General features: G+C 47.1%; 1 protein-coding gene across 2 annotated transcripts; it reads left to right on the forward strand.

The window, feature by feature from the left end:
- Positions 1-36,807: 36,807 nt before the first annotated feature.
- On the forward strand, positions 36,808-109,482 carry Tnr (tenascin R). Of its 2 annotated transcripts, XM_027934955.2 has the most exons (21): positions 36,808-37,306; positions 39,600-40,076; positions 46,216-46,479; positions 48,777-48,892; positions 51,169-51,319; positions 55,975-56,244; positions 61,813-61,998; positions 71,302-71,391; positions 72,441-72,704; positions 73,262-73,531; positions 74,671-74,790; positions 75,692-75,838; positions 78,582-78,701; positions 81,537-81,680; positions 82,539-82,669; positions 83,595-83,727; positions 98,404-98,555; positions 99,911-100,007; positions 103,693-103,854; positions 107,841-108,004; positions 108,858-109,482. In XM_027934955.2, exons 1-21 carry the CDS (start codon positions 36,808-36,810, stop codon positions 108,975-108,977), a joined length of 4,077 nt encoding a protein of 1,358 aa, XP_027790756.2. In that variant the 3' UTR covers positions 108,978-109,482. The 2 variants fall into 2 exon arrangements, with proteins under 2 accessions (XP_027790756.2, XP_027790757.1); XM_027934956.2 differs by lacking the exon at positions 36,808-37,306 and having other exon boundaries at positions 39,996-40,076; positions 46,320-46,479.
- Positions 109,483-144,179: the final 34,697 nt, after the last annotated feature.

The following is a 144,179-nucleotide window of genomic DNA, read 5'->3' on the forward strand; positions in this document are numbered from 1 at the left end:
TAATCATATACCTACCTAGCATCGTTTGGTCCATTGAATTCTCCTGTGCCCCCTCCCTCCCCCTCCATCCCCTTCCTCGAATCCACTGATCTCCCTTCTGTTTTCATGGGATCCCCACCCCCTCACTTTTCTTTCTCTTATTTTGCTCTAGCTCCACATATTACAGAAACACCTGACCTTTGACTTTTTGAGTCTGGCTTATTTCACTTAGCATGAAGCTCTCCATTCATTTACCAGCAAATGCCACAATTTCATTCTTCTTTATGGCTGAATAAAACTTGTGTGTGTGTGTGTGTGTGTGTGACAACTTTTTATATGTTCATCTGTTGAGGGGCACCTGGGCTGGGTCCATGACGTGGCTGTGGTGAAGAGCGCTGCTGTCAACACTGACGTAGCTGAATCGCTCGGGTGTGCTGCAGTAATCTCTTTGCGATAAGTGCCAAGGCGTGGGATAGCTGGGTCAAGTGGAGGCTCCATTCCTGGTCTTTTGAAGAATCTCCATACTGCTTTCCAAAGTGGCTGTACTGATTTTCGGTCCCACCAACAATGCATGAATGTGCCGTTTTCCCCCATCCTTGCCAGCATTTACTGTTATTTGTATTCTTGATGATTGCTACTCTAACTGGAGTGAGACGAAATCTCATTGTAGTTTTGATTTGTATTTCCTTGATTGCTAGAAAGGTTAAACATTTTTTTTTCATGCATTTATCAGCTATTTGTATTTCTTCTGTCAAGAAGTGTCTTTTTAGTTCTTTTGTCCTTTTATTAAAGAGCACTTGATAAAGATAGTGACTCCTAGGCCAGCATTCCTGCCTCTGAGCTTCCTGCTATGCCAGAGAACCATGCCCTCTTCCAAAACTCTAAGAGAAGTGCCATCCAGAGACAGGAAACCCACCATTCAAATTAAAGTAAGATGGCAATAAAGTGACATACAAATACCTAGTTGAAGGGACTTCAATCAAGCAAAAGGGCACTGCTTTCCTATTGCAGCATCACAGGAAGGCATTTTATTAGTCTGGCAATTGGCAAAAAAGTCAAATGACTTTATGGGGCCTTTTTCTAAATTACATTTATTAATGCATGTAATATTGTTGAGAAATAGACCTCTGGGTAGATGTTGCATTGAGCTACAAGCTGCCTGCAGGGAGGCATTATAAATACCCATGGGAGCACATGTCACTATCTTTACAACTCACTGCGCACTTCGTCAGCCTTCTAAAACCCTAGCAACCAACTCGCGGAAAGGCATGAGGACTTCACAGCAAGCATACAGCACAGGTACATTTTCAGAGCCTGGAAATACACCAGTTGTCTCTAAGTGTGATAACCTGTTTTGGAGTTCTTTCCCAACTACATTTTCTCACATCCCTTAGTTCTTTCTGATACGTTGCCATTTGCTTTTAGAAACCTGTCCTGGCTGATTGCAGTGAATGTGGTGGCAGGACTTTTCATATTTGTTATATTTTCATGCGTGGAGACAGAATGGCAGACGTGGGTGAGAGCCTTCTCTCCCCCAGTGGCTCTGTGAGCATCTGTCTTCATGACAAACGCATCGAGTCCAGTTGAGGGTCTCGAGCCGGCCCCCAGGTCTCCCCTCACTCTCCATGTCCCATAACCAGGTGACGCAGTTCCACAACCCTGGCGTCCAGCAGCCACGTTCAGAGCCCCTTGATCCCAGTCGTCAGCCTGACCGCGGGCAGGACCCCAGGGCCACTCGGCTTCCATCTTGCTTCTACTGGTTCCCAGCCACCTCCGTGGCGCTAAGTCACACTGATAGGCGTCGCCTGGCCCAGATTTCTGCAGCCCGTTTCCGTGTCCAGCTGGCTGCTTTTCACATAGATTCGACAAATTGGTTGAAGATGGAGACGGGGAGGGGGAGAAAGCCAAAGGAAAAATAAGATGTAAAACAGGAGGCCAATGAAGCAACCCGACACGGACTGCACTGCTCACCTGCTGTCTCCCTCCCGCGCTCCCACGTGGGAGGAGATGAGCCGCAGCCCACTGCAGACCCAGCCCCAGCGGTGCGAGAATCCCGGCTCCAGCAGATACCAGCTTTGCCCCCTCTGTTCCCACTGCAGGCTAGATCCGGGCTGGGAAGGCTTCCAAATGCAAAATATGTCACGCTTCTGTGTAGCTTTTCAATGCTGCGTTAGTAATTCACACTCCTCTTTCTTGCTTGTCTAACCCCCACTGCCTTGGTGTTTAGACGTTTTTGGAAGCCTTCCCTCTGTTCTTCTCTCAGCGATAGGCTATCGTATTAGGAGGGTTTGACTTATTTGGAAATCGTCAAGCTGGTCAGAACTCGTCACCTGGGAAGGGAGAAGAAAGCACGATGCCACCCGGGGCAGTCTTAGCACTAGGTGGATGGGTATGGTGACTTCTCTAATGTAGCCAGAGGGACTGCCGAGAGCCCCCTACCACGCCACTCCTCCACCGGTATCTGTGGACTCGAATTCCTACAGTCTACAGGTTTAATTTTAAGAAGTATGTATATACCATTTTAATTGCTAGGCACATTTTAATTGCTAGGGACACAGAGAGAGCAGAGACGAATCAGATATTCACACTCACCAACATCCTCAGCCGGTGACCTCGCTTCTTATGTCTTTGAGAAATGGAAGCAATCAGAAGAGGAATTCTGTCCACCCCGTCTTCCCCATCCATCCACCACCATGTGCTCTGCCTTCCCTCACGACTAGTCTCTTGTCTAAAACCAGCCCTTCTCCTTCAATCCTGGACCCCGTCCTCTGTCACCGACTCAAGGACCTCAGTCCAGCAAATGTCCTCTCTGTTCTGCTCTGAAGACAGATATGACTTCCACAGTGCTAAGAAGTCCAGTGGTCACTTCCCAGCCCTCCCTCATCTGATTGGGCGAATTCACAGCTCTTAAGACTAATGAATCCTCGTGTCCCCATGAAACAGGGTCCTCACTGGTATCAGCAAAGCCACTCAGTTCTCCTCTCACTCGCAGGAGCGCCTTCTCATTTTTTTCCCATGGGTTCCCCCCTCAATATTCAAATCTAAATGCTGGCATGCCGCCAGTTCTGAGGACCCCCCTCTTCTTCCTTCTACGCCCTCCTCACCCCTTTCCATGAATGTTCCTGATGATTTCCCATTTATATCTCCAAGCTGAATTCTCCCTTGAGTTTCAGATTCATGTGTCCAACGTTCTCCTCCAATGACCTCTGGGTGTGCGAACAGCCATCTCCAAAGTCATGTGTCCTCTTCGGGGGCTTGAAGTTCTCCCTGTTCTAAATCGGATGCCCCTCGTCTTCCCCATCATAGCACATGCGATGCCAATGTTCTACTTGGACAGGCCAAAAATTTTGATGCCATCTTTCACACCTTCCTTTCTCTCACCTATCGTATTCAATCCATGAGTTAATGTTAGTGCTCCTTCCCTCAAAATGTATCCAGAATATGACCATGACACCCTGGTCCAAGCCACTGCCATCCCTGGCCAATCCCACTGCAATGACCTCCTGGGTGGTCTTCCTACTTCCGACATGTGCCCTGCCCCCAACCCCAGCCATTCTCCACAAGCAGCTGGATGGAGACTTCAGAACACAAGGAAGATCCGGTCACATCTCCACTGGTAACCCTCCAACAGTTTCCAAGAAAAACTCACGTCCTCACCCTGACTCCCAAGGACCTACACAGTTGCCACTGCCCTAGGACAACACACTGGCTTTATCTTGTATCTCTCTCTCTCTCTCTCTCTCTCTCTCTCTCTCTCTCTCTCTCTCTTGCTTACTTGCTTCCTGACTGTTCTTGGACTATCCCAAACTTCGCCCCACCTCAGGGCCTTTGTACTTGCTGTTTTGCCTACTTGGAACTTGTCTCCTCCAGATAACTCCTGGCTTATTACTTCACTTTCCTCAAATCTCTTTTTAAATATTTTACATCTTAGACCATTTTACATCTTAGACTGCCTAGCATTGCTTGACGGTCCATATTTACTCTGTTTTAATTTTCTTTGGAGTACTTACCATTATTTGACATATTTATATGTCTTTTTTCCTTCCTTCTACCATCAGAAGGTAGGTTCCCTGGGAACTATTTTATTCATGGAAATATCCCCATTGCCTCTATCATATGTGTTGAGTGAATGGAATTAAAAGCTCGGTGCTTGGCTTTAATGAGCTCACAGTCTAGCAGAGAAAATAGAGGTGTAAAAACACATCCACGAGGCAACGTACAAAGCCAAGTGACGGAAGCTGTCTGGGCGCGCGAGAGCACCCAGATGCTGCCGCTGGGGAGGGTCACGGAGCTCCGTGGGAGAGGTGACGTCAGAGCTTCAGTTAAGGGGCAGACGGTGAGGTGCATGTGGGAGGGAAGTAAGGAGGGTGAAGCACCGCCCAGGGCCTTTTAGGCAAAAGAGCAGCAAAAGCAAACTCAGAGAATGCGCGACTCCACGCTGCAGGGTAGGACGCCGGACAGGTCAGGTGGGAGCACACCTGCCGCGACCCTGAGCATGAAGCAGGAGGCTGGGAGTGTGAGAGATGAGGTCGGAGAGCAGGCAGAGCCCCACCGTGCAGCACCTTCACTGTCAAGTTAGTGAGCTGGGAACAGGACGGTGGGACACCTCAGGGTTGTGAGAAGGTGCTGTGCACACAGGAGCGCAGTCGGCTTCTTGGGGACTGATCTAGGCAGTGTGCTGACGCTGGGAAGGTGGCAGGGAGGTCACCGTGCCACCGCTGGGCAGGGAGGTCGGGGAGCACCCGTGCTGCAGGGGGAACGGAGGGTGGGAATGGGCAGAGTGGTGTTCCCAGGGACCGTTGATCCCCCTGTGCTGTCCCCACGAAGGTGGGGCTTACCTGACGTCTTCACTCCTCCCGGCGCTCTGCCTCACGCCTGCGTCTAGAGATGGATGTGTGTCACCTCACCGGCTGCCAGAACCTTCCTGGGAAACCAGCGTGTGCACGGATTTTGAAAATACGATCTGGCTGTGTCCGGAGAGCTTCACATGCTGGTTCCCCGGGAACACATGTGGGGGGGACACTTTGCAAGAAAATTCAACAGAAGACAGACGGCAGAAGTCATGGGGCCTCACACCACCGACGAGACAGAGGGTGACCAGAAAGCAGTGCCCTGAGGACTAGAGTTCCTCGAGCTGGCAGACCAGGGGGCACCGTCCCCACCCCCTTACTGACCTCCAGGGGGAGCGACCGGGGTTCCATGACCCCACAGATGAAGCTTGATGTTTATGGATTTATGGGTGAATTGTCCCACATTTCTCCATTCTGAATATTTTTGAGCTTATTACATCGGCTCAGAATGAACACTCTAAATTTAGACCCAAACTCTTTCATGTTTCCAAGGGAACTGTAAATTACTTTGTGGATGTACACACAGCACAGCCAGCACAATCTGCCCGATGAAGCCCCCCTCTACTCACTGTCACAGGCACCCCATAAATCACTGCCTGGCCCAGGCCCCTGGACAGTAGCTCACAGCCCCCGACAGATGGCCCTTGCTTCCCTGTGTGCCACTGCCTAGGACACTCTGCAGCGACGAGAGACTCAGGCCCTCAGCTGCTGTGGCTCAGAAATCCCCAAAGTCCCGTGTCCTGCTGCCTGCTAAGGGTTGGTTGATGGAGAAGAGTCGGGATGCCACATTGCCAGCATCAGCCATTTAACCTGGTGGAGCTCGGGCTGCCCTCAAAGCACCCTGCCCCACCTGGTAGGGAAGATGGAAGAGTAAATGGCCCAGCAGGGAAGGGGGAGGGTGTGGCAGGTCTTTGATGATGAGGCCAGTGTATCACTGGGGCCGCCTTCAGCTACAGAAAGAGAGACGAGAAACAACAATGATGTACGCAGCACAACATTCTCTCTCTCTCTCTCTCTCTCTCTCTCTCTCTCTCTCTCTCTCTCTCTCATGTATAAGACTCCAGGTACACTCAGGTCAGGTACACTCGGGTCAGGGCTGGCGTGTGGACACACAGTGTCATGGTGATCTCAGGCTCCTCCTCCTCCTCTCTGTTCTTCTTATGGTGTGGTTTCCATCCTCAAAGTCACTGTGTCGTCCAAGAAGGGTCCCAGAGCTCTAGGCGTCCTGCCCGGACCCCAGCCAACAGGAAGAGGAAAGAGGAAAAGGGAAGTGCCCCAGGGTGCCATCCTCCGCTGTCAGACCGTATGGGCAGCTTTCTGAGCACCCCACTCCACCTTGACTTACCTTGGTCTGCCTTGATCACCCCACACGAAAGGCTGGGAAAGGTGACCTTTAACTGGATGCAATATGGCCCCAAGTGACAGGAGAGGAGAGGACCCTGGACATCAGGTGGAGTCCAGCAGTGTTGGCTGCAGCTGGGCTGTGGTCACGAGCAGCAGAGGACCTGTGACCTCAAACAATCAGAGGAACGCACCCTGAGATGATGGGGGGAATGAGAGAAAGAGGGAAAGGAAGGAAAGACTGGGGGAGGAAGAGAAGGAAATGAGAGGAGAAGAGATGGAGAAGGAGAGAGGGAAGAGATGGGGAAGGAGAGAGGGAAGAGATGGGGAAGGAGAGAAGTAGGGAGAAGGCTGAGGGGGGAGCGGCAGGCCGGGAGTTCCAGGGACCTGCCTTCTCACCTTGGGGTGACCTTGGCCACCTGGGCAGATTCTGGCCTTCTCCTCCAGGAGCCGAGGCCTTGCTCCTGGAGGACTCCAGGTGTGGGACTCCCTGATTTGCCTTAGCCACAGGTGTCTCAGCTCCTGCTCTTGCCTAGAAAATGGGATCAGCCACAGCCTCTGTGGAAAATTCAACGGCTTTCATGGGCTCAGTCTCAGATGGGTCAGGTGCATCTCGAGGTTTGGGGTTGCTGCTCACTTAGGTGACCCCTTCCAGACCGGCCTCTGGGAATGCCTTCTCCACCTGTGACAGGCAACCCCTGCTTTAACCTCCCAGTCAGAAACCTGTCCCACCCACCCCCGCCCATGAGGAGGCTCACCCAGGAGGCCTTCTTGGATTGGCAGTTGGGGCAAACCACCTCAAGATTTAGTAGAAGACCCATGTGTTGTCACCTCTGTCAGGAGCCTGCAGAGAGAGAGGATGGCCCATAAGCAAGAGGAAAGTGGATCCTCAGGGAGAGCTGAGGCCTGGCAGGTCCTCACTAGGTCACCTATAAGATAATCACCTCCCACAGAGGAAGACATTTGTCATCCTCAGCTTTGGGTTCTGGCCTTTAGGAACCAGAAGGTGACCACCATGTCCACCATCCATCTCTAATTGTACTAGAAGCATTGGTTCCTCCTCCTCTGCCTGACCCCACTGCAAGAGAAACCCCATCACCAGAGGAAGATTCCCAGCCACTTGGGAGGAAGGGTACCAGGCCACTGAGATTATTTTTATTCTGGACCTTTGTAGATCATAACCACCAAGTGGATGCTAGCTCAATCCCCCAAGAAGGAAGAGAAGAGGAAAGGGAGGGTGTGCCTGCAGCATCACCTTAGAATTTAAGCTTGGGCAGACCAGAGACTGTTTCTAAATCTAGTCTACATTATCATCAATGCCAAACACAGCTCTCTGCACAGGGCGGGCACTTAATCATTCTTTTTTTAAATTTCTTTATTTGTTTTCATTAGTTATGCATGACAGTAGGATGCACTTATGCACTTTGATATATCATACATAGATGGGATGTAATTTCTCATTTTTCTGAGTGTACATGTTGCAGAATCATATTGGTCATGTAGTCACATATATACATATAGTGTCTGTTTCATTCTACTATCTTTCCTATCCCCACATCCCCTCCTTTCCCCTCCCATCACTTCCCTCTACCTAATCTAAGGTAACTCTGTTCTTCCCTAGTGCCCCCCCACCTTATTGTGAATTAGCATCCACATATTAGAGAAAACATTCAGCCTTTGGTTTTATGGGATTGGCTTATTTCACTTAGCAGGATATTCTCCAGTTCCAACCATTTACTGGCAAATGCCATAATTTCATTCTTCTTTAAATCTGAGTAATATTCCATTGAGTATATATATACCACATCTTCTTTATCCATTCATCCATTGAGGGAAACCTAGGTTGATTTCCATAGTCTAGCTATTGTGAATTGAGCTGCTATAAACATCGATGTGGATGTGTCACTATAGTAGGCTGATTTTAAGTCCTTTGGGTATAAACCAAGGAGTGGGATAGCTGGGTCAAATAGTGGTCCCATTCCCAGTTTTCTGATGAACCTCCCTACTGCTTTCCATAGTGGCTGTACCAATTTGCAGTCCCAACAGCAATGGATAAGTGTACCCTTTTGCCCACATCCTCACCAACATTTATTGTTGCCTGTATGCTTGATGATTGCCATTTTGACAGGAGATGAAATCTTAGAGTAGTTTTGACTGGCATTTCCTCTAATGGCTAGAGATGTTGAACACCTTTTCATAAGTTTGTTGATCGATTGTATTTCTTCTTCTGTGAAGTGTCTGTTCAGTTCCTTAGCCCATTTATTGGTTGGGTTATTTGTTCTTTTGGTGTTAAGTTTTCTGAGTTCTTTATATATCCTAAAGATTAATGCTTTATTGGAGGAGATGTGGTAAAGATTTTCTCCCAATCTGTAGGCTCTCTCCTCACATTATTAATTGTTTCCTTTGCTGAGAAGAAGCTTTTTAATTTGAATCCGTCCCATTTATTGATTCTTGATTTTACTTCTTGTGCTTTAGGAGTCTTGTTAAGGAAGTCAGATCCCAGGCCGACATGGTGAAGATTTGGGCCCATTTTTTTTCTTCTATTAGGCACAGGGTCTCTTGTTAGATAAATATATGAGAAGGAGTTTGTTGTCTCTCAGCACCACATAGTTGAGACATGAACCCAAACACATTTTAATAACAAATTTATGTGAAAAACTTCCAAGGAAAAAGTTCAGGTTCTGATGTTTCTACCAATTGATTTATTTCTCCCTAAAGATCCATTTGATACAGTCTCCACGTGAAACGGCAGTTTGGAGAAGGGCCAATGCTGAATGTCATGTGGTTGACCATGTCCTGTGCAGGCTGCTCCCGGCCGGCGGGGGCTGGTGAAGGACCCCATTCCTGGAACGGGTGCTCTGCTGGGGAAAAGCAGGTGTTGAGGCCAAATCCCTCCCCAGCCCCTTTCACCCATGCAAACCAAGGATGCCGCTGTTGGGCCTCAGAGAGACTCAAAACACTTGAATAAAATGAAAATGAAATGTTCCTTATCAAACAAAATGACATTTTTTACTACAAATATGAAAGAGACCATTATTACAGTAATAATTTTACTCTAAGTAATGACATTTCATGAGGCCTTCTTTTCTATTTGGTAGGTACAAACAAATCTTATCTAAAAATAATGAAATTGGGAAATAGAGAAAAAAATCTTGAAGGATTCCAATGAAAACCATGGTACTCGTCAGATGTAGAGGAAAAGTGTCAGACAGCATGGAAAAAGGAGGAGCCTGGGCGGAGGAACCGGAGCCCTTCATTCCAATCTCAGTTCTGCTACTGAGTGGGGTCAGTAGCAGATTAAATTAAAAAGATCTAAGGGGACCCCTGTATGCCACTCTCTGATTCCATGACCGACTTTGGGCCCACTGGAAGTACAATTCTATCATCATGCTCACGTGAGGAAACTGAAACAAGAGAGTCATCCAAATGCAACTACTAGGGCCAGGGTTCACCCAGGCAGCAAATCCAGATAGAATCTGCTCTTTTCACCACTGCACTGATGTCTCCCATCCCCCATATATGTATAAATATATGTAAAATCTCTGCATCTTATATATATATATATATATATATATATATATATATATATATATATATATATATATGATCTGTATCTTCATCTACATGTCTATTCCAAAACTACATTTACATCTATATCTATATCTATCTTGATGATTCACAAATCACATTTGCACGTTAAGGGCTCTGAAATTTCTTCTGTTAAAAAAAATCCATAGAGTTCTATTTAATTCCAAGATTCTTGAATTTATTCGACACAAGGAACCCCCTTCAAACACTTTTTCTCTCTTTGCTTCTATTAACAACCCTCATCAAAGAATGTTCTAGAATACCGTGAAAAAATGTTGCTGAGGTTTTAGCTATAAAAAAATTGAAGAATGAGGATTTCTAAAAGATGAGAATCTTGGATCCTAGGTTCAGCTTTCTGCTTTATTTAGACCAATATAAATATGACTAGATGACTAAAATCCAAAGGAAAGTTGTCAGATTGTTCAGGTCCTAAATGAGTTTAAAGGAAGTTGATAAATATAGAAAACAGAATGAACTCTATCCCTGTATATCCAATTAATTGTTTAAGTAATTGAGGACAAATGATAGAAGGGTCAAGTCAAGTCAAGGATGTAGAATAAACTAAGTAGATAACATTTCTACTTACATAAAACGAGAATAGGGTAGTAGGAAAGAAAAACTTGAAATTCAAGCATAAAAGATTTGCATCTAAGTTCACATTCAACCCATGGCTGGAACTCAGTTCCCTCTTAGGTGACAGATTATAATACTAGGTCTGGTCGATGCTCAGAAATTACATGTTGATTTGAACAAATATACAATCTTGAGCAATTTACCTCATCTCCCTGAGCCTGTTTCCTCACATGTAAAATGCAGAAAATAATCATCACTTCCACTTCCAGCGTTGCTTAGGAAATTCAATCAGAGGATGTATTTGTGAGCAAGTTTTAATCTTAACTTAGCCTGATGTCAGTGTTGGCGGCTACGAGTCCTGTCATCACCAACAATAATAAACCTGGTGGGTTTGACGCTTGGCTACACTAGTTCCCATCAGTTCTCGCGGCCATGTCTCCTCCAGAGTAGGGGAGGCTGGTCAGCACAGGTGTGCAGGGCAGGTGGGCAGGGCAGGTGTGCCCCTCTGATGTAGGAAGAGGAATGGTGATGAGGGACAGGGCCTGGCCAAATTAGCTTCTAGCACCAAGGAAAGAGCCCCTCAAGAAGCCCATAGACGCACTCATTGGTTCGCTGTTGACACACAGTCGTCTGAAATCACTTGTTGCCTTCACTGACTTACACGTTTTGAGGTTTATTTACAGAGATAGGATGTGGTCCTTCCCCTTCCCCTTGACATTCCTCACAGCTACACAAAAGCTAGGATTTCTGTTAAATCCAGATACCAGCCCACAGTTGACCGAGCTGCAGTGCGTTTCTTGGTGCAGAGGCAGAGGTACCTGGGAAACACAGCTTCAAAACAAAAAAGAAAGCAAGAAAACAGGTTGCCAAAAACCCCATACACACGCGGGGACACTCGGCTCTTCTTCCTGAAGTGTTCTCTAGAGCAGCCTTCTCCATCCTGTGGCCACCAGCCTCATGGGACAGGTGAGCCCTTGAGATGTGGCTGAGCCGTGCTCTGAGTATAGGACACAGGCCAGACTTCAATGACTTAGTGTGATAAAGAGGCAAATATGACGTTGGTGATTTTTATGTGGATTCCATGTCAACCCAAAATATATTATCAAAATACAGCTCATCTTGTTTATTTTGCCTGCTTAGTGTGACTACCAGAAGATTTAAAATCGCAGATGTGGCTCACTTTCTGCAGCTTGCATTGTGATCTTGTTGGGTAGGGCTGCTCTACAGCAATGATTTTCAAATTGTGGGTTATGGTCTATTTGTGAATCATGAAGCCAATTACATGAATTACAACCTATATTTTTTGAAGGAGGAGAGAATAAATAGATTGGATTAGAATGCGTGGCATTTAGTGAAAGGTAAACACCATTCTGTGAAACCATGGTTTCAATTATATATATGTTTCTGTATCAGATAATTGCAGATGTTTAGGAGAGCACATTACAGATAAGTGTCTTTTTACAATCAATAGAGAGGAAGTGCTTGGATGTCCCTTTCCTAACTAACCCTTCATGAGACAATACTTCCTCAACCCAGAGGTCCCAGCACAAGCTTCTAAGGCTGTGATTTGTACCTGACTCGGGAGACTCAGAGACGAAACTCTGCAGCCTTCCTGATGATGCAGGAGAGGAGCAGCTGCACTGCCTGTGAATCCATCTGTGACCTTGGGAGCACAGAGGCCAGCGTGGAGAGCAGCTGCGGCACCAACCCTGAGCCCACCCAGCGGCTGCCAGGGCCCTGGACGGAGGCATGGGGGCAAACACAGCACCCCGTGTCCAGGATGAGAAGCCATGCTCCTCAAAGGCAAATCAGAGCTGGGGGTACTGATCTCATCCCCAGAGACCTGCTGCCTGCTTCAGCCCCTCCCTGAGTGGCAGGAGGTGTTGTTCTCCAGACTCTTCAGGAATCCAGGCTCCAAATAGTCAGTCCCTGGAGGGTCACAGGTCCAGCTCCTGGTTGACTTAGGACCCAAGGACGGCAGGGTGGTAAGCCCTGGCTGAACAGCCCTGGCTTGGAGGAGGCAGGGGCTGGGGCCCACCAGGGTGATGGTCCTGACCTTCCCCTGACGATGCCTGGCCACAGAAGCTGCGGAGGCCATGGCTCCTGGGGTGTCACAGCACTGGTGCTCAACCCTGGGCTGGACAGCGCTGATCTGACCTACTTCACTGCTTAGGGAGGAAGGGCCCGAGGGTCTCCGTGTTCCCACGCCCCAGCCTGAGACGCTGAAGAAATACTGGTCTTTGCTAATCCAAGCTCAGCGCCATGCGGCAGTGTTCAGGGAAAGGGGTGCAAGCCCCTCCCGCTGCCACCTTCTCACCAGAGGCTCTTTCCAAAGCTTGTGAGGACGCTGCTTCAGGGACTGACACCACGGATATTGATACAAACCAAGTCCATTCTGTGCCCAGGAATTTCCCAGGATTCTCCCATCGAGCACCCAGACAGTAAGAGCTCATTCAGCTCAAGTCCCAGAGGGCCTCAGAGGACACTTGTCAGGCACCTCTCCAAGCACCCACTTTGTGCCGGGCCCTGGGCTCAGTGCTCAGTACCTGTCACGTAGTAAGTGATTAGGTGAGCCGTGTTGAGATCAGTGCTATTATTCCTTCCAAATTACAAGAGACCAAGGCTCAGAAACTCCGCCACTGTACACCGTAGCACAGTCACCCACCGGACCAGACTCCAGGGCTGAATGACTCCCAAGCCCCACACCTACAGCACCCTCTTGTCTCCAGGTATTCTTAAAACAAGATCTTAGAAAACGCTTTGACAAGCCCCAAATGACATCCAAAACCTGAGCCCTGAGGTCTGATTGAGAATTACTCTGAGTCTCTTTAGGGGCCATGAACCCATCCTCCCCTGGACACAAGGAGGATGTGGGTGCAACACCCCCAGGGTTTGAGTCGCCATCTTTGAATTGGAATCTCTTGCTCTGTCTCCAAGGCCCCGAGACTCCGAGCTCAGCTGCCAACTCTGACAGTAGCATCTCCTTCACCCACTTGCCCAGGTCCCTTCCTACCTCCTTTTGAGGCTGCAGCTGCTCTGGTGGGATCTGGCGGGTAAAGAATGGGAGAGGACTTCCCACCCCTCTTCTGACATGTCTCCTGGTCCCTGGCTCCACACTCTCCCGTCCCTGCTGAGTTTTCTTTCTGCAGAGCTTCAGGTCCCCTGTCTGAGGGCCGTGCTCACCAGGTTGGTCAGAAATGAGGGAAAGGAAGGGACACCCTTTTCTCCTGGAGGGCATGCTCTAATGGACCTGCTGGTTATTCTGATGGGAATCAAACCAAAGTGTCTGCCACCGTGGTCACAGGTGGGGACACAATTCCATGCACACGTCAATGAGGAGAACCCTGGGCAGCCTATCACCCTTGCCGAGCCCCACCACCGATGGCGACGTGTGCCGAGGGGTGGGCCACTGAAGCAGCCCCCTGGCTGGGATCTGCCCAGCTCCCCCGCTGCCTGGCTGGCCCTGGCTTCTGCCTGGACTGCTCGACCTGGTTGCTGACATAGATCTGCCTTCCAGGCCTGCCCTGGGCCAGACAGAGCCATCTTCTGCCCTACTTCACCCACGACAGCCAGCCCTGAGGCACGTGTTGATTTAGAGTATTGATTCCAAACAGGGGGCAATCTCGATAATGGAAATAAGCCCAGCGGGAAAAATACACACCCAAATCAATGACATTTACTGGGTCAGGGCATTAAAATATAACCTTTCTTCATGCAATGGCTATTCTATAATGAATAAGTATTGTTTTTCTAATCAGAAATGGAATCATTTTTTTTTAAGAATGGTTTAGCTTTAGGCCACCAAAGGTGTGAGACCTCTGGCTCCCGAGGCCTGAGGTGTTTGCTGGCGCATGTGCATCTTGACCCCTGGAATGCTTGGAATCCCCATCCTGGTTCTGTTGAGGTACCTCCACTCCTAGTGGTTCGGAACCTAGTGCCTCTACTCCAGAGAATCTGGTCACACCCTGCATATGCTACATTACTGTCTGACTGAGGCCACTTTCTGTTGTTATAACAAAATACCTGACACTGGGAAATTTATAAAGAATAAGAGTTTTATTTAAGGGCTCACAGTTCTGGAGGCTGAGAAGTCCAAAAGGACATGGAGCAGGCATCTGCTGGGCAGCTGATGGACCTTCTGGCAGCAGCAGCACCACATGGCAGAGGGCACCACAGGGCAAGAATAGAGCAAGGGCACCAGCTCAGGTCTCTCCTCCTTCCCTGGTAAAGCCACCAGTGCCTTCACGAAGGCATGACCTCATCTGACCCTAGCTACCTCCTGGAGCTCCCAGTGCCATGTGGATGTGACAACTGAGCTCCAACACATGAACTCCGTGACCTTGGCCCTGCTGCTTCCTGCCAAGGTCTCACATCAGCCGCTCTAGCTGGGCAAGCAGCTCCTACCCCTGGTGCTCTCTGATTTCTCAGAGTCTGGCTTCAGGAACACGCATCCCAGGAACAACCAAGGAGTCGTGTGGGAATCCTCGTGACTCCTAGAGGACCGAGGTCGCAGTCACATTCCAGTCCTCCCCACTCTGGAAAGACACTTGACTCTTCCCTAAGGGTTGCTGATCACATGCATGAAAAGACAGTGGTACGACTCTACACTTGGGGGTCAAGAAGCACCACACTGAATGGCACCAAGGGATTTGTCACTCAGTGTCACCCTGGCATGCTCAGTTCTGCTCAACTCAACAATTCCTTTAGCAGCCAGTGGGTCACCATCATCCCTGAACTCCCTTGATGCTGGGACTGAGAAGACCAAGGAAGAGCGAGGACTTCACAGTGGAGGTCCCATAATGACCTCTGGTTGGGTGGAGATGGAGAACACGTGCTTCTTCATGTTTCAACTGTTAACCCTGCGGAGGCCTTTCCATCAACTATGGGCCACTTCACTGTGTATAAAATACCAGATTCTCACTGTGACTAACTCCCAATTCACAGAGAAGGAAACTGGGACTCGAGAGCAGTCACATGACAGCTCCAACTCATGCAACCAGTGACCAGAAGGGGCAGGAGGCAGGTACTGTGTTGCAGAGGCAGAGTGCCCCCACCAGGCGGTCACCCTCTCCAAAATCTCCCTGAGGGGGCCCCCTGGAGAGGACCATCCATGGCCAGGCTCACAGCCAACAACCTCCCTCAAGTCCAAGGGCAAAGAAGGCCACAGATCACTCCTTCATGTCTAAGAACAAGCCAGTAAATCTATGGGGGACTGACAGGGCCTGAGTAATCAGAGGTAGGAGCTTCTCCGAGAAGATGGACATGTGGCGGGTAAAGACAATTAGGGGGTGTGGACAGCTGACAGGTTCCAAGGCCAATAATAAGAAAGAAGTGACAGGCAGCCACAATCAACAGGAAAGTGAAGGGAAAGACCTATAATCCTGGAGCTATCAAGGAGGGAGGCTGGGAGCAGTAGGCAGGGCGTTTAGTACCCTAACAATAAACTGCAGATGGACAGCGCGGTGTGTCCTGACCCTCACTGTCACCTGGGCACTAGAGGCCATCAATTCAGAGAAGAGCATTTCAGAAACTTTGGAAGCAGGAAAGACAAACTTTCAGGACACCTGAGTGGGCAAGACTGCCTGGAACCACTCGCTTGTCCCTGTGTGTGTATTAGTTAGAGGCAGGGCTGGCGGGGGGCGGGGGGCGCCACACTGAGGCTCTGGCTGGTTTACAGACTCTGCCCTCAGACATCTTCTCTGGGTCAGGGGGCAGGGAAGGGGCAAAACTGCAGATAACCACAGTGAAATGTGCAATAACAAGTTTTGCAGGAGCTTGAAAGGGAAATAATTGTCACAATTTTTTTTTTTTCTCATAAGCCTTCCCAACTGGGGAATCCAAGATTTTGGAGTGAGGTATTTGAATCTTAGCATCCTCATCTAAAGGCATTGTGATGTTTGGACAAACCATTTAACCTCTCTGTGCCTCAACTTTTTTATCTGTAAAATGCAGATGATAACAATGATTTATAAGGGTGGGGTGTGACTTGGTACACAGTACTCTCCTAGCATGCATGAGGCCCTGGGTTCCATCACTAGAATTGGAGGGTGAGGGTAATGATAATGACTTGTATGATTGACATGAGGATTAAATGAGTTAATATTTAAAGTCCTTGGAAGACAGACTACATGTGCTTAGGCTATGTACTTGTCAGTCCAAGAAAGCCCTTCCTTTCCCTCATCATGCAACCCCATGGAGACGCAGAAAGCACCAACTCTGAATGTGTGATTCTGATAGGCTTAGCTTGATGGGGATGGGCACTTTTCTTCCTAATAAAATAAGTGCAACTGCTTTGGGCAAACACAGCCATCAGTCCAATATCTTCAGTCTTTTAGGAAAAGCTCCTCCTTTTATTTTGGAGAAAAGCAATAAATATTCATTGTTGACTTAATACTGCAGACTCCTGATCAAAAGTTTGGATCATTCCAGACACATTTGTGGGACCAGATGTCAAAGGTATAATGTTCCAGAAACATGGAAGGTCATGGCTCGGCCCTCCTCATTATTGTCTAGGGAAACAGCTCAGCTACTTTGGGCAACTCATTTAGTGAATCAAGTTGAGTCTTGCTCAACAGGGAGCAGTGCTATTATAAAGATTTCCCACCAAAATCTTGTTTGATAAGGCAAACTAGGATCCATCCAAGGGAGTATGTTTTCCCATTGCAAACTCCCGGGAAGGGTCAAATTTTGAGCTGTTGCTGGGGAAATCTGAGAGCCTCTTGGGGCACGTTCCTCCAGCCCTGGAGGAGGAGTGTGGCTGAGTAAATCCGTGGAGAGAATCTGCAAGGCCTCCTCGGCACCGACGGGCTGGGGGTCTCCACTTGCTCCCCTCTCACCCTCAGCTGCCAGGCCCTGTCCCACCCCAGCTCACAGTCAGTGTTGGTCAGTTTGCCCACCCCTGCCCCAGGCAGCTGCTCATTCAAGCCCCTGAGTGTCCTGAGAGTGGAGAAGGTAGCAGGCTGAATGCGTTTTTATTGATTTAGAGAACGCATTCTTGCAGAGAAATAAAAACAAATAAACCCGTGCCTTTACTTGTTTATCTATTTATTTAATGTCACTGTATTTTTCTGGTGTCCCTGTGAGGAAAACAAACTAATGGCAATGTGAACTAGATTCCTTTTTCTCCCATAAATTTCTCAGATGGAGCAGAGATCACCCCCAGAAAACTCCATTTCTTTGGTAACAACTTTATGGCTTGTTATTCGTAACAATGAGCCTTACCCTCACTCATCTGTGAAGTGGAGCCGCGTCCACACCTCACCTACTGCCCAGGCCCAGCGGAAGGATCCGCCGAGGTGATGTTTGTAAAAGCCTCCTAGAAACACTAATGAGCTCCGCAAATGCCAGGTTGGACTACCCCGGCTCGCTGTAGTGCTTTTCAAAAGGGGAGAGGCAGAAAGGTCAGTGTGAGAGGAAATGTTGGAACCTTTTACAGACCATGAATCTCACTCTCTGCTACAGCACGAAGCCACACTGAACCGTGTCCACCGTTAGGTTAGTCGAAGGCTGATGTTGAGATGAAAATGTCATGGTTATTTATGGTTTAAGGCCTACTTGTTTCCAAATAGATTTTCAGAAGGCATTAATTTATTGCCCATCCTGTGTCTTGTATTACTTTGGCATTTGACTAACTGGGGACGCACAGACAAAAGAGAAGTTTGAGCCGAATAGGGGACAGGAGGGAACATCTAGAGGAACAGCCTGTCCTGGGGACCAGGCGCATGTGGGTGCCTGAGGGAGGAGCATGGACAGCCACAGTTGGTCAGTGAGGACACTGGGTACAGGTGGTCTGCAGCTGGTGCATGCTGAGCCCTGACCATCCTCAAAGAGGCAGGTGGGTAAGTAAGAAGTTACCAGAGCCTGGAAAAGAGTCAGCCATATGGAGACGAGAAAGCAGCACCCTTCTGCTGAGGGAGGGGCACAGCCAGCCCCAAGCAGTCTCCCAGAGACGGGGCAGGGACCTCATGGTCCCCGGTGCTGGGCTCTGGTTGGGGCTCCCCTGTGGTGGGATGGGAAGGACCAAGGAAAGAGATCAGGGAAGAGAAGGGTTGAGAGAGGCCCTGGAAGGGCAAATGCAGAGCTCCAAGACTGTGGGCTGAGAAGGGGCCGGGCAGGAGGAAGCCAGGAAGGAAGGACGCCTGTAGCAGAGAACCGGACGTCAAGTGTTTTCAGGTAAAAGCCCAACCCACCTGGACACCTGTCCCCTCTTGGTGGGCATTTGTCAAACACCATTCAGATCACACCTGAACTTCCGGAACCCTCCAGACGTGCTCCGCTTTCCAACGCCTAGCTGCCCTGCAGTGCTCAGCACTCACTAAGCACCATCTGTATTCTCAATTTGTCAGAAAGGCAGCTGCATGGAGCTGAATGGTCGATTCTTGCCTCTATTCAGATTGAAGACATTTAAAAGTCCAATATTTTACAATACATATCCTGAGTTTAGCAGTTAATAAAACAGCATTTGAATTCCATTGGTGCCCCCTTTTAACAATAATGAACCAAGAGGACGCAGTCTAACTTAATGGACAGCAAAATGCATTTTATCAAGAAAGAGAGAGAGGAAAGGAATTTAAGAAATTATGTACCCTGAAAAAACCACTCTCGGAAGTAATGAGGAAAGCTAATCTGGGCCTTAGCAACTAAATAACTGAAAAAGAAGATAAACGGTGAACAAAAACATCCTTTTCTTCTCTCACTTTGGAATTCATCTTGGGGTCAACTGCAGCTGCAGATGTCATAGAGTTTCTCAATCAGATCAGGCTTTGCAGAAAACCACGATGGCTCAATGGGCCCACAGGACCCAGAGCAAATGTCTCAAGGTGCCTGTGAAGCCACCAGACATCTTAGTACCTTCCCCTAGAACACAAGCTCCCCTGCACTGCACCACCCAGGAGCCACACCCTTCCACCAACAGGCCCCTCCTCCTCTTCCTCCTCCTCCTCTCCTCCCATTTCTTCTGCCTTTTCCTCTTTTCAAAATCCTTCTCATTCATCAAGATCCAGCTCAAAGGCCATGTTTCCCACTGCCCTTTCTCTTAAGTCCTGCCGCTGAAATGGTTCCCTCTGCTGGGATCCCAGAGGGATTCCCCACACCTCTGACATGGTACATATCACAGTCTGCCATTTATTCTCGCTCTGTGGATACCTTTCTCCTAGATCCTCAGAGACTTCTCCAGCCTGCCCCTGACATCTCAAATGGAGCCTTGCCCAGCCCCCGGAATGCAATCTGTGTGTACCTGAATTTAATTAGAGCAAGTCGTGCTCCACATACCACTACCTTCAGAGCTACCCCACACTTCAGGTAGAAAATCATTACAGTATTTCATGCTCTAGAAGGTACCATTCACCTGCTTGTGGTCTCTGGGCCAGGGTGGTGCTACTTCATGCTCTAAAGATGCAATTTACACAATGAAGTAAGTAACTCTTTTAGACCACTAGAGCCAAACTCTAGTAAGTTGTCACTTCCGACATACAAGCCATCTGAAGAAATTAATGGATATCTAATATGAAGCCAATTATTTGATTCCTGCTAGAAAGATTGACTCCAATATACTTATATCATATAATTGGAAACAGCATGAATTTGATATTTGAGTCTGTCATTAGGTATTTTTAGAGCGGATGAATTTATCTGGTATTCTGGATATGGGTGAATATAATTTTGAAGATGATTACTCCTGAGATTGTTTCTAAAGAGTTTCAATGTTCTAAAAATCAAGCAATCCATCCCTATATTCACACTTATAACTATTAGAAGTTCTAAGCCCATGTTTTATAAATCAGCATGGCTCCGGGTGGGTCCCTAAGACGCCCTGGTCCATAGATAGCAAGCTCGGGGAGCACTGCTAATGTGACCAGCCCCTTATCTAATGGGCACACACAGACATGCAATGTATTATTTTCATTATCTAGTTTTTATAGACTTTAAACTTTCGTGAAGGCTGAAGATAGTCCTTACAGAGGCCAGTCTGTAAGTCTTGAGTTTGTCACTGGGGCTCAGTTAACTCTTCTTGCACTGTACCTTTGCCCTCTCTCACCATCCACTATCCACAACTCTATCCACCTTCCTGTACCATCACTCTGCTGGACTCTGACACCACCTCTTCAGGAGACCTTCTCTGGTCACTTCTCCCACACCTTTAGAGTGCCTAACTAAACTTTCAGTGAGTGCTCTTCAGTTTAATACATAAAAATGGACCGTCTGGCCTTGGCCTTCTGATTCACATGTATTAGTCTAGTCATCTTCACTAGATTATAAGTCCCAGGAGGACAGAGACCACTCTTTATATCCAGATCTAATATTTCAGCCTGTTCTAAAGGGTCTCTTAGGCAGGAAATAGAAACCATCCATTTGGGCTGCAGTCTGGCTGGCAATCTTTCTTGCAAAGGAACTTTCTTTGCGGTTTATTAAATGTAAAGAAGGAAAGATGAAAGGTGAAATGACTCTTCAAGAAGAATAATTGAACAGCAAATGGTGACATGCTGTTCTCCAAGCTCAAGAAACACAGATGATAAATAGACTCTAATGACAGCAAAAGGTCAGACTTTTGGAACAATTTTTGACCAAAATGGTGGAGATTAATTAGGAATCTATTATTTATGTCCTACCTCCTTCCACAGGATAGAGGCAGCAGATGGCAGGGAGAATGTGGCATCCTCTGAGTTAAAGAGTCGGAGATGACTGGGGACCCAGCTTGGTTCTCACTTACTGGGTGTAATTGGGCAAAGCATCCCCCATACTCTAAGCCTCATCTACAAAGTGGAATAATCCCATTCACTGTTGTGAGCATTAAATGGGGCCATATATGTGTAACTGTCAAATGCTCCACTGACATTGAGAATTCTCTGGAGTCTATAAAATTGGATCAGTTCTCACCTAAATGGGATTTCTACTTACCAAAAAGCGTGGGGAAACTTAGATCATACATCATAATGTTTTGGAGGTAAAATTATCAGCCATAACTGCCCAAAAAGAAATAGGCATTCCTCAGCAGTCAAGTTCACGGATCCTTGCTGGTGGCATTGTACAGTGAGGATTTGAACCTGGGTGACCTCACATGCACTTCCCATCATGAGATTTTTATGACTCACTGTGTCATTCCCTTGACTGATATTTAAGACCCTATTTTTCAGATGAGAGGTCAGGTCAATTAGAGCTCCCCAGAGAGTACAAGACAGAGCCAGAGGACAAGGCCAGCAGCCAGGTCCGCATCCCTCGGTGGCTTCTCTAATCCACACTGACACGAAGCCACATCGCCTCACCACTTGCATAAACAATGCACACAGACCCATCAGGTTCCGGACCAGAGGCCTTCCTGCAGATGCCCACAGGGAAGGGTTTGTGGGGCCCAGCAGCCAGGCCTGGTGGGAGGGGGTAACCCGCCCCACCCTGCGTCCTTGCTGTCAGCTCTGGGCCAGCCGTGGAGTCCTGTCTGCTGGGAGTTTTGTGCCCTCAGGTTCTTTTCAGAAATCTGACAGGTCCAATAAAGGCCCGGTGCTGATGGAGACGCCGGCTCTGCCTTCTCCCTGCGGCCCAGCACTGCCTCGGTTGACACAATGGGGCCGGCCGTAATCACATTACACCCCCGTCTCTCATAATTACCCTCTTTCTCCAAGTGACAGAGCATCCCAATGGCAGGGAGGGAACTATTTTTAAACTAATTCTAACTTTAAAAAAAAGCATACAGAAAAATGTCTCCCGATATGGTTCTGCCTGATAAATCACCACTAGAGACTGAGTGGGGACGACGGATGGCAGAAGCTAGAAAGGCCCAACAGAGCTCCGGCCACACCGCCCCCCAGGGTTCATCTCCCCTATGCTGCCTGATAACCCACATACTCATCTGTCCCCATTTTTCCCTGGAGGTCCCTCTGCCCCATGTTTGTCTCTTTCCTCCTCTGACTCTGGGAAAAAATTAAAGAACTTAAAGAACGTGAGAGAGACCAGAGGCCTGGGGTCAAGGGTGTGCCTCTGGCTGCCCTCTCTCCCTCCTCCCCCTCCCTCCTTGCCAGTGCCCTGGCCTTCCAGCGTCTACTGCCCTCCCTCTGTCTGTGAAAGGTGACGTCACAGAAGGCTTCTCTCTAACCTTTGAAGCTCTCAGAGTGAGGCAGTAAAGGCAGAGGGGTTCCGGTGGGGGAGGGAAGGAAAAGGAAAGCCTTGCTGGGGTGACCCCTCCCCCTCCCCAGGGCCTCCCTAGAAAGGAGTGAACACCTCATTAGCTCCACACTGAATCAGCTGATCCTGTTATCCACCTCTTACAAATTGCCCAGAGACACCTCTGGCCCTGGCCATGATAATTATATTGATAAGGAAGCTGGAGTGAGGACATGGATCAATGGAACCGCACAGATTTCTGGAGTATCTGTCCATCCAATCACCGCAACTCTGTGGCCCTCTCCCTGGTAGGGTCGTTGGCTATCTGTCTTGCTCCCGACTCTCGGGGCGTCATTGAACCTGGGTCTGTTATCTCGCCCTCAGGTTCGTGTCTGCTCCCTACCTGGAGAACACTCCCTGGTTTCTGTTGCCAGCCCGGCTCATGTCCAGAGCTCCTACTTCATCTTCTCTTTCCTTCCTCCTCTGATTTTTCCCTCCTCTCCCCCGTCTTAGCTTGAGCTGCTGAAATAAAATATCATACGCCTGGCTGTTCATAAACAACAAAAATTTATTTCTTACCATTTTGGAGTCTGGGAAGTTCATTCTCATAGCATTGATAAAATGCAGGCTCTGATGAGGTCCTGCTCTCTGGTTCTTGGTGCCCTCTAGCTGCGGGCACACACTGACAGGAGCAAAGGCTCTCTCTAGGGACTCTTTTATGAGGCCCTCATCCTATTCATGAGAATGCCCAGTGTCCTAGTCGCCTCCCAAAGTCTTCACCTCCTAACACCATCACCTTGGAGGTAGAGATTTCAACACGGCAGATTAGCGGGGGACACACACCATCTATCCAGGCACCCCCTTCTCCCACCACTTTATATTCTTGGTCCATTTTGCTTCTTGTCCTGCAGTCTGATTAGTCCTGTGGAATGACAGGTCTGATGGATACGAAGACAGTATTGGGAGGAAAGGAGCTTCTGAGTTGCTTTTGGATTCAGAGGTTTGCATCTGGCTTCAGCGGGCACCCGCCACCTTGCACCAAAGACAGTGTGGACACACATCTAACGCAGCCCTCCCAGGAACTCTGCAGCCTGAGGCCAGGTCTCTCTGGGAGAATTTGCAAAAAAATCTGCCCACCACCCTCACTGAAAATGCAAAACCTAACGACTTCAGCAGAGCAGTCAGTAGTCTTTGCAACAGCAGAGAACTAGGAGGCAGAGGGAGAGAATGAAGGCACATTTGTCAAGTAGACGTTCAGTGAGCCTCAGTTTCCCTCCCTCCTGCTTCAGTGGCTTAGGCTGGAGCATGCATCCGCTCACCCGCCCTCTTTCTCTGCCTTCCTAAGAGACAGGCAGAGGTGGGGGCTGCAGGGAGCCAGGGCTGGGGCTGAGATGAGTGAGACACCCCCCACCCAGGGAGCTCAGAGAAGCAGAGGGAGCCCCTGCCAGGCCCTGGTTTTCAGTGACTGCTGGCTCCGTAGAGAACTTCCTGGCAAATGACAAGTTTAAAAAGATGTCTCCCAGCTCCTCTAAGACCGAGGTTTACTGGTTTAAAATGGCTCCTGAGTCTTGGGACAGAGAGAGGCTGTGCATTTAGAAATCAAAAGCCATCAGACAAGCCTTCTCTCAAGTGGGGGAGACTGAAGCAATTTCTGGGGAAATAGCCTGGATTAGTGGAGAAAACATTAAGCTAAAAGTCATCGCTGTCAGGAAACCCTAAATCTGAACCCCGGAGAGGAGGACGTTGAACTGTCAGAGTGTTGATGCTCAGTCTTTCCTGGGGACGGTGTGCGGCCACTAATTAAACCCGGCTGGGAAACAGCAGTGGGGAGCACTCACTGGCCAGCAAGATCAGGCTCAGTCCTGCTCCGCTGCTCATTAACTGTGCAATCTCGGTCAAGTTCCTTGGCCTTTCCTGAAGCTCATTTTCCTCATCTTAAATAAAAGACATAGAAAGATAACCTACCACCATTGCAAATTGCCACAGGGCCCTACGTCCTACTGATTGTCCATGGCTGGTTCAACTGCCTAACGTCCCCTTCTGGTTGCTTGATGCCCCATTTCGACTGGTTGTTGCCCAAGTCATCCCAGAGCCATCAATATCCAGAGTCCCAAATATCATTCCTCCCTACACTAAAGGGTTACTGCAAGGAATGAGGCAAAGCAACTCAAAGAACTGCTTAGTTTGGTCCAGTTACTATTGGTATTAGTTTGGGGCTGAATCATGCATCTGAGCTGTAGCTGGGTTGAAGTCCTGGCTCCTAAGACCTCTTCGGATTGGAGTAGGTGGAGTCCCTAATGCAGTATGGCCAGTGAGCTTCTGAGAAGATGGCCGTGTGAGGATACAAAGAGAACAAACGGAACACAGAGAGAAGGCTGCGCCATCCACCAGGCGAGCATCACCCAGGGCTCCCGGGCATCCTCAGAAACTAGAAAAGAGGCAGGAATAGAGTCTCCCTCGGAGCCTTCTGAGAGAACTGACCTGCCAACACCTGGATCATGCACTTCCAGGCCTCCAGCACCGTGAGAGGAGAAAGCTTTGTTGTTTGGGGCTGCCCGTCTGTGATGATTTGTGATGGCAGCCCTAGAAATCAATACAACCTTGTAGTGGGTAGATTCCTAAAAGTCCACCAAGACTGTGAATTTATAAAGTATCAGCAAAGGAAAGACTGTAACATTCATTTTAGTCCCATTTAGTCTCCTCTAATGCTTGAAAATCCCCTTCAGCATTCTTACCAAGTAGTGTTTCTGCTTGTGCCTGAACAGGTCCAGTGACCAGGAGCTCACTGCCCATCGTGACACCAGCAGTGCTCACTGCCAGGAAAGATAGTCTTTATGGTGGACCAAAATCTCTTCCCATGTACATTTTTCCCCAACTGATGGAAACTACCTCCCGGGGCCCTTTTGCTGTGTAAATGTCCAGTCCCTTACATTTCACAGCCCTTCAGATATTGTGTTCTTCCTCACATCAGAGTTTTTGCAAATGCAATTTCTCCCATATGGAATGAACTTCTGTCTTTACTACAGAGGAATTCCTGAAGGGCCATTTCAGTATTTATCTTCTGATAGAAGGGGTTATGCTGTGGGGGAATGAGGAGAGGAAGCAATCTCAAAAATCTGTGCTTCAAAAACCAGAGGGTTATTTCTCTCCTACACTGCACATTCACCGTGACTCAGCAGAACTCTGTTCACTGTAGTCCTCTGGGGACCCAGACTGCCAGAGCAGCCACCATCTTGAACACGGAGTCACCATGGAGAAAGAACTGGACGACATCCCCTAAGCAACTGAAGGCATCAGCCCAGAAGTGACACATGTCACTGCCTTTTACAACCGGCTGGCTGAACTAGTGACATGGCCTCACCTAACCAAAAAGGAGTTGGAAAATGTGGTCTTACCATGTGCCTGAAAGCCGGGCCAGAAATACTTGACAGACAGCACTGATGTCTCTGTGTCTCCTTCTCTGCTGCCTGGTAGGATGGCTTGTTTTACCTCCCGGCCGCCCTAGGCATCTCCAGCACTTAGTACTCACGGTCATTATCACATTGCATTGTCATTATGTTTACTTACATTTTTATCTCTTCCTTGAGACCATACATCTCTCGAGGACTGTAAGGAGGTCATAATAAGTGTTTGAGTGTGTGGATGCGTTTAAGAATATACACAACATATATCCACAGTGAAAGTCAAAGTCCTTTTGGTGGCTTAGGGGGCCATTCATGATCTAGACCCCACTACTCTTCTAACCTCATCTCCCCACATCAGCTCCTCACCTGGCCCCAGATATGCCATCACTCCACCTCACCTGTCTCTCGCCACTCCTCATGGCTGGGATGCACAGCCCCTGTCATTTGCTCCGCCCGCTACCCGGCTTCTGATGGATCTCTACTGAGCTATCTTCTCCAGCCCCCTCTCTAAAGAATCACCTGACCCCACTTGTTAACTCCCAGGCTGGCTCACTTATCTTTTATTCTTCTCCACAGCACTTACCCCTTTCTGATGCAAACCTACCCAAGTATTGAATAGCATGTATACCCATGTATTGAATAGCATAAACATACAATGTGTTATGGTATCTATAATACACGTAATTGTTTTTGGTACTTGTTTTCTGTCCCCACCATCCCACACACTCTTGAATGTAACTTCCATGAACAAAGGGCTGGGATAGTATATACTTTTTAATAAAAAAAGTTTATTAATGAATAAGTGATTTAGAAATGAATGACCTCCTCTCATATGACACAGTTTTGAGCCCTTTTAACACCTTAGCCGCCCAGATGTGTGTGACTGATGATCAGTGTAGTACATAGCAGAGCAGCCCCTTGTTTATCCTTTATTCTGCATTTCAATTAATAAAGCCTATGTTTCAATAAGAATTTGGAGGTTACTCCTGACTGACTCATAGCAAGTTTAGTTATTGAATGTGTTTCCCCATATAACACTGTGCCTTCCCCTCTCTGTATAATCTTGTTGCTGTTGTTTGGGATCAAAGTGTAGGACTTAACATTTTTTCCCTCTTGATTTGCCTGTCACTTGTCTTCCTTTTCATTTATAATGTTATTATTTATTTATTGAGTTATCAACTATGTGCAGAAATCTGCACTAAGTACTACAGAGTATTGTGTGATAATTCCCACAAGAAAAAAAGTTGTTCAGTAATATCAACATGGATCAGAAAAACAAACTTTAATCCAATAGGAGAGACAGCAAGGCCCCTTCCATGTGTAAATGACAGAGGGCAGAGCCGTTCCTGGAAAGGTTCAATAACAGGAGGGCAGAAGTGACTCTCTGGGGATGTAATGCCTGAACACGGGGAATCAGGAAGGCAGGTAGAGCCGGGATGGGAGGGGGGCGTGGGAGAGCTTGTAGTTATAAGGGCAGTTGGTTCAGATGTGACCCTCCACCTGTCCCCAAGGTAGAGTTACCTCACCTGAATTTGAAGGAGGCTCTCCATCTCCCACAACCCCCGGGACCTCACCAGTGTTTCCACAAGGTTATGCTAAGGAGCAGTCTTTTCTGATGTCCCCCAATAGATAGGACATTTCATATATTCCAGCAGTTTCAGGGCAGTTCTTTTTTTTTTTTTTTTTTTTTTTTGATTTTTTTTTTTTTTAATTTTTATTGTGGGTTGTTCAAAACATTACAAATTTCTTGACATATCATATTCCACACTTTGATTCAAGTGGGTTATGAACTCCCACCTTCACCCCATACCCAGATTGCAGAATCACATCAGTTACACATCCATTGATTTACAAATTGCCATACTAGTGTCTGTTGTGCTCCGCTGCCTTTCCCATCCTCCACCCTCCCCCCTCCCCACCTCTCCCCTCCCCTCCCCTCCTCTCTCTCTACCTCCTCCACTGTATAACCCTGAGGGTCTCCTTCCATTACCATGCAATTTCCCTTCTCTCTCCCTTTCCCTCCCACCTCTCATCCCTATTAAATGTTAATCTTCTTCTCCTGTTCTTCGTCCCTACACTGTTCTTAGTTACTCTCCTTATATCAAAGAAGACATTTGGCATTTGTTTTTTAGGGATTGGCTAGCTTCACTTAGAATAATCTGCTCTAATGCCATCCATTTCCCTGTAAATTCTATGATTTTGTCATTTTTTAATGCAGAGTAATACTCCATTGTGTATAAATGCCACATTTTTTTTATCCATTCGTCTATTGAAGGGCATCTAGGTTGGTTCCACAGTCTTGCTATTGTGAACTGTGCTGCTATGAACATCGATGTAGCAGTGTCCCTGTAGCATGCTCTTTTTTAGGTCTTTAGGGAATAGACCAAGAAGGGGAATAGCTGGGTCAAATGGTGGCTCCATTCCCAGCTTTCCAAGAAATCTCCATACTGCTTTCCAAATTGGCTGCACCAATCTGCAGTCCCACCAGCAATGTACAAGTGTACCCTTTTCCCCACATCCTCGCCAGCACTTGTTGTTGTTTGACTTCCTAATGGCTGCCAATCTTACTGGAGTGAGATGGTATCTTAGGGTGGTTTTGATTTGCATTTCTCTGACAGCTAGAGATGTTGAGCATTTTTTCATGTACTTGTTGATTGACTGTATGTCCTCCTCTGAGAAGTGTCTGTTCAGGTCCTTGGCCCATTTGTTGATTGGGTTGTTTGTTTTCTTATTGTCTAATTTTTTGAGTTCTTTGTATACTCTGGATATTAGGGCTCTATCTGAAGTGTGAGGAGTAAAGATTTGTTCCCAGGGTGTAGGCTCCCTATTTACCTCTCTTATTGTTTCTTTAGCTGAGAAAAAACTTTTTAGTTTGAGTAAGTCCCATTTGTTGATTCTAGTTATTAACTTTTGTGCTATGGGTGTCCTATTGAGGAATTTGGAGCCCGACCCCACAGTATGTAGATCGTAGCCAACTTTTTCTTCTATCAGACGCCGTGTCTCTGATTTGATATCAAGCTCCTTGATCCATTTTGAATTCACTTTTGTGCATGGCGAGAGAAAGGGATTCAGTTTCATTTTGTTGCATATGGATTTCCAGTTTTCCCAGCACCATTTGTTGAAGATGCTATCCTTCCTCCATTGCATGCTTTTAGCCCCTTTATCAAATATAAGATAGTTGTAGTTTTGTGGATTGGTTTCTGTGTCCTCTATTCTGTACCATTGGTCCACCCGCCTGTTTTGGTACCAGTACCATGCTGTTTTTGTTACTATTGCTCTGTAGTATAGTTTGAAGTCTGGTATCGCTATACCGCCTGATTCACACTTCCTGCTTAGCATTGTTTTTGCTATTCTGGGTCTTTTATTTTTCCATATGAATTTCATGATTGCTTTCTCTATTTCTACAAGAAATGCCGTTGGGATTTTGATTGGCATTGCATTAAACCTATAGAGAACTTTTGGTAATATCGCCATTTTGATGATGTTAGTTCTGCCTATCCATGAACAGGGTATATTTTTCCATCTTCTAAGATCTTCTTCTATTTCTCTCTTTAGGGTTCTGTAGTTTTCATTGTATAAGTCTTTCACCTCTTTTGTTAGGTTGATTCCCAAGTATTTTATTTTTTTTTGAAGATATTTTGAATGGAGTGGTTGTCCTCATTTCCATTTCAGAGGATTTGTCGCTGATATACAGGAATGCCTTTGATTTATGCGTGTTGATTTTATATCCTGCCACTTTGCTGAATTCATTTATTAGCTCTAATAGTTTCTTTGTAGAGCCTTTTGGGTCTGCTAGGTATAGAATCATATCATCTGCAAATAGTGATAATTTAAGTTCTTCTTTTCCTATTTTTATGCCTTTAATTTCTTTCGTCTGTCTAATTGCTCTGGCCAGTGTTTCGAGAACTATGTTGAACAGAAGTGGTGAGAGAGGGCATCCCTGTCTAGTTCCAGATTTTAGAGGGAATGCCTTCAGTTTTTCTCCATTCAGAATGATGCTAGCCTGAGGCTTAGCATAGATTGCTTTTACAATATTGAGGTATGTTCCTGTTATCCCTAGTTTTTCTAGAGTTTTGAACATAAAGGGATGCTGTACTTTGTCAAATGCTTTTTCCGCATCTATCGAGATGATCATATGGTTCTTATTTTTAAGTCTATTGATGTGGTGAATAACATTTATTGATTTCCGTATATTGAACCAGCCTTGCATCCCAGGGATGAATCCTACTTGATCATGGTGTACAATTTTTTTGATATGTTTTTGTATCTGATTCGCCAGAATTTTATTGAGGATTTTTGCATCTAGGTTCATTAGAGATATTGGTCTGTAGTTTTCTTTCTTTGAAGTGTCTTTGTCTGGTTTAGGTATCAGGGTGATGTTGGCCTCATAGAATGAATTTGGAAGTTCTCCCTCCTTTTCTATTTCCTGAAGTAGCTTGAAAAGTATTGGTATTAGTTCTTCTTTAAAGGTTTTGTAAAATTCTGCTGTATACCCATCTGGACCTGGGCTTTTCTTAGTTGGAAGTCTTTTTATGGTTTCTTCTATTTCCTCAATTGATATTGGTCTGTTTAGGTTTTCTATATCCTCCTGACTCAATCTGGGCAGATCATATGACTTAAGAAATTTATCTATGCCTTCACTATCTTCTAATTTGTTGGAGTATAAGGATTCAAAATAGTTTTTGATTATCTTCTGTATTTCTGAAGTGTCTGTTGTGATATTGCCTTTTTCATCCCGTATGCTAGTAATTTGAGTTCTCTCTCTTCTTCTCTTCGCTAGCATCGCTAAGGGTCTGTCGATTTTGTTTATTTTTTCAAAGAACCAACTTTTAGTTTTGTCAATTTTTTCAATTGTTTCTTTTGTTTCGATTTCATTAATTTCAGCTCTGATTTTAATTATTTCTTGCCTTCTACTTCTTTTGCTGTTGTTTTGCTCTTCTTTTTCAAGGATTTTGAGATGAAGTATGAGATCATTTATTTGTTGGTTTTTCTTTTTTTAAGGAATGAACTCCAAGCAATGAATTTTCCTCTTAGAACTGCTTTCAATGTGTCCCATAGATTCCGATATGTTGTGTCTGTGTTTTCATTTATCTCTAAGAATTTTTTAATTTCCTTCTTGATGTCTTCTATAACCCATTGATCATTCAGTAACCCATTGTTCATTCTCCAAGTGATGTATGCTTTTTCCTTCCTTCTTTTATCGTTGATTTTCAGTTTCATTCCATTATGATCAGATAAGATGCATGGTATTATCTCTACTCCTTTATATTGTCTAAGAGTTGCCCTGTGACATAATATATGATCTATTTTTGAGAAGGATCCATGTGCTGCTGAGAAAAAAGTGTAACTGCTTGATGTTGGGTGGTATATTCTATATATGTCAATTAGGTCTAGGTTATTAATAGTGTTATTGAGTTCTATAGTTTCCTTATTCAACTTTTGTTTGGAAGATCTGTCCAGTGGCGAGAGAGGTGTGTTGAAGTCTCCCATGATTATGGTATGGTGATCTATTAGACTCTTGAACTTGAGAAGAGTTTGTTTGACGAACATAGCTGCACCATTGTTTGGGGCATAAATATTTATGATTGTTATGTCTTGTTGGTGTATGGTTCCCTTAAGCAGTATGTAGTGTCCCTCTTTATCTCTTTTGATTAACTTTGGCTTGAAATCTATTTTATTTGATATGAGTATGGACACTCCTGCTTTTTTCCGAAGTCCATATGAGTGATATGATTTTTCCCAACCTTTCACCTTCAGCCTATGTATGTCTTTTCCTATCAAATGCGTCTCCTGTAGGCAGCATATTGTTGGGTCTTGTTTTGTGATCCATTCTACTAGCCTGTGTCTCTTAATTGGTGAGTTTAAGCCATTAACATTTAGGGTTATTATTGAGATATGGGTTGTTCTTCCAGCCATATTTGTTTATTTCTGTTACTAAACATGGTTTGTTTTCCTCTTTGATTATTCCCCCCCCCCCTTTACTGTCCTACCTCCCACTGTTGGTTTTCATTGTTATTTTCCATTTCCTCTTCCTGTAATGCTTTGGCGAGGATGTTTTGAAGAGATGGTTTTCTAGCTGCGAATTCTTTAAACTTTTGTTTATCGTGGAAGGTTTTAATTTCATCTTCCATCCTGAAGCTTAATTTCGCTGGATACACAATTCTTGGTTGGAACCCATTTTCTTTCAGTGTTTGAAATATGTTATTCCAGGATCTTCTAGCTTTCAGAGTCTGTGTTGACAGATCAGCTGTTATCCTGATTGGCTTACCCCTAAATGTAATCTGCTTCCTTTCTCTTGTAGCTTTTAAAATTCTCTCCTTATTCTGTATGTTGGGCATCTTCATTATGATGTGTCTAGGTGTGGATCTCTTATGATTTTGCACATTCGGCGTCCTGTAGGCTTCTAGGATTTGGGGTTCTGTCTCATTCTTCAAGTCTGGGAAGTTTTCTTGTATTATTTCATTGAATAGACTTCTCATTCCTTTGGTTTGGAGCTCTGTACCTTCCTGTATCCCAATGACTCTTAAGTTTGGTCTCTTAATGTTATCCCATATTTCTTGGATGTTCTGCTCATGGTTTCTTAACAGTCTTGCTGAGCTGTCTATGTTCTTTTCCAGTTGAAATACTTTGTCTTCATTGTCTGATGTTCTATCTTCTAAGTGTTCTACTCTGCTGGTAGTATTCTCCATTGAGTTTTTAAGTTGGTTTATTGCTTCCTGCATTTCTAGGATTTCTGTTTGTTTGTTTTTTATAACCTCTATCTCCCTGTATAGTTGATCCTTTGCTTCCTGGATTTGTTTGCGTAATTCGTTGTCGAAGTGATCTTTCATTGTCTGATTTTGCTGTTTAATGTCTTCCTTGATACTCCAGATCATCTGAAGCATGTATATCCTGAATTCTTTATCTGACATTCCATCTGCTGCAGCTGTTACCTCTTCTAAAGTTGCGTTGACCTGCATTGCTTGTGGTCCTTTCTTTCCTTGTCTTTTCATACTGCTTGCGTATCTTTCCTGCAGGTGCGGGCGGCGGCTCTGCTCTCTCCTTATTCCAATTGGGGTGTCGTGGCTACCACGCCGGCAGGTCACTGGGCCTGTTCTGAGAGCTGGCGGCGGCTCTGTTCTGCCCCTACTCCAATTGGGGTGACGAGTGTACCACGCCGGCAGGCCACCGGGCCTGATCCGCCGGTCGGTTGCAGGTTTGCCTACCCTGCAGGCGCGGGCGGCGGCTCTACTCTGCCCCTACTGCAAATGGGGTGACGTGTCTGTCGTACCGGCAGGCCACTGGGCCTGTCCCGCTGGTTGGTCGCAGATCTGCCCACCTTTCGGGCACGGGTGGAGGCTCTGCTCTGCCCCTACTCCAATTAGGGTGTCATGGCTACCCCGCCTGCAGGACGCTGGGCCTGTTCCTGGCACGGGCGGCGACTCTGCTCTGCCACTACTCCAATTAGGGTGGTGTTTGTACCACGCCGGCAGGCTCCTGGGCCTGATCCGCCGGTCTGTTGTAGGTCTGCCTACCTTGGAGGCGCGGGCGGCGGATCTGCCCTGCCCCTCCTACCACGCCTGCGGACCCCTGGGCCTGATCTGCAGGTTGATCACTGGTCTGCTCACCCTGCGGGCACGGGTGGCAGTTCCGCTCTGCCCCCACTCCAATTGGGGTCACGTGACCACCACACCGGCAGGGCCTGATCCGGGCATGGGAGAAGGATCTGCTCTGCCCCTACTCCAGTTGGGGTGACGTGTGTACCACACTGGCAGGCCACTGGGCCTGACCCGCCAGGCTGACACAGGTCTGTTTACCTTGCAAGCGCGAACCGCGGCTCTGCCCTGCCCCTCCTACCACGCCCATGTACCACTGGGTCGCGGGTCTGCCCACCTTGCGGTTGCGGGTGGCGGCTCCGCTCCGCCCCCTCTCCAATTGGGGTCACGCGGTCACCACGCTGGCGAGCCGCTGGGCCTGCTCCGGGCGCTGGCGGCGGCCTGGCTCCTTCCCTCTGGCTTGACGACAAATTGAGGAGACTCGGGTGACTGTGCCTCACCCCCCCTACCAGGAGACCAACTGCTTATGTCACCACTGGTATTGATGAAGTTCCCTCCTCCGCCGCTTTCTGCAGACGTCAGATCTCTGCCATGTTGGTATCCTATGCGAATGGCAGCATTTCGTTCCCCTTGCCGGGCAACCAAAGCACCGGGTGAGTCCTGACCGGCCCTCAGCAGGACCCGGACCGAGAAGCAGTTTCCGCGGGCTCCTAGCCCCGGGCCAGGGAAGTTCCGGGAGCCGGAACTCGGCCACTCCGTGCTCGGTGTAAGCTCCTATAAATGTAAGCTCCAAGAAGCAGTCCCCTCGGGCTCAGTTCTGGGAGCCGGAACTCGGCCGCCCCGCGCTGGGTATTCACTCTGATAAGATCAGGTTCTAAGAAGCACCCAGGCGCTGAGCCCTAGCAATCTGTCTGCAAGCCGCAGGCGAATTGCAGCCTGAAATTACCTGTTCTATGGCTGAATGAGCTGCGGTCAGTCAAAAACAGGGGTGGTGACGTCAGTTTACCAACATGGTGGCTGCTGGCCTCCTCTGTGGTCTGACCGGTGTGGAGAACCGAGATGGACCGCTTCCTTCCCCCGTCTCGAACCCAGAATTCAGCCCTGAGTACGGTGCTTGCGCGGCTGGCAGAAACTGCAGCGCTGTAACCCTGCGTCTCTATCCCAGACTTTAGCCGCGGGGTGATTTGCTGAATAAGCAGTGTTACCCTCCGTGCGACAAACCTCTCGCGTTTGAGTCCCCGTAGCCGATCCTTGTGCGATGGAAATCCTTCCTCCAGGTTCCGGAGCACCCCACTATTGCTGGAAATTCCTAACAAAATATCCTTTAGCCGTCCTGACTTGTCATACTCCCACACAGTGAAGCAGCACACGGGGACAATGCACTCCCCTCGCCGCCATCTTCCTTCTCAGGGCAGTTCTTGAAAAAGAGAAAAATCAGAAAAAAAATTATTCTACCTATCTGCAAACCATATTTATTTTAGTTAATAAGAATTATACAGATAAAACTCAGTCGTCACTCCTATTCCTTAAGGTAGGTACGATTATTATCTCTATATATGAGAAACTGAGGCAGAGAGAGGGTAAGTGATCTCCTCACAGCTATAAAGGAAGGGACTGAGGCCCGAGCCTGGGCAGCTGGCTCGGGAGCCCGTGGTCTCCACGGTTCTGGCCTTCTGCTTCCTCTCCATATTGGAAACAGAGATGGGCCACAGTCCAACATACAACCTACAGGCTGAGTCAGAAGAGAGGGTTTCTGTGGTTGTCAACGATACATGTTGCTCCTAGTTCAACCAACCCTCAGACGTTGTTCAGAGTGGAAACTGAAGAGAATAGCACGTGACTGGGGTTAACCAGGAGGGATCAAATGGATTGGAGAAGGAGCCAACCTTCTGCCCACTGAGCACTTGCTCACTAATTCATCTATTTGTTCAGCCTTTCATACAACTGCCCATCCATTCACTCACAACCACACCCTGGGCACTTTCCCTGTCTTGTACACTGTCACATGCTACAGATAAGACTCAGGCTGGTCCCAGCCACTTTGGCAGTCCAGGTGGGGAGATGCAAGCCGAGGAGGCCCACAGTCTTGCACCATCAGTGCTGCTAGAAGGGGACTTGTGGAATAATGGGGGTTAATTCAACCTACACTGGGGGAGCAGAGCAGGGAAGAGATGGAGAAGAATGCTTAGTGGAGGAAGGAACACTGAATGAGGCCCAATCAAAATCCAGCATTTCTGGGAAGATTCTACAAGTTCCACCATTTCCCTCAGAGACAAGATAGAGTTGAACTCCCTTTTTGAGAAAGCTGCTGGAACACAGTAGTTAAGAACAGGGGTTTGGTCGTCAGTCTGGTCTGCCTGCAAATCTTAACCTGTCCAGGCAGAAATCACTCCAGTGCAAGATAAGTATATGGTCAAGTGCTGGGGTACGTTGCCCTGAGGGGTGAGTGAGATACACGGCACGGTCTATGCACCGTGCGCCTTCTGTGACCTCTGCTACCTTCTCCTCAGACTCACAGTTACTCTCACTAGGTTCCCAAGTCCTTAATCTTCTTGGTAGCTCTAAACCTTCAGAACGAAAATTTGTAAGTCTCTTTTATTTTTTTTTTTACATAGGAAATAAAAAGGGAACACAGTTTTTGTAAAATAGATTTTCATTACCGTGAATTTATTGTACTCCTTGGTTCCCGGTGACTAGGTAACCAACAGAGGAGGTAATTTATTATTTTAGCAATTTCAACAGGACCCTGGAAGAAAGGCACCCTGTGGTCACAGAGCGCTGGAACTATACTAATGAGATGATTAAAAGAAAGTTGGGCTCACACGGTCCCAGATAATCACAAATGAACCCAATGGTAATTAACAATTACAGTTACCTGGAACTGTGTCATTTGCCTGGTTGGTCAACCTGTGCTGAAGAGGTGAGTTTAAAGGAGTTAGTAAGTTCTCTGAAGTGGCTCGTGGGGCCCTTTCCTGATAGGTATCTAGGGGAACTGTGGAAGTACAGGTAAGGCTCCCTGGCCCACTTCTTCTAATTCTCAACCAGAAGGAAAGGAAGGTCTGAGCTCTCCTAAGAGGAACATTCTATCCACAAAGCCCCCGCTCCCAGCCTGCGTGTGTCTTCTAGGAGAAACTTTCCTGCCATGGGGGCCAGAGTCCTTAAGTTCTAGGCCAGAACAGTCTTATGCAAAAGCAGTATCCATTTTCAGAGATCCAGTCCTCCAAGAACAAAGCCCTGGACTCTCTGGCTTGGGCATCCACTGTCCCTCCTCAGGGCCTGCCAGAATCTTTGTCTGCCCCTACTTCAGCTTTGTAGGACTAGGGAGAGTGGTGGCACCAAGGCGCAGGTCTCAGAGGTTGCATTGGCCCTTGGATTCTCTTGCAGATTCCCACAACTCCATGCCGTGTGCTGAAGGCTGGTCTTGAACGAGCTCTGGCTGAGAGAATGGGGGCAGATGGGGAAACAGTGGTCCTGAAGAACATGCTTATCGGTGTCAACCTGATCCTTCTGGGCTCCATGCTCAAGCCGTCAGAGTGTCAGCTGGAGGTGACCACGGAAAGAGTCCAGAGGCAGGCAGTGGAGGACGAAGGAGGCATGGGCAACTACAGCACATCCAGCAAAGAGCAGCCCATGGTCTTCAACCACGTGTACAACATTAACGTACCCCTGGACAGCCTCTGCTCCTCGGGGTTAGAGGCCTCGGCCGAGCAGGAGGTGAGCGCGGAAGAGGAGACTCTGGCAGAGTACACAGGGCAGACCTCGGACCACGAGAGCCAGGTCACCTTCACCCACAGGATCAACCTCCCCAAAAAGGCCTGCCCCTGTGCCGGCTCCGCCCAGGTGCTGCAGGAGCTGCTGAGCCGGATCGAGATGCTGGAGAGGGAGGTGTCACTGCTGCGGGACCAGTGTGCCACCAACTGCTGTCAAGAAAGCGCGGCCACAGGTAGAGTCTGGGCCGGGAGGGGGGGGATGAGAGGGAGGTGAAGTAAGGGAGCAAACTCTGCATCTTAACAAAGTACCCTCATCCATGGCTCGGGCCTGCCGAGTCTGTGAGATCGAAACGCAGCCGTCCCCAGGGATTCAGCTCAGGGATTCTCGACACTGCTCAGCCAGTTTGAAATACATTAACCTGATTTGGGGGGGATGAGTCAGGTAATGGTACAACGGCTCAGCACAGCAACTTGGACGGCAAGCAGGGAATTTGATGTCTGTCTTCATTCATCTTTGGTCTTCACAGGCTGTTGAATTGATATCTATTCATGTTCACCTGAGGGACTAGAGAAGGCAGGCGCTGTGCTCACTCAATCGCAGCCTTTCTCCCATCGGAATAAATGATAGTCATTAAGGTCTCAGAGGACCTGTCCGCATCTTCTCCAGCAGGATGGACGCTTTAACCCTGTTCCCTCCACAAATACGCATGCCTGTGCACACACACACATGCACACACACTCACACAGCTCATCCCGCCCTCCAAAAGGGCAAATGCTCTGAGGATTTATGCCTCACTCTGCCTGCCTGCTAACTAGTAGCACTTACGAGTTGTTACCTGTAGCTCTCTGCAAAGCCTGATTAAGTATCCAGAGCCAGCCTCCCTGAATTCAAATCCTACCTGTGCTGCTTCCAGGCTTTCAACGAAAGTAAGTTGCATAGCCTGTGCCTTCCTTTCCACATCTACAGGGTTATCATCCAAACTAGAACAAGGGGCCATTAAATATCACAGACCGGCTTCTGGTGGGCCCCACGTAAGTGGAGCTATTATCAGCTCAGCCTGCTCAGCTCTGTGCCCATCTGTTCTCACCTCAGGGTACCTTAGACCCAGGCATTTCCCTTCTTTGTTGACCAGGGGCATCTGTTACCTTATCTTGGGTGCCAGTGCCCGTGTCCACTTCTAGGGCTCCATATCTCAAGGCCTCCTTGGGATGAGAGTGGAGTGCAGTTTTAACAGAGGATGTCCCATAGTCCCCCGGTCACAGCAAGACTGGGGGCAGCTTTTGAGTAATGAAGTATTTCATGGGTTTTCCTCAGCTCCTTCTCCTCTCCCTCACCCACACGAGAGACAAACAGCTGAAGGCTAGAAGGGGGCGCTCCGTGGCTCAGTCCCCTGTTCTTTGGGAGAACTGATGGGTCATTCATCTGTCCAGTGGAGTGCAGAGCAGGGGAATGTCATAGGTTTCCACGGTCTCTTTGCTGCTCAAGAAGCAGTGTGGCTTCCGTAAGTGGTCTTTTTACCAGGATTCCTGGCAGATGGGAAAAATCATACGAGGAAGAGCTGTTGAGCGATGTCAGTGTAGTATCTTTTCAGGCCACAGGGGCTGCATGAAGCAGCAGAGTGAATTTACTAGACTTCACATCCTCAGGGTCAAGTGCAGACAAGGATGCCGAGCAGGTACTTGGTGTGTGTGTGCTTAATGAGTTTGTTTAGACAGATCAATTAACCACTGTAGCTATACCACAGCAAGGGTCAGGAAAGGGATAGGCAAAGAATCCAGAGGATTGCAGCAAAGGGTGAGTGGGGCTGAGGACTCTGGAAGACTTTGAAGCAACCTGGTGCTGAGCTTTGATGAATGAACTGTCAGTTGATGGCAGGCAGGACGCCTTTCTCTGCCCGCTGACCCAGTGCTCAGCCCACACCCGCTGGCACTCCCCACCAATCCCTTTCAGTCCCCACAGCCAATAACGGAGTGAGCATCTTTGATACAGGACCATCCTGAATCTATTGGAACCCCTGGACCTGCCCAAAGAGAGAATGAGAGGCCTGAAATGTACTGCCCTTGGGGACAGCCCCCAACCTTCTCTGCAGTGTGACACTGCAGGGTTGAACCCAAGTCAGTCTCCCTGGGACATTGCTTGATAGCTTGCATGCCCTCCCTTCTGATCTGCCCCTCTCCCCTACCAGGTTTTTCCACTATGTACTTTCCAATAAGTGACCTTTACATGAATCTCCACCTAAAGTCCACTTCTAATGAAATGACCCCAATCTGAGGCACCCTGAAGATGAGCTCCAGGGGGAGGATCAGATCTCCTTCATCCTGGCCCCCAGCACCGTGCTAGGAACAGGCACCATAACACCTGAAAATAGTGATTAAATTGATAGTGTACCAAACTATGTGGAGCTTAACTCTTAGCAACACAAATCTGATCAGAGATCACTAGAGGTCTCTGCCTATCTCCCCCCGACACACACCATTTATAGGAGAGGCCGCTGCTGCCCTTGACCTTCTCCTTGACCATTCCAGGACAACTGGACTACATCCCTCACTGCAGCGGCCACGGCAACTTTAGCCTGGAGTCCTGTGGCTGCATCTGCAATGAAGGCTGGTTTGGCAAGAACTGCTCAGAGCCCTACTGCCCGCTGGGCTGCTCCAGTCGGGGCGTGTGCGTGGACGGCCAGTGCATCTGTGACAGCGAATACAGTGGGGACGACTGCTCTGAGCTCCGGTGCCCCACGGACTGCAGCTCCCGGGGGCTGTGCGTGGACGGGGAGTGCGTCTGTGAAGAGCCCTACACGGGAGAGGACTGCCGCGAGCTGAGGTGCCCCGGCGACTGCTCAGGGAAGGGGACCTGTGCCAACGGCACCTGTTTATGCCAGGAGGGCTACGTCGGCGAGGACTGCGGCCAGCGGCGGTGTCTGAATGCCTGCAGCGGGCGAGGACACTGCCAGGAGGGGCTCTGCGTCTGTGAAGAGGGCTACCAGGGCCCTGACTGCTCGGCAGGTAGGAAGGGGAGCTGGGCAGGAGGCTGGGCATGGCTGGTCCAGCGCACTAACTGGACACCTCCGGGGAGATTGGAAACAGGTGCGGGAGGGAAGGTGAATTTTAGGTAAGGTCATTCTCGGTTGGGTTGTAGTCATTTGCTTTCCAAGACAGCTGATTTTTCGAGTCAATAACAGTTGGTGAGGCAGATTAAAAGAGGGCTTAGGAAAGGTCAAGTTCAGGCTGAGAGGCAGATCTTTACCCCTGACTCGAACAAAGGCAACTTACTAACAGTGATGACACCCCACTGTCCCTGCAGTGCCAGGCGCGGGGCTGCGGGTCTGTTTTCTATCACTGATTACAGGAACCCACAGGCTGTTGAATTATAAAGAGAAGAGGCTTATTTGGGCTCCCAGTTCTGGAGGCCCAAGGTCAAGGGGCCACATCGAGTGAGGGCCTTCCTGCTGGTAGAGTCTAGGAGCATGCAGGGTGTCACCTGGCAAGAGACAGGGAGCGCACGTGTGTCTCTTCTCACAAAGCCACCAGGATTCAGTCCTGGGGCTCCACCCTGATGGCCTTATCTACCCTCACCACCCCCCAAAACCTCCACCTCTGGACACCACAGTCAGATGGCTTCCACTTTCTTCAATTATAATGAGGACAAATTCCACCTGGGGGGCCCTTGGGGGGCACAACCAGACCACACCCAAATCACAGCAGATGAGCAAGCACCTGCTCTCCCGCGGCTACCAGGCCTGATGCCATGGTCCCAGGCTGCCTCCTTTTACAGAGCTCCTCAGGGGGCGGGAGCCAGTCTATGAGGATCTCCGCTCACCTTGGAGCTTGCAGATGGCAAGGGTTATTGATTCATGAAATGACCGAGGGCCTACAAGCAGAAAAGTGCAGGCAAGAAATCAAACGTAAATAGGAAAAAAAAAAATACTACATTCATCAAGCAACAGCGACATTCCGATGATTAGTACAGAATATTAAAAGGAGGGGGCTCATTTTGTTGCCGATGACTACAGCACAAATCTCACCCCAAATATGATCCATACCTTAGAGACTGACAGGGGGGCATCTGAAAATGGAGCTCTCAATCCAACAGTGAGAATTATATTAATATCTCATTAGGGTTGATTTTTTTAAAATATATTTTGCCCCCAAACTGGTTATTTTCATTGTCTCCCTTTTGTTCATCCTCCTCTGATTAATCAGTGAGTATTGCTGAGACATGTATTTGTGCTTTAAACAGCACAGATTAGTAATTGATCCTGTCCATTCAAAGCTCAGGATGCCCACTGGGAAATTTTAAAAGCAGAAATAACAACAAACATTTTGCAACTTTCTGGTTGAGCAATTCCAGGAGTTTTCTAAAGGAGAAATCCTGGGAAACTGGCTATACCAGCCTCCTGCTCCTCAGTATCTTCAATGACATTCCGCTCTGTGGCAGACCAACTTCCCACCATGTGACTTCAAGTTACATTCTTTTGCAAGATCAATGGCAATGATGAAAGATTAAAAAAAAAAAAAAGATAATCTACTGCCTAGGAGAATTTTTTTATACATTAAGTTTTTTCTGATTTTACTTATTTCATTTAGTCTCTCAATTTTGGAATGTCTCTCTACAAATATGGTTATCGTATGTATCAATTGTTCCAAAGCAAAATTCAGACAGAAGTTAAGCCTCATTGTTTCTGAATCCAAAGTCACCAGGCAGTTTCTGGACAGCAAGGATAAAGCATAACTTAGTTTCCACCCAGGGGATGAGGTTCTGCTAAGCCCCACCTGGAGGTTACTCTGGGTCAGTTTTGGCCATTGCTGTGTTGAGGGTATTCTATCCCAAACACAACTCGTAACAGACTCAGTGTTTGTATGTCTGCCCTTGCCCTCATGTTCTTGACCTGTCTTTCTACAGGGATGGGTCCATTCACAGACAAAAGCTTGATCTGATCCAGGGTCCAAAATGCATTGGAGATGAGCCCTCCTGGTCACCTCCGGGAAGACTCAGTAACTGTCAGGATTCCTATGACTTGGTTGAGTCCAAACCATACACACACATTACCTCTATGCTGCTTTAAGACTTCTGTAGGCCCAGATAAATCACTTAACAGGTTCCCAAAACATGTGAGGAAGGACAGTTGCATAATCTCCATCTGTTTCTATAGCAACCCTGGAACCACCTCTCATTGCATGAGGTACTGCTCTTAAAGCTTGCCTTCAAAACCAAATGCCACAGGTCTCTGCCAGAGAGGAATCTAGGTCATTCCTCAAGGGCTCCTTGGCTTGCTGTTTGTGAAAAGGCTGTCGGAGGGGGGGCTCTTTATCCCCTGCTTGACATTTCTGGCCAGGTGCACACACAACAGCAGTACCGCTCCTACCGCCCCGAGGAGCACAGAGGAGAGAGAGAAGGGTTGGGAAGGTGGGAAATGAAGAGTCTCAGGCTACACTCCCTCGGAGGTCACCATTTTCTCTTTGGCGAGGGCATGGAGAAGAGCTGTCCATTGTGTGGATTTCATTCTGAGGCTGCTTGGGTCCCCAGAGCTGGAACACAACTGAATATTGGCAGCAAGGCCACTGCGTTTGACTCCTCAGCTTGATTTTTGCTCATGGTGCACCATGGGACAGAATCTCAAGCTCTGCCTCTATTCTCTGCACATGTGTAGATAATAGAACAAACAATTCATGAATATGAGCACTTAAGACTTGCCTTACATAGAAGCTACTCCTGGCTTCTCATTTGACAGATTTCAAAGAGTTGTCCAGAGAGAGAGAGAGAGACTTTCCCAGAGCCTGACAGCTCATTAATGGCAGAATAAGAATGAGAACCCAGCCCTCTTTAATCTTCTCTGAACTGCTAAGTAGACAGAGTTGAGACATGTTCATTGTAAAGCCACAGCCACAAAGAAGTGACCTTTCAATATAAAAGCTGAGCCCTTTTAAATGTTTAGAAATCAAGGTATTAGAGAGATGGGGTGAAGAAGTACCTGGGACCATGCGTCTGCATCTTCCCCCAGTGATGGCAGCCAGAGCAGAAGCTAGCTGGTGAGCTGTCCTGATCTCCCTAGGAGCCAGCGCGAAGCAGGGAGCAGGCTCTTGAAATAATCCAGAAAGCTGTTCCCCAGACTTCAGTCGGGCCTGCAGAGATTTGTCAACATCAGCCCCTGCCTATGTCAGGACTGCAGCCAGCCCTACCTTTGGCACCTGAAACCCCTCGCGTTTTAGAGCAAGACACAACGTGGACTGGTTCCAGCTGCTCTCACCACCTAAGTGCAAAAGTGACGTGAGGTTGAAAAAAGTAAGCAGCGTGGGCGCTGTGCAGATAATCACCACTTCTTTCTTTTTAGCAGCCTGCTCTTCCCTAAATTTCAAAGTTGGAACTCCAAAGAAAGTAAGACTGAGAATGCCTTTTCCCCACCACAAATGCATCAACTCAAGGCTTGAGTCTCCGTTATAATTTGTTTTGTAACTCCACATTGTCTTGCTTAGTAACGACTACTGGCTCCCAAAGTGCACAGCTGCTGCTCACTTACAGGGCAAGTAGTGATGCTGTCCCCCACTGAGCCACGGCTCAAAGAAGTACTCTACCCTGAATGACACCCCTTGCTCTTCCTCCATGGGAAGTGAAGGAAGTGTATTCCCCCAGGCTCAGGCCTCAGGCTAAGCGGCTGAGATAAATCTTCTGCCCCTCTTGTTCACTTAACAATTCTAAAACAATCTGCTCAGATCACCCTTCACCGTCATGCTTAGCTTTATTTTCTAGAAGAGAGAACCAGAAAGGAATACACTGACTTGTCCCATAGGCCTTAAGAGTTGTTGGTGACTTGAAATTTGGAATGGCCTTTTTTTTTTTTTTTTGTCCCTATGGCAGAAAATGTCCTGCAAAAGAAATTTGGGGACAGCATGCTGAATCACAAGAGACACACTCCAAAAAACTTTTTAAAAAGGGGTTTTCTTAGCTCCAGGATGAGCACTATTCTGGAGAGCACATCCTACACGACTGTCTGGATTGCTTCTCATGTAGTTCTACTTGGAGGGATGGTGCATGGAGAACAATCCACATTCTACTCCTTAAATCATGGGAGAAAGAACTCTAACCATAGAAGATTCAGGCTGAACAATCAGTTCTGCTACATATAGCCCAACTCCTGATTTGACATAGGCCTTGACCTGGGCCTTAGATTTCTCTTTTGTAAAGTTAAAATAGTTTTAGCTCCTTGAACTACCTTACAGGCTGCTGTCAAAGGATTTTTTAAATAGTTAGATGGTGTGTGGGGCATGTTTTCTAGGTTGTGAAATGCCATGTACATGTAAACTGGAATTGCATTTGGGCTCAGAGGTTCTAGAGTCATTCTGGCTGGGTTCTAATCTTAGCTTCTGTGTCTGTCCCCTGTGTGGCCCGGTTTCCTCCTCTATAATATAGGAGTAATAATAACACCTACTCCGTGGTGTTGGTAAGAGGTCAAATGAGATAATCCATGTTGGAGCAGTGAGCACTGTGCCTGGTGTGTAATAAATTCTCAGTGTGATGGTGCCGAATACTGACAGGTTCTCATCAGTCCTTCCCTGGGCCCAGGAGCCATTCCATACAGGCTGCCCTGAACATCTGAGTGAGGTTCACATCTTCACTAATGTCAGAATTAGCAATGATGCAAGTTTATGCAATATCATTGGAAGGTTAAATTGTTTAAACATCGTTTGTACTTCTTCAATTTTGTACATTTTAAAAAATAAATTTTAAATTTTTGTTTTGGTTCTGATAGAGGAAGCTCTGCTCTCTAGATTTTCACAAAATGAATGGTTTTGATCAAATGCAATCAAAGCCAATATCCAGCACTGCAGATAAATGCTGCTAATTTCCCTCCTGTGAGTCTGGGTCAAAGGGCTCCTCACTTCGGCCCTGGCTGAGGAGTTGAGGTTTCACATGTGAGCACAAGGAGGCAGGTATGAAAAGCAGCTGGCCTAGACCTCTGGCTTATAAAGGTGAAAGGTTGAGATTACCCAGAGGAGAAATTCAAAACCAATGGCAATTCTTAAACCAACCAAACCCTCCACTACATATGAATGTATAGGTTAATTATGACCATTTAAGTATTGACCTGATCTTTGATTTAATCTACGAGCAGGTCCAATTACAGAAGCACTGGAGTTATCCTCTAATTAGTCTTAAAGGTTCAATTATTTGATGCCTACACTTCTGGTGAGTCTTCACTTCCCAAGGGAATCAGACTTGAAAGGCTCTTTCAATGTGGTTTAACCTTTGGTGACTCTGAGCAGCATTTGAGAAGTCAGACAAGAGAGAAAAGCACAGCTCTCAAGAAGGCTTCTTAATCATCACCTCCAAGGTCAAGGCTAATGAAAATTAGTTTAACATGTTACTTTTCCAAAACTTTCTTTTTTAAAGGAAAAAAAAAAAAAACGCTATGAGAAAGAGCCACTAAATGTCTTTATCAGACCATAGTGTACAAGGCTTCCTGTCTTGGGGTCATAATTTGTAAGATAACAAGGGATGAAGTCTTTAGCCCCATCTGCACAGTCAGACATTGGCTCTCAGGACAATCTGATGACAGTAACTTAGTAAACTACCAACACTTTTGGCCAGTGGTGTGTTATGAAATATCTAACAACTGGATCTGTGATGAGAAAACCAAAAACACTGAAGCTCCGCTCTGTCCAGTTTCCATGGTGTAAACACTCCCTGTTTGGCCAACTTCAAACTACCAACATGAGGTCACTCAACCCGGCGCTGGAAACGCAATAGACACATCACACAGTATCTCCACCAGAGAGGTAGAACACACAAATGTCACTCAAGGGCCTAGATGATAGGAAGATGTAGTGAAATGACTTGAAAGTGAATACTTACGACCTTTGTTTTTGACGCAATTTGCTTCACTGTAAGTTTTTAAAGTTTCATCTTTCCTAATGGTTGTATCTAACCATCTTGTGAAATTCCTGAACACCACTAACTCATAGCCTTATGGAGGTTGGGTTAACTAAGTGCAGAAAGGAGGTGAAGCTGTTACAAATCACTCAGTCCGCTGAGCCTGCAGACCGTGTGGAGATGGCGTGGGGGGTGACAGGCGAGGAAGAGAGTTGAGTCCAGGGTGGGGCAGGCAATCCTCTGAGTTCACGCTGTCTGTGTATTGCCTCCCGGTAGTTGCCCCTCCAGAGGACTTGCGAGTGGCTGGTATCAGCGACAGGTCCATTGAGCTGGAATGGGACGGGCCGATGGCAGTGACGGAATATGTGATCTCTTACCAGCCGACGGCCCGGGGGGGCCTCCAGCTCCAGCAGCGGGTGCCTGGAGATTGGAGTGGTGTCACCATCACGGAGCTGGAGCCAGGTCTCACCTACAACATCAGCGTCTATGCTGTCATTAGCAACATCCCCAGCCTTCCCATCACTGCCAAGGTGGCCACCCGTACGTACCATTCCCCCCCTCCTGCTTCATTTTTCTTTTCTCCCACATGAGATCATGGGCATTCATGGTAGTGGTGTCTTTTCTGAATTCTCCAGGGACCCTGCAATCATCTTGAGGGGAAGGGCTTCAGACATGACCCACTTAGAAAAGGGTGTATCTTTAAACAGACACTTCCTATTAAGAGAATGTCCAAATTCAGGCAGCTTCCATAGATTATAAAAACAAAAGAACAAAAAGTACTTAATTATTGAGTACTGACTTGTTAGAAGCTAGACTCAACTTGGAAGCCATGTACCCAATGAGACTTAGACAGACCTTGAATACAGTTAGGATCCAAAACCAGGAGATAGGAAATAGGAAGAACAATAAGCAAGTTGCCAATAGATGTTATGTTCCCGAGGGCAAGTGCATAGCAGAGTGAAAGAAAAACTCCTTGTTTAAAACCACAGCGACAACATCCACTTCTCATACAGAGGTGGCAGCATTTCTTTATGATGTTTAGCAGAACATCTTGGCGTGTGTGTGTTTGTGGTGCTGGGGATCGAACCCAGAGCCTCACACATGCTAGGCAAGCTCTACTACCCCTCAGCCACATCCCCAGCCCTTTTCATTTTTATTTTGAAAGTGGGTGTCTCTAAGCTGCCAAGCCTGGCCCAGGACTTTCAATCCTCCTGCCTCAGCATCCCAGATCGCTGGGATGGCAAGCAGGAGCTACCATGTTGGATATAACACCGTATCTTAATGGCTCACTTTAGTTGTGAAAGTTAAGGCTCTAGGATGTGAAGTTCCAGAGGGGAAAAAAGGTCAAGGTATAAAGAGTTGGCCCTGAAGGCTTCACAGAAGCCTGAGGACGGGAGCAGAGCTTAGAAAGAGGCAAGGACAGGGACTGGCAGCAGGGCAGGATTCCAGAAGTCGTCTTGCCCCCTTGCTTCTCAGGTGACCCAAGTCCTGGGATAATACTGGACTCTCACAAATGCTGACTCCGTTAATATGCCTATAATTATCTGTTTATATTTGACCTTTTTCCCCCCAATTCCTCTGGTGCCTGTGAACTAGTTTTAAATATCTGCAGTGATCCGTGGAGGCAGGTCACCATCTGCTGCTTTTCCCACCTTGCTCCAGGATGAGTCACCACCCCCAGTGCCTGGCCGGCTCCCAGGCGTCCCCACTCTGATCCACGTGTACAGGCACTGATGAGGTTTCCAGCCCCTGTGGTGGTGGTTGTGCCAATTCAGGGCATCCCTGCAGGCACGCTCCCAGGTGACAAGGACAAAATCATGTAAAGGCGCCTGACATGCCTTCAAGTGGGTTCAGAACCAGCCCCGCCTTTCAGCCAGGAAGCTTCCCAATGGGAGAGATGAGAATCTGTCGGTTTTCCAACGGGAATAGCCCAGGAGAGGTGAAGCTAAAATGGGAGCGGAGCCCTGGAGAATTGAGAGAAGTTGTGCTGTCATCCTCAGGGCTGGTAACTGGAACTCCATTAGGACGAGCATATTTCACCCCACTGAACCCGTGCATGTGTGTGTGTATGTGCGGTTGGGGGGAAAGGTTGGAGGGAGAAAGGGAGGAGATTTAGAGAGAGCCAAAAGTTAGACAAGTGAGGCCGAAGGGAGTGAGGGAGAGGAGAATAACGAAGGAGCAGCCGGAGGAAATCTGGAGAAAGTGAAATAAGAGCAAAGCTGGTGTACGCCTTGTTCTGCTTGTGTACACAAAATGAAAATTCAGACTGCCCTAAATTTAGGGATTTGTGCTCCCTAAAATACTTTGAGTGCACATCAGATGGTCAGGAGAAGAACCCCGGTCTTCCTTCTGAAGCTGGCTTGCTCCACATCTTTAACCAAACCTTCTCTTGCCTCCTTTCCCTGTGAACGAGATGGCAACACTGGGCTTAGCACAATACTGCCTCCCAGGAATCCTGTACAGCTTCCAAAGATAGTGTTCGAGTTCTCTGAAAAAGGCTTTTTATTCCATTCCAAGATTTATCACATTAGTAAGGAAAGGAAAACATGACTTTTATATTTAACATCAACAGTTTCTATTATGTAATAGAAAGCACAAAAAAAAGTTTTGCATTCGTTAAGTGTGTTCCTGTGTTGCACCAACACAGAGCCCCAGAGCCCCAGGGCAGAGCGCCCATCTGCACCAGGACACACTGTGTCTGCCGTAGGATGGGGCGGTCCTGCCACAGGCCACCACACCCATAGCATAGAGGGCATTCACAAGACAAGAGCCAGGCACTGCTCTCTGTCCCTGCCAGGGACAGCCGTGACATTGTCACCCACATTGCTGTGTTCCAGATCTCTCCACTCCTCAAGGGCTGCAATTCAAGACAATTACGGAGACGACCGTGGAGGTGCAGTGGGAGCCCTTCTCGTTCTCCTTCGATGGGTGGGAGATCAGCTTCATCCCAAAGGTAACACCCGCTGCCAGGATGCCTCCCTCTGCTCGTGCCTCACCTGGGGAGCAGGGCAGCAGGGCAGCACTGCCCAGGGTCTCGCTCCAGGCCAGTAGAGACATGAAAGGGCATTAAGTGAGTGCCTGGGCTGCAGAAGGCTCCTTTCACCAAGGGCTGAGGACCACGAGCAGAGCCCCTGGTCTGCACAGGGGGGACCTGGAAAGCAGCTCCAGCGGCAGCTCTTGCTGAGACAGTTTCAGGGTTTGGAGAGTCCCATGTTAGCGGTTAGGAAACTGGGCCATCAAAAAGTGGGGGCCAAGTGGAACCAGCTTTGGGTTCCACGGATTATTTCTGTACAAACAGATGGACTAACTGTCAGCTCGTGTGGGTTGCGACCCCAGAGGTTAGAGGCATCGCAGAAATGCCCTGGTTCTCCCAGTTACTCAGAGTGAAGTTATGACCTATTAATTAGGCAACCTTTTCTTTAAGCAAATTGCATGCTTAGTCTGTGAGTTTAAAAGTACCCTAAGATTCCTCTCTACTAGGTAAAGCAGCTTACTTATTTCTTTTATTAATCCTAAAACTGTTTCCGACTTGCCAGTGACGCCTGCCTAGCTGTCCCTGACCACCACACCTGAGGGGGCAAAGTTCAGCCATATCCCTCCCTTTGTCCCTGTCCTTCTACAGGAAAGAGCACCTTTCAGACTTCTTCAGATTTAATGGCCAATGACACATTTGGGAAGAACTAGACTATGATCTTGCCTTTCTTTTACCACCACATTCTTGACATCGTGGACTGTTGGAGCTACAGAGGATCTTCAAGTTCACAGAGTTAAGACCCCACATTTCACATTTAGTTTAATTTAGTTTAGTGTGTAGAGACGAAGACTCAGAGAACTTAGATGACATAAGATCCCTAATTAGTGCCGGGCTTAAGTCAAAAACCTTAGTCTCAGCTTCCTGCTCCAGGGCTCTGCCCACAAACGCAGATGCCCCCCCGTCTTCTGGAGATACAGTCCTATCATGACAAGCCAAATGCTCCTAACAGACATTCTATGCAAATCTATTATTATATAAATGATCTGAGTTAAAATGGCCAATAATCAATGGAAGGCAACTGAGTTTAAAAGAAAGCTGAAAGAATCATGTTACTCTGCTGCCCAAGCAAGAAAAGAAAATCGTGCCAGATTCTCCTGTTTTACGTACAATATGTGAAACTCTAAATAAAAGAGGGGCTGACCAGGGCATACCAAGATCCAATGCATGGCAGCAGAGAATAACCTCTTGAGCCTCTGTAGGCAGAAGTCACAGGCTGTGGGAAGGTTATCACGTTGATTTACAAAAGTATGGCTGTAAGTGACGTACAGGGAACTCGAGATGACATAAACTGAGATGAAAGAATAAGGAAGAAGAGGAGTGTTTGAAAGGGGGCCCTCTTGTCCCCTCTGTTTCCAAGGTCACACACATGGAAAACCTAATTAATAGTAGGTAGATGATAGATAGATAGATGATAGATGATTGATTGATAGATAGATGATAGATAGATAATAGGTAGATAGATGATAGGTAGATGGTAGATAGATATTAGATTCTGGACCCAACATCATCTAGTTGCTTTCTCATTTCCTTTCCACCTATTTGTCTTCTACCACTCTCCTTTGTATTTTTTTTGGTTTGTTTCGTGTTTCTTTTTTCTTTCTTTCTTTTTTTTTTTTTTTTTGTACTTCAGGATTATGTCTCTGAGTCTTAACTCATCTGGGTGAGGTGGAAACATGACATTGATAGATTTTCACCCTTTGTAGCACCATGAGAAATTCCAGATATAGCCAAATAATAGCCCCAGCTCATTAAAAAATCTGGGAATATCTTAGTTTGAAATATGTTGTGGATATTATAAAAATGTTTACACACAACTGTACTCTTGTAAACAGCCAAAGGCAGGCTCGTAACACTAAATGACAAAAAAAAAAAAAAAATGATGGATGTTACCTGTAACCATTGAACATTTAGTCTTTGGCAAGAGCCAATCTGCATCACCTCATGACTAATTTTAATTGGCAAACTTAAAAAACTCAGGAGAGGCCAAAGAAATGTTCTTGAAGTCGGTTCTCACCGAGCCTGCTGGGAGTTGTTCCTAGCCCCAGACACTCCTCTGTCAGCCTGGAGGGAGTAGAAGTAGCCCCCCATTTTTACTTCCCAGTTAGTTCCCAAGTCAGTGTTCCATGTCCTTCACTGGTTGATTTCACTCCTGGTGACTCTCTCTTTTCCTTTCTTTGCTCCTTCCCGCTCTCCAGAACAATGAAGGAGGAGTGATTGCTCAGCTCCCAAGTGACGTCACCTCCTTTAACCAGACTGGGCTAAAGCCTGGGGAGGAATACATTGTCAATGTGGTGGCCCTGAAGGAACAAGCCCGGAGCCCCCCGACCTCGGCCAGCGTCTCCACTGGTGAGTGCTCCAGCTGTAGGTCACCCAGGAACAAGAACTGCAGAATTACCCAAGATGTGGGGAGGCAAACAGCCGCTGGGTTCCTGCCAGAGCTGAGCGATTGGAGGGCCTGGAGATGGGTCTACTCTGCCAGATACTTAGCTGACAATACTCCTTTTGCTCTTCTTTGCAAGCATACAAATCCATGTTCCATTAAGGAACTCTCTGTCAAGATTCTCCAGGCAATTTTTCTGATCCTCATTACTCACTAAGAGACCTCATATGTTAACCCCTTAGTGTCATGAGCTTTGGAACCAAAATCTCATGACAAAGCCTCATCTCACCTAGTGTAAGATTTGGAGAAAGTCAGCCAAACCTTCTCAGACGTCAACCTGCTTTACACTGAGGAGCAATAGTATGTCCATGAGTCAGTGTGAGGATTAAATTAGATAAAGTATAAAAAGTGATTATACTATGCCGCTAATGTTACTAGAGTCCTAATCCAGACACCTAACTCTGGGGAATCCCAACAAATCAGATCTGGCCATCCACCCAAAAACCAATCCAAAAAAGTAATGGTGAGAAGCAGGAAAGGAACGTTAATTAGGATAGCCACCCTGGGAAGACGAGGAAGACTCATATTTTCAGCAGTTACTGACATGAACTGCCAAGCTATATAGACAAAGGGGACCAGAAATGTGCGTACTCAAGCAGTCTTGGCGGGACTGTGATCTGGTTGATCCTTATCTGAGGATTGGCCAAAGTCTCATTGATGACCATGGAGCTGCTGTGGCCCGTGGGGTGGTTTCAGTTCATCAGAGGTATTCACTGAGGTATTTGCTCTGCAGACTCAGAGCAAAGGGGACACATGCAAAATGGGGAAAGAGTTGCCAGGATTTTTACATCTGTAGGTCCAAATGAAGACTCAATGTTTTTAATAAAAGTGAGTATTTAACACTTAGTATATAAATATATACCCAGAAACCGTGCTTGGAAGTAAAAGTAGTCAGAGACAAACCATGTCAAAACAGTACGTAGAGCTGGGTCACTTTTCAGTGTGACAACATAAGTTGCTTATTAGTCCATCCCCACAGTTCATCTCCTTCAAGGTTATTATATTTTCAGGATTGATTGGTCAACTCTATTCTATTTGCCTTATTGTTTCCTGAACTAACAAAGGGTGTTCAACTTCAAGGCCCAAAATGAGCAATTGTGAGGCATATGTAAGTGCCTTCACACAATATCTTTTTTTTCCTCAAAAGTTCAATGTAGTCTGTGGGATCATTTTCTTGTTCTCGTTTTGTTGCTGGGAGAGCTGTGGCCCGGGCTAGGCAGTTTTCCTTGTCAGTAACAAACTCCGGGATAGGTGAACGTTGATACAGTTTTATTTTTCATAAACAGAAAGTGTCACCCTTGCAAGACAATATTAGGTCCAGAACAAAATATTGAATTGACCAGGAAAGGGAACCACAGCACTGGGTAATGAGACCATGTAGATTAGTGATTCATCCTCTGCTTCTTGGAACCATGGAACCTCAGGTGCTGAGGCCTGTACTCTGTCTGAGAAGCACTGATCAAAACTCTGATGGCATTAGCTTGTGTTCCATTGGTGCCCTAGGGTTCCACACCTGTGCCTTGAGGCCAGGATCAGGTGGAGATCCACACCTCTAATTACTTCCTCTGAGATGCCTCCAACCAGGGCAGCTCCACTTTGATCTGTTTTATATTTTGAACAGCCATTTAAAATGTTCTGTTTAAAAAAAAAAAAAAAGTTTCACTCAAAAAAAAAAAAGGCTTTCAAACTACTGTTTTAGTCCAAATATGAAACCCCATAGCCTAAAATCCAAAAGTGCTCTGCAGAAATATCCGGAAGGCTAAGGGCACCGCTCAGTTCCCCAGGGTTAATGCTGCAACCTGAAGCCTTGACATTAGATGACAAGTGCAGATTCTTCACTTCTGATAAGGATTGTTTCTTGGTCCCCAAGCCATTCTTGTGATTTCATGTTTTTTTTTTTTTTTAAAAAAAAGCATTTGTAGAAGACAAAAGATGGTTCACAGAGGAGAGAGAACATTACAATTGAATATTAGTCTTCTAAAGCATTGAAAGTACTTAAAGAAGGGAATCCAATCCTGCCTTAGTCGTATATTCAAACCACATTTTTGCAGTATTTCTTGGTCTGGAAGTCCCTTAAGATTAAACTTAAAATGTGGATCTAGAACTCCATAGTAAATCCAGGCAGATCTTTTTCAATCAAGAAGAAAAGTCCTAGTGTTAATATGTTGACATCATGTACAGAGCCATGGGGGGGAAAAAATGAAAAATGAGAAACATGTATTCCAGTTCACGTTTTGAGTAGAACTTGTGTTTGTTTAGAAATTGGGACTAAATTGAAAGCAAGATGATCCTTCCTTGATTGGAATGCGACATTACTACCAAGTGACCAACCAAAGGGCAGAATCCAAGAGTGACAACAGAAAAGATGGCCAGCTCGCAATCCCGTCTGCTGTTTTTAGGAAGCGATTGTTTAATTATTTCCTTCTGTTAAGGTCTGACCTACACCAGCCCCTTCCTGTGGAGCTCTGAGTCCTCGTCTGCACTCAGCCTGGCTTCTTCAGGACAGGCCATTTAGTGCATGCAAATATGAGACCTCCTGCAGCTAGAGCCCTCTGTGCTACATAATCACGGTCTAATATGGTCACTCCATTATGGTCAGGGATTTTTTTTGTATCCAAGAGTTGAAGGACAAAAGCCTTATGTGGTCATTTGAGTTTCCCTGATACCTTTTATTTTCTTCTAGAAGCTCCAGCTCCCTGAAATGTTTCCCCCTTTCTCATGGTGAAGAGGCTCACCCATTCATTTCATCTACTCAAAACTCGTTGACTAAGCGTCTCTTTCCATTATGCTTATACCACAGTAAGGAGGCCATTCCTCCATCTTTTAATTAAATTAAATGAAGTTTAAAAGGCCCAGGTTACTTAAAACCACCAAGTGCAGCATGCTGAAAAGAAGCAGTCTGGATATTTTCTGTTCAGTCATGTGACTACCTTAAATATAAAAGACAGGACTTCATTTGATCTCCCAAACAGTTGGCACCAAAGTGGTCTGGTGATTTTCATTTTGGCTGGTGCTAGATGCTAGACCCAAAATCTTAAAGTTGCTTAATAAAAAACAGCAATGGGCTAGATCCAGAAAGAGGGCGTGGTGCCTATGGGACAGCCCAACTTTGAAAAGTCAAGGGACTCAGTGACAGCTGAGAGAGAGACCTCATATCTGGAGTCAGAGCAGAAGGTGGACCAGTGTGGGCTGATTAAAAAACAAGGCTCAGTCAAGACACTCAGCTAACCAGCAAGGAAAATGTACCTGAATTACCTGAAGCTAAAGAGAAGGTTCTGGAAGGACATAGAGTGTTTCATAGAAACCCAGGGTCAAAAGCATATCAGGGTCTAATGAAAGACTCAAATGACAAAATGGAATGGGAGGAAGTTACTCTAGGGCTTTCTAGAAGTTCCTCATGGTCCCTCATCCCCCCTCCCCTGTTGTCCCCTCTTCAGTCCTCTCCTCTCCTCCTCCCTGCCCCATGCCATCAGATGTTTCTATTTCTGTATGAATATGATAGACAATGGCCACACCAGCTCAGGGTCCAACACAGGCTGCTTGGAGAACCAGAGTCAATTTGGTGCCAATTCCAAATCCTTGGGGAATATCAACATGGATCAGATCAAACCAGAGCAATGAGGTCACACAGCAAATGCAAATCTCGAGTCTGGGCCTCCTATTTTGCAGGTAGTGAGTAATGCTTAGGAAAGAGCTGTTAGCAGACATCCCACGAGGAGTTGAGAAGTAATCTTCTATTCTCCCAGGTTCCCCCTCTTCCTATTGCCCTTCTACATTCCCCGGCCCTCTCCCAGCACAATTCAATATGAACAGCACCCAGCGGGTGCTAGAGCTGTAGATGCTGCGCCCTGTAGGAGACCAGCCAGTTTTCCCAGCCTTCCCCTCAGCTACATGGTGCCAGAGGCCAGGGCTCCTGAGGGACATTCGCTGGAAACCTTGAGGACCTAGGTGTAACTGCAGTGTCCTTCCTTCTCAGAAATATCCAAGCCCTGGAGGAGAAAACAAAAATGGCCCAGCGTACTGTGTCTTCCCAGACGGCATGTTTCCTGGGCACAAAGGCACACATCTGCTGGGTTGGGTACGGTCTCAGCCACTGGGTTGTCTGGGTATGAGTACAGCTGGGCAGGGACAGCTTTGGAACACTCACAGTGACCTCTGAGGTCTAAGTCTCGGATGTTTAGACAGGGTGGTCACTTCATAGACCTTTCCTGGGGGCTCCCTGAAGGTGGGAGCCGGGCACCGGAAGCTTGGTCCTCAAGTCCTGGTCCCATTTCCTGCAGAAAGAAATTGTTCTGAGTCTCTCAGACCAGGAAGTGCCCTCCCATTCCCAGACTAAGACATGCCAGCCCCAGAAGCTGCAGCATGGTAAAGGGAGAACAGGACCCAGCATCAGGAGAACAGAGTCCTACTGCCAAAGTGTGTTCCTCACTTTCCCTGTCTGTAAAATGGGATGCTCACACCATGCCCTCTTTGAGCAAGCTCACACCAGAAGGAGGGGGCAGATGCCAAAGGCTTATGCCCGACTGGTGACGTTTTGTTCTGTTTGATCCTTCTCATTCAGTCATTGATGGGCCCACGCAGATCCTGGTTCGAGATGTCTCTGACACTGTGGCCTTTGTGGAGTGGACCCCACCTCGAGCTAAAGTTGATTTCATTCTCTTGAAATATGGCTTGGTGGGCGGGGAAGGCGGGAAGACCACCTTCCGGCTGCAGCCTCCCCTCAGCCAGTATTCGGTGCAAGCGCTGCGGCCCGGCGCCCGCTACACGGTGTCGGTCAGTGCGGTCCGAGGGGCCAACGAGAGCGCGTCCACCACCACCGAATTCACAACAGGTGAGGCTGCCCTGGGAAGAGGAGCACAGGGGGAGCGGGGAGCCAGCTGGTGGAGTCCTCACAAGAGGAGCAGGAAAGGAGTGGTCACTGCCAGAAGGAGGGGAGTGGTCTGGGGCATCGCAGCACAAAGGAAAAGCAGGCACCAGAGTAGCAGAACAGGTTCTGATCCTCGTTCTGCCAGCCAGACCAGCGACTGAGTCCTGTCCTCCGATGAGTCCCTGAGGCTGGCAAAATGACATTTGTAAAATGACACATTTATCTTGAAGACATTGGGGCATCCATAGTGCTAGCCCAAATGACAACTTGGGGACTGTTCGGGAAAGGTGCGTCTTGCTCAGGACGCTTCATGGCCATTTGTGGATACTGTTGTAGTCATTCTCTAAATCTGTAATGGCCGCATGGCCACGGTGGAGCACCTTGGCGTTGTTCAAAGCCCAACACAACCCACCACAGGCCGAATGCAGGGCTGTGACTCGTCCGGTGTAAGCACCAGCATGGGCCACCCAAGCCCTGATTCCAGGGACAGGAAGTTGGAAGCCCACATAGTGCCTCCCAACCGCCATGGTGACCTCGGCCCCCTTCCCAAGGCTGTTAGCGTCAGAGAGCTTCACCAGCACTCGGGAAGGGCCAGAGCTCAGGTGACTCGCTCCGACTCTCAGTGCCCATTAGTCTGGCCAACTGTGGGCAAGAAAGATAGGCACCACCCAAGGGACCAGCTTCCTGGCACCCTGGCTCGGTCAGCAAGGCTCTGTGATCAGCTTAGTCACTGAGCCTAGTTAATCAGGATGGGCATTGGCCTCTCTGCCTTGGGGAACATGTCAAGGTTCTCTGCTAACTCTAAGGGGTCCCAGGGATTCAAGGAAACTGATATCATCTGTAGGATCCAAGAACCAGCATCATCTGACAGTAGAAGAATCACTATTTCAAGCATCTTGCCTTGGGTCGTGGCCTGAGATCCTGTGCCGGGGTGGAGCAAGCCCAGGGGCTTCAAGGAGGCTCAATAGCTAGCACTTTCTGCTCCACCTGGGTTTAAGCCATTGATAAATGAGGTAAAGAATAAGAGAGATAGACACAAAACGTTCCCTAGGTTGGAGCGTGCAGCCAAGTATGACTGCCAGCTAGATTTGCAAGCTGACCAGCACTGTAGACCTGGGCTAGTCTGTCCTTGTGGCAGACCTGGGGGCTACTTGGGTTAGGACTTAGAGCAAGGAGGAATGGGAAGAGACCTGGCCCATGGGGCAGCCCATCCCACAAGAGAGGGAAGCGCTGGACAGTCCAGGCTCTGCTGCAGAGCTGGCCATTAAGGCCACCCTCCCCAGTGACAGAGAAGCAGGAGTCTTTCAATGGGGCTCTTTGCACGCAGAAGAGTTTGCTTCTTAAAAAGAATCAAACGTAGACACTGGCGAGCTGCAGAAGGCAGGATTTTATTCTGCCAGAGAACTTCCAGGATGTCTGTCTATCCTTTACCCAGACTCCACTCCCTCACCCAGGGGGTGGCCAGTGGTAATTTTTTCTGAACACATCCCCAGAGACTGAGTATTCTCCCTGGAAAAGAGGAGCCGAATTCTGCCCATTTCTCTTCCCCTTCTTCTCCCTCATTTAACTAAAATATTCCTGGCAGAGTGTGAAGAAAGATGACCTGTGATATCCCCTCTCAGTTTGAGAATTCAAGGTCAACCCCCACCACCCACACACCACAGCACCTGCTCAGGATGGTGGTGTCTGCCCTGGGCAGTGCTGCATTCTTTTGTTAATTTCAGGAGAGTTTGTGTTTGGAAAGTGGTTTCTTTGTGCTCTGCTCTGATAAGGAGGTTGCAGAGGCAAAACAGGAGAAGAGGGCTGTCAAGCAGCCTGGTGAAAAGCAAATTCTTGATGTTCAGGTCAACAAGATGGAAGCAGGATTGGCGGGTGGCCCAGGAAAATTCCAATCAAGACAATTACATCCCGCCTCCACGGGCCCCCCAGGGTTCAGCTCCCTGCTGCCCGCCTCTGCTCCATTCTCCCATTTCCGGTGCCTGGTGACTGGCAGCCCTGAGGTGGCTGCCTTCTCTGTGCAGCCTCGGCCTGTCCATCCAACCCACTCCCCTCTGCTTTAGGAGCGGGGGAGGGGAGAAGAGGCCAGAAGCCACAAATAGCTTCGCAGACAGACTCTCAAATTCGGGGTTGGCATGTGCCAGCTGAATGATAGGAGGGTACCCGGGCCCTCGCAGCAGGGCCCTTAGTCATTCCAGAACTCCGCTTAAATTCAAATTAACCAAAGTGCTTTTCCAGGTGATGGCTTCGACACTAGGAGCGCACTAATTGCACAGGCAATTAAAACAGAGATTTGCTTCCTGCATGGTGAGTGGGATATTTGCCTGGGTCTTAGCGCTGCTCTGAAAAATGAAAAGGCTCTGGATGGCCGCATCCCAAGCCAGTGGCAAGGGAGAAGCCAGCCCCATCCCAGGAAATCTGGAGCCCAGTCTCTTGAATCCCCACCCTCAGCAGCCTGGCCTTCCACTGCCCTCAAGGGGGCGCCACCATCCCTGGACTGTTGCTGTAGGGGGCATCTTTGAGCATAAGCCTGAAGCCACAGAGTTCAGCCACCGGTGCACGTGACCTAAATGCTTCTGGAATTCTCTTTAATGCTGATATGGGTTCAACTAGGTCTCCTGAAAAGGTGTCGAAGCCCTAGTACATATGAATGTGACCTTATTTGGAAATAGGTTCTAGGCAAATTAAGATAAGGTCATTAAGGTGGCCTTAACCCGATACGACAATGTCCTTATGGAAAGAGGAACTTCTGCAGACACAGACTTGCCCACAAAGAAAATGCCACCTGAAGATGGGAGCAGAGACAGAAGCACCAAAAGATGGCGGCCACTCATCAGAAGCCAAGAGAGGCCGCCACGCTCTCCCACGGCCCTCCAAAGGAAGCGACTCTGCCAACACCTGGATTCGAGACTTTTAGACAATAATTTTCTATTAAAATACCCAACTTGGGGTACCATGTCTGGGAAACTAATGGGAACACCAGGAAGGTTCAAGCCCCACCTGGTTTTCAGTGATTCCACTCTGGGATTCTCATAGAAATTCTTTCCCAAGTTCAACCAGGACAGTACTTACCTTCCCAGCCAAGATTCTAGCTGTGCATGGCAGAAGACATGGGGGCTTCCTGCCCCTGCAACACCAGCTGTCCTCAGCCAAAGCTGCTCTTCTCCCTGCACCACCTCACCCCAAGCATCCCAAGCCCCACGGCTGAACAGCTGACAAGACTTTTGCAGAGGCTTTGAGTTAGCAAAAAAAAAAAAAAAAAAAAAACAGAGCTGATGGTGTTCATTCAGTGGCTTGGTGTGTATTTATTGAGCATCTGCTGGACCTAAGGGTGTAGAACAAACAAGACAAGACCTGGACCACATGCATGGCATTCTCCTGGGGGAAACTTGCCAGTGAAAAGGGAAGAAATGTACAAGATCGTTGTGATGGTGAGCTCTGTGATGAGAAGTGAAATGGATGATGTGGAGGGGATCCGCTGGATCCAGCAGTTTGGAAAGGCTTTCTGAGAACGTGGCATTGTAACTAAGATCTCAACGACTAAGTCATTCAGGGATCTGGAGCTCATTCCAGGCAGATGCAGCAGCCAGTGCACAGGCCCGAGGTAGGAATTAGCTTGATGTGTTTCAACAGTAGAAAGAAGGCAGACAGCCGGAGCCCCAGGGGTAGGGTAGAAGCAGGACAGGGTGATGCATGAGAGCAGGCAGGCCAGGCCAGCGGGCCTGCAGGGAGGTTCGGGAGCTCATGATTGGAGCAACAGGGAAGGCTTCAGAACAGAATCATGGGATCTAGCCTGTGCTTTAGAGTTCACAGCCACAAGTCCCTCCACGGCCCCCATTAGCCATCTACCTCTGCCTCTCACCCCAGGCCTGCTGATGCAGTAGAGACCAGCTCTGTTCCCAAATAGAGGGATGCCTCTCAGCCGCCCCTCCTAGCCAGGCCTCCAGACCCTGAGACTGCAAGTAAGTTCCCCTCTGACCAAGCTCTTGTTCCAGGAATGACCTCTTTCAGGGTTATTGGCACTGGAAGTACCTGCTGCCTTCAAAGAAAACTCTTCCCCCATCCACAGCGCAAAGGCCCTAAGAAGAAACCTCCCAGAACCCTTGGCAGTGAGTCCTCTCTGTGTCCTTATAAAAAGGGGATGTTTCCAAGGTAAGAGGTGTCCACTAGGTGCAGGTGTCCACCTTTACCCTAACCCAGCTGTTCTTGCCCCAGTCCAGGTCAGGTGCCACACCCCGCCCATGACACTCAGGGCCATGATGTCAGGCACATCCCCCCACGGGCTCCTCCACCCAACTGTTAGAGAAATAGCACACACAACACATCAGGGATGCACAGCTCCCCTTGCTAAAGTACTTTGAGTGAAAAAACAGTTCTCAGTAAACAAGCTGCAGAGACATAAATCTGCTAAAAGATTCGCCCAATTTACATCACTAAACAGAATACTTCTCACTCCCAAGCCTCTGCTTTTGGGTGGATTCGCAGCATTCTCGTCATTGCAAGAAGGATCCAGGATACTTGCCTTGCTTTTGCAGACTACAGCAGCCCAGGGGAGGTTTGCTTGGAACAAAGGACTGGTCTGCTCCAAGTTAAATTTGAGTCTCAGTTTTTCAGGGTCACACCTAGAGGTTTATGTTGTTCCTTCCCAAATGAGTCTGACGAGGCCGTCGGTTCTCAGGGAGAGAAGCAGTTCCTTGGGGTTGTGGGAGAGATGCCAAAGCTGATAGTCCCTTCATTGCACTGGAATTTGTGGAACCCCAAGAGCGAGCATTGGGGTGCAATACTGTTGGAACTCAGGAAGCATTTCGGAGGCAACAGGAAGACAGCCCAGGGTCTGGACACCTATTTTCACACCAGAGGCCAGACAACCAACTTGACATGTATTGTCTAACCATATGGCAACTGGAATATGGCATCATTTGCTCCTTTTACAGAAGTGGCCATCAAGTCCCAGTGAGACTGGAAGACTTGTCCACGACCCATTCCTGCAGGTGTCAGAGCTGGAAATCAAACTGAAGCTTGACCCCAAAGCCCACATTCTTTCTAGTACCTCACTTCCCCTGTCTGTGTTTTAATTTTCCAATCTGTAAACCTTTCAGCTATTTCTATACTAGTAAACTCCAGAAGGGCAGCTTGAAATCAACCCTCCTCTCTTTGCTTGATGTTCAAACCTGATTTTGTTCTCTTCCATTTTAATCACTTGAGGATTATCCCGGATTTCTCCTACTTGGGTTCCCTTTGCTTTGTTTTGGAGCCTGTGATATTAGTTGGCTCATTTCCAAGTTTCTGGAACCCTTGGATGGTCATGGGGTATCACAAAGTGTATCGATGTCTAATTTCCAAGTAAAACCCTCCAACCAGACCAAGGAATTTGCTGGGACAGACCAAAAAGCCAGGGGCAGAAACAGAGCTCACTCAAATGTAAGGCAGAGGGTCAGGAAGTGTGGGGTCTCGCCACAAAGATTTTTAAAATTCAAGATGCACCACAAATGCACATTATCGGGTGTGATGTTGGTGATGTCTGTCTGTTTGTAGAGATTGATGCCCCCAAGAATTTACGAGTCGGCTCCCGCACAGCAACCAGCCTTGACCTTGAGTGGGATAACAGCGAGGCAGAAGTTCAGGAATACAAGGTTGTGTACAGCACCTTGGCCGGGGAGCAATACCATGAGGTGCTGGTCCCCAAAGGCATTGGTCCAACCACCAGAGCCACCCTCACAGGTAAGTGCTGTCTCTTGGGAGCACAATGGTTGCTCAGTCTACACCTTCACAGCTCTCTCTCAGGCCACTGTCCCCGAAGCCAACCCATTGAGCTACTCTCATCCCTTTCCTGAACCTCAGCAGGGACCTCCTCTTTAGGCCCATCTGATCCATCAAAACAGGGGGATGTTTTCAAAATACTTTCTTGGTGATGCCACCTCATTGTGCATACATTCTAGGGGCTGCCCATTGTTCTCAGGGCAAACTAAAACCCTAAGCATGGCTGGCCTGCCCAGTCCCCTGCCTTCTCAAGTCCCACCCCTCCCCATCCCCTGGTGCCCTCTCTGCTCCTGGCCCATGGGTCTGGGAGTCCCTCAGACGTGCTGTCCTTCCTGCCGTGGTGCTCTGACCCCAGTTCACATGCCACTTTGCAAGAAGCCTGTGTAGTTCCCAAGGGAGGCCAGATCATGCTGTCCGCTCGCTCTCAGCACGGCTCAAGATGCCTCTGACCTGTGGGCATGACTCTTTGACAGTTGAGCTTCTCCCTAGACCTGGCGCTCTAGGGAAGCTGGACCATGTTTTTTTTTTTTTTTTTTCTCATCATTGAATCCCCAGGGTCCATTACGGTATCTAGAATATTCTAGGTCCTAGAGCAGTGTTTCTTGAAGGGATGAGTGAATGAAGATGCAAAAGTTCACTCTGATTGGGACATAGAGTGTGAGAGGCCAGTGACAGGGTGAGAGCCTGGTCGTCCTTATATTCCCTGTAAAAACCTGGGGGTTTATTCTAGAGGGCAATGAGGAGCCACTGAGGGAGTTTTAAATAAGGTGGTGTAATTGCTGTGGTATGCAGAGAAGGTCAAGGGCAGAGGCTGGTCAGCAGGCCATTGCTGGGGTTAAACAAGAGAAGTGGTGGTGTGGACTAAGGCAGTGCCCACTGCCCACCACACCTGGCTGGAGAACAGTGCTGACTCCTGTGGGGCCCTTCAGCACACCCATCCAAGAGAGCCTGCTGCCAGACCTTGCCCAGGGAGGGCGACTGCAAACGCAGGGCCTGGGTCCTGATGAAGGCAATGCTGAGCGGTCCTGGCCCAGGCTGCCCGAGGGCTCCCAGACAGTCTGTTTGACTGGTCTTGGCTTCCTGCAGAAGTGTCTGCCATCTTCCTAGTCAAAAGTTACCCAGCAAAGAGTGGACCGCAAACCAGGGCGGCACAATCAAAGCTGTTTTCCTCCTGAGCTGAAATCCCAGACCCCCTTGCCACAGTTAGAGCTTCTTTTCATCTTCACAGAAACCTCATGAGATAGTCCTGTTAGCAACCCCACTTTATAGATGAGGAAACGGAGGCCCTGGAAATCTGGACACTTGCCAGGTTCACAGAGCTAGCAAGTCCGCAGCTGTGATCGGAGTGGTCTGTGAGTGGACTCAGTTCCTGAGTCCTGGTCCAAAGGTTCTCCTCCCACCGCTGCTGCTTCCCACAAATGAAGCCAAATGTAAGGGACAGTCCAGATTCAAATTCCACAGGCTACAAGGGATGGTGAAATTATTACTGAGTAGTGGGTTTAGATAGGTTAGTATGTTGTGCTACAGTAGGGCTGATGAAAAAATCACACACACACACACACACACACAATGTCACACGATTATCTCAGGGAGCTCACAGCGAGGAGATTTATGAAGGCAAATGTTTTTATGTGATTTAAGGAAGGATTAGAGGAAACCAAGTCAAGGACATGCTACTGGTTGAGACTCCAGCTATGAAGATCACTTGCTCTCTTGCAGCAGTATCCGAAGGAAGAAAAGGAAGGGCCCCGAGAAGAAAGAGGGGAGGGAACAGTGTGATCTGAGCTCCAAGTGACAGAGCTTTCTCCCTCCAGCCCTGCTTGTACCCTAAAGAGGAAATCTTTGCAGCCTCCAAGGTCTCCGGAGACCCTGGGCCCGGTGACACATTTGGAGCCCAGCCTTTGGACTTAAATCCAAGCTCACCCCTTCCTGCGGGTGATTGCAGCCACCAGCAAGACCTCTCAGTCTGTGTTTCTCCCTCTGTAAAGCAGAGCTGCCACCACTCACCTCCCAGGGTCACTATGAATCTTCCATGAGGTCAAGTATGTAGGGAGTTCAGGGAAGAGGTGCTAACACTAAGCGTCAGAGGCCACTGGGAAGTTTGTACTGTTCTTCTCCTCCACAGAGCTCAGCCGGGGACCCATGACAGCCTGGTCACCTCTGGGAACACACACAGCCCCCTTTATTCCCACAAAATACCACCAATGGCCCTTGGATTGCAGAGGCCTTGTCTCTGAGGCCCACATTGGCCCTTTGCTGTGGGATCCGGGCCTTCCCCAACTCTGTGGGCTCTGAGTCATTCCAAGGGCTGCAGCAGCACTCCCCACCCAATCCCCCTTCGCGGACCTTGCCCTTTGCCACACCGAGCCCAGCTGGGCGCAGCACCAGGCATCTTCCCCATCATTCTCTGAGCAGTTCCCTCTGGAGTATGAACTTGTTTCTGAACAGCAGACTCCCAACAGAGCAGAAGACTACACCATTGTTCTCCCCACTATGCAATGCCTTAGTCCCCGGCTCTGATGGCTTCTTGTCTTAATGATGAGTCCGTTTTTGGCTCAGCCTCTTAGGTGGTTTGGTGTACCACACCTGGAGTCCCAAAGAGTCCCTGAGTGTTCCTCACGGCACCTCCAGGTTAGAACTTGACATGGGGACTGTGGACACCACTCAGATGCCTGGGTAGCAGCAAAAAACAATCAGCCATCACGGAAGACTCTTAGTGGACAGAGGAAGGGGATAGAAACCCAGCCAAGAAAGGAGATCTGGGCCCCTGGCTGAAAGGTGGTCAGGAGGCAGCCTCTCTGCCTGGGACTAGTACAAGTTGTCAACACTACTCTGGTTACTGCACCTGCCATGACTCCTCTGTTGGGTCATCAGAGAGGCATGTGTGGCTATCACGTTTACCTGGAAGGCAGAGGAGTATGCCCTCGGCCACCTGTGCTCTCTCCCCAGACCTCCCTCATGCACAGAGTCCACCCTTGAGGGTCCCCAGGACCAAGGGAACAAAGGAGATATGAACTGGCCCGTAAGCCCTCTCAAGGGCCTTGCCAACAGCCACCTGACCAGCCAGCAACAGGCTCAGAAACCCAGGGCCTCAGTCCCTTTAGACATCACAGTACAACACAGGACTGCAAGGAAAGAAGACTTAGGGCCAGCCACATGTGACACACTCACTCACACGTACACAGACACACGCACATTCACACAACCACTCACACACACATTCTCAAATACACAAATCACAAAGGCACAGGCACAGCTGCACTCACACCCTACCTGCACTCACACTCACACACATGTACCATGCACACACACATGCAATCACATGCCTTGTGCACATGTGCATGCTGGTGTGTGCAAGCGTGTCTTTATCAGGTGATGTGTTCTGCCACCTTCCAGGCCTCTGGTTGCCAGGGGATGTGGGTGCAGGCCCACATCCCCGTAGGTGTATCACTCTCCATGTTTTCACTCAGGCCCTGGTGGGGTGGTGGTGACATGGTGAGGTCCTCAAGGTGCAGAGGCAGGAGACCATGCTTGTCCATGGGAGGATCTTCTTCAAGGAACTCCCGTCCCCTTGCCAGCCAGGCCCTCGGGCTCCACTGCACCCTGTCTGCACTTCCTCATGGTGGCGCACAAATACCACATCAGCACCAGGCCCTCAGTGCCCTGTGGGCTCTCCTGAGAGGGGTCAGGGTGCTGGGCCTGAGACCAGGGCCAGAATGTGTTCAGCCACCTCTGGGTGAGGTCACAGTGACCCCAAGTGGTCACTTTGGTGAGGCACCCTCTAAACACAAGGTCGTTTCTGGGGCTTCGAGGGCAGGACAGTGGGAGTGGGCTGCAGAGACCCAAGCAGAAGAGGAAGGCGTCCACACACCTCCTCATGGAGTTGGGACACGGGAAGCCTGTCCCTTCTAGTGTTAAAAGCCTTGGGAAAGGGGCCCAGGAGAAAAATCAGCCAGGGATGTCTCAGCTTCTGCTTTGGCTTCTTCAGTAAGGAGCACTTGTTTAGAGAAAGCCCTTGTTTATAGAAATGGGGTGTGCCTGCAGGATGGGGCTGATGAGCCATGATCCTCATTAATTTCACTGGCAACAAGAAAGTTCCCTCTGAGAATGCGCGTTATTGGTATTCTTCTTTGCACGTATGGGTTTAGAATCAGGATGGAGTGGACAGCTCCTCTTGATACTTGAACATCATTTATACCCCAAAGAGCAAGGGATATCCTCAAAAGCCTGCCTCATCTGGGGAGACCTGCAGAAACACCTTCTTATGCAAGAACCTTGGGGGCTTAGCTCTCCATTTAACCAACAAGTAGAGCCTGGCCTACCTGGTGAGATTTCAGGGGCCGTCAGAAGACCCCCTGTCTTCAAGTATCTCTCCATCTTTGAAATCTCTAGTTTTTCCAAATTACACCACTGGGAAATTTGCCTGTGGTGGGGTCTGATATTAGGTCCATGAATAATTTTAATAGATCTACTCTGGCACATGCTGTTCTCTCTGCCTAGAATGCCCTCCCCAGCCAACTGGGCACAAGACCCTTCAAAACCCAGTGCAGACATCCCCTCTTGGAAATCTCCCTACCTCCAAGGGCACTATGCTACTTCTGCTTCATGTATATTTCTATACTGCATGCTGAAAAAAAAATGAGATCCTTTATCTTAAAGACCTAAGATTACAGCAAAGAGACAGACATGAAAACTAACAATAACCACTGAAAACATGATTGCTATTGAAACTAATAAATCAACTGCAAACTCCTTTGGGACAGGGTTCTCAGTTTGACCCTCTTGTGTAGGCAGGAATCCAGTGTGCTAGGGCCAACTCAATCCCTGTCCCCAGAGAGGGGACTTGAGCTTCGGCCCAGGGATTTGGGAGATGGAAGGGTTCATATTTCTTCATGCTCACCTGAGCCCAACCAAGGCTGCGGTCCACAAGCACCACACTCATGCTTTCGCTGAGCAAGAGACAGCAGTGACCGTTCTCAGGCCTCCTTCCCCCCGAATCACCCTGTTTTCCCCACTAGAAGCAGCAAGTGTGCGAGGAGGCTTCCTAAACAGGAGGGGAGGTGTTCTGCCTGTATGTCACCATAGCCCTTGCGGTGCAGGTGAGCTTTGCTCCTCTCGCTGCTCTCAGCCCTAATTTACCTATTACTGCTGACCCTGCCCCATTCTGACCCCCAAAGAACTCTTTTTCCTTCCTTCACCTAGCTTTCCGGCCCAACTCAAGTCCATTCTTGGACTCCAGCCTGTACTGAACCCACACTTCTCTGCAGTGGCTCTTAGCAGCCCACAGTGTGGTACCCCATCACTCTCGAATTCCAAGTCACTTTGTCTAGTCCCCACTGCCAACCTATAGCACTCTTAGGGACAGGGACCAGAAAGAACAAGGGACTTGGGTTCTAAACCTGGCTTTCTCCAACACCAGCTTGGTGATCTTAATCAGGAATGGGCTTTTCAGAGCCCCTTTCTCATGAGCAGAGTCCTCCCAGCAGAGCCACAGGAGAATTAAATAAGGTGCCCTGTGTGATCTCCAAGAAGATGCAATTACAGCCGTGTTTGTTGCCATCAGAAACCCAAAACCTCTTCATTTTTCACCCCTTCTTCCCTCCCTCCCTTTCTTCTTCATTATACTTGTAGATTACCTTTTGCATGTCGCTCAGTGCTTGGCCTCTCATGGGTGCTCAGTAAATAATTAATTTGCTTTTTCAGTTCAGATTCTTTTGATTCCCGGAAGGGCAAGGGCAGTGACCATTCAGCTTGCTGGTATCCCCAGCCCACAGCCTTGTGCCTGCCACAAAGGATGACCTCAATAATATTTGTCAAGCAGATGACCTGTATGCTTGAGGGGTTCAGAGAAGCACAGGAAGGTGTGTGGGGAGAGTTGGGAACATGTCGACCTCCAGCCGGAACACGGGAAAGCCTATAAGGGATGGAGCACAGTGGCTTCCCATGAGATAAATTTTCTGAGGTTTGGTTGAGAAAGAGAACAGACCATCTATGTGCTGCCACTTGCAGGAGATGGATGGAAAGGTAAAGGAGGTGTTGATGGAGAGCTAAGGGGTCTTTAAAGTAAGAAATCCCTAGGGGTCCTGGGAGCGCTGATGGAGGTGTCCTGGGTCTGTCTCCCGTACACATTGTCTTTTCCAGCAGAACTGCGTCTTACTTGCCGGCAAAGAGCAACAATTCAGTGATAGCGCAGGAAGAAAGCTGCGAACAATCAGAGGCAGGCAACAGGCACAAACCTAGAAGCGAGTCCCATTCCCCCTTCCCGAGGCAGGAGACCCGGGAGGGAGTGCTTCCAGTTCTGCTCTGCCATCTTCTGGGAGAAGATGATTCGGTTGTGAATTATTGAACATTTCATTTAAGCTTCATAAATAAGAAACTCGGATGGAAATGTTGCATGTTAGATCCGTTTGGCAACATCTAATTTCTGTCTTTCTCCCTCAATCTGTCACCCTTCATCTACCGCGGAGAATTTCTACTTCGTTATAGGCAATTGAAGGTCTCAATCAGTTGCCTGAGAAGAGTAGTTTATGTCCCAAAGGTGATCTAATTTCTGCAACCAAGGATGTACCTGGGACTCACTGAACCTATTGACAGAAGTAAATGTGGGCTTTGAAAGGACCCGGGGTGTTGCAGTCCCTGCTCCATCTAGAGACAGGTGCGTCCTGAGCCAGGGCAAGCTCCACACTGACCCCTCAGCTCTGAATCTCTGGTTCCCGACAGAGTCCACAGGTTAAGCCTGAGCGACCCAACAACTACAGGTGTACCAAGGACCCCCCTGTGCCTGCCTAGGGTACTTTATATAGCTCTCAAGACCACCTACCCCAAAGGACTCAAAATCCTGGAGTAGTTTTCATTGCTAGGTAATAATAACACTGACTACTGTCACTATGGGCCAGGTGCTTAATCCTCACATAGATGGATCTTGGTATTATTCCCATTCTACAGAAGTTGAGACCTTAAGGTGGCAAGAATTCAGCTGTACCCTGTGGAAGGTGGCAGACCTCCATATAAAAACAGTGTGTCAGAATTCAACTTGACCTCCACTTTAGAGACACACCTGACATATTAGAGAAAGAAAGAACTAAGGGTTAGGAAAGTGGTCGAGCTGGTTCAGAAGTTGATCCTAATGCCTTCCAGACTGCATTCTTTCCATTCCTTCCAGGGAACGTGGCCAATACCACCAGGTAGTTTCTTCCACACGCACCGTGGAGGTGTGTAGAGTGTAGCCTGTACCAAAGCTGTTGTTGGAGGGGTCTGGTTACCATGCAGCCTTCCCCTTGACTAAACCAAGCCCATTTGTTAAAGGAGGATTGCTCAAAGCATCCCCTATCAAATTGGACTGACCTCAGGAATCTCAGGGCGGTCACAGCTGCCCTGGGAATCCAGCGAGTCTGGCAGCAGGAGATGGTGGGAGTGGAGGAGTGCTTCTCAATTCTCCTGAAAGCCCTGCACTCTCAGGCCAAAAAGTCTGGGAGTCATGGTTTCCAGCTTATCATAGACTTCTTCTGTGCCTCAATTTCTTTTTATAAAAAAAAAAGGTATATTGAGTTGAATACCATTCTCTGACAATGCATGTCCACCAGAACCTGGAGAAGTGACCTCATTTGGAAACATGGCCTCTGGAGACGTAATCTAGTTAACATGAAGTCATACTGGATTAGTGCAGGCCCTAAACCCCATGATACTGGTGTTCTTGTCAGAGGAGAAGTCACACACACACGCACAGAGAATGCCATGGGACCCAGAGGCAGAGGGTGCGGTATTCAGAGGTCCTCCAAAGAATGCATTGCCAGAGAGAGGCCACAGAGCCTTCAGAGGGAGCACGGCCCTGCTGACCCTTGACTTCACACTTCCAGAACTTTCTGTAGTTTTAAGTAACCTGTTTGCAGGAATTTATAACAAAAGCCTCAGGAAACTAATATAGATGGAGAAAGCACAGCCCTCCCACCTCCCTCTCAAGGAGGTGGCGAGGCTCCAGGACACATTCAATTCTGAAAAGCATGAATTGTGTTATATCAGTGCAGGATAGCATTATAATAATCCATGGTTCTGGAGAGCCCACACAAGGTCCCACAAAGAGCTTAGCAGGACTCGGAATGACCCTTGGAGATTCCAGGGGTGATCATTTGATCTGTTGCATTTTTCTACAATCACAGTCATGAAAAATGGACATGAGTCTGACCCCTGTGGTGGTAGATGGAATAATGGTCACAAGATGTCCACGTTCTAATCCCAAGCACTTATGAACATGTCATCTTACATGGCAAGAAGGGCTTTGTGGAGGTGGTGAATTAAAGATCTTGAGACGGGCAGGTTTTCCTGTACTGACCAGATGGATGCAGGGAGGTTGGAGTCAGAGCAGATGTGACAGTGGAAACTGAGATCAGAGAGAGAGAGAGAGAGAGAGAGAGGGAGGGAGAGAGGCGATAATGCTAAGCTGCTGGGCTTGATGAAGGATCAGGGGGCTGTGAGCCAAGGAATGCAGACAGCCTCTTGAAACTGAGATAGGCAGACAAGTGGCTCCTCCCACGAGCCCCCAGGAGGAGCGCAGCCCTGCTGAACCCTGTGGGTCTTCAGCTCTCCTGGACCAGGAGATCATAAATGTGTGAAGTTGTGGTAATTACTCAGTAAAAAACTAATACACCAGTCAAACAAGCTGGTCTGAAAATGAGTGTGCCAGAGGGTAGGAAGAGACCCCAGAGAATTCTGGGAACCCGGCCACAATCCTTAATAACAAAGCCCAGAAGGATGCCCTGAGAGGCACACGCCCTGTGGTCAGACAGTTCTGGCATTTCCGTCACCTCCAGGAGTTACCAGAAGTGGCTCTAAAGTGGGATCCATAGTGTTAAGCACTTTGGGCCTGCATTGCTGCATTGCTGATGTTGGGGGGAGCCTACTCTCCCCCAGTTTATGATTTAAGCAAGAAACCCCTTCACGAGTTCTAGCCAACTTGAGACTCTAAGTACAGAAGGAGACCTTTTATAGATGACCATACCTCTGGAGGCCACTGACAAGAGCAGCCTCATTGCCTGTCCAAGACCAGCAGCAAGATGGAAGCTTTGCACTGGCCGGTTCATTCTGTTGGCTGGGACGGATTTCCTGAGCAGTGAAATGAGATTTACTAGGTAAAATTAGGAGCAGACTCAAGGAGGACGAAAGGTAAGATCTGAACAGGAGCCTGAGCTCATCTTCCTTCGCTCCAACCTTCCCACACCCTACCCCCAACACACGCACACTAATGTTTGCTTGTGCCTCTGCTGATAGATCTGATACCTGGCACCGAGTATGGAGTTGGAATATCTGCCGTCATGAACTCCCAACAAAGCGTGCCGGCCACCATGAATGCCAGGACAGGTGAGTAGGAGGGTGGTGCTGAGGGAGGCTAGGCAGCCCTGCAAGCCTGTAGAGCCATGGAGAGGAGGCATCTCCTGGCCCCCGAGAACAGGGCCCTGGTGACAGTTATCAACCTAGTGACAACAGCCACTGGATGTCCAATTCTAACATCAGACATGCAAGATAGAGTCCCACTCTCCCCATCATGGACCTGTGCTTGGTCCTCCAGACCTGAAGGGCTGCCCCAAGCAGTGCAGAGCCAAGGTGGAAAACCCCAGGTAGGTAGGTGCCACTGCAGCTCCATTTCTGTCTAGAACACCCACAGCAGGCAGAACAGGGCATCTGCAGTCTGCATCAAAAAAACCGTCCCTCCAAGAGGTCACTGTCATAGAGGTCTAACTTGGAAATAACCTATAAAATTCAAAGGTAGTAGAAAAATCCACTAGAGACCCTTGCTGCTCTGGAGCCAGAAGTTTTGCTTCTAAATCCTGAAGAAATCTCAGAGTTACTCCAGGAGCTTAGATACAAAACAGCCCGGGCAGGACTGGGCTGGGGATTTGGGACCAATCCCTGTTCCCGAGGTTCAGTGTAGCACAGACAACCTCACTGCCGAAGCCCAAGGACAAGGCTCTCCAGGAGTGCTCAGATCTGGCCACCTGTTAGCCAAGTCAAAGTGACTCAGGGACAAATGGGAGAGCCAGGGAAGCTACCACTGCCAGGAATGGGTACCCCTACTGGGCAGCGGCTCCTGTTGGCCTGCTGAGAAAGGCAGAGTGAAAATTAATATGAAGAACTTAAAAAACAGCAGCCAGCTTTGTCCCAGAGGTGGATGTATTCCAGTGGCGTTGGAGCTAATATTGCCTTTCTACAGATTATCTATCTCTTTGCCAAGACATTGGCCATCTTTCAAAAAGAAACTGCTTAACAAAATGTGAGACAAGTATCAGCAATGACAAGCTAAGGCTCACGGTCAGCAGGCCTGCTGACAGCTGGGAAACACAGGGTAGTGCAGGGAAGACTGGTCATCCTGAGGAACCTCTATAAAATAAGCCACTTATGTTGATCCACAGAACTGGACAGTCCCCGAGACCTCATGGTGACAGCCTCCTCAGAGACCTCCATCTCCCTCATCTGGACCAAGGCCAGTGGCCCCATTGACCACTACCGAATTACCTTTACCCCATCCTCTGGGATTGCCTCTGAAGTCACTGTGCCCAAGGACAGAACCTCGTATACACTGACAGATCTGGAGCCTGGGGCAGAGTACATCATTTCCATCACCGCGGAGAGGGGTCGGCAGCAGAGCTTGGAGTCCACTGTGGACGCCTTCACAGGTACCAGGGCAGCAGAAGTCCCAGCCAGGTTCAGGGATCTGTGCATCTTAGTGGCAAGAAGGTCCTCCAAGCTGTCCACCCTTCCAAAGCCCCATTGCCTTCAGAGAAAGAGAGATGGGTTGAAAAAGAAGACAGGAGGAAAAATAAACAAGTATGTCAAGAGAGGATGGTTAGGAGTAAAGGGGAGGGGGGGCAGGGATGCCACATGCCTGGAAATTGGTGTCTGTTTCCTATGAGCCTGGACAAAGGAGCTGATCCTCTCCATCTTTCCCTGACCACACTCAGTCAGTGGGCACTCTGAGGACCCATGGATCACATTAAGTCCCTTCCAGGATGGAGTTCAAGTCCTGGACCAGTACCAAAGAGTTTTCTGGTTCTTATCTGAACTAACTCTTCAGTGTACAGTTTGGGAAAGGAAGGGTGGACAGCACTGGAGTGTGGGGAAGTGGAGCCCTGAGGAAGGACAGGAGCAGATCCTTGCAGTCAAGTGGCTCTTCTGACCCAACGGTCCCCACCTCATGTGTGTTTCAGAACCATCCACCTTCTGTGTTTTGCAGGCTTCCGCCCCATCTCCCACTTGCACTTTTCTCATGTGACCTCCTCCAGTGTCAACATCACCTGGAGTGACCCGTCTCCCCCAGCAGACAGACTCATTTTGAACTACAGCCCCCGGGATGAAGAGGAAGAGATGATGGAGGTCTCCTTGGATGCCACCAAGAGACACGCTGTCCTGAAGGGTCTGCAGCCAGCCACCGAGTATATCGTGAACCTGGTGGCTGTCCATGGCACAGTGACCTCAGAGCCCATCGTGGGCTCCATCACCACAGGTGAGGCTGAAAGACTGGGCAGCAGTGGGTGAAATTCAATAAAATTTCAAAAGGTGGCAGGGTTGGCCTCTACAGCTAAAGAAGGTCGGTGAGCCATCCTGTTACTTCTTCCAGTCTTGCATTAGATTATAAGATAGGAAGCTCCTGTTTGGAGGGTAGGATAGACACAATGTCCTGAGGAGGTCAAGGCCTGAATGCATTGGTCTACAGGATCTACCTCTCCAGTAGAAAGCCCTGGAGAAAGCTAATCTCCCCCCAAGGAACCTCGACAGTGAAGAGACATCTGTTCCTGGTTGGGAGAGCCACCTCTCAACTTCCCAGCAAGGCCACTGGTGCAGATGATGCTTCCTCAGAATCACACAGAAGGGACATGCAATCATGCAGGGCTGTCCTGACACTCCGGTGGACTCACACATTGTTTGGGAACACAGGCACACTGAGACCATCTGGATCGTGTCCACCTCATCATTCCCAAATGCAATTCCAAATATGAGGTGTTCGTGGGTAAGAAGGTGTGTGTTCTGGTAGTCTCCTACATTACTGACAAGAACTCACAAACTGGACGAGTGGGTTAAACACTCAGCTGATTTGACCTTGCAATTTCTTAGCAGTCAAAAAAATAAAAGTACCCAGCATAAATGAAATACAGTTTAGGAAAGTGGATTTGTTCTGGACTTGTGCTCCAAAATCACTTTATAGTCAATAGGAAGTTTTTCCAAATAGAACCTAAGGTGGCTGCTAAAAAATAAGAGATAAGAGCAAGTTGGGTTTTTTTCCAAGAGAAGTTTACCCCAGAGAAAATAACTGTGTTATTCTAAATTCAAAAACAAATGATGTGGACTTAAAAGAAAGTTCTGGTTGGCCTTTAGATGAATCGTATTTGCTGCACAGGTGCGGACCTTGCCACCTTGGCTTGGTGTTGTTTAAACCTTCTCCATGAGCACCACTTTGACCACATCTTATGGGTTTCAGGTGAAACATCAGCCTGACCATGGTATCCAGGCTGCCCCGTTATATCCCAGTGTTTTGTCTACCTCTTGGGCACATCAGCTCTTGGTCAACATAAAACTAGGAACAGAAATTCCTTTTTCACATCATGTTGTCTTGTCTTTTTCCCACCATCACCTGGGACTTTGTAGGAATTGACCCTCCCAAAGACATCACGATTAGCAACGTGACCAAGGACTCAGTGATGGTGTCCTGGAGCCCTCCTGTTGCATCTTTTGATTACTACCGAGTGTCATATCGACCCACCCAAGGTATTCAAGTAATTTGATTTCTCAAAGATTAATGGGGTTGGAGCTGGGTGGAAATTATTATGGGGAAAGTATTGTATCCCGATGGACATTAAGCCCTGCCTGTGTTCTTCCCCCTCCTGTGGCATGCTCCCTCAAAATGAGAATGTGTCCATGAGGAGCAGCCCAGAAACCCCTGTGCTTACCAACTCCTCTCAAAATAGGAGTGAGTACAGTCACCCAGACATCGGGCCCTTCACCAGCAGAGGAAGCTGGTCACCAGTATCTAGATTCTGCAATGAGATAAAAGAGCTCCTAACAGAATCTGCCGAGTGCCAGGACCATGCACTTCCCAGAGAGGGTAAAGCCCAAGACTAGAATCTCAAGAATAGCTGAAGACCCAGCAAAGCCAGAGCAGCTGTGATGTGGTCCTCGTCCTGCTGCTCCAGCCACGTTTTGAGTCAGGGGAAGTTGGCCCAGCCTGGCCTGCACCCTGGCATTCCTTGTTGGTGCACAAGGCACTGGTGATGAGGTGGGGTGTGCCCACTTCCTGTGGGGGGCAGGACAGCTTTCCAGGCTAGCCTGTCTCTGGGCTGCGCAGACCACTCTTCACAGCTACGCACTCTAAACTGATTCAATGTAATTGCCTCAAAGAAAACTGGGCTGTTAGAAAACCACCCAATAAATAGCTCATTTCTCTTTGTTCCAAGAAGCCCATAAAATGAAGGGATGGGACAAGCATGCAAGTTCTCTCTGAGCTTCAACATTTCCAGCCCATAAACCACTCGTTTCCCCCTCCTCACATCCAGTGCTGGGTCCCAAATCCATCTGTGCTTCATGACTCAGTGCCCCATGTAGACCGCACCCCTGATCACATTGATGAGGAAGCAGCAAGGTTTTAATGGTGGATTCTGCTCTTCCTTAGTAGGAAGGCTGGACAGCTCAGTGGTGCCCAACACAGTGACAGAATTCACCATCTCCAGGCTGCACCCAGCCACTGAATATGAAATCAGCCTCAACAGTGTGCGGGGCAGGGAGGAGAGCGAGCGCATCTGCACTCTGGTGCACACAGGTAGGCACGTCCCCCTGATGGCAGTGGACCCGCCATGGACTTAGGAGCCCAAGAGCAAAGTCGTGTGAGCTCACACCAAGAACCTTAGTTCTGGGCTCTGAGGTGCCATTCTCAGGCCTCCTCCCTGTGCCAGGAGGGACAGTTTGCGACTTCTCTCCCCACTGATGGTCTTGTCTAGTAATAGAATCTAGAGTCTCCCTGTTGGTGTCTTATTGGTTGAGATGAGGAACTTTCATGGAACTTCCAATATGAATAATGGCTGCTCAAGGACACACGATGCAGGTGAATTCCAGAACAGACAAGTCAATTATCCCATCTTACTTTTAAAAAGACTCAGGGAAGGAAATCTCACCTGAGAGAAGAAAACAGTTGTCACTCCAGTGACAGGAAGCTGGGGTCATGAGGTTCTTCATCATGTATGGCCAGAAGACACCAAGTAGCTGCCTTTGCTCATGCCTTTTGCTCCTGAGAGGAGCTGGCACCAGCGGCCATGAGCCCCTCACCCGTGGTGAAGGCAGTGGAGGTGACACAGCTCCACGTGGCATCCTGGGCCACCTGCAGGGGCACTCTGTAGCCCGAGTTCTCAATCAAGTCCTCCCATTAGACCCAGGTGCCTCCTGCCCCCGAGTCAGCTCCTGAGTAATGAGCTCCAGGATGGGAGGCAGAAGGGAGCCACCAGCTTGCCACATGGGAAAGTGGCCAAGGGAAGTCCCAATCCCAGTCTTCCTCCTAAAAAATGAGCCCATTGGATGAGCCTGAAGGCAAGGCCCCTTAGGCAGCTCCTCTGCCCCTCCCTCTCTGGCCCCCCTGACCGTGGACTCTGCAGAATCAGCAAAGGTTAGCTGTGGAAGTCACTAGAAGGCACAGCCCACGTTTTCTTCCAGACCACCTCCTAGTTAAGCCAGAGCACAGAGGAAAACATGCAGATGGCCTCGTTACGGGAACACCTGGGTTTCCCGAGGGTGCTTCATTCCCCTTGAGAATGGCATTTCCTGAATGAGGCAAATGTGCCTTGGAATTCCTCACTGCTGTTTTCAAGCTCAGAAACAGCATCTCTTTTTTTGGCAATAGTTACACTTACACACACACACACACACACACGATTTCACAAATGTGAAAAATTGTTCACCATCACAAGATAGCACAGAATATTCTACTCTTTCTTAGTCTCCTTGCAGGTCTATGACTATAGAAAACCTAGCCGTATTTTTTACTTCCATCTTACCCTGAATCATTGAAGTATCTGGTCAATAAATGTTGACCAGAAATAACATCCAATGAGTCAAAAGAAGCCCCCTTCCCACCTTCCTGAAAATTATGTTACAAAAATCCAACTTTTTCTCATTGAAAACAATGGATTTCAAGAACATCCTACCCTCACGGTAAAAGAGAGCAGGAGCTTGAGTCAAAAATCTTCTTAAATTCTTAGCCATAAGCTTTAAGTATTTCTAAAGCAGATACGCAGTGGAACACCGGGCCAAGCCACCCCCCTTCAAGGTCAGGCAGAGTTATTTTGGCAACTGCCAGGAACTTGACTATGCTCAGAAGTGTCCTGGTTCATGGTTGTTTGTTGTTGCTGTTTTAACTTGAGGTCTATGAGCTTACGTCTTCTAGAAATAAGCACTCCTGCAGGGCGTGGTACTTGTCTCATGGTGTCATACACATCTCAGAAATCAAGCCAACTGAGGTCTAATAAGGGCTGTATTGGAAAAACTCTTGGAAACCACCAAGTATAGATAAAATTCAAATTTTTAAATCATAAAAAAATTTTCCTGGTTGTTGCTCTGTGATGAGAGACATAAGGAAGGAAAAAAAAATTATTCAATTAGAAAGCAGAGGTAGATGAGGAGCGGATCTTGGCTCCCCAAATAAATTGTATGACCTTTAGGTTGAGCCAATACCTTAACTGTTTTAATAACATCCATTTCTAAAATAAATCCCAATTTTATCCAACTTGATGGAAGGGAAGCAAAGTAATAAGGCAAAGGCTTATACAGCCTGGGCAAGTAAGAACAGACAGGTGATCATGTGACATCTCTGTGCCCCCACAGGCACTTGGCCTCCCGAAGGCTGCAAGAATCCCCTTGGCTCTCAGTGCCACAAAAGCCTGCCCTGGATCAGTCCAGAGTGAGCCTTGGGAGCAGTGAGCAGGAATTCAATAATCAGATATGACTTTGGAGGCTCCCGTACCCCATGCAGTCATCCGCAAGCACTCCCTGAGGACCTTTGAAGTTTCAGAGCTGGAGACACCCCTGCACTTCCACCACACTTCCTGAAGTGCATCAGAGATCTTTCCACAAGGCACAACCTAATGTCAATGAAAGAGCAATTAGACTTGGAAGAATGATTACCTCATTAATTAGAGAATCATAACAATTTCTGTAGGTTCCGAGTTTCTGCATCTAGATTTAAAGGTCTAAAACACAACAAGGATACATTGAAATTCCCCATAGCACCCGCCACATTGTTCTCCACTTAGGAAATTAATGGATGAATTAGAAAGGAGAGCTCGGGGCAATGGAGGTGGGGGCTGCACACGGGGCTGCGTACTTGAGAGCAAGGAGGAAAGGAGGCGAGAAGGAGCTGTTGGAGCCAGAAGACAGAAGGGAAAGAGGGCTCTGCTCACTTCACCCTGGCTCAACACAGCAGCAGACTGCGTCAGGGGCAGGCGGAACTTCTGGGCTGGGTTGAACTTCATCCTGCAGCTTTCTTACCTGCACTGACCGCTCCTGTTCCGTTCCAGCCATGGATAACCCTGTGGATCTGATCGCTACCAACATCACCCCCACGGAAGCCCTGCTGCAGTGGAAGGCTCCAGCCGGTGATGTGGAGAACTATGTCATTGTCCTCACACACTTCTCAGGTAAGGGTCTACGGGCTTATGCCTCAGGCAGGGGTGGTCAGGATTGGGGCTGAAGACCAGGATGGAAGGGAAGAAGCAAAGCATTTGGTGAGTCTGAGGGGCAAATTGGAAAATGTACCGCTTCAGTTATACAATAAAGACCTCAGGTTAGCCCCAAACTCTGCAAACTGCCAACTGTAGGACTTGCGAAAGCTGAATCTGAAAGGTGCAGGCAGGGCAATTGTACAGAGAAAGAACACTGGGAAAACAGCTCAGAACTGAGATAAATTTGCCCCAAAGCTCTAGAGACAAGAAAACAGACTTTTCTAGATATTTACAGAGCAAGAAAAACACTGAAATTATAGGACCAAGCCTGGAGCAGATAATAAGTGATAACAGGTGACAGAGGATTCAGAACTGCTAAGCTTTCCTGCTGGTGTGGTCTTCTCGCCCCATGTCCACCTCACAAGTTTGAACCGACGTGAAACCTTAAATTTAAATGTCCCCTTCATCATGCTTGTTCATCTCAAATTATTTGACATTGAATAGAGAAACCCAAAGCAAAATTGTGTACTTCAAGTCTCCTGCCTTGGGAAAATTGTTTCCCTGCCCGAATTAAACATGTGATCTCAGAATTGTTATGGGTTATATTCAGGAATCTAGTGAACGAAGATACCAGAAAACAGAAGGCAGGCAGATGCCTTGATTTTCAAAAATGGCAGAGAAAGCCAGTTCTGTAAACTGTAAAGAACTAAACTTATTGTCAAGTTTGGAAAAGTAAAAACTAAAACAGACTCTTAAACAGAATGGAAAGGGAATTCGTGATTACTGCATACCAACACAGGTTCACCAAGAATGAGTTTTGTCAAAGGCATTTTACACCCTTGCTTTTTACTGGCAAGTCCACCAGCACATTTGGGTTTCAGCAAGGCATTGGACAGCTCTGCCTATCACTTAGTTCTTCATTAAAATGGAAAAATGCATGATGCATTAAATTTGGAGTGAAAGGACCCTGCCCAAGAATGGATTTTGCTGCTGTGGCTGAGTCCTAGCCGACCCCTCTGTGTCCATCTGGGCACCCGCAGGCCCTCCGTGTCCTGATCTGGCATTTCTTAACTCTTGTCATGCTTTTTAGAGCCCCCCATGCATTAGCACATCTTTGTTTTTTTCCCTCCAAGAAATCCTCTCCCCATAGTTCTGTCTAGAAAACCCATCCTTCAAGTCTTCGTTTCAACACTGTTTGGTCAAAGATTTTTTGGTTGCCACAGGCAAATACACCTGTCCATAAACACAAAGCACACATCTCCATCAGAGCAATTTGTTTCTATTCATTCAACAAATGCTTCTGATACACCCTCATGGGCCACATGCTCGTCTCGGCTGGAAAGATTCAGGACCATGGCATGAGTTCTTGTTTTCATGGAACTCGCGTCTAGTGATGGTGCCGAGAAGGAAAAGTCACGGTCTCCTGTGAGCAGCGGGATGGTAGAGACAAGCACGCAACATGGTGGGCCACATCTGATGGATGCTAAAGGGAAGAGAGGAGGAAGGCCTCACATAAAGCAAAAGAAGGTGAAGAGAAGAAGAAAGGAATTCCAAGAAAAAGAGCAGCCTGTCTGCGTTTGCAGAGGTGTGGGAGAGGATAAGGAGTCTGAGGAAGCACAGTAGTCTGGTGTGATTGGAACAGTGATTGGGGGTGGGATGTTGAGGGGGAGATATTAAAACGATAGTCATTATGTATCTCTTCCAATTTTTTAAACTTGTCTGTGTGCCTTTCTGTGCCTTTAGACCACAATAAACTTAAAACATCAGGCCCTACCTAGTTGGGAGATGTGCCTAATAAACTTGGTTAAATGCTGAATGATTTGATAATATTCTAATTGCCTAATGGAGGGCTTGGCCCAGATCTAAATGAACAATTTTATCAACAGCTTGAATGAACTCAGAGAGGACAAGCTTATTGAATTTGTGTATAAAACAAAACTGTGATTGATAGAATCCAAATTCAAATATATTTTAATCAAAATAAAGGTGGTCCAAAACTCAAACAGCAACAGTAAATGCAAAACTCTGTCCATGGGCCCAAAGAGCAAGTAGGCCAGGGCGGGTGGGGTGGTGATACACAAGGCCTTTCATTGGCAATAGGCTCAGCCTGGGATGATAGCACGTGGCTGTCCTAAAACCCCTAAATTAATATGAATAGCAGAAATGGAGACAGAGACTGGCCCTGTTTGGTCAGTGAATTTTAATTATTCTCAATTCTCTTCTAAGCTTTGCATTCAGCAGGGACACTGCTAAACTTTGACTTGTTCAGAGAAAAGCATTCAGGACTGTTAAGATTTTAGAACTGTCACATGAATGTGATGGGAGGAGGAGGCTGAGTTTTGTTAGTCTGAAGAAGACAGCACTTGATTGTGAAAGGTGGTGGGGAGGAAAATGTCACATAAACCAAGGATTCAACTTATTCTTTGTGGTTCCAGAGAACTAGGTAGAAGACAGACAGAATTTACCCTCCATATAAAGTTTCTTATTTGTTTGTCTGTGTTGGGTTTTTTGTTTGTTGTTTGCTTGGGAAATCTCACCCTTCTTCCTACCTTTGGATGTGGGGTGAAGAGTTCCTATTGGAAGTGCAGGCTGCCATCTTGAAATCATGAACTATAAGGAATATTTTTCTCAGGATGTAATAGGATGTGAGAGGGGATCCTTTTTAAGACCAGGATACCAAGCTTGATAACTTATAAAGGAGATTTTCCAGACTTCTGTGGTACTGAATTCTTGTGAAGCTTTTAGATTTGGCAGGTCTTTCATAAATTGAGTAGTCCTACTCGGTCCTCACCCACATTCCTCTGATTTCAGTTGCTGGAGAGACCATCTTGGTTGATGGAGTCAGTGAGGAATTCCAGCTCATCGACCTGCTTCCGAGCACCCACTACACCGTCACCATGTATGCCACCAGTGGACCTCTCACCAGCAGCACCATCAGCACCAACTTTTCTACCCGTGAGTACTTGGTCATCTGCACACCTGGACTCTAGATCCTAGAAGTGACCCATTTCCTTATGGTGGGCTCAATTTCAGTCCACAGGCTTTGGGCAGTGCACCTCTGAGCTGTTATTTTGGCTGACTGTGTGGTCCGAATCCAATGAAAGTGTGCCATATCTCTTGGTCAACACATGTCTACTTTCCTGCTCCCATCCTGGGTCTGTGTAATAGCAGTAAAACTCGGCCAAGAGAAGTAGACACTGGAAATGCATCTAACCCAGAGCAGTCCAACAGATATTAAAAATATACACTGCTATGACCCAGCTACTAGAAGGATGAGGCAGGAGGATCACAAGTTTGAGGCCAACCTCAGCAACTTAATGAAATCCTGTCTCAAACTAAAATTTAAAAGAGCTGGGATATAGCTCAGTGGTTGAGTGCTTGTCTAACATGTGTGAGGCCCTCCCTGGGTTCAATCCCCAGGACCTACCTATGGGGGAGACAGCTACTAACTAAGAAGGGTCATAACCAAGAGAACAGTAGACCAAGGTAAAAGGTGAGAATATTGTAAATTCCAACATAAACTCACATGGTAGTTGGAAAGGATCATGGTCACAGGCTTAGAGGATCAGATGGGAAGATGTCACTCCCAGGCCCAGAGGCCTACGTGAGCAGAACAGGGAGTAGCTGCAAGAAAGATCACAGCGCTAAACGATTATCTTCTGACCCAGAAGCACCCTTTATGCTCCTGTCCACGCCAGAGCTGAGGGCAGCATGGGAGCAGCCCACAGAGGTGGGCAAGGAGATTTCGTGCCTGAAATCAAGCAGAGAGCAGCTGGAGATTCAGGCATCCCCTGGCATTTCCCTTCTTTGCAGTCCTGGACCCTCCCGCAAACCTGACTGCCAGTGAAGTCACCAGACAGAGCGCACTGATCTCCTGGCAGCCTCCCAGGGCGGAGATCGAGAATTATGTCCTAACGTACAGATCCACGGATGGAAGCCGCAAGGTAAGAATTTGCTGAAAGGGAGAAAGACCTCTTCTCCTAAGCAAGGCTGCGTGGAACTGGCCAGTGGAATGAGAGGGAGGGCAGGAAGCAATTAACAGGAAGCTGCTAGGTTTCCCGTGCTGGGGACAAAGGCTGCTGCCGAGAATGCTCAGCCAGGTGGCCCGGGTGTGGTCCTGGCTCTGCTGCTGCTCACCACACAGGCTGGGCAACACCCCAGCCCTCTCCCAGCCTCCCAGTCTTCTCCAGAGAAGCCACTCTGCAACTTCACCAGGTCTGGTTGAGCTTCCTGTATTGGGACGCAAACTTTGGAAACTTCCAACTACTTGGCGTTGGAATAACTGATGGCTTCAGGGGCAAGCGAACGGGGGCTGGATCCCGGGTTCGACAGGCTTTTATATCTTGTAAGCATTAGAAAGGCAACATCAACAAAACCCACCATAAAAAGATGATGAATCTTTGTCTTGGTCATCAGTGAAAATTATCCACTAGAGCACTGGTTTTGAAATTCTTGTTCTCAGTGGGATTCTTTTAAAAAGTGAAATCATATGCAGGGGACAAATATACAGGATAGACTGCAGCAGAGGTAGCCTATTTGATGGGATCAGGGAGGCCTAGGGTCCTGTTTGCTTACCTGCTTCTGCTCCTGAGCAAGTTCAGTGCAATCTGCAGGCCACTGGGTTCAGTAATCCAGGTACCTAAATTTATCCCAATGTGCATTTCTGAGATAGGAGCTGACCTAAATCTCACACGGGAGCTGGTCTCTGCTTACTGGCACATTTTTTTTTTCCTTCTGTGGGATGGTGGGGGCAGCAGTAGCCACTACAATGCTGACCCAGCTGGCCAAGGAGTTTGGACTTCCCTTCCCCACTTCCCACAGTGCAAGCCAGTCTCTCCCTTCCACCTCCCTTCCTCTGGCTTTGTGTAGGAGCTGATCGTGGATGCAGAGGACACCTGGATCCGGCTGGAGGGGCTGTTGGAGAACACCGACTACACCGTGCTCCTGCAGGCGGCCCAGGATGCCACCAGGAGCAGCATCACCTCCACTGCCTTCACCACAGGTGAGGAAGTCACGGCCACTTTGATGACTTCTCCCCTGGGTGACTTTGGCTCCTTAGAAGCCTCTGCTGAGACTTGCCCTGGGAGGAGCCTGACACAGAGATTCAGCTGCCTCCTCCTTCCTCCCACCTTCCCAAGGCTCTGCTAGGAAGCACCCCACTACAGGGTAGTCACAGGACACCCAAATCCCTGCTCCACCTGGACCAACTAATGCACCCCATAAAAGTTCCTTTGAGTTCCAATTTTCTGCATGTTTTTCCAGAAAAATTTTCCTACTTCTCTCCTTCCTCCCTGGCCTATACCTAGACTGAGCTGGTGTCAGGAACAGCGGTAAATCCTCAATATTAAATCTACAGCCCTTTTCCACCAGCAAAGTGGTTTTGCATCCAAAACTCTACTCAGTCCTTAAAACAACTGGCAAGGACAGTCTTTCTATCCTCATTTCGCCCACAATGATATGTGGTACATAGAAAATGAAAGACCTACGTGGCAAGTGAGTGTCAGGGTCCAAACCTAGACCCAGGTCTTCTACATCCAGCTGTCCCTCCTGCCTGCCCTCACTTCAGCCAGCAGAAGATACTTGTATCTGTAAGAGGAAACACCTGACATCCCCCCTTGAGCACTCGTCTCTGCCTGTCTTACTGCATCCCGTGTGTGATCCCAGTTAATCCTCACGCCCACCAATGTGGCATAGGCTGTTGATAAAGAGTCCTTTCTGCAATCTCCTATGACACCTCTCTAGTTGGCAACGTGGGACTGCCCAGCCCGGGCTGAATTCTCTCCCTGCCCCACATTCTGGGGATGTGGTGTGGGGCAAATGTGGGCTTTTTACCCCTAGTCGCATGGCTGCCTGCCTTCCTGAAGTACCAGTGTGGCTGGATCCCTGTCCCTGTCCGAGAACCTGTCCCTCCATCCCCAGAGAGGGGACAGGAACTCCCCCAGCCCCACTCCGGTGCATTCCCCTCAACACACCCATTCTGAAGGACAAAGCAGGACACTGTTGGAACGTGCCACCTCTACCCGTGGTCCTTTGGGAGTGAGGTCATGAATGAGTCCTCTTTGCCCTTCTTTTTCATACTGTTCAATACTTCACAAAGGGTCTTCAGTGAGCATATTAATCAGAAAAACAAATGTTTTAATTAAAAAATAAAAATAAACTGTGGTCATACAACCCAGACATGAATCCAAGACGAGTCTTTACCAAGTAGAACTTAGATGACGCTTGATCTCTGTTCAGGGACTAAAATCAATTATGCTGTTTCAGAGGTGTCTTAGCTGGAAACGAGGGTGCTGCCTCTTCTTGTTGGAGCCCCTCCCTGCACACTCACAGGTTAATTAAAGGTCCTCCGTGGTCCGCTTCCCCAAGCTACCTCTTAAAGATCCATGGGATGGAGCTTTCCACTGAATTAAGAATTTCTTTCCCATAAAAAGAACACAGATGACAGACACTTAAACGGAGCTCCCAATTTGCATATTTATGAGGTTAAACTAATCATTTTATTCCCCAAATGCATGGGCTTCAACACTTGCTCATTGTGGGATGCGCTTTTCATTCCCGTCCTGGGAGGCTACAGCTAGCTCTGGTGAGCAGTTGACTCTATGCCTGGAGCCTCTGTGGAGTCCTGCAGCTCTGCCTCACTGCAGACCCTCCCCTCCCAGGCTGTAGAAGTACACCAGCTCATGTGCCCATTGCTGGCCTCTCTTAGACACAATGCACTAAGGGATGTGCAAGAGTTTGGGTGTGGTGTTCCCGATCCAGCTGGGGGCTCAGCAGGATCAGGTAAGCCAGGGGTTCACAACTCACAGGGAGATATGGAGAGAGGCCAGGACGGTGACTTTATTTAGTGGACAGTGCAGGGGACTGACAAGATATATTTAAGTGTGTATGTGAGTATGTAGGTAGGTGGGTGGGTAGATGTGGGTGTGTCTACGTGTGTTTGCAAGACTTTGGCTGACACTGGCTCCGGGGGCATGATCAACATCAACAAAGAAAGGAGAAAACTAAGAGTCCAATTTCCCGATGCAGTGAGGGTAGTCACTAACTAAGCTGCTTGCTCATGTACAGTTGGGGAACTTGGCACTACCACCACAGTACCTAGGAAAGCAGTATCCATGTTTGGAAGTTTTTGCAGTTTTACTAGACAGCTTAAATTTAAATGTCAGTAGCTGATGAGTACCAACTTGCTGGCTTTGTCTTGGAAATTTATCAGAACCCACTGAAACAACTGGTTGCAGAATGGAAAACTCTTGGGCAGAAATAATGCATTAGAAATGACCTTCATAAAGCTGTGACAGACCTAATAGATGTTGACTAAATTAAATCCTAGCTGCAAAGTACCAAAGAGGGGGTCTCTAGTGAAACAAAGCTAAAAGGACGAGGAAAAGACTAGTACCCTCCACAGGGTTGGCACAGGTAGAGAGGTGCAGCCTGCAGAGTCCAATGCCCAAAGTCCTCATTTTGAGCTCTGTCTACCACTGAAATGCAAATTTCCCTAAATAAATAACACTAGGCTACATTGTCACTTGCATGTTAATATTAATGAAGGCTCTTTGCCTGTGCCAGTCCCTTCTGCTCCGCTTTTCTGCCCCTGCCAAGAGCAAGTTTTATTAAGGAGGAAGAGAATACAAGGTTCTCTGCTTCCTAAGGGCAGGGTGAATATGGTACCAAAAAGAGAAATAAGCAAATCCGAAAAGCAAAGTCTCTTCACTTACATGCAAGATTGGAACCCTGCCAGCCGGGCCCCAAGAGCATGAACTACTCCTGCCCAGCAAGTCTGTGGAACGGAAGAGCCTGCGTGAAGGCAACCAGGGCAGAGGGATTTAGAGGCTGGTTGTTTTGAGCAGTTAGCATGCCATCTGACTTCACTGTCAGTAGGGGAGTTTCCCTCTTAACTGCATCATATTCTGAGGGTGGGCAGATCCCACTCACCATTCTGTGTGCTTTCTAGGCCTTCTCTGATGAAGAGTGGCCTCAATCCACTGAACAATTCCTTGCCTTGTCCCAGGTGGACCAAGATAAGAGATCAGTTCAAAATAGGCCTGTCCAAGATGACCTGGAAAAGAGTTGATATCCCAAAAAACAATAATAAAAATAGAAAAGAGAGAGAAGAGAAGAGCTGGTCTCAAAACCTCCAACACCTTTGATCAAGGTGTTTTCCCCGCTGTGTTGATGCCACAGAACATAAGCCCATTTCATTCTTTCCATCATGTTAATAGCTTCCTGTCCTCTTGTCGCTGGTGTTTGCACAGGACTCTGGGGGGAATTAAATACAAGTATATGGAAGACAAAAAAATATGGATACATTATTTATAATCTATTGTCGCCTGAAATTTCATCCAAGGTCTGCTTGTCTTTTGGAGACATGAATATAAATGAGGAAACAAATATTCCCCGCGGAGCCACGGGGACTTGGTACAATGATCTTCTGAGAGGCAGGTTTCACTGTCTGTTTTAATACTATAAAAAGCAAACAAGTCTCTCGCTAAAGCTCATCCTCGGAGACAATGAACACTGTAAGATAGGTTGCCTTGACCTTGAGGTTAAGCGAAGACAATCATTGGCAGAGGTGCCCAGAGACAGGTAAGAAGAAATTTTCTCTCCTTACCTTTGCTCCAGTCCTGGCTGTCCCACATCCAGGCTGAGCGGCTCTGTGGGCTGGAAAACTCGTCCTCTCTAAACACTAGCTTCAGTTTTTGAGATTGAGAAAATTAATGAAGATTACCAAATTGTAGGCTCTGGAACAACAGATGGTGGGTCTTGGAAATTCACACGCTTACCATAGATTTCAGTTGGATGGGAAAGCCTGACACCAGTCCCCCACCATGTCTACCTGGTGTACCCTGAGTATCCCCTCTCCAAAGAAGAGAGCTAATAGGGTTCTCTCTGTGGCACTACGTAAAAACAGCTTGAGTTCTTCACCAAGACAAGCAAACCCCTAAAATGACAGGTCCCCCTTCTCCTTTCTTTGAGACCTGGCTGTGGAGAAGGAAGGTGGTCACACCCCACACCACGTGCAGATGAATAAATGTCAGTCAGAGGTTTGCACTGACTGCACTGCCCAGCTTGCTGTGTATCCCCAACGCCAGCCTCCACAAGATCCCTCTCTGGGTTCACTCACTGTTTCCCTTCGCCCCATGGCTCCCCCTTCCAATGTAACCATTCTAATGTGTTTGCGTGCCTTTCTGAAAAATGTGTACCAGTAAAATGGTCTTGAGTCTAATTTAAACACATTTAAATGGGCCTGGATCACACAAGTCAGTCCCTGTTCTCATATATATATATATATATATATATTTTACTCAGCACTTTTTCTAGACCATCCATGTTGTTAGACAAATATTTTTGCTTCCAGCAGTTGCAAAGTACTGCATGATATAAGTACTTATCACATTTTACCGATTCCACTCTCCCAAAGAAGTCCATCCGGCCCTCTCCAACCTTCCACCACCCGAGTGTGGCTTGGTAAACGCCTCCTGTGTGTCGGCTTGTGGATCAGTGAGGCGACGCCTCTGGGTTTCACCTCAGGAGAGCGATGGCTGGGTCAGGAATGAGTTGCCTCCGCATAACTAAGCATTGCTCTGGGGCTGCCCGTTCCCCCCAGTGGGCCGGGCTCCTGTTGCTCACGGCCTTCGTCATTCCTGATGACTTGACGTGGTCCAGCTATGTCATTTTTGACAGTCTCCTGTGTGTAACTGAGGTAGCATTGTTCTAATCAACTTCTGTAAATAATGATGAGCTTGAGTTTAAACGTCTCTCCATATGCTTGTTAGCCTTTTGAGCTTCTTTTTCCTGATACCTGATCGTCTGGTTTGTGCACTTTTCTATCAGGTTCCGATAGGATTAGCAATTAATGTTTGAGCTTTGGGAGTCTTAAGAAGTTTTCAGTGTATTCCTCTAATTGCTTTCTAGATTTATCTTTTATATTCAGTCTATTTTGTATGTGGTCTTAAGTAGGGATACAGTTTCATTTTTATTTCTAGAGTGAACCAGCTTTACTAACATGATATACTTACTAATGACCCATCTTTTGAGTGGACTGATTTGTGGTTCTTTATTGTATATTAAGTTCCCATATATACACGAATTTGTCATCTCTGAATTTCCTATTTTATTTTATGGTCTATTTATCTGTTCCTTTGCAAACACTCCATTGTCTTTTTATATCTATAGCTTAATATCTTAATATAGGGTGGAACAAGTTTACACAATTTTCCTTTTCAGGGTTGACTTTGCTATTTGATAGTGTTTATTTTTCCACAGGTGTCACCTTATTTATCAAATTTAGTTTATGAAGTTCTACAAAAGGAGTTTCAACTTGAGTTTAGATTGGAACTATGATGAATTATGAATTAATTTGGGGAGGACGGACAAGTGTAATAATACTAAGTCATCCCTTCTAAATGCATAAATTAGATCTTCATTTATCCAAAGCATGCTTATGTTTTCAAGAATTAAAAAATTTCCCTATTGCATTCTTTATGTACTTGGCCAATTTCTGAACAGTTTATGATTTGTATTGCTTTGTGACTTTATAGATAAATTTAGATAATATTTAATAATATTTATAGATAAACAGAGATAATAGTTCTTTAAAAATATTTTCTAGTTAGTAATTGCTAATGTGGAAAAATATTGATTTTTATATATTGATCCATTATCTAGCAATCTCACTGAACTCTCATTACTTCTAATTATCTATTGTTTCTGTTAACATTTTTAGGTCGATATTTATGCCATCTACAGATAAGGACAGTTTTATTTCTATACTTCTAATCTTTACATCTGTTATTGGTTTTTTTTCTTTATCACATTAACTAGGACCTCCAAAACTACATTAAATAGTAACAATGGTATTAGTTAATCTTGACTTAAGGAGAATTCAATTAAAGCTTCATGCTGCATAATCTTTGCTAAATCTTTTTGAAGTTTCTTTTATATGAAAAAGAAGCTAATTTTTCTAAAATAATAAAAATCTATACTCAGCTAACATTAAATAAACCAGAACATTATTTGCTTAGATTTGAGGTTTAAGACATTTGTCAAGGTAGAGGATTGTATTTTATTCCAAGTTAAGAGCTTTTGTAATTAACTTTATCAAATGGTAAATTTTATAGCTCTGAGATTTATACTTTTATACAGTTATTTCTCATCTACTAAAGAACTATACAGGAATCTCAACCATTGAAATTTCTCTTTAAGCAGAATTCTAACATACACAATTTTTTCATAGTTTTTCAGATTGACTGAATATGAGTTTTCATTGTACTCTTAGATTTAGCAAGCTACTATATTTTATGCTTCCTTTTACATCTATAATCATAAAAAATAGCCTATATCTTTTTTTATATCTTATTGGATTTTGAAATCCATGTTTCTCTAACTGCCTTGAAAAATACAATAAAATAACTGAGTAGCTTTCAATCTTCTTCTACTTCTTCTTTCTCCCTCCTTCCTCCTTCTCCTTCTTCATCTTTTAATAAGTTGTTAGGACAGAATATTTGACTGCCACTTTGCACTTACACATTTTAAAAATTAAATATCTATCCAGCCAGTCATGATGGTGCACAGTTGGAATCCCAGCAACTCCGGAGACTGACACAGGAGGTCATGAGTTCAAAGCCAGCCTCCACAACTTAGTGAGGTCCTAAGCAACTTAGAAAGACTCTGTCTCAAAATAAAAAATAAAAAAGGTCTGTGATGTGCCTCAGTGGTTAAGTGCCTCTGGGTTCAATCCACAGTACCAAAACAAATATATCAGTAGATAAATAAGATAAATAAAAATTAAATACCCAAGTTTTTGATTTCTCACACCAGTTTTGACCCTTTATAGGCTTCTTGAAATTTACTCATTTCATCTGAGTTTTAGAATTCAGTAGACAAAATTCTTCAAAAGACTTTGTAATCTTTACTGCATCTCTCACTATGTTCCCCTCTTTGTCTTAATTTTTCATCTCCTCTATTTCTTACTCAGTCTTCCCAGTGATATATTAGGTATTAGATCTAACAACCCCATTCATGTTTCTATTTACCACTATTTATTTTTAGAGTGCATCATCAGAGTATATCTGATATAAAATTCTACCTGGGCATACTTTCAAATCCCTCTGGATTCCTAGCTTCCTACCCACTTCACCTCCACCCACACAAACCCTGTCTAGATTTGGGGTTTTGGCTCTGGGTTGCTATGGATAGACTTTCTCCTTATCTATTCTTTGATTAAAACTACCACCCCCTTTTTTGGGGTGGGGGAGGTACAGGGGTTGAAACCAGGGGCACTTAACCACTGAGCAACACCCCCAACCTTTATTTATTTATTTATTTATTTATTTATTTATTTATTTATTTTTATTTTCAGACAGGGTCTAACTAACTTGCTTAGGGCCTCGCTAAGTTGCTGAGGCTATATTTGAACTCTCAGTCCTCTTGCCTCAGCCTCCTGGGCCTCTGGGATTACAGGTATTCACCACCACACCTGATAATTAAAGTATTTTATTAGAGACAAAAATAAGCTATTTCCCCCAACTAGTTAATCACCTTCACTTTTCATGGCTCCAGAATTTGTCACTGCTAATTTGTGTACTTAATCGAAGTTTGCAATAACTGGTTTTGTAAAGCAAATTCCCTGAAATCTAATATTCCTGAAGAAGGTTGTTCGGGAATCAGACCTTCGTGTTTGAATTACAAGTTGATCAGATATAGAAATATTAGACACAAATATTTGCTTCCAACATATTTTAAAATATTCTTCCACCGTCCTCTCACATGTAGCATTGCCTTTGAGAAGTCTAATGTCAATCAGATTTTTGTTCTGTGGGAGAGCTGATCTTTCCTTCTAGAAAGTTTTAGAATGGTTTTCTTTCTTTATGACAGTTGCACATTTCATTCTATGTCTTAGAGTTCATTTATCATTTTATCTCCAATTTGACACTCTATGAGCCCTGTAAATCTATGGTGCTTTATCTTTACCTCTGACTCATTTATCTTCATTACTTATTTAGGCATTTCCTCTGCTTTTATTGGCTTTCTAGGGCACTTATTACCTAGATGTTAGAATATGAACTGTCCTCCAAAACCTCCAAATCCCTTGACTTATTTTTCTTTTAATGTTTTCTTTCTCTTTTTTTCTCCCCTTTATCTTCTCAAACAGCTCCTCGATTGGATCTTCCAGTTCATATAGTTGTATTTAGCTGTATTTAAAGCCCATTTCTTCTTACCTACTGTATTCTTACTACAAATTATTATCACGTTGTCCATACCTAACGTTTCTGCTTAAGTTGATTTCTTATTCTTCTTCATGTTGTTAATGTCTTTCTTTATGTTCTTAAAGTTGTCATGCTTAATTAAAATCCTGTTCTAATAACTGCACCAGAAGATCAACATCATGTGGCCTGTGGACTTTCTTCCATGGGAATCCTACTCTTCAACGAGTGAATATTCCGTCCTGTGGAATCATGTTCCTTTGGGGTTCTCGGCTCCTTTTACTGGCCATGTGTATAGTTGAGAAGGACCAAATCCATGTGAGTGGACAGGTAATGACTTCTGTATGGCATTACGGAAGAGAGAGCAAGAAGATAACTGCAAAACTTTCTTCCAACTATGTTCATCCTCTCTTTTTTTGGTATTGTTTGGTCTGCCTGGTTTGGGGAAGGTGTTGATTTGTTTTGTTTTGTGGGGGATAATTCTGGTCTTACTGAATTAATTGGGAAATGTTCTTCCTCTTCTATTTTCTTGAAAAAGATTATATAAAATTGATGAAGTAGTCGTCACCAGTGATGACACCTGGGCCTGGAGCTGCCTTTTTGTGGAGATTTGAACTACAAATCCAAATTTTCAAAGTCAACACCATCCTCTTCTGGTTATTCCATTTCACCTTGAGTGACCTTTGGGAGATGGTAATTTGTAAGACATTTCATCTAGATTGTCAAATTTATTTGCATAGAGTTGTCTGTACTAGTCAATAGGTTAGGGATGCAGGATCCCCCTTTAGAAAGGCAGTGAATTCACGTGGAACAGAAATATGACCTATGATAGTCGTAAGACAACAGTATGAATGTTAGAGAAGGACCTCATACATCGAGGATTTGACCTTGTCCATTTCAGATTATAGACATTGGACATTTAAATTACATTGTCCCAAATGTTTTCAGAACGTCTAATTATAATTCCCCTTCTGGTGACCATAAGGGAGCCATATAATCCTCTCAAGGATTTATATATCTAACTAGCCTGAGCATGCAGGCCTTCCAGGCCCTGGTAAGGGTTTTCAATTTTACTCTAGTTGGAAGGCAGAAACCATGGTAGAGAGAGAGGGGATGAGATAAGATCACGTTGCATTATGAAAAGATCACTCTGGTTAAAGGAGAATGGACACCAGTGGAGCCTAGGGAAGCCAGAGGCAGCACCATGACCCCACCTCTCCTGGCCATGTGGCATGAGGAGCCACAGAGCAGAGCCACATTTGCAAAGCCAGTCTGTGATCAACCTAATCTGCCACGAAACTGGATCTTCTGATGTAAGTGAATACGAAGAAAAAGACAAGCTATGTCAGAACATTCCTCCGCTGTCAGGACACGTTCAGCAGAACTCTGAAGAGAAGATTCAGAAGTCCTACCCCACTTGCTGGAGGGTAGGAGGCAAGGGGCCCACAGAGCTCTGGACCTTTCTCAACAGCTCAGCATAGGATGGACTCGGCAAAGCCATCTGCTGTTCAATTGATTCTCCACTCCCAATACCTCCTTAAAAGCTTTGCCCCCTCTCCCCCGGGTTCCCACCACTCCCTTCTGAACGGCGTCCTCCATACAGTCTCACCCCATGTAATTGCTTCTCAGCACTGCATAAGAATGCTCTTTCTTAAAAATAACCTTAAAGTTCATCAGAGACTCTTCAACCTGTTGCCTTCTGCAGAGAGCTCAACTCCTGCACAGCATGGTCTGCCCTGCTGACCTCCCCTGCCCAGTCCTTGGTCCCTGGTGCCCTTCATCCATCCAACCCACCTCGCGCTTTGTCTCCTGCCGCATCTTCAGTTTCCCCCGGGGGCTGTGCACTCCCATAGGCCTGGAGCACCCCCTCCACCAACGTGGGACTGAGTCGACATCAGATAGCCTTTCTGATTGGCACTTGGCAAGCCCTGCCCCATGCCAGCCTTTGCAGCCCCTGCCTTCAGTGCACGCCTACCTTGACGCTCTGCTACCACACCCCATGCTGATCTCTATCCCAGAGTGCTTAGGACTCAGAGGACATCTGTTTCTCCCACCAGAATGTGAGAATTGGAAAGGCGGAACTGCATCTCTTTTCTTTACATTCCCATCTCGTAGCCCAGTATTTACAACCTAAGACATACTTCCTATATGTTTGTTGGATTTTCTTATTTAAGAGAATAAACATGTAAATGAGTTGGAAGATGCCACGAGAAGGCCAAGGTAATAGATGCAGTTCACACAGGCTGATCTGGTCACCTTGCCCCATCCATGGTCTCTGGCTGCTCCCAAGAGTCTAGCGAACTACTTGATAAATGTGGGTCATTAATTTTAACATGAGGGGACCAGGTGAGAGTCAACCGCAAACTCACTTCTAGAGAAAAAAATCAAAGTGCTGGTCGACGAGGTCACTTCGCTGCTGGTGAAAAGGAATAACAATTTGATGGAGAACTGGTGAGCCACACACTTCATTCTGCATTTACAGAGAAACCTGTTGAGGCTGCTCTAGGGGAAGACACTGATGTCACAGCTTCAGTCCTGAAGAGGAGGCCAGAAGAGCGGGCAGCGGCAGGTGCTGTCCCCAGCTATTCAATCTGATCATCTTAAAGCCTGCACCAAAGACACAAAAGGAGTAAAGTCAGGGACAGAGAGCTTCCTCTTCCTCTTCCACTCCCGCTGCCGGGGGCCACCTGATTGCACTGTGCGTCACGTAGATGGTGGCTTCCACTCAGCATTCAGCCCAGTCTGCTGCCCAACGCAAACCAATTTCTGAGCAATTCTTCGGGCAAGTGCCCTGGTCCTGTTGATCTCACAATTACATCTGGAAACACTTAACCATGAGACATGTCAGCGGACTGGCCGCTTGGTACTGCTTCCTCTCAACTTGGTCATCGCCACAGCCTGTGCTAAAAATAAAAAAACAAATTTCTTTGTCAGGCCAGGCTCAAGTTATTGCGCCAAAGGGAAGAAGTCTCCCAGATCCACTCTTGGTACTAAAATTTCTACCTTTAGAGAAATTGCCGGGATAATGTATGTGAGGTTAAAGGTGAATTTCTAATGTTGCTCAATGGAGTGGCATCCAGAGAGCCAGGAATGATGGAAATCGGCCCTGACAGTCTCCTAAAATGGGTGAAGGCCCAGCAACATGCTCATGGAACCAGGGAATTATTATGTTCTCAATTATTAGCTGACCAAAGATCCAGCGACCCTGAGCAGAAAGAAGGGGTAGGATCCAGGACATGAGGATCAAACACAAGGCTAACCAGAGCCTCTGGTCCCCTGTCCTTCCCACCATATCCAGTCTAGATCTTGGGACCAGCAGCCCACTCGGGGCACATCCACCTGGGAACGAGAATGGGAAGGAAAGGGTGAGAGGCAAAGAGGACTCCTCCCCTTGTCTACCAGATCTAGGCAGGGAGACAGGCCCCAGGCACCCTGTGTGTTTACCAACTCCACCTCTTGGCCTCTCCGAGGAGAAGAAGAAAAAGGACAACCTAAATAGTGGATTTCAAACCCAGCTTGTCTTCAGGCTCATCAAGGAGCTTTGGAAAGACACTGATTCGGGACCTAGCCCTTGACATGCTGCTTTAGTAGATCTGTAATGGAACACAAAATCTGAATTTTAATGAAGTTCTCAATTTGAGAAACCACTGATGAAGTTTCTCTTATCCGGTGAAAAGGAATAACAATTTTATCAAAGACTGGTGAGTACAAAGCAAGACATGGGCAGTGTGGAAGGCTGGATGGGGCTGGAGAGATGGTTTTGTAGACAGCTGTGTCTCCCCAAGTTCCCAGGATGTGGAAACCCCAGGTTGCTGCTCCTGACAGTTTGTAAAAGCAAAACATTTTTTGATTGTCTTTCTACTATTGCCACAGACTAAATCACAGTAAATTGAACCTATAAACAAACAAATGGCCTTGCAATTTGTCCAGGGTAAGGCAAGTGCACCCAGCAGCTAAGCATCAGTCTCACGTGTATTTGGTAAGTGCCTCCACCAACCACTTAACACAGGGGTCTCAGAAGAAAGAAAGCACAGTCTATGCTTCCTCTCCAGAGGCACAATCTGGAGCCCTTTTCCCATCCAAAGTTTGTCATTCCTTGGACACTTTTATCTGGGGACCAGCTCCCTCAGGGCATATACCTACGGGCAAAGAGATTTTATTCTTCTTTCAAACTTGAAAAAACCTAATCCAAAGAGGCATGGTGGCACACACCTGTAAACACAGTGACTCAGGAAGCTGAAGCAGGAGGATCACAAGTTCAAAGCCAGCCTCAGCAACCTAACAAGTTCCTAAACAACTTACTGAGACCTTGTCTCAAAATGAAAAATAAAAAGGGCTGGAGATGTGGCTCAGTGGTAAAGCACCTCCAGGTTAAATTAGAAGAAGGAGGAGGAGGAGGAGGAGGAGGAGGAGGAGGAGGAGGAGGAGGAGGAGGAGGAGGAGGAGGAGGAGGAGGAGGAGGAGGAGATTTAATGATGAAACCGTCCTTCATGGGAAAGGACTATTATTGCATAAGGCAGGTGTAAGGTGAAGGCCAAGAATATTGTGTGTTGATCTTCTAAAATGAGAAATTCCGTCAGTGAGTTATAAGGGGCGAGAGGAAGGCAGACGTGCCAGTTGCTGCAGAGACCAGGTCAAGAACAGCCTGAAAGCCTAAAAGCAATAGCAGTGCTCCCAAGGCAAGAGGGAGAGGGGACAGCAGCCACTTGCAACTGTCCCCTGCAGTGGAACTGTAGCCTTGAGAAATGGGTGGGATCAAGAACTTCTGAGACCTGACACACCAGAGACGAACACTAACAGGTTTCCTGCAGCTATTAAGGAAATCAGTTTTAAGGAGTAAAGATTTAATTTGAGCATAGAACCTTTTGAGGCAGCTTTAAACTTTGAGGTTTTATATGATTGTGAACCCTCTGCTGCGTGGAGAGATGTTGAGCTCCTGCCAATTACAGCATCCGCTCTACTTCCCGTTTTAGTAGCATCCAAAGAGTGCTCTACTTGGGGTCTGAAAACTTGCGTTCGAGTGGCCTGAGTAAGCCATGCGATCCTTCGGAGCACACTTTCCTTGTCTGTAAAGTGAGCCTCTCAATTTTACTCCTCTGCCTTCCTCTCCAGTTTCTCACAAGAACGAAATGGAAATTTGAAAAGCACATGCTAAACTTATAGAAACGGAGTGCTGTTCCCTGGTGTGGCCACACCTGAAGTAGGTAGTGGGGATGCCCTGAACAGTGCTGTGACAGTGTCCACACTGCTGGACAGTAACCTGCAGCCAGTCCTTGTGCTGAGTGTGAGTGCATCTCCAGAGGGGCCTTGATGCAGGCCACCAAACTTCAGCAGTCTTCCTAATGATCTTCCTGATAATCTCAGATGGGGCTTTAGATGACAGAGATTTGGGTGAGGTTGCTATGTCACCTTCCTTCTGAGACATGCTGTCTATTACCTACCATCTAACTTTCCAGGTGGTAGGATGTCACACCTGTGCTGTACTAGTTCTACCACTAGGAGGCACTGTAGTAACTGACCTGTGAAGCCCTCCCCAGCCTCTCCAGGGCTGCTACAGTTCGAGGAAGCCCATCACTAGCCCAGAAGATCACTGTATTTACAGAGCACCCAAACCACCCTTCCTGGCACGGCTATCTGTGCCTTTAACTTGCTCTGTCAGCCCCTGCAACCCAGAAGGCTCCTCCAGTGGGCTTCTTGATTTGCCAGCTAAGCACTAAAATTTGTTCCGAAGCTAAACTCTCTAAGACACATGATTTAAGCTTCTCTTTCAGCTAATTAGATATTGTTCTACAAATTGGGCTGTTCTCTCTGAAAGATGAGCTGCAATTTACTTTCCCTGCCCTCTCCTTAAACTTAAACTGAACTGTAAAACATGGCCGTTTGCTTGTTTAGTACAATCAGGAGATTATTTTGTGCAAGGAATAGATATCCATCTTCTTGCTAATGCTGAGCTTGTTTGGGCATTCCTTAATGGCTGCTATGAAAATGACGGAAGCTTTGCTTAGATCCCTTTTGCCCTTTTGAAAGGTGGACCCCATGGTGATTTATTGGCGCTCGTGCATCTGCGATAATCTCCTGAGTAACTGATCACAAACAACTGCATTAACACGTCTTCACTCCACAAGGGGGGGAGATCTTCACTGCCCCCATTTTACTGATGAAGAATTTGATCTCAAGGAAGTCAGGCCATTTGCCGACATCCAAACAGCTAGGTATATAGAGAAGCCAGACAGTGAAGCCAACACTTTCATCCTCAGATCCCTTAAATCTATTGCTAGAAGAATCCAGTGTCAGGTGAAGAAGAGGAAGGCAAAATGATGTGGAGCTCGGTGCCCACACGGCTCAAATCCACTGCAGATTTCTTACAGCTCTGGATAAACTTCCAACCCTGAGGTCCTTTGAAACCTTCTGGGGCCTGGGGCTCTTGGACACAGTGGGAGAAAGGATCTTTTCTGGAAATCGCCTCTTTTATTGTGCAGGGGGCCGAGTATTCTCTCACCCTCAAGACTGTGCCCAACATCTGATGAACGGAGACGCTCTGAGCGGAGTGTACACCATCTTCCTCAATGGGGAGCTGAGCCAGAAGTTGCCGGTGTACTGCGACATGACCACAGACGGCGGTGGCTGGATCGTAAGTACACACAGCTGCTCTCCTTGCATGCAGATGTCCTTGGTGTCACAATCTGCCTAGCTCAGCCTCTGTTGGCCCAGCGTCACTATCCATCTGGCCATCCTTTCACCCACACCTCCGTGTTGTGTTCAGTAGCCCAGTGGGAGATTTAGCCAGGCAGAGATGAGGATCAGCATATCCAGGCTGCAGTGACGTGGCCTGAGGAAGGGCCAGGATGACTGCCTTCCCTCCTGTCCCTTCTGCAAGGAGAGCGCATGCAGGAGGGTGCTGGGGAGAGGGGTCGTGGCCAGAGCCCAGGAACCTGCCTGCAGGGGGGCTGCAGCTGTAATAAAGCACGAAGGAGGATCCCCTCTGTGTAAGAGGAGCCTCCCTGGCCAGGCAGTGAGGTCCCTTCTCTCGGAGGGTCGCACTGGGGGGTGGGGGCAAATGAGGGACAGAACTGGAATGGCCACCTCCAAGGACCTTCCCTGTCCTCCTCCATCTCCGGAGGCTGATTCTCTCCCAGAATCCCTCAGGGAGCACCACTTACTGTCACGGCCCCCTCCGACGTCTAACAGGCCGGTACAGAGCTGAAGGAAAGGGGGGGCCTCCCTCATGGCCACCTCTCCAAACAGGCCACCGTGCAGATGGAGCAGTAGCTGCCTGGTGCAAGATGGAAATGGCCTCCCCTCCACCCTCTGCGCCTCCCTCACCAGCACTGCTGACGCACAGTGCCAGATCCTCAGGGCGCAAAATGGGTGGTTTTGGAATAGAGTGAAATGGTGACTATGCTCCTAACAGCCACTCTCGGGAGGCATTTTCTTTTATGTTTCTGACATATCTGTGCCTCCTTCTTAAAGCATAATTGGAAATTGAAGCCGAGGCTGATGTATTGGAGGTTAAATGAAATTAGCACTTAAACAGCTCAGGATGTGAATGATATGCAGTTGCTTTGGCTGCAATAAGACGATGACAGTTACCAGATGATTTGAAGCTGCTTCTGTTCCTGTGGAGAGAAATGCTTTCTACCACACTCTGTGATACAAAAGATTAATTTGAGAGTCAGACCTATTTCCCCTGACTATTTGGGAGCTTGATAAGTGTCCTGAATCCTTTCTACATGGTAAGGGGTGCAAATTGGCATCAATGTCACCTCACAGCCTAGTCACCAGGGGCCTCTGTGCTGCAAGGAAGTGTTGTGAGCATTTCTTCCAAAAGCTGCAGTGTGGATCCTGAGCTCTGTTCTGAAACCTTCCTTATCTGGGCATCTTCGCCATTGCCCATACGGGACCCAGTTGCACCAATTTATTCAATTTTATTCGCAGTCGCTTTTCCTGATCATCTCCCCCCTCTCGCGTTCCCCTTGATCTTCACAGGTATTCCAGAGGCGGCAGAATGGCCAAACTGATTTTTTCCGGAAGTGGGCGGACTACCGCGTGGGTTTCGGGAGCCTGGAGGACGAGTTTTGGCTAGGTAACGCCTGCTTCCCGCTTTTCCCTGGTGTGCTGCTCTGGCTTTTGGTGCAGCTCTCTCCTTTCTGCGTCCATCTGGAATCATCCGGATCCCGTGTCTGCTGTCTGCTGAGCAGCTGACAGCTTGCGGATTGCTTTCAGAACCCCCTGCCCTGTTTGGCTGCACTATTGATCTGTTTTATCTTATTGTGGTGTTTTCCTCTTTGCTCCGTCTCTTCCCATCCTCATTAATAGTCTCTTATGCTGATGGGTCTCGACATAAGGCAGCTACAAAGGGAAGGAACTGCTAGGCAGGGGAAGGGGCACCGGGAGCAAGGGGCGGGCTGGCCAGGGAAATGAGGCCGGTCGCTCTGCTTGGTTCCTTGGAGCATGTCATTGCCTGACTGGGAAGGAGAAGGAAAAGATGAAAGTGCCATTAGAGGTGAGCGGCAGTTTCTTGGAGGTCTGACGCAACAGGAGGTTTAGATGGAGAGCTGGGCCAGCCTGAGAAGGTGCAGAAACACTGGAGCCAGGCAGGGGACCCAGTGTCTGTTCATGATGCCCACATCTCCCACCTGGTTAGATTTCCATAGCGACTGAGAAAGGCCGGCAGAGGAGAAGGCAGAGAATCAAGTTCCATATTGGTGGTCTCCTCTCTTCCTCCCCTGCGCCATCTCATCCAAGCCTCACCATCTGCCCCAGATGTCCAGGTAGCAGCCCCTGAACTCCCGGGCCTCCCCATTGCCCACAGAGCCTCCGAATGATCTTCCTCACTCCCATGTCTGAGCAAGGTCAAGCCCTCCGTGAACCCTTTACAGTGACTCCCCCTCACACCCAGAGGAGGGGCAAACAGCTCCCCCACAGAACAAGGCCTCTCCAACCACCCCTGCCTATCACACTGTGTTTCTGGCCAACTCCAAACTCCAGATTGCTCTCAGAACCACTGAGATGCCTCTGTAAGAACACTCTCAGCCACTTCTCCCCGCAGGCACTCGGGTGTCCAGCCACCTATATGCAAAGTCCAGCTAAGCACCCCTTCCTCCATAGGACCTGTCCTGACCATTTCCTCACCTGTCACCTGTGGAAGAACTGGCTCTCCTCTCTCTGTTGTGACCCAAATCACAACATCCCTATCCCTTTCTGCCCTCTTGACTGTACTGTATAAGCATTGCTCTGGGCTGGGCCCACCCCTGCACCCACCCCATACCCATCTTCCAATGCCATTGCCTGTAGCCATGCCTGGGGATAGTAGGTGCCCACAGTACAGATGTCAATCATCAGTGATAACCATTTAGCGAATATCAGATAGCTAAATCTGTGCTTGCCAATGTAGGTAATAAAAAAGGTAAAAACCATATAAACAAATTGAGAAAAAAGTCAAATAGGAAAATGTGCTTACCTTTTTGTGATATCAGAGATTGAACCCCTGGTACCCTACCACTGAGAAAAATCCCTAGCCCTTTTTATTTTTTGAGACAGGGCCACACCAAGTTGCTGAGGCTGGCCTCAAACTTGTGATCCTCCTGCCTCAGTCTCCAGAGTTGTTGGGATTACAGGTGTGCACCACTGCACCTGGCCAAAATACACAGACCTTGAAAGCATTTGCAAATACTTGGGAGGCAATCCTGATGCGCATGAATCAGTGTATCCATAAGCAGATAGGACTTACGTTTCCCAGGCCTAAGCCAAACCAGTTTCCTGGGTTTTTGTCAAATCTGTGAAATATATAAAGTATCAGGAACTCAAATTTTCTATGTATCACTTTTTTATTTGGTTAAATCTATTTGTTAAAAAAAAAAAAACTTTACAGCGTTGCCAAAAAAGGAAATCTGGTTATCATGTGTTATAAGTAAAAGGAAGCCTCAAAAATAAATGCAAAGAAAAGAAAGCAATACTGTTAACTGAGAGTTCCACCCAGGGACTTTGGGCCCGCTGTGGTTGCTGGTGGTGGTGTGAAAATGGAGATGGGAAAGTGTTGGGTGTTAAACCACAAAATGCTAGAACCAAACTGGGACTGGGAATTGAGGCCAGGGTCAAGGTCAGGTTCAGGGTCAGGGCTCCTCCTTCAACTCTGAAGAAGGACTGAGAGAATTTGGAAATACCTTTCCCCTAAAGGTCAAGGTTATTTCATGCCTGTTTGAGTCAGCTTTTTTGCTGCTGTGGTTAAAGATGTGACCAGAACTATTTTAAGGGAGGAAACGTTTATTTGGGGACTGTGGGTCAGTGACTCAGCAAACACCAGTCAAAGAGCCTTCCACTTGCAATCGATGTAAAGCTTTAAATCCCAAACAGGATAAAGAAGCCAAAAGATGTGGGTGACCTTCAGTCAATCATTTCACCTCTCTGGACTTAAGCTTTCCCTTCCACAAAACAAAGAGGTCGGCTGGAGTAAGTTCTAATTCCCTCCACCGCTGCAATTCTTTGATTCTAAATCATGGCACACTCAGATAGCTATCAGATGTCCCAGCAAAGCAAGAAGAGCCCAGTTCAGTTCGCAGATAGAAATCAGAACTCGGAGGTCACCAGCAAGGCAGGGCAAGGCGTCAAATGTTCAGGCAGAGAGGTCAAAATCAGACCATCCTGGGGCAAGTGGACAAGAAAATATCTCTGAGAAGATATCACCATGTGGGACCTGGACTCCACCCAAGCTCTGAGCTTGCAGGGCTTTGCACCTTCCAAGAATACATGAGCCCGAGGTCTGGCGTACTTAGAGGCCAAGGAGATAGCATGTGTGTGTGGGGGGGGGGAACTGGCCAGGAGACCAGCAAAGAGACAGCCATGCAAGATATAGCAGGTAGAGCAGAGAGAAGGGAACAGAGACAGAGAGCAAGACAGATGCTCCTGAACTTATGATGGGGGTTAAATCCAGATAAATTCATCATGAGTTGAAAATATTGTCCGGTGGGAAATGCATCTGCTCTACCCAACACCCCAGCTTAACGACACAGTACAGAGCAGAGCACATATCATTTCCCATTGGGATCAGCTGGTGGCAGCTGAGCACTGTGGCCCAGCATCGAAAGAGAGAGAATACTCACAGCAGAGCACTAGAGACCCAAACCGAAAGCACAGTTTCCACTGGATGCATACAACGTTCACCCCACTGTAAAGTCAGGAGATGGTACGATGAGTCACTGTTAAGTCAGGTGCTACCTGTACTCCCTGACCTGGGTCTGGTGATCCCCAGAGGCCTGGAGGCAGACAGAGAAGGGCCAGTGTGATGAAAGATGGATAGAGCCCCCTCTGCAGACTACAGGACATATGAGGACGTTGGGACCCCTGGGACGCTCCAGAATTCCTCTGATGAGCGATGCTACCTCCTGCTTCCTGCCGCCCATGCCACAGGCTTCCCGGCCTGCAATGCCGCCTGTCCTTTTCTTTCCATACCATGACTTGGCATAGAAGAGGGCAAGGGACAGGCCAGGAGACCTGAGGCTTCGGGTGTGTCAGTTATGGGGTCAGCACTGGGGGTCAGCACCCTGTGCTGCCTGGTGGCCCTCGTCAGCAGCACTGGGCTGGCCTCTTTACAGGGAAAGTAATCCAGCGGGGACTATTGGATAACAGCTCGAGAAGCGCTGAGGGCAGAAGCAACCTGCATGCCCTTGTCTTCCCTGCACCGTCTGTGTCAGGGTCAAAGTCACATTTCCCTTCCACTTCCAAAGCTGCCTGAGGCCCTGGCTCAGGGCACTGTCTGCTCTTCTGCACAGGGCTGGACAACATACACAGGATCACGTCCCAGGGCCGCTACGAGCTGCGTGTGGATATGCGAGACGGACAGGAGGCGGCCTTCGCCTACTACGACAAGTTCTCCGTGGAGGACGGCAGGAGCCTGTACAAACTCCGCATCGGAAGCTACAATGGCACTGCAGGTACCTGTGGCCCCAGGGGCGCTGGGCATGCAGCAGGAAGGCCCCAGTGACCTAGACCTGAGCCGCATGGGGGAGGAGCACCACCCACAGAGCTCTCTGTAGCCAGGGAGGACGGCTGGACCGCGAGAGTCGCTGGCTCTGGTCTCAGCCCTGGCCCCTCTGGTGACCTGAAACCAATTTATCAGGACTTTGGTTTCCTCATCTGGAAAATCATAAGATGTCCGTCCTACTTCACAGTGTAGACAGGAAAAAAAAAATCAGTAAATGTCATGAAAGTGCCTTTAAAAAGTTTTTAGTTAAGAAGTGCAGTGTGAGAGGGAAGGCTTGCTTTCCTTAGCTAGGTTAGCCTGTGTGGACTCTTACCCAGAGACAGCGGAAGCAGCTCTCACCTGGGTAGGATCTCCCCTGCAGTGACCTAAGACAACCTTTGAGTAATGAAAATAATACAGATCCCCTCACTCCCTGAGATGCCCTCTCATCCCATCAAGGAGCGAAGGACGGTCCCTAAGTGTTCCTCGTTGGCCATGAACATTGCTTTCCTTCCTCCAAGAGAGCCACATGCACCATCAGGTTTTCCAGGTAGATTTTTATGGCATTTCTACCAAGCAGACAAACCCGCTCCGGGAGCTCTGTGGCATTAATAGTTCGATCAAGACACAGCATCAGTCTGCTTCTCAGGCTCTGCCAGTCTGTTCCTTATTTCCTGTTATAACATATTTCATAAAGCCTGTCGTGCCAGATATTCTACTGTCTGGGACAGGGAGTTACTGGCTCTCATTAACTCCAATTTCAGGGCTAAGCGTTGGTGTTTAATTTTAGCAACATTTTTTATGCCTCTTAGAATTAAGAAGAGCATCAAGGCGTTGCCCTTCCAATTACTGCATCAGCTCAATTACTTCTGTCTTCAGCCAGGTATTATAACTCCAAAGAGAAGACGCACTTTCTTATTGTTGCTGTTCCTATCTGAGATCATTCGCAATGGCTGTCAGACAAGCCCAGCCAAAGGTCTAATTTGCCACACTTTGAGCATAAAATAGCCATTGAGATGGACATATCAAACAAAATGTCAGACTAAATCATTTCAAAAATAACCAGATGCTGTTCACGCCCTAGGATTAGAGCTGCGCCTGTAGGAAAGCCATTCTAATCCCCCGGAGGAAGAACGGCAAGCCCTTCCACTTCTGTGCCTGTGCCCCCTTCCTCGCTCCTCTTCTGCAAGCCTGGGCTTCACCTGCCTAGCTGGGGCCAGCCCCTGCTGCCTCTGGCCAGCCCTGTCTCCCTGCTGGGCCCCCCGTAGGATAGAACCGGTGGGTTCCCTCCGACTCTCTGTGTCAGAGGCAAATCCTGCCATAGCTCTGCTGGTTGTTGTAAATTGAATATGACTCATTCTTTGCCTTGCAAAGAGGAAATCCTGGCTCCCTGCAACTGCTCCATCTAGGCAGCTCCACAGGCAGGTTCCTCCTGGACCAAGCAGCTTTCCGGGAGGAGAGGCCCCGCCCCTTCTTTCTGGCATTTTCTAACATTGCTCATCCCCTTGATGTTGCTCGATTCTACTGGTCCTAATGGCAACAAGCTGTGCTGAGGCTCCAAGTTCAGCCCTTTTCTCAAGGTACTAACTTGCCAGTGTCTAGGTGGGGCTCCACTTGGGTAAGAACGGAGGATTCCAGATTCCGAGTGAATCCATAAGAGGGTGTTGCACAACTCCTAAACGTTGCAGATACTCAAAGGAAGCATAGGACATGGCCTCCACAAGAACTAAACAGCCAACTAAAAAAAAGAAACAACTAGGAAGTTACTCACCACACCATGAAGGGCGCCCCCTTCCTATTTAAGGGGGGCTCAGAGAGGCAGTTGAGGAAGGCTTCTGATGGCTGCGGCATTTTGAAAGAGTTATCCATGGTCAGGAAAGCGCCCCTGGATGAGAAGCCATGGAAGGAGAAGCTAACGTGGAGGGGGAGGCTGCGGTGGGCCACGGGGCAGAGCGAAGTTCATAAGGAATAGAAAGAAATTGGTGAAGGAGGGGAGCCTGAGCCTCCACCGCCCCTACACTGAAGGAGCAGATTGAGTCTTAGCCTGTGGCCAGCGGGGAGCCCCTGTAAGTCCTGAAGATGTGACAGCAGTGTGGTTCTAGGAAGGTCACTGGATGAGCCCTACACAGGATAATGGAAATTTGAGCAAAAAACAGAGAGTCACTAGTGGCTGCTGCACAAAACCTAATTCATAGGAGGTGATGGGAGGCCTGGCTCATGTTGGGGCTGAGAGAAAGGTGTCAGTCTAACAGTGGGTCAGGAGAGAGGCGCCAAGACTTAGCTCATGTCCCGATACGTGAGATGATGCGTGAAGCAGAAACGGGGAGAGGAGGCAGATTTGTGGAGAATGTAAAGACCAACATCAGGAGCACGTCTAAGAGAGTGGCAGGCAGCATCAGAGCAGACACTGGAGAGAATGGTCCAGGGGAGTAACGGGGTGACTTCTAGGCTGCAAAGGGATAATCAGGCTAAGATGGTGACAAGGGTGGAGATACACAGCCAAGTCAGCACTAAAGAAAGGGTCACAAGACAGGAGGATTGGCCCAAGCATGTTTAAGACAAAGGATATGGTGTGACTTAGGAAAAGAGGACATGAGAAATGCTAAAAAACAGAAGGAAAACAGGAAGAAGACTTTTCTGCCTTCTCCAGGATTGGGAAGAGATGACAAAGAATAAAGTTATAGGTGGTGGGATTAGCTGCAGATGAGGCAAAATCTGAATCCTGGGTTAGAAGTGTAGCCCAGTAGTGAAGAACTTGCCCAGCATGCACAAAGTCCTGGCTTCAATCCCCAGCATTGCAAAAAACAAACAAACAAACAAATGAAATAAATAAACAAATAAAAACCCTTGGAGATGCTGAAGTGGACAGAATAGAGAAAATGACATGTGGCTTTAGGGACTCCCCCAGCCCCTGAGGTCAGCTTCCCTGTAAAATGAAGATCCACTGGCCAAGAACCCGGCTGTGGTGGGATGCTCTGGGGGCAGTGAGCAGACACTGTGGGCACAACTCAGAAGCCACAGGATCAGAACCCAGCCTCACAGCAAAAATCAGCTCCGGATGCAGCTAAGGTCATTTTAACTCCATCAACTGCATGAGTCCCCCTCTCAACAGCCCAGCCACAAATCCTCCTCCAAATCCTCCCAACCATTACACACAAATGACAATCTGACCCCCTCCCTCAAACCTTCAGTTCACATAAGCCCCCTGCACAATGTCCCCAACAAGAGCTCACCCAGCCCCCATGCACCTGAGAACAGAAATCTCACCACAGCTCTAAGATCTTGTGAACAGCTCAGATATTTAGAGAATTTCTCCCCTATGGTCAACCAAACATGCCTCTTTAGTCCATATACTTCCTCACAAAACTGTTGAATGTTTCTTTTTCTCAATAATCCATCAGATATTTGACAAAGGTGATCATGGACCCTGATGAGTCTGACATTTCCAAGATACAGCCCCTGGCCCCACCCTCCTGTCCTTTGACACAGTCCTGGTTTTTCCATCCCCCTGTTTCCTGTAGATGCAACTCTGGTTTGCAAGTTCTTGCAGCACCAAGTTCTGAACATGGGTTTGGGGCGTGGTCTGATCAGGGCTGGTGTCTGGCAAAAGCCAGGCTAAACCTACACAAGGAAGACCCAGAAAGGTCCAGTCAGCACGGCTCATCACTGTAGTGTCCCGGTGCCTGGAGGCAGCAGACGGGGTGTGGTGAGGGGTTGTGTGGATGGAGTTCTCAGCAAAAGGCCAGGGGACAAGGAAATGGGCTGGCGAGGGCAGCACGGCAGTCGCCACCCTGGGGTCAAGTGACGGGGAGAGCTTAGCCAAGCCAGGGGAGGGACAGAGCGGAAGGTACATGAGGGTTCCACAGGTGGGGGCCAGCTCTCCTGGGAGCGGGTCAGATGTCCTAGCCACTGTCGAGAGAGACAAATGGGACAGCCTCGTGGTGTTCTTCCTTGCAGGGGACTCCCTCAGCTATCACCAGGGACGCCCGTTCTCCACAGAGGACCGAGACAATGACGTGGCTGTTACCAACTGCGCCATGTCGTACAAGGGAGCTTGGTGGTATAAGAACTGCCACCGGACCAACCTCAACGGGAAGTACGGGGAGTCCAGGCACAGTCAGGTGGGTACTGCTCCGCCGTGGTTAGAGGTGGCCCAGAGCCTGGAACCCACGGCCCTCAGCTCTGTCTTAAATGCCCACGTGAGTCCAGCACTTCCTGATGAAAAAGAGACACGGAAGAGTCTTGAGAAAGAACTGCCATAAAGAGAACAGTAACGCTGAGTGGGGTAGAGACAGGCAGGGCAGGAGCCGGGGGGAGGAGGGGAACCCACACCCAGGAGTGGCACCCCCAGAGGCCTGAGCAGCAGACGGCTCCCACTCCATTTCCTTGTGGAGGGAGCTTGCCAGTTCTGGGGACGACTTCACAGGCTCAACTGCATCCTAAGAGGAGGCCCAGGAAGGGAGAGATCAGAAATACCAGAGTAAGCTGGTATTTCCGCCAAAGACTGCGTATGCCCTGATGGAGCTGGGTGGGGGGGGACAGCTGAGCCAACTAGGACTTCCCAGGTGGACACCGAGAGGCCACACGGAAGGAAACCCCTTGGTTCCTGGCAAACCCAGATGGTTAGCCATCCCAGGTGGAAACCCCCAGCCTCCCTTCAGGAGCAAGCAGTCTGCTACTGTCTTCAAAATGCCTGCACACGCTCAGGATTTTAAAATTCACCACCATCGACTCATGCATGCAACTCCTGAAAGCCAAAATGTCAAGCCGGCGATAAGGAATCACCTGCAACATGTTCCCAGGGAAGGCCAGGCCACCGGCAGGTAGAAAGGGAAAGTGGATAGAGAGTCCGCTCTGGCTTTATTGGCAACTCAGCCACAAAGCTACAGCTAGATCCACAACTTGGGCCCCCTGTACCCCTTTCTTTTCATCAAGGGAAGGGTGACCTGACATGCTTCTCTTTCGCATGCCCAGGGGATCAACTGGTACCACTGGAAAGGCCACGAGTTCTCCATCCCCTTCGTGGAAATGAAGATGCGGCCCTACAACCACCGTCTCACCGCGGGGAGGAAGCGGCGGGCCCTGCGGTTCTAAACAGTGGGCAGTTGATCTTCCTGTCATTTGTTTGTATTTTGTAATATGCCACAAGGGGGGAGGGTCATAATGATGTGCTTTGCGACATATTCAGAGTACTCGGAGGAGGCCGGGCGTAGCAGGAATCAGTGACTGCCACCGCTCCTAGTTTCTGCTGCCTGGGAGCCTGACCCCAGCTCCGTCTGCACTGGCCCTCCTCACCAGTCATCCCCGACCTTCCCCTCCTCTCCCAACAAGGAGGAAATGTGGGAAGTTTGCTTGAAAGACACTTTGAAGGCCCCTCGTGGAGTGCGGGTTGCTGCAGTGACGCGGGCCTTCTTGTTCGACCCTGCTCCTGAGATGCCTCTACCTTCCAGGTAGCCTTGGTCTGGCCATGGCCTTCCACCGGCCCAGAGAAGCAGCCTCAGCCAGGGAGCTTGGCCACCAACTCCCCTTCAGAGGGCAGAACCCCGCCACACCCTGACCGGAGGGCCGGAGTCCTTCAGAATGGGCCGAAGACCGTCCTCTCTGCCACTCTTACTTTTTAAGCACTGCGGCCTCTTCCCAGTTGCTTAGCCCTTTCCCTACCTGCAGTCCCCTTAGACCCCAAGGTCCCACCCACCCCACCGCTAATCTGGAATCAGTTCCCAAGGCGTTGCCCACTCCTGGCCCTGGGTGGTGTGGTGGCTGTGTCCCCAGGAGTCTCAAGCCACTGTCCCCACCTCAGGGCAGCCAGTCTATAGTTGCTTGGTGGCAGGAAGGAGAGATGGCTGTGTTTCCAGCAGTCTGGGTCGGGCATCGGGAGACAACAGGTTCAACGGGAAACACGGCCTATGCCCAGCTCGTTTTCTCCATTTCCAGTCTGAGTTGTCATGGACATTTTTAAAAACTTGCCAACAGAAGGCCTTACTTCTGTCTTCTGCCAAGCTCTCCTTGGTACAGGTGACTCAATAAGAGTCAGGAAAAGAAGTTGTAAGACCCGTCAGCCGTTCATCCCCTGGCGGGGAGTCCTGGGAGGAGGCAGAATGTTTGTTTTAGGAGGTTTTATTTTACTTAACTTTATTTTATTTTATGTTCTTCCTGTGGGAAACAGAAATGACCCCTGGATGAGTTGAGATCATGGGAAGTCTTTCTCCGTCTTCCTTGTTATAAATGAGCGGTACCAGGGGAGACAGCATTGAGAAATCTCAAGGTGGGAAGGGCGGATGGGCCTGTTTCTGGGATGAGAGGGGCTGCCTCCACCAGTGGCCAGAGTTTTAACCCGAGAGAGCTGGAGGCGCTAGAAGCTGTGGCCTCTCTACTTCCCCTCGACATCAAATGCCAGCCGCCACCTTCCCTGGACAAGTCTGTGTCCCATCCAGGGCTGCCTTCTACCTTTCCTCTCCCATTCCTGAGGTCCCATTCTGTCCTGGGCAGGGCCACTTTGTCAAACACAGGTATTGTGTACCTTTGCCAACCAGTTACTGGACGAGCCTGAGATCTAGCAACTTTCTGATAGAAATATCCACACTCTGACCATGTTCTGATGACCCCGAAGGGACAGTCCCTTCTGGTGTCAGGAGGATGAAGTCAGCCTGACATTTACTGTAGCCTCTCCCTTTTGTGCGCTCCCACAAGGCTTCGTCCACTACCGGGCTGTAGACAGGGTTGACATACCTGGGGCCAAAAAAATGTAGGTGGTGTTTTCATTTCTCAGTTCACCATGGGCTTCACAAAACTAAGAGAAGGAACAAGATAAATGTGTCAATTTAATAAGATTCAGCCTGAGCAGGGCAACCACAGAGAGAGGGAGGCATACTGGATACAGAACTCAAGAGCTAAGGGACAGGTCTTCCTTTGCCGTGTCGCTAGCTGCACGACTTTGGGTAGGATGTTTCACGTCTCTGGGCCTCAGTTTCCTTGACTGTTGAATGAGAAACTAGAAAAAATTCAACTTCTCTTTCAGTTTGCACAGTCAATAGTGCTAGTGGAGGGCCTGAAAATCCATGAGATTGGTGAACACAGTGAGGTCATAGAAATCTGCCAGAAGCCCTGTGGAGGGAGGGCAGGGCAGAAAGAAGGAAGACAAGTAAGGAGGAAGGGAAGGAGGGAGGGATTCAGAAGTCAGAAGGCGCGCGCGCGCGCGCGCGCACACACACACACACACACATGCTGCAGAGAAGACCGCGCCAAGGAAAAGGCTGGACTGTGTCTGAGAGCCGAGCCGGGAACTGGGTGTGCTGGTGCAGCCCACCTCATCAAGGGAGCTGGACTGGAACAAGAGTGTGTGCCGTTAGTCCAGGGGAAGCCAAGAGACGTCTGTGGAAACCAAGACCTGCCTTTCGTTGGAAACATTTTACACTATGGAACATTTTTATAAATAGCACTGGCAATATTACCTAGATTCATTTTAAAGAATGTTAAAGCAAGAAAGGGACTTCAAAGATCAGCTCACCCAACCCTCTATAAAAGGGTTTATAAATTCCTTTTGTTCAGGAGAGTGATCTCCTCATGAGTTTTTAACCATTTTTTAGGGGACTGTGTTCCACTGTCTTCCTGAGACCTGTGGTCAGCTTGACTCAGACCTTCTTAACTCGACTCACTTCCCTTCTTTCTAAGCTTCTTACGAAGAAGCGGCTTCGGAGCTGCTTAAGATTCATTCCTCAGCATCCTGTTCCTCTAAGCACCTGTGATTCTCCCAGAGAGGGACACAGGAAGCCCCACAGCAGCCTGCAGCTTCCCACAGGAATCAGAAGGAATGGAATCAGACCCTGCCGGGAAAGCAGCCTAACCAGAGACACAATGCAGACTCCTTCACCACCCCACAGAAACCAAGAGCAGTTCCAGTGGCTGCGGGAGACTCCCTGCCCAGAGCTGGAGTATGAAGATCGTTTCCACATGTTGAACTGACATTGTCCAGGGTTGCTTCTGGAAGGTGAAGAGGTTATCTTCACCTTGATCAGGGAGAGAAACCTGTGGAAGGGAGGGGGCTCGCTGAGAGTGGCCACAAGGTGGTGCTTGGGACACCCAGCCACCTCCTGAAACCCCAGAGAAGCTCTCTGGGGCTGAGGACCCCAGGGTCCCCCTGGTTTCCAGAACTCAGAGCCACCAGGCACCCAGGGCTGATTTGTAGTGAAGGCTGATTTGTAAAAGCACAACAACAAAATGGGAGCAGAGAAATGGAGAACACACTTCTACAAACAATCCCACCCTGCCCCTCACCGACTCCAACCCTCAAGTGAGGGGACACCTGCTTCCTTCCACCAGCCAGCTCTCTGCAGGCTGGAAACTGCTGTTTCAGAGACAGACACGAAGACTCGAGGTTGCCGATGAGCTCAATTCTCACCCCAACAACCTAAACACATTTTTATTCTTCAAATCTAGTTCCAGAACAGAGTTACAGATTACGGGACAGAAGGTCATTATAGGATCTTTTCAAAAGCTGCTTTTAAAGCATCAGTTGAGAAAGCATTTATGCGCTCCTCTTGGTCCTTTTCTCGAGAAAAAGAAAACTGGAACCTGTGAGAACACCGGATGCACCAAGCTGAGGGGCTTGAAAAAGACTGGCAGGTGACCTGGATATGGGGCATGGACAGTTCTTTCTTTTTCTTTCTTTCTTTTTTTTTTCTTCCTTCCACCCAGAATTTCAGGAAAGCTGAAGCCATATGATTTTGTACTTTCTTTCTTGTCACCAGACTCCTGTTCAATCGAACTCCTTTGTTCCATTTCTTTCCCTTCAAAGCAGGGGAAGGGGCTCACCTTCCATCTCTATTTGCATCTCTTAAAACTTTGAAAAAGACACTGAAAGACTCAAACTAATTCAATTTCACTAACCCACAGGAGGTGGCTAGTTTGTTTTCGCTTGCCTTACAGTGATCAAGATTACAAGAGGGGTCTTGGGGACTTTGGAGGCCGGGGATGGATCTATGAAGCTGGACCTGCATCTTCACCTAAGATCCCAGAGTGGTCCACTTCCTTCCAGTCTAGGGGACCAGCAGGAACTAGCCTTTGGGGGAAGGCAAAATGAGGGGCTGGAGTGGCTTGTCGCCTCTCTCTGGCTGCATTGCAGGGTCCTTTGAGAGCATTTCTGTAGATCTTTGGCTGATTGCTTCCTCAAACCTTTGCTTCTCCCGAAACTCAGCTTCTCATATCTGTAATAAGGTTTCCCTCAGATAATACTTGGGACTTTTGATACAACCGGGCCAAATGAGAACTCACAGTCCAAATGAAAACTTCCAAAATCACGTGGGGAAAACAAGTCTAGGATCCTTTAAGAGTGAATGTTGGTGTGGATTCAGGTTGAACTGGAAAAACCCAGCTCATTCGCACCGTATCTCCACTGGATTTATTTAAGCCAGTTCTGTACTTTTCGAGCTCTGAGGAACAGCTAGGAAGAAGGAAAAATTAAAAATCTAATAAAAGAAGCAGATAGATCATTGGAGATTAAAATTAAGACTTCTCCAGATGGCCTCACATTAAAAATGCAGAGACCAGGCATGAGTGGCCATGACAAAGGTGCCAGCGCTGCCTTCCCCAGTTCTGGCCTCCCGTCTCCAACCAGATCTCAGTCACCCACCTCACCTGAGGAAAAACCAAGGCACCTGAGGCCTTGCTGCCCAGAGCACGGGAAGCAGAAAGGCCTTCTCTGCTTGCTTGGCCCATCCTGCCTGGACCTCACTTTTCCTTCCCCAGCAGTCACCGCCTGGACTTCATCTCCAGCATTTCTGATTTATTTTTCAAGGTCACTCCCTGCCTGAAACATGACTTCATCACACCTGCAGCACTTCATTGTCCAAATGTCCTTGGCAAACCTCACAGTCTTTGGACAGTGTTGCATTTTCTCCAAACAGGAAATCCTCCCTCCTTCTCCAGGCTTAATAAGGCTATTGCAGAGAACCCAAATAGCACAGCTCTTGTTTCTCAGGCAAACTTGGCCCCTCTATTAACTTAATAAAACAGCTCCCTATTGTCTGGGCGGTGAGCCTGGCTAACGCTGAATTTCCAGTTCAGAAACGTTTAACCCTTGCATCCTCATCGAGCCGGCCCTCCCAGGCACTAGCACGGGCTCTCTGGCACCACGGTCTTACGGGGGGAAGTGCAAGGTCCTTCACACGCCCAGGAGGCCTGGAGCACCTAAGCCCCAGAGATGGGTGTGGATTCAGATGTGTGGCCAGGAGAACACTATATGGCTTTCCGGTCACTGTTCTAGCATCTCCAGGGAAACCAGGCCTGCTTTTTGCCATCTTGCACTCCAACACTCACGCACTCCACCCTGCCTTCTAGACCAACATTGGAGACGCACATTCAGAGCCAGAGGGGTCTCTGGAGATCCCCTAACCAAATCCTCTCTTTTTACACTCAAGTAAACTGAGGCCAAGGCAGGTTAGACAACTGGCCCAAGTGTCTTGGCCAAAATTAGTAACCGGGCTGAGGTCAAGCAATGCAGAAGTTTTATTAATTTGTCTCTCCTCAAATGAAGATTGAGAAAACGGTCTTTATCACACACCTACGGTTTCCCAGACACTGTGCGAAGACCTTTGCATACGTTACTCTATTAGGTCCTCACCACACCCCGAGTCAGATCTCAGCATTTTACAGACAGGGAAAGGAGGACAGGAAGGTTAAATGGCATGTCCAAAATCACACAGCCAGCAGGACAGCCCGATCAGAGCCTCCTCATCTACAGGAAAGCCCTGGGTTCTCTCCTTCGTGAAGCTGCTGCCTTTCATACACATTCAGCCAAGTGGCCGCTACCTTGGGCTTTACCAATGCTCTCGCAGAGATGCTTCTGAGGCCACTGCCTGTCTCTTTCTTTTAAGAAAAGGCAATTCTTGCGTTGGTTTTTGACACACGTTCTAGGGCTCCCAGCGTGGGAGAGGTAAGAAACATTTGGCAACGCTCTTCTTCTTCACTGGGGCAGGGTGAGAGGGTCCACAGCAGGCTTGGAGGAGAAGGTCAGGACCAGGACACGAACACCTCCCCCACCCCACCCTTTGGGCAGCACAGTGGCCTCTTCCTCTCCCAGCATAGGAAGAGGGGGTATTCCAGAGCCACTCTTCTCAAACTGGAGCAGACGGGGTGGCAGGACGGAGGAACCCAGACTGAACACGGCACCTGTTCCTGGAGCATCAATTTGACTCTAGAATTTGGGAGAAAGGTTTAGACGATGAATGTATTCAAACCAGAGCAAACAATAGCAAGGGCAGAAATCTCATGAGTTTTTGTGACCAAGATCAGCAACTTGCTGATAGACTAGGATTAGCTCCTCCCTGACTCCCAGGGGTACCAACACCTTCAGGAGCCCCCAAGGGAGCACTGCAGAAGACATTTTTGAGGAATGAGTGTAGAAGAAGGTAGGAGATCCATTAATTTTATTTATCCCCTGGTCTCTGCCTCATGTCCCCAGGGGGTGGGGAGCCTCAGACAACAGATGGCTACAGTCCCGGCTCCTTCGCTACCTTGGGGAATTTAGAAAGAAAGCAGTGCCTTGCACCTCGGTGGTTTCAGCTGCCAGGCCAGAACTCCAGACGGAACCCCTTTCCCTTAGCTGAATGATGTTGAAATAAAAAGGAATGGATCTTCCGGAGAGAGCTGCTTCCTGTGGCCCCAGCCGGGAGGGAGCTTGGGTGGCTGTGACAGCCACGGCTGTTGCTTTCCCACTGTTTCCTGCAAAGACACCGTCAACCAAGGGCCAGCCCATTCCCCACCAGTAGCGGCACCCCGAGGCCCACAGACCCCAGGGTCGGAATCTGCACCCCCAGGCTCCCCCCCACACACCGTTTACACACGCACATCCCATTATTCCAACTCAAATAGCTGCCAGGCCCACAGGCATTCCCAGGTGCCCTACCCAAGTCACAGTGACTTTGAGGGGCTCCGGGCAGATGAACCCACCCTGGGCATCTCTAGATTGTCGCTCTGAGAACTCATGAACACCAAGTCCTTCAGTCCTTCTGATTTTGAGTTTGTCATTTTTAACCTTTAACAGCCTTTTCAGGTAAAAATAACAAAGACCGACTTTGTAGCTACAATGTACTTGAAAAAGCACTTACTTAAAGACTGGGACGAAGGAAAAAGAAAGAAAATAACGGAGTGCGTTCTCCCCGGCGACGCACACCTCAATAAACTAAAATCAGAACCCACGGAGGGGGCCGGGGGAGAACCACGGCCCTGTCCTTCACGGCACCGTAGCTCAAAGCCTGGAGTCTGCTTGTTAACCATTGTTAACTAGTATTTTTAGTCCTGGTTGCTTTTAGCCTCTGTATAGTTCCTTTTTTAAACACATTTTCTATACGTTAATAAAAGATCCTGAAGGAATGGTGAGCGTGCATTTTCTGAGTCCCGTGCACCCACCTTAATGGCCCATCGGCCTCCCAGGGCCTGCACCTCTCCTCCCGGGCATCTGCCAGCCCACTTCCGCCCAGACGCCCCCTCTGCATCAGCCTGGGGCCGGCACCCTCCGCCCTGCCGCCCTTCCCCCCTCTTCCCACTCCGGCTCCTGTGCTCTGCAATGGCCTCGCTGTCCCCTCATCCTTTCCAACACTCTTCCTCCTCCCTCCTCTCTCTCTTCTTCCCTCCCTCTCTCTCCCCGCCCCCTTGTCTCTATCTCCTGTCAGCTATCATCCCACCCTTCGCTGTTTCCATCAGACAAAGGTCCCTGGCAGGTGGCAGCCTCTTTGGCCCCAGAATCACCATCTCATCTCCTCTGTCTGTGGTTCTGAGTCCTTGATCCGTCACAGTGAAGTGACTCACGGTCCAGCTCCCTCCTGCCTTCTCCCTCAACCCTGGAGTGCCCAGTGCCAGCCCCGTCTCCAAATCTCTAGTGCCACCTACGGGTACCAGCCGAGAATATTAGACAGACCCAGCGTCTCAGCCTGCCCACCCTCGGCTTAGTGGCCTGCACCACGGGCCAGGGCACTCTGACGGAGCTCATTCACCATGAGCCACTCTGATGGTGGCTCTGTGACCACCTCCTCTCCGACTTGGGAAAACATTTTTCTTTTCCCTCCCTTCTGGTGCATGGTATAAGATCAACTCTACTCTCAGGTTGCAGCAGGTTAGGCCCCAGCCAGGGGGGTGAGGGAGGAAGCTGTCTCTAGGACATGTCCACAAGCATGCGGTCAGGAAGTGTCGCCTGGACTGGGCGGCAGCAGGATGGCCGAGTGTGGTGAATCCAGAAGGGCCCCTCCCCTGCTGGCGTGGAGAGGGTGCTTAGGAGCCTGCCTGGGGAGGCAGCCTGGCCAGGTCTCATGACAGTGGAGATCATCCAAGAGGGAAGGGTGGACATGCGGGGCTGAAGTGGACTGGCCCTTGGGAGTGGGCCCAGCAGCAGGTCCCCAGGGCCATGTGAGAGAGCGTAGGGCAGGCCCGCCACGGATGGTCAGGACAGGCCATACCTGGATCGCAAGGCGAAAAAAGGCCTTTCTCCGGGTTCCTTGTTAAAATGGAGAAATGGTGAGTATTTCAAAGAAGGAGCCAAACCCCAGCCCTGTAAATAAACCAAAAAAAAAAAAAAAGAAAGAAAGAAAGAGTTCATCCTTCCTAATTTTTTCGGGGCACCAACCAGCTCCTTCACACCCCTGGGGCCATTGAGAAGCAAGAACAGCCTGGGCTCCCAGCCCCAGGACAGCCTGCCACTGGAACTGCCCCCCAGGCCTGGCGTGGGGACACAGCCCTCTCCTGTGCTCGACTTCCTCTTTCTTCCTCATTTCCTAAAAAAAACGGATTTCTAGAATATCCAAAGAGGAAGGCTCTTGTGAAACAGCCACATTTCCTGGTTCTGTTTTAAATGAGCCGCACCTCAGGTAGTGGTCCCAGAGGAGGGGCTGTTGTGCTACTGAGGCAGACACCTGCCACCTGAATCTTGTCCAGCATGTTAGCCAGAAAATAGCGGTAGAAACTAACGGAATCTAGTGGAACTTAGAGGAACACCAGTAATTAGTATTTCTTCTGAGATGGCTGGATGCTAGCATTATGTTCTAACTTAAATGAGCATAATTCACCCATCGCTGAAGACCTCTGGGTACATTCACAACCATCTGAACACAGATTTAATTATTGCTGTGTTGTGGGAACTAAAGACTGCCATGGGTAAAATTAAGAGTGGGTTATTAAGCAAGAGAAATGTTAGCAGCATTAGTAATCAGTGCAATTACCCAGTAGCGCCTTGGCGCCTGTCCTGCCCCTGCTGGCCCTGGGGACCTGTGCTTCCTCAGCCTGCTTGGCCAGTCAGCAGTAAGACATCGCCACAAAATGAGGGCCCTCTGGGCCTGTACCTTTCCTCTCATGTGACACCCACAATATACCCCACTGCACGGGCTCTCAAGGAATTACGAAAAAAAAAAATGTGCACTGGGCTTTAAATCCCCACAAACATGTCTCTTGTTCCCCTTTGTTTATCTACATTCAATGAGCACCTGCTGTGTACTACATTCCAACACTGACTCTGGTTAAAAAGATAAAAGTTTTCCCATCTTCCTGGAAGAGATCTGGTTTCTGGTTGGGGTTGGTGTGTGTGTATATGTGTGTACATGCACGCACGCATGTGTTTTCAGAGAAAAGATATTCTTTTATTTATTCATCCTCTCCTCACACGTTTATCAAATCCGTGTTAGGTACCAGGAACTTTGGTAGCCATTTGTAGTAAAGTAATGGTCCCAGAGGGGGGACTGTTGTGCTACTGAGAGAGACACCTGCCGCCTCACTCTTTTTCCAGAGAAAAATGATCAATAAAAGAGAGAGAGAGAGAGAGAAAGAAAGAAAGAAGGAGGAACTGGCTCCCGTGGTGGTAGAGTCCCACCATCTGCCATCCGCAGGCTGGAGACCCAGGAGAGCCGCTGCTGCTGTTCAATCCAAACCTGAAGGCCTGAGAACTCGGGGAGCCATACTGTAAATCCCACTCTAGGGGCAGGAGAAGGCCAACCTCTCAGCCCAACAGGCAGGCAAGAAGAAAGAGGGAAGGCCTTCCTTCCTCAGCCCCTCTGTTCACATCCTCAGCTGTCTGGCTGATGCCCACTCACGGAGGGGAAGGCCATCTACTTGTCTCAGTTGACCAGTTCAGACGCCACCCCCATCTAGCGACACCCTCACGGAGCCACACAGAGGGATCCTCCTGAACCTGAGTGGCCCACAGCACGGTCAGGTTGGCACATCACCTCAGCTGTCTCACACACCAACAAGTTGTAACCACCAAAACTGTCTCCAGACACTGCCAAAGGTCCCCAGGAGGGGCCAAATCACAAGGCAGCGGAGGACACAGGAGTCACTCCTTCCCTGCAGGCTCTCCTACCATGGGGAAGGCAGACTCCAGGACGAGGCTCCAACAGAGTCTAACCCCCAGGCCAGACATTTACTCGGTCTCTTCCCTTCTCCATCCATCTCTACCAACTCCCTGCTCTCCTATCTAACTATCCCACACATATGTGAGGAAGGCCCCTTGCTTCAAAAGTTTTAAAATAGAATAGAGTAAAATTTCCAAATGCATGTTTATGTGTTCGTGAGGAACGGGAAAGAGAGATACAGTGCAAGATACACAGTTAATTAGGATGAGTGTTGTCATTTCAATATTGAATTTTTTAAAAAACCTCAGACACATTTCTAACACTTCAAACACTAAGAAAAGTGACAATTAAAAAGCTTCTTGAATCCAAAAGCTGACAGAACCTTCTCCAAGGACTGATTATCATGGCATCCTCTCCTGGGAGAAGGGGAGCATCGCTAAAGGTGCTGGCACTTTGAGATGTTGATGCTTTTTAATGCTCGAAATAAAAAATTACTACCATCAGAGATTATCTCTAAGCATTCATTCATGGCTTGTGTGAAAGCTTTGGGTCTCCTCTTCACGGCAAACAATAAGCTCTTTACGGGTTTCTGGGAAGCAAGTATAAATTTCAAGAAATGCAGTAGCGCTTATGAAAATTCAATATGCTAGCTGTACAGGAAATTTAAAGATCCAAGAGAAACAGAACTAAGAGGCAACGTGTATATTATGTCAGGGTGTCGGCAATACCTGCCTTGATTTGTGACTCACGCACTCACTTTTTATGACTTTTTTCCCATAAATAAAACTCACAGAGTAATAACCGAAACTTGTATTTATAACTGCAGCTACACTGAAAACACGGCAACAATGACGACCTGGGCTGCTCTTGAGAGCGACTCAGTGGGCTTGTTGAAAACCCAGAGGTGGTTGAAAGGAGTCAGGGCGAGCTTCCGGCCCTCCTAGCCCATCCCCAGCCCCATCACACACCCCTGAAAGCTTTTCCAGAAGTCTTGGACATTTAGTTGGCAACCCACTCTCCCACTCACCCTGTATGTTTTCCTTTAAAAATAAAATTTAGAAATATTTTTTAAAGGCCTGAATTTAACTCAGTCTGAATGCCCGTGCTTGCTGTAGAGCAGGGTTTCAATCAGCAGTACTGTTGACATTTGGGTCGGACCCTTCTCTGCTGTGGGGAGCAGACGTGTGCTCTGTAGAATGCTAGCAGCACCCTGCCTGGCCTCTGTCCTCTACCCCCCAGAGGATCAGCACACCCAACAAGTGTAACCACCAAAAATGTCTCCAGACGTTGCCAAATGTCCCCTGGAGGGGCAAAGTCACCTCCAGTGGAGAGTCACTGTTCTAGAAAGATCTATCGTGAAAAGGTCATTTCACTCCAGACTAGACTGAGTGGAAACAACATTTTAAGATGCCGTCATCAGTCCGTTTCCATCAAAGGCACCCAAGAATTCCCCATTGAAGCATTGTCACAGTGTTTTTTATTAAACTCCTTTTGATATGGCTTATAAATGTTTTAAAAGTAAGTATCTGTGTTTCTTATTTAGGGTTTTTTTTTTAAGGGGGAGCGGGGGTTACAGTGGGGATTTTCACGGTGTAAGATTGGACTCCAGGTAGGGGATAGAGTTTGTAAGATGGGGCTTACAGAAAATGAGTCTGACTCTCAACGGTCCAGTTTGTCCTGACTCTCCAGGAATCAATTAGGTCTAAAATTGAGAGTCACTTGTCAATTAGACCTTTGACTCTATTGCTTCACCCAATGGGCAATAATGAATGACATTGATTGTTTAAGGTCCCCAAATACCTCACCCTCTCTTTTGTCCTTAAGTTTTCTTAAGGAAGAAATCAAAGGTAAATTAGGCGCCAAGATAGAAGAAAGGAAAGTTGTGTGTGTGTGTGTGTGTGTGTTGTTGTTGTTGTTGTTGTTGCTGCTGCTGCTGTTTTCCTAAAATTCTGCCTAAAAATGAGACCCTGGTGCAGGATTTTGGTCAACAGAGCCAGGAAGGCCAGTGTCCCCTGCACATGCTCTCAAAGTCACAGCCCAGAGAGGGCTCCATGACGGGAGGGAAAGCAAAGGAGGAACGCACCTCCACCCACAAAAGCTTTCTCTGTGTCACAAACAGAAATGGAGCAACAAGGGGAAATAAATGGTTGTCCATGAAAGAAATCTACGGCAACCTCAGCATAAGGCAGGTACTCACACCCCACTGAGCCCCTTTACCCAGCTCACCCACAGACGCCCACAGAAATGGAAGGGGACATTTTCACTTGCACTTTTCCAGAAAATTTGCAATGTTGATTTTTCTTTCCTACTGCTCCAGCCACACCTTTTGGGCCACTTGGTCCAGTTTAAGAAAGCATAGTCACTGTGGTAGATCTCTGCAACACTGTTGGTTGTGAAGGTCATCTGGGACCCAGAGATGGTAACCACAGGAGTAGGGCTGGTTGGAGTGGTTCCCTGTGGCTGTACTGACAACTCTGCCTTAGTCTCTCGAGAGCATCTGATGAGGCCCCTACCTCCAGGAGAGTGTGTGGCCACAGCGCTCACAGCAAGGAGGAAACCTGGGCTCCACATCTTGCTGCTGGAGGAGATACTCTATTCCCCAGCATGGTCTTTTTTGTAACTGTCTTCTAGATCAAGAGGCACTGCAGGAGCTTCCTCCGGGTAGGGTCTGGCTGCAACCCATTACAATCCCCCAAACCACTGCGTCCTCCTCCAAGACCCAGCCACCCTGAGGAGGCAGGACCTCGGCTTGGCAGAGCAAAGGGCTTATTTTCTTTTGGGAGGGCTGGGAGAAGCTGGGCAAGGAGTGGGCAGGCATCAGTGAAAAGAGAACCCCCATCTGCGAGCTCTCTGAAGGCAGAGCCTGAGTTTTCTGTGTCTGTTCCTAATAGGTAGCCCGGAATTCCGTACAGGCTCAAAGTACAATCAATGCAAACTGAATTGAATCAATCACATCTTAGGCCTATGCAAGGTCCTCGATCAACAGCTTTAGTTACACTACAATTTAGGATAGATCCCTAAAATATTCAAGGAGGGCATGCCAAGAAATACCCCGAATGCAGAGGGGAAAGCCCGGGTTGTGCTCAGTCTGCTCAGGCCACTTACTGGAGGTGGGCCCTAGAGTGAGTCCTTGGGCCTCCCTGATAGCACCCTTATCTGTAAAATGGGAACAAGGATAACTATCCCCCACTTCACAGACTGCTGTGAGGGGCAAACTTTAAAATGTGAGAAAATGCTTTGCAGCAGGCATCCGTCACAACTGGGAATGTGATCACTTGGTCGAAATTAAAAGATGTTGAAAACCAGCTTTAAATCTCAACTGCCTTCACAGTAGGGTGATGGCCTGAAATCTCACCAACCTGGTTACCTAAAGCAGCTTATTTCCTGAAGTAAATGCTCTGGGAGAAGTTAAGGGCATCCACTTGCTAAGAGGGGGTGTGGGACACTGAGCTCCCTGAGAACAGGAAGGGCAGGGTGGGTGAGGGGTGCAGATGAGCCCTGAGTCATTTCAGAGGTGCACACCCCGTATTTATCAAAACTACTCCCAGGAGGCCTCATTGGGATGGAAAGGCCTGGCAGGTTCTAGATTAGCCCTACAAAGGAGGTACCTCAAGGGTGACTTCTGAACAGGGGGCTCCGACTGGCTCCTGAGGAGCTATGTCTTTCTGTGTGGACAGGGGCATCTGGGGCCAGAGCTGAGCTGTGTAGGAGCAGAGAGGTAAGCAGAGCCATCAGTTCCATTTTCTACACTCCTCCTCTTAGCCACTCCTGCCTTAAAACAAATGTTTAAAGAATATCATTTGCAAAGGCAGCTATTCTAGATGCCCACGTCGAAATCCAGCCTTGCCCTCAAATTGCACAAGCCCCACATAGAGAAAGAACGGACCTCCTTAGAATGGACCCAAAGCTTCCCAGTGAGAGAAGCTCCCGCCCTGCCCTCATCCCCACCCCTCTCCAGCGAGGGGGACCCAAGAGCTGGGCACTCACCCTTCCCCATTCCCTGTTCCAGTGCCCTGAGAGCAGCAGAACAGCTTGTCACACTGCGGCCCCAGCCCTGATCCCGTGTGGTGCCATAAAGGGTCACAGGGTTCATAGCCACCTTCAGTGCCACCCCCCTGTTCTGAGTGCTGACCTAGAAAAAGAAAAGAAACTATCCGAAGCACCCTCCCTCCTCCCGGCACCCAGATGATACAGACAAATGTGCAATCCATTGAGTCTCGTTTTCACTCAGATGGCGTCACACGGTGACAGGTGTGCAGGGGCACCAGAGCCTCTCTGTTGCAGTTCTCCCCAGCAAGGCACAAGAGTCACATGATGAAAGCAAGACAACACCTCTGCAGAGCACCTGCCGAGGAGAGTCCTGTCTGGACCGAAAGGGAGCCTGCACCCCTCCACACAGCTCCTCCCGAGCCAATTGAGCACTCGCTCCTTCCTCATTCACTTGCCATTCAACAAAGATGCAGGGAACATGCTCCATCTTCCAGGACTGTGCAGGCAGTGGGTGGAAATCCAGTGAGGCAGGGACATGGGCAGGTAGGGAGGGGAACACAGATGCAGCCTGTGGAGGGTCAGACCTACTCAGAGAGAGCCCTGGAAGCCGTGTGAGAATTCTGGTCCTTTTGCAACAGTGGGAAGCCACAGGAGGATCCTAAGCAAGAGAATGAGATGATCTAACTGCACTTAAGGTGTTGGCTTTGGTCATTGTGTAAGTGGTGACTAGATGCACAGGGTATTGGGGAAAATCAGGAGCGATTCAGAGGAGAGATCACGGTCTCGTGAAGTCAGGTGACTTTAGTACAGGTGGGTAGATAGATAGAATCAGGAGATGGGGAAGGGGTAAATCAACTCAAACCTGTAGTTGAGGAAGAAGGAGATCACAAGGACAGCACATGGGATTCTGGATGGCATGACTGGATAGGGGTCGCCACCTGCAAAGGAAGAGATATAAGTGAGAGCAGACGGCAGGAACTTTATTTTGAACATCAGCTAGAGACACTTCAAGATATCCAAGCAAGAGTGCCAGCAACACCTACAGGACTGAAGGCCGGAGGAAAGGCCCAAGCTACTGATATGTGGGAGCACATACTGGACCAGATTCGTGGACTTGTCACCTACAAAGTCACCAAGGGCCTCATCCTTAGAAAGGCCTTGTGCTTGGTTTAATGCTCTGCTGCCATCATCTTACAATTTTAGAAGTCCCTTGTCTCTTAGTCATAAATTCCCCTCCAAATACCATCTCATTTCTTCTATGTTGTGTTTCACTCTCATTCCACTGAAAGTTCTCTGAGTCTCCCTGGTGGTTACTTCCCTAAACTATTGGGTATTGAGGAGTGTGTTAATTCCTTTGAATTTGCAAATCTCCTTCTGTTATTGGTTTACACTGCAGACACAGGATACCTTTTGTATTTTTTAAATCCTCTTAAGTTTATTAAGGCTTGTTTTATGGTCTAACATGTGGTCTGTCCTGGAGAATGCTTCAATGTGCACTTGAGATAAATGAGTATTCTGCTCCTTCGGTGTGGAATGTTCCATAGATGCCTGCTAGGTCTAGTTTGTTTATAATGTGTTTAGTCTTCTATTTCCTCATTTATTTTCTTCCTTGTTATTCTATTCATCATTAAAAATAGAATATTGGGCTCTATAATCATTTTTGACTTTTCTATTTCTCCCTTCAATTCTGCTAGTTTTTGCTTCATGTATTGGTCTCTACTATTAAGGGCATATATATTTACAATTGTTCTATTTTTTGATAGTCTGGTTCTTGGATCATGGTAAAATACCTTTGTCTCCAGTAGCAATTCTTGTCTCAAAGTCTATTTTATCTAATATTAATAAAGACACTTCAGCTCTCTCTTGATTGTTCTTTGAATGGTGTAGCTTTGGCCATCCATTTATTTCAGTCTGTTTTTGTCTGTGAGTCTCAAATGTGTCTCTCACAGACAACAAAGCTGTATAATATTTTTTTATGCATTTCAATTTCCACCTTTTAAATCAAGTGTTTAATGCCTTTATAGTTAACGCAATTACCGATCAGGTAGGCTTTACCTGTGCCACTTTGTTATTTTCTATGTATCTTATACATTTTTGTTCCTCTATTCCTCCTTTAATGACTTCTTTTGTGTTAAATAGATATTTCCTGCTGTACTATTTTAATTTACTTGCTTCTTCTACGTTTTTGAGTTATTTTCTTCATGGTAGCCCTGGGGATTACAACTAGTAGCTGGGGCACTACTTTAAGAGGTTGAGGATAAAAGAGTATGAGAAGGAGTAGCCACTGGAGGAGAGTAAATCCCAGGGGAGTGTGATGTCCTGAAAGCCAAGTAAAGAAAGATCCAAGGAAGAGAGAATGAGTGACCACTGTGTTGACATTAGTGACCTTAACAAAGGCAGAACTGGCAGTCGAGGAGCTGGTGTGGTGGTGGTATGGAGAGTGGGTGACACTCCAGGGGACCACAGGGGTCTCTGTTCAGGGGGACCTAAAATGATTCAGGTCGCAGAAAGTAAAAGCACGTCGGATTCCCCGCCTCCTCTTTCCCTGACAAATCGAATCAAAATGGGAGAAATTATGGCCCTGTCTAGAGGGTGGGAGGGATTCAGAGGATGTTGATAACAACCTGAGTTCTCTCTGTCTTGTCCGAGAAGCAGTCAAGTGGACCTCAAGTCTTTTAGGCATTTCACTTCACGGTGTCTAATAGTTCGAGAACACTGTTTGGAAGCTTTGTGAATGTACAGTGGGGTTGGCCACATATCCGGCTAGGAACTGGAAGCCAGGAATTCCAGACGGCCTACTAATTCAAAGAGACCATAATACCATGGTGTCTAAGACGGAATTTTTTTTTTAATAACTTTCACTTCAGACACTCGTACTTTCTCAATTTTTAATGTCAAGTTCACAGGCAACGCACAACCTTTGATTCCCTTCCTATTCCTAATGAAGAGAAGAAATTGATCTCAATTTTCCGAGTGGGAACCAAATGAAACACATCTAGTTTTCCTCAGGGAAGGGTTTCCAAGGAACCAGAAGTGAGAAAACATAAATGTAAGACTACTACTTGCCCCCTGGACATCCTTTCCCTTTTCTCTTGCTTAATTCCCCTGTTTCATTCTGACATCATGCCCTCCTCCCCTGAGGCAGTGTCTCTCCACCTTGGCACCTCTGATATTCTGAGCCAGAGAGGGCTTGGCTGGGAGGTGGAAGGAGGGAGGACCGCTATCCTGTGAGGTATAGTCTTGGAGGATGTTTAGACCATCTCTGGCTACTACCTGCTAGATGCCTTCTCCCCAGTGGGTATGACCAAAAAGTCCCCTGGGGGCCAAGTCAGACCTCCTTGAAGAACACTCTAGGGTCAGGGCACAGTTGCTCAGGCCTAAACCAATCAGCACAATCCCATCCTGACCCCCACTGACTGGCTCAGTGGTAAACACGTGTACCAATTCAGTCCAAAAATATTGCCACAATTTTTTTGTTGTTGTTGTTGGCTTCAGGGAATGAAACTGACTCCCTCTGAATTTTGTGGGTGCTAATGAAACCCTTGGAACTAGTATATCCATTTTCCCTCCATGAAAAAGACAGAATGAAGGCGATACCACATGAGGCTACGCAGACACTGAAAGAAACTGGGTTCTGATTGCAGGGTTAAGTTGCTAAGTCGAATCCAACCTGGATTTATGAATGCATCCCTTTTTTTGTTGAAGCCGGTTCAGTTGCGTTTTCTGTTATTTGAAACTGTTAAAAGAAACACTTCAGACACATTAAGTTGAAGAGTTAAACAAAGAGCAATTTGTAAATCTGGCAACCCCCAGAACCAGCATGGATTTTGAGAGCTTTGCTCTGAATGGGCAGCAGCCTTTATGGACACAAACCAGGAGTTTCAGAAACAGCTTGATTGGTCACCAGCCAGGGCCTTATTGAACACGACCTGATCAGTTGGCTACCTGTCATTGACTGAAGCTGGGCTGCTGTGATTGGCTGATACAAAACCCCTGCAGAAGTGGACGGCTAAATTAGGCATTCAGTTAGCTTAGGTACTAAGTGAAGTTGCCCTTAGTTAGGTCAGGGCTCAAAGTACAGAGGCATCTTCAGACCAAAGTTAGTATAATTTAGCAAAATACAAAATGCATCTTAAAATACAAATTAGATTTATGACATTTAGACCAGAAAAATTTTGACCCAGTCAAAAATAAAAATTTAAAAAAATTTAAGTTGAACATGGCCTCTTTCCATCCCCCAAAGTCAAGCCAGTCCTGCTCTCAAACAGGTAATGTCAAAAAAGCTCCATCATGTGGGTCCCATCAAATGTCCCCATTACCAGATCAGCCAGTGTGTGTCTGAGTGGCAGGAAAGGAAGCTGGGGACACCTGGGTTTCGGGTGTTTTTATCGTTGCCTTGTTGGCATTGGGCAAAAAAATCACCCCTCCTGGGCAGCAACCGTCAAACCATGGTCCACAGATCTGCAGGGATCCATGAGACCTTTTCAGGAAACCCACAAAATCCAAAGTATGTTTCTAATACCATTAACATAACATTTCACTGCACGGGCATTTGCATTGGTGGTGGGCAGAAGATGCAGGGGCCTTACCACAAATCAAGGCAATGGCAACAAACGATCCTTGTAATAATCATACTCTTCACTGGTGGTAAAATCAATCAATCAATCAATCAATCAATCAGTCAATCCTAGTTTCACTTAAGGGGGTCCCAGATGAAAAAGTAAAAACTATGAATTGAATTCCATCTTGAGCCTGAGGCGTCTCCTGTTCATCCCTGTGACTGTGGAAAGAAAGCGCTTCCTCAGCACGCCCCCTGCCGGGTCTCAGGAAAAGAGCACCCGCCATTGCTGGAGTCACCAGCTGTGTCCACTGCACTCAAGAAACACCATTTTTACTTGAAAGAACAACTGACAGACAAACTATGGTTTTTGAGGCTGGGTATTTGTCAGACATTTCCTCAAACCTGAGCCGGGTGAGCCTGACATTTCAAGGAAAACAATCCAAAGTATCTGTAGCCAGTGATAAAATTTGAGCTCCCAAGAGAAAATTAGGATGTTGAAAACTTGTATCTGTCACAGTGAGCTTGACAGCTTCCTATTACTTAAGAATTTTTCTGATGAGATCAGTGGTGATGTTAAAAAACGGGATTTTTTGATAGTATATGATAAAATATGTCAAATTTAGAAGAGCTGCATGACTCATTAAGCCATTCCCCACTAGGTTGCTTGTCACTTTCTTATTGATTTTAGGAGTCATTTTCATATATTCTACATAGGAAAATCTGTCAGTTATGTGTACTTCAAATAATTTATTGTACTTTTTGCTTGATTTTCCACTTTCCTTATGTTATCTTTTTTTTTTTTTTTCAATACTAGGGATTGAACCCAGGGCACTCTTCCACTGAGCTACATCTCCAGTTCTTTAAAAAGAAATTTTCTAGATTTTGAAACAGGGTCTTGCTCAATTGCTGAGACTGGCCTTGAGCTTGTGATCCTCCTGCTCCAGACTCCTAAGTATCTGGGATTACAGACATGCACCACCATGCCTGGCAGCTTCATAGTTTTTAATCTACCTGGATTTTTTATTATGTAGGATTACATGAAATGGCCTATATTTGAGTTTTTGACCTAAAAAATAGCAATTCTGTACAATACAATGCAATATATGATGTGAGGTAGAGAGTTCTTCACTCCTTCCCATGTGAACAGAACATCTTCCCGCTAGGATGTATTTGCAAGTCTGTCCTTGCCCACTAATCTGCAAGGTCACCTGTCTAATGTAGGTCTTTTGTCAATTTCAGCCCCAATATCACAGTATCTCAATTATTATGATTTGAAAATAGTCCTTGATATTTCTATGGCAAGATTCCAACCTTGTTGTGTTTTTGTTGTTTGTTTTTTAAGACAGTCTGGCTTTTTCTTAACTCTTTTCATCTCTAATAAGTTTTCTAATCAGTTTGTCAAGTTCCATCAAAACACACACACACACACACACACACAGAGAGAGAGAGAGAGAGAGAGAGAGAGAGAGAGAGAGAGATCTTGAAATTTTTATGGAATTTCAATAAACCTCCACATTAATTTGGAAGGCTAAGCCTCTTCACAGTATTGGGTCCTCCAATCAATGAACACAGAATATTTCTCAAACTTATTCTGTCTTCTTTTATGTCTCTTAACAAAGGACTGTTATTTCATCCTAAGAGATATAACATCTCTTTTATTAGATTTTTCTGTCAGGTATTTGGGGGGGGGGGGGTCTGAGGTTTGATTTTATGTTACTTACAAGCGAATGAGCTCTCTTATTATTGCTTCATGAATGCTGACAGAAGACACGAGAATCCTGCAGAGATGAGCCTCTATTACTCATTGCACAGCAAGAGGATGTACATTGGTTTTCCTCAACCCAGTCCCATGGAGGGCCTTGGGACACCATGCACAGAATGGGTTTGTTTTGCTGCTAAGGAACAATAATCTTGAGGAAGGATTATATTCTATTGCAAGCAATAAGTTGTCTACCTTTTTCCCCAGAGGAAGACATTATCTCATCCTTCTGGATTCTTCACTGCAAAAACAGCCCCAAGCTCTGGCCCACACAGAGTTGTCAGGGCCTTGCATTTTTGGTGCATCCACCAAAAAATACAGGGATAGGGAAGACTCATAGCATAGGATCTCTTAACGGTACTTCACATAATCTTATAAATTATTACCTTTGTAAATTTTTTAATTTTCCAACTATTGCCAATATATACAAATATAATTAAACTTCTATATATTATTTTTTTAATCTAGCATTGTTGATAATTCTAATCCTGTATTCCTAGTATACCACAAAATTCTCTACATACAAAACTCATATTTTTGAATGACAAAGTATTGTTTCTTTTGTTCTAAATCTTCTATCTTTTTATTCCTTTTTCCTGCTTTATTTCTTTGGCTAAAATCACTAGGGCAATGTTGAAAAAAGTGTTGAGAAATGTCATTCTTATCTCACTCTTTACCTCAAAGAGAGAGCTTTCCAAGTTTCACCATTATGCATAATGATTTCTCTACCCCTCCACTTTTTTTTTAAGATACCCGTTTTTATGTTAAATAATTGCTTCCTAGTCTCAGGTTGTTAAAAGTTTATAAAAAGTGAATAACATTTTTCTGTATCTATTTAAATTTTATTAAATAATTTTCCTTCATGCATCTACTAATGCTAAAACAAATTTTCTATATTAAAATCTTGCATTTGTAAGTTTACAGTTAATGCTTGGTCAGCCTAGCATGGTGGCGCACATCAGCTACTCAGGAGCCTGAGGCAGGAGGATTGCAAGTTCATGGCCAGCCTAGGCTACTGAGCAGGACCCTTGTCTCAAAACAAAAATTCATAGAACTGGGAATGTAGCTCAGTGGTAGAGCACCCCTGGGTTCAATCCCCAGTACCACAAAAAAAAAATTTTTAACTTTGTGTTCGTGAGATAAAAAACCAACTTCACCATGACATACTATCATTTCTTGTACTGTTGAAATTGATTGCCCTTTCTTTTAACTTACACTGACATTTTACCTGTGAAATTCTCTCCAAGTACAGCTTAGCTTCATGTTATACATGTTGATTAGTAGGGGTTTTTTTAATTTTTATTAGTTGTTCAAAACATTACAATGATCTTGACATATCATACATTTGGGGGTTTTTTAATTACTATTTAGCAAAAAAAATGTTTTCTAAATTCTACAGGAATTTCTTCTTTGACTAAGAATTATTTAGAAGTGTATTTTTTAATTTAAAGTAAATCATACCCAGTGAAATTCCTCATAAAAATAGAAAAAGCAATCATGAAATTCATTTGGAAAAATAACAGACCCAGAATAGCCAAAGCAATCCTTAGCAATAAGAGTGAAGCAGGTGGCATCACTATACCAGACATTAAACTATATTACGTAGCAATAGTAACAAAAATGGCATAATATTGGCACCAAAATAGACTTGTTAACCAATGGTATAGAATAGAGGACACAGAGACAAACCCACATATAGAGTTATCTCATACTAGAAAAGGGTTCCAAAAACATGCATTGGAGAAAAAAATAGCCTCTTCAACAAATGGTGCTGGGAAAACTGGAAATCCATATGCAACAAAATGAAACTAAGCCCCTATCTGTCACCATGCACAAAACTCAACTCAAAGTGGATCCAGGGCCTAGGAATTAGACCAAAGACCCACCTAATAGAGGAAAAAGTAGGCCCAAATCTTCATCATGTCGAATTAGACGCCTACTTCCTTAACAAGACTCCTAAAGTACAAGAAATAAAATCAAGAATCAATAAATGGGATTGACTCAAACTAAAAAGCTTCTTCTCAGCAAAGGAAACAATCAGTGAGGTGAATAGAGAGCCTACAGAATGGGAGCAAATTTTTACCACATGCACATCAGATAGAGCACTAATCTCTAGGATATATAAAGAAGTCAAAAAGCTCAACACCAAAAACAAATAACCCAATCAATAAGTGGGCTAAGGAATTGAACAGATAGTTCTCAGAAGAAGATATACAATCTATCAACAAATATATGAAAAAAATGTTCAACATCTCTAGCAATTAGAGAAATGCAAAACAAAACTACTCTAAGATTTCATCTCACTCCAGTCAGAATGGCAGTTATTAAGCAACAGTAAGTGTTGGCGAGGATGTTCGGGGGAAAAGGCACACTCATACACTGCTGGTGGGACTGCAAATTGGTGCAGCCAATCTGGAAAGCAGTACAGAGATTCCTTAGAAAACTTGAAATGGAACCACCATTTGACCCAGCTATTCCATTCTTTGGTTTATGACTTAAAAACAGCATACTGCAGTGATGCAGCCACATCAATGTTTATAGCAGCACAATTCACAATAGCTACATTGTGGAACCAACATAGATGCCCTTCAATAGATGAATGTATAAAGAAAATGTGGTGTCTATACACAGTGGAATATTACTCAGCATTAAAAGAGAATAAAGTCAGGTAAATAGATGAGTTGAAGGATATCATGCTAAGTGAAGTAAGGCAGTCCCAAAGAACTAAAGGCCAAAGATTTTTCTCTGATAAGTGGATGCTAAACCATTTAGTGGGAGGGAGGCATTGGAGGATTGGAGGAACTTTGGATAGGGCAAAGAGGAGGGTGGGGAAGGGTATGGGTATAGTGGGTAGGAAAGACTGTGGAATGAAATGGACATCATTACCTTAGGTACATGTATGAAGACACAAATGGTGTGACTCTACTTTGTGTACAAACAGAAAAATGAAAAATTGTGCTCCATTTGTGTACTATGAATTGAAGTTCATTCAGCTGTCATGTATAACAAATTCTAAGAAATAAAATAATTAAAAACAAAAAAGTAACTAAATGAGAGCTCTTTTCATTGTCTCTATCTGAACTGAATAGCACTCAGAAGACTTCATCTATATCTTTTAACCTTTAAATTTTTATTTAGGCTTGCTTTCTGACTCAAAATATAATCAATTCTGGAAAATATTCTGTACATTTTAAAAAACTATAAATACTGCCCTGGTCAAGGCAATGATAAATGTCTATTAAATAAAGTATTTCTATCACACTATTTGAATATTCTATATTCCAATTTATGCTATCTACTTCTTCAATTACCAAGAAAGGAGTATTCAAATGACCCACTATGATTATGAGTATTTCTATTTCTCCTTGAAGTTCTGTAAAATTTTGCTTGAATATTTAGAAGTCTTGTTATTAAGGAACACACAATATTAAATAATTTTCTGTGTGTGAATTAAACTTTTTATTTTTATGAAGTGAACCCCTTGATCTCAGTCAGGACTCTGGCTTTTTGATCTGAAAATAACTGCAACATATTCTTTTCTGGTTAGATTCTTTCCTGATATATATTTTTCATTCTTTTTCTCATTTTTATATCCTTATATTTTGGATGTTTCTTTTACAGATAGAATATCACTGGATTTTCTATTTTACCCAAACAGTACAATTTTCTTTTTAATCTGTAGTACTTACTATTTTTTTATTAATGGACTTTATTTTTTAGAACACTGTTAGATTTAATTACAAAGATAATACAGAGAGTTCCCACATATCTCATACCCATGACCCCTACTATTAGCATCTTATATGAATACATTACATTTGTGCCAGGGATTGAACTCAAGCCCAGCCCCTTTTATTTTTTATAAACTTAGGGTCTCCCTAAGTTTCCAGGTTGGCCTTAAACTTGTGATCCTCCTGCCTCAGCCTCCCTGATTGCTAGCCTGACAGGCGTGCACCACCCACCACCCTAGGCCTAGATGCAATATTGTTAACTAAAGTCAATTTTCTTTGTTTATATCCAGCACACTTGTTCTCAGTGGGATCTCATCCAGGACACCACATGACATTTGGTCATCCTGTCTCCTTGGGCTCTATTGGCTGCAATGATTTCTTAGATTTTCCTTCTTTTCAAGAAACTTTGAGGATTACAGGTCGGGTATTTTATAGAATGTCTATCAACTGGGATTTGTCTGGTGTTTGTCTCATGGTTAGACTGGGGCCATTTGGTTGGGTTGGAATACCATTTGAATCATGTCACATCAAGGGCACATACATCTATCTGCAGGACTTATTACTGAGGACCTCACTTGCTTGGCTGATCAAAACAGGGTCGATCATGTTTTTCCCCCATTAGATTATTCTTTCCTCCCTCTACCACACTATATTCTTTGGAAGGAAGTCACTATGTGCAGATCATATTTCAGCAGTGGAGAATTACACATCATCTCTTGAGGGCAGAGAATCTACATAAATAATTTGGAATGTTTCCACATGAGAAAATTATCTCTATCTCCCATTTATTTATTCAATAAATAATTTATTTACATATTTACATGCTCATGGGTATTTGTTTTATATTTTGGGTTATAAATCAACACTACTTTGTTGCTTTCTGCTCAAATTCCTCCAGCTTGAGCATTGGGAGTATTTTTGGTTGGCTCCCTATAGCCATTTGATCTACCTGCATCATTGTGTGGGGGGGTGTTATTTGTTTATATTTAATTTTGAACACTTGTTTGTTTTGTACACTTGGGACACTTTCTGGAAATACAATATGTCTCAGTCAGGTCTAAGATCAGACATTTCCTCAGAGACCCTGGCTTATATTGCTAGACGATGGGTTAAAACCAAGACCCAGGTGTTAGACATGCTCATTGTCACTTTTTTAAAAGTCTCTCAGCTGACAAAGCAAATGTATGCATATTGACCCACTCTGTAACCATTTTATTTGCTAGGCTAGACATGAACTTCTAGTAATGCCTCCAACTCCAATCCATCTCCATGTGGGTCATTCCAGCCTCCTGTCCACGTTATTTTAAATTCTGACTCCAACAGTGAGAAACCCACTCACACCATCTATCATTCATTTACTTAATTACTCAACTCCAGTATACTCACATGGCAGTATCAAAATTGTTAGCCTATATCTACGTGGGAAGCCATTTTGTCAACTAGAATACAGTGCTCATGTTTAGGTATTTTTGCCTCTTTTTCCCTCACTCACTTCCAGTGAGCTCTTCCAAAAGACTTTTTCTCTCATTTTTTGCCTTTTTAAAAAAATTAAATGAGGACCTTTTTTGTCCTCTTGTTTTTCTTTGACCAGTAGGGAAATTATATACTTGTTATTCTTTCAGTGGCTACCTTAGAAATTACAATAGGTAAAAAGTCTACATTTAAAGAATACTTCATTCTTTATACAATTCACAGACTTCAAAACACTTTAATACATTTATGCTCCACCAGACTCACATGCTATTTTAGTTTACTTTTATCTTGTTTGTAAGAAAAAAAAAAGAACAATACCAATTATCGGTGTTGTTTTAGGTAATCAATGACTGTTTCTCCACTTTTCTCACTCCCTTGCCCTCTGGGATGGTGAGCCTGACAACTCCTTTTGCTTAAAGACCATCCCTTGGAATTTCCTTTAGAAAGAGGGTCTTCATGGAAGCAAATTTCTGGTTTTCTAAAAATGTCTTTATTTTGGTCTTATTCTTGAAAAAGACTTTGCCCGGGTACAGAATCCTAAATTAATAAATAGTTTCTTCTCAGAACATGAAGCTTTGATTCCAGAATTTTTTTGTTTCTATTAAAACAAAATCAAACCAAAGAACCATTTTCTGTCTGAATGCTCCTTTAAAGGTGGTCTGGATCCCACCGACTCTGGATGCTACAATGTACCCAGATGTACACCCATTCCTATTAATTTTTCTTAGGATTTGTGGGGATTTTTGAATGTGTACATTTTAGTCTTTGGGTTATCAAAAAAATTTCAGCTATTATGTCTTCAAACATTTTCCTGCCCCTTCTCACCTCCCCTGAGCTCCAGGGAAGGGCTTGTTCGATCCTCCATTCCATTCTCTGTGTCTGGATGTCTGTCTGTTTCCACTGTGTGGTGTCTCTGGGCTCCATTCTGGGTGGCTTATTTGACCCATCTTCTGGTTCACTCATTCTCTCTTTACTTCCATCTAATCTGATGCTAAACCTATCCATTGGGTTTATTTTTTATTTTGTTTTCCTAATTTTCATTCCAAGAAACTGTATTTGGTTCTTCAAATCTGCCTAGATAGACCCTCATTATAATTTCATGTTCTCCACAGACATTTTAAGCTTGTCTTTTATTTCTTTAAACATGGTAATCATATTTATTTTGGATTATGAACTTGGTAATTACAATATCTAAAGTCTGTGCAGTTCTGTTTCTTCTATCCTCAGCTCCAGCAATTTTTAATGATCAGTTGCTCTTTTTTCCTTTTCCTTGAAAGAAGTCTTTGCATCCTCGGATGAAGCAGCATTTCTTCAGAGGGGATTTGAGCTGACTTTCGCCACATGCATGGGACATTGCCATTGTGGGGACACTTAAAAGTCTGACTTGAAGTTTCTTGGACCACCAGGCCACGTGAATTTGACTGACATGAAGTGCAGATTAAGATTTTAATGATCAGGAGAGCTGCTTTCATCTTGTTTTTAGACAGTTTTGCCTTGTGCTTCAGCAACCTGCCCTGAAATTTTCTGTGTGTGAAAAGGATGAGGTGGAGTTCGGCTCTGGCTCACGTTTACATTTAGAGTGTGATCCACTGGGGTGCAGAATTGGGGACCAGGACTGGATGTGGCTTTCCCTCACTTGTGTGTGTTTCTCTCTCTTCTATATGAAAATCAATGAATGGATGATCAAGTTCATGTCTCAGTAGCAGCCCTGAGGTAAGCAGGTAACAGAAACTTGCTCACTTTTCTTGGTTCCCGCCTTCCCTCAGATGTTAGACTGATAAATCCTTCCTACTACATTTTACCATTTCTTCAGTGTTTTTAAGGCTTTCTAAAATATGCATTAACTAGACTTTCCATTGTTATGTCAGGAAGAGCATGCTGGGCACCTAGCCACTGTATTACCAGAAACAGAGTTGGACCTTTTCTAAATACGCAGGTTTACAGAAAGGAGAATCAAGTGCAGTCCTCCTAAACAGAACAAAGCAGAGATCTGTGGCTTGATTTTTCAAAGGGAATAAAGAGATGGGATGGTAATTTCCTTTGCATACGCACACAATACACACACACACACACATGGTGTACACATACAAACATACGTCATAGCAGAAGTTTCTGGCTGGTCGAGATGAGAGGTTCAACCTCTGTCTGTGAGGCCCAGCCAAACTTATTCTTCTTGAAGGAGATACATTTCATCAATTCAGTAAATATTTGTATCCTGCAGATACAGTAGTGGAAAAAAACAAATCCCTGTCTTTGTTGAATATGAATATAATAAATACATAATCTAGAGATAACTATCACATGGAGATTCATATCCGTGTCTTTCTAGCCCATGTTCTGTGGCAGACGTGTGCAGCACAGTTGAGATACAGTTATCAGGGAGTGTCAGATTTCCTGGGGCCATCTCAGCAGGTGAGAAAAATAATAGAGCAGAAAGGTTTGATTTTTCCTCTAACAGCTAGTGCTCCACAGATGAGCCATTATTTTTCTTTACTCTGAGTTAAAGCTCTGCCCTTTCCACCCTGGACATAATTGGGAGCAGCAAGGCTACTTTGTGTCCATTTGCATGACAAACCCTGCCACAGATGGTCATGTCTGAGCTTCTTACTTCGAAGAAGGTAAGGTTTTCTTTCTTCCTTTACCGTCTGTGTGAAATCTCTCTGTACGGTCTCATTTATAAGCTTGCAGAGTGGATGGAAAGTTGAATATGCTTTTTAGTGAGTTGGAAATGCCCCCCCAAAATTAAGCTTAGTCAGGACTAGGAGGTCTTGGCCCTAGTGCCAACTCCTGGCCACCTGTCTTTGTCAGAATACAGGTGCAGAAACCAAGTACCAAGACGTGGTCGGCTGGCTCAGGGCGGGGTTGTCATCTTCTCCCTTGCACGTGATCTCAGGTTAACACCCAGAGGCCCCAGAGACCAGAAGAGGGCACCTTCTTCCCGGGGTCTCACATTCAGGGTCTCTGTGACCCCATAGTAGAAGGCAGTGGGACTTGAGAGTGAGTGCACGCACCCTGGGATCACAATGGAAATGACTGGGATGAGCAAAGAAGGAGGCATTTGACCCTGTGTCCCTGCACATCCCTCCCACTGCTCCCAGGGGAGGGGGAACATAGTTGTTCACCCATTTCCTGACTCTTTTCAAAGGCATCAACACTGAAGATTTTGAGAAGTTATAGACGAAAGAAGGCTACTTTGATTTTTCCTTTAACAGCTAGTGCTCCACAGCTATTGCTTACCAGGTCATTTTTCAAATTCCCAAAGCCATTTGATAGTGAAGCTTTTTTTTTTTTTCTGTCCTCAGGACACCTAATATGCTATGGAAATACCTTGTCACAGTGTCATAAAGGAAACGGGTGGTCGTGATCTTTGTGTTAAAGCAAGATGATTATAGAGGCCTTTCTTCCCCTTTCTGAACATGTTGTGATCACATTGGTTTGATGATTTTGTTTTTTTATTTGTTTGTTTCTGGTGTCAGGATTCTTGGTTGCAAGTCAAATAATTGAGGCAGAAAGGGAATGATCAAAGGATATTGTGCTGCTCACAGAGGCTCCAGGAGGGTCAGAATCAAGCTTAAATGGATCCAGCTCCACTGACACCCTCAAACCCACGAAGCCAGCTTCAGTATAGCCCTGGCTTTTTTTAATTTCTGTCTTCCAAGTGGAAATCCTGGATGGACCTGGTTCATGAATCATTGGTTATCTGCCTGTGGTCCAGAAGGCTAGAATAGGGAGGATGTAGCTTTTACAAAGAAAAGATTGTTCTAGCCGGGTACAGTGGCGCATGCCTGTAATCCCAGCAGCTTGGGAGGTTGAAGCAGGAGAATGGCGAGTTCAAAGCCAGCCTCAGCAAAAGCAAGGCTCTAAGCAACTCAGTGAGACCCTGTCTCTAAATCAAATACAAAATAGGGCTGGGGATGTGGCTCAGTGGTCAAGTGCCTCTGAGTTCAATCCCTGGTTTAAAAAGGAAAAAAAAATAATAATAAAAGTCTGCTCTTTGCCAAAACAGAGAACATCTCAAAGATAAAGTGAGAAGGGGATAGAGTCGGCAGCCAAAAATAGTGCCACATGCCCTCTTTCCCCAAAAACTTTTCATCCCCCAACTCTCTAACTTCCTACTAAGTTCTGCTTTGCTCCCCATCCTCTACAACACATGCAGTTCCACCTCTTCTAATAGACATCTTGCAGCAATACGAAAAGTTCCAGAAGCAACTCCACACACGGCTGAGACTCTCCAGCGAGCTGCAGTGGCCACGAGCCACGCGGATCAAACCCAGCAAGCTGTCACTGTGGGCGCTGGCAGGTGCCACATCTCCAACACAAACCTCCTGCTTTTATTTATATTTTTCTGCGTATCTACGTCACCATCCCTGGTCCCAAGTAGCCCTTTTGGGCATCACTAAATGTATTTGCATTTAAAAGACAATTTCATTCATTGGCAACATGTGAATAAATGTAAAATGTACCCTCTGTCTTAACCTCTAGCCAACTCACACACAGATGGCTGGTGGGTGTTGTGCAGGTAGACAACGTCCCTCCACCCGCCGAGTTCTTGGGAACTTCTTAACTGCCAGGAAATATTAAAGGGCTGGGAACATGATTCTTGTGTAGGGCGTTCTATGCAAATCAGCCACACACAGGAGGACTAATGGGGGTGGCTGTCTGTGAAGTGCTGAGGTATGTCTAGAGACCAACAGCAAGACAAGACGTAACAGAGCAGAGATGGAGCCTGGATTCAGGGAGCAGAGTTCCCAGAGTGCCTGACATCACCCACCCAGAGCCATCTAGATGAGCCCCCACTCTGGGAAGTGAGGATGCAGGGCAAAGAGGATACCACGTCACTGAGGTCCAATAGCTTCACAGTGCAAAAAGAGCAAGCCAGAAGAGAAGGGCATCCCCACTGCCTCAGAGAGGGAAGGCGGCCAGAGGCCTGGCGGCCAGCGGAACAGGGCACAGCCTTCCTACTTGGTTGACCATCTGGTTGTCAGAGCTGCTGGCAGGGTCCCCGATGACAACCGACACCCCCCATGGTGACTCCCGGAGACCAGTGGAACATTTGAGATGCAGGAACAAAACCGAAGAAGGGGCCCAGAAACATCTGAGGAGAGAAACTCCTGCAAGTGAAGGGACTCTCAGAAGCACGGAGGGCTCTGGGCATGACTGTGAATCTGACTTGGTTTCATTGCCACAGACAGGTAGGATCCGAACCTGGGGTTACAAGGTGGAGGGTGCTTAAATTCTGATGCAGCCTTTGAACACCCAGCAAGTCAGAAGCCTTTCCTCACACGTGTATCCCAACTCCTAACCCCGTCACAGGGAGCGTGATATTGTAAAGTAGATGTTCCGTCTTGGAGCCTGTGTCCTGACACACAACTCCTAAAACTTCTGAGTCTCTGCAATGGTAAATGTTTTCTGTATACTACTGACATCTCTGGGGGTTGGGAGCCCATGGAGCTTTTAGAAGGGGGCTGGTAACTGGCAGACCAAGGTATATTAGAGGATTAGAACTTTCCGCCCAGCCCCCTACTCTCTGGGGTGGAGGGAAAGGCTGAAGATTGAGTTGGTCACCAATGCTCTACTCAATCCTCCCTGAAGGACAAAACCTCCATAAAACCCCAAAGGACCAGGCTCAGGGAACCTCCAGATGGCCGAGTACAGGGAGTACCTTCTACAGTCTCTTACAGCAGCTGTTCATCTGTACCCTTTGCAATATTCTTTTTTTTTAATATTTATTTTTTAGCTTTAGGTGGACACAATGTCTTTATTTTATTTTTCTGTGGTGCTGAGGATCGAACCCAGTGCCTCATGCATGCCAGGTGAGTGCGCTACGACTTGAGCCATATCCCCAGCCCCTGCAACATTCTTTATAATAAAAGGAGTTAATGTAAGTACAGTGTTTCTCTGAGCTGCTCAGTAATTAGTTAAACCCAAGTGGAGGTCCGGTAAACTCTGGTTGATAGAACCCAGGCTTGTGGTTGGCATCTGCAGTGGGGATCAGTTCTGTGGGTGTTCTGTGTTCTGTGCCTCTGATGCTATCTTCAGGTAGATAGTGTCAGGACTGAACTGAACTATAGGACACCCACTGGTGTCAACTGAAGAGTCCAGTGTAGAATTGCTTGGTTGTGTAGGGGGCATTTTTGATGGCCCGAGAGGCTCTGCTGTATTGAGATTGAGAATAGGAAAAACTGTTGTAATTGTTTTTCCCTCTCCCTTAGAGAGGGATCACTGTCACAAATGCCAAACACAAGTTTCAGAAGGATCCTCCTCTTTAACTTTACCTGTCTTTGCACAGGTAACCCAGCGACTCTTTCTGAAGGCAGACCTGTAGGTTAAGACTTCACAACCCACATGGCTCTGGAAAGTCTGAAGTCACCTGCAGGTCAGCCAAGGGACAGAGTAATGGACACATTTCCCGGGAGACACCATCCTACCTTGGTTCTCCCAGGTATGATCTGGATAGAAAGCCTTCCATAAGAAGAACGTCCCCTAGCCCTTTTGACTTTGTACCAGAACTATTTGGGCACAAAGACCATCCCTTTGCTATAAGCTTCTTGGGAGTACAATCTATATCTGCTCCATCCTTTTATCTCTGAAACTCTTAAGGAATGGTAAATATAAGAGATAGATGATACATAGATGGTAGACAGATAGGTGATAGATGGTAGGTGGGTAGGTAGGTAGATGTATGTTTGGAGCAGTACCACCGAGGCTCCAGTGACAGATCAATGCCACCTATTCATAAGACAGGGAAGCCCTTGCCTTTCCAGGTGAAAAGCTCTTGGCTGATGTTGAGAAAGTACTGGAAGGGCAAGGTAAATACATGCACACTCTTGCCCTGGTCATCTCAGTTCTTTATCCCATTTAAAGTTTCACAGTTTAAAAAAAATCCATAAAAATAACTAAAGAATGTGATAATAAGATTAGCCAAGGTCCATGAATTCCTAAAATTGTTCTCACAAAGTCATTATGGAAAGCCAACCTTGTGTGTCTAAGAGGTCCCCTGGGTGGAAACAGCTTCCTCCTGGATGTGACTTGGAGCATGAAGGGAGCTTTAGCATAGGTCAAGGTCATGGGCATCAAGAAAAGCTGGTTTGGGCTGCGCTGCAATCTGCCTGCTGAATACCTCCTGCTCCAACCACTCTGCTTGGGCTCGGTTCACTACCACCCTCCTTATAGGTAAACCCATGCCCTGACAGCTCTTGCTTCCCATGACTTCTCTGTCCCGCTTCTCACCCTCCAAGCCCCTTCTTCAAAAATCCCTTTTTCTATAGCTTCTGGATGCCACATTCTCCCACTTTAAAATTACTGTTCCAGTGGCTCTTCTGTCCCCTTGCAGTTTCCCGAGCTCTGCTCATCTCTAACCTGGTGGTGTCCTTAGTGGTTGTCCTTGGTCATCTTCCAGCTTCATCTGCTCCCTGGACAGTCACTCCATATCTCTTTCCCACCCTCTGGGCCAGCCCTTACCAGGTGACTTCTGCAAGACACTAAGGCCCTGGTGCCCTGAGGCAGTCATAGTTTAGAACTAATGAATGTCTCTCCTACAGCACCTAGGATGGGAGTAGCTATCACCTCCTCAGACAATTGAGGAAACAGCCATGAAGATAGGGTTCTTGGAGAGAAGTAAGTCCTACAAGAATCTAACTGAGCCTGGCTGGTGTTGGATTCAAGAGAGGCAGCTGTCTAGTATAAACCTCTCTGGGCTGCTTCATGGGATACCTTCATGGGTATCAACCACACTTCAGTGATCACCTTTCCTCTCAATTCTCCTTCTCCTGTGTTTCCTATCTTGATAAAGACTATCACTACATTACTATCTCCTGATTTTTCTCATTACTGGACATAACCTATTGATTTCCTACTGTGGAAGAGGATTCTGTCTCACATACGCTTCTATTTCCCAAATTCATTCCTCCTCCTATGCACCACTTAGTAGCATGCATATTCCATGTTTATATTATTACTACTAGGTAAACATGTTTTATAACTGAGAAATATGATATACTATAATGACTTTTCTTCACTACACAACTTTCTGTTTTCTCTGGAGTCAATAGTTGTCTTATTTATTTGCTTAGATTTTTATTGCCATGTTTTTTGGTTACTGTTATGTGTACTTATCAGTATTGCAGCTGGTTGAAAGATCTGTGTCCATTGGGTAGACTACTTCATCGTTGGTATCTTTGCCAATTGGGCAGGCACCCCGCCCCCAGAAGTATTAGGAATCCTATCAATTTCTTGTCAAGTTCACTTTCTTGAAGAAATCATCCTGAAGCCTTCTGACCTGCTCCATTCTGAGCCTCCTGAACTCCAAGCATGTTACAAGACCGCCATCTTGGTAACTCTATCTTGGTATCCACTATCACACAGTTTCTCTTTCATGGTATTAATCCATGCTTTATTGGAGCACCTCTCCCATTAGCTTCCTGAAAGGGGTAGAATTTAGAAACCCCATGTCTGAATGTCTGTATTTTACCATCAGGAGGCATTTGGCTGGCCCACAATTCTAAGTTGTATCGCTTTCCCTCGGGATTTTGAAGGCATATTTCCCCTGTCTTCCTCCTTCCAGTGCTATTAAAAGTCTGATGTCATTCTGAATCTTGACCATTGGCATGACATCTTTTATTGCCCCTTCTCTCAAAAATTGTATGTTTCCATATTTGTTCTGATAATTCTAAATTTCACAGTGATGAACCTCTGTGTGATGGTTTTTTTCACTCCCTGTACAGGGTCCTGGTGACTCTCATGTCCTTGGGTTCTAGGAAATTTTCTCACTTATTTGTTGATATCTTCCTTCCCTTCATTTTATCTGAACTCTTCCTGGAATTCATTTTATTTGCTTCTTAGACAATTTTCAAAGGCTCTCTCTCCTATGGCCTCTTTGTTCATGTTCTCATTTCTGGAAGAATTCGTTAATTTTTTTCTTCCAAAGCTTCTATTGAGATTTTCACTCCTTTCACGTCTTTAATTTTCAAGAGCTCTCTATTCTCTGGGTGCTATTTCTGTAGTCTCATATCCCTGTTCTTTGGAGCACTGCCTTTTCTTACCTCTCTAGGGATATTAACAATAGTGTTGTATTTAAATCTTCTTTTCCTTTGAAGTCTCTATTTCTTCCAAGCTGCTTGTTTCTGTTTGCTTTTGTCTCCATCTTTCTTCTTTGTGGCTTTTCCCAGATTTCTCAGAATCCTTGATATTGTAAAAAGTCACCTGAAAGCGTTTAGTCTATGGGTGGACTTGTCTTCATTTATGTATCCCTCTGGGCTCCATGGGGAAGTCCACGGTCAATATCTTTTTTTTTTTTAGTTTTCCGCGGACACAACATCTTTGTTGGTATGTGGTGCTGAGGATCCAACCCGGGCCGCATGCATGCCAGGCGAGCGCGCTACCGCTTGAGCCACATCCCCAGCCCAAGATTAGTATCTTTAGGCCATTTTTCCTGAATTCCTATTTCCAAGG

This window comes from Marmota flaviventris, chromosome 12 (genome assembly GCF_047511675.1).
Source record: "Marmota flaviventris isolate mMarFla1 chromosome 12, mMarFla1.hap1, whole genome shotgun sequence".
NCBI classification, from domain to species: domain Eukaryota; kingdom Metazoa; phylum Chordata; class Mammalia; order Rodentia; family Sciuridae; genus Marmota; species Marmota flaviventris.

Bases quoted from the DNA above. Each gene is read 5' to 3' on its own strand.
- Tnr (XM_027934955.2), top strand. From the start codon at position 36,808: ATGGGGGCAGATGGGGAAACAGTGGTCCTGAAGAACATGCTTATCGGT. The intron at 75,839-78,581 runs GTAGGCACGTCC...GTTCCGTTCCAG, and splicing joins CTGCACTCTGGTGCACACAG to CCATGGATAACCCTGTGGAT. The intron at 108,005-108,857 runs GTGGGTACTGCT...TCGCATGCCCAG, and splicing joins GGGAGTCCAGGCACAGTCAG to GGGATCAACTGGTACCACTG.